Source organism: Durio zibethinus, chromosome 26 (assembly GCF_047325235.1).
Source record: "Durio zibethinus cultivar Kanyao isolate XHJ-2024 chromosome 26, ASM4732523v1, whole genome shotgun sequence".
Lineage (NCBI taxonomy): Eukaryota > Viridiplantae > Streptophyta > Magnoliopsida > Malvales > Malvaceae > Durio > Durio zibethinus.
The window spans coordinates 3451223-3559636 of NC_143187.1; the positions used below are offsets into that span (position 1 = coordinate 3451223).

Consider the following 108414-nt stretch of genomic DNA (forward strand, 5'->3'; position numbering starts at 1 on the left):
AAAAATATTAACTAAAAATCACATTAAATGATTAAAAAATTATAATTAGATTTGATAAATATTAAAAAAACTTATTGAATCCATTTTTTGATTTAAAAAATTTATTAAATACATATTAAGTTTTTACATTTTACAAGTGAGATTAAAATAAAAATACATATCTTTTAAACTAAATTAAAAACTAGAAAAATGAATTAAAAATGATATATGCATCAATTTTTTAATTTTATTTATGAAATTAAAAAAATTAAACCAAAAATGTATCAAATAATTTTTAAAAAAATATATTAAACAACTATTGATTTTTAAATCAGTTAAGTACATACTTTTACTGTTTAAAAAAATATAGTCATTTTCAAATATATATTTAAGTGCTTTATTATATTTAGTAAAATACCAAACTATTAATGCTTAACTTTATTTGAACATCTCGAGTTTGAGTCTTAATAAAAATATAATAAATTTTATGTGAAAAAATTATTTTCATTGCATAATCCAATATTAGTGAAACAAAAAAATAAAAAAAAAAAAAAAAAAAAGTTAAAAACGCATTATATTTATTGGAATATATATATTCTTAAGGGGCAAATGGGTAATTCCAACAAAGATATAGGTCCAATTACAAAAGGGTCCATTTTATCTTTTATACCGAATGGCAATTTCACCAATACAAAATTGCCAAGTAAGAAAAGTGAAATTTTTATCCTCAGCCTACGTAGCCTAGGCTGCCACGTCACTCAACTTTTCTGCTGTAAAATACCATCCTCCTAGCTTCCTTTTCATAATTTTCCGGGTACTAATTTCAACCAAAAATCACCGGTCAGCTCCACAAACCAAAATTACGTTTTAGGACTCTTAATTAATTTTAGTAGTTCAAGTTTAATTTTAGATAATTTTTAATATAAAAAGAATAAATTTTTAATTTTTAAACTATTTACTTGATAAAAAAATATAATACACTTAAATTTGTTTAAATCCGTAATATTTAAATATAAATTTTAATGATATATTGATTGATTCAAAAAATAATTAATTAATAATTAAAATTTAATTATTGAAATCTCGACTAAGTAGCAAAAACTTAGGATACATTTTAAAAATAAAACTTTAAAGTGTAGCAAATCTTTGTCATAATCTTCCAAAAAAAGAAAGAGTAGATATAGAGAAATGTCTAAATTCGTTTACTAAATCTTTTGAAAATTTTAAATTGGAGTACTTTTTTTTTAGTGCAAGGTCTCTATAAATCATATCCTTTTCATCCACATTTATCTAGACATACTTTATTTTTATCAATAATTAATAGATTGAAATGAACCCACATTTGCTTGTTGGTCTATCTATCAGCCCACACTGGCAGCAAAAATTAATGAGTGGGGGATGTGCAAAGCTTCAATAACAAATATGAGCTCATTAGCCCACTGCTTTTTTTTTTTTTTTAAATTTTGAAAAGGATGGTTGATTATCAAGTGGGTGCTTCCTAAACAATTATTAACTTTCATGGTATTAAATCATGTAAAGTTTTGGTTTTAAATTTGATCTCTGGGAATCTCTTCCTTCTTCATCTATTTTGTATAAATAAAAAAAGTAAAATTTGAATTCCCTTTTTGAAAATATAAAAACTTGATTTTGGTTAATACCAAAATCCTTTGTTTCTCTATGTAAGTCACTGGGAAAAATCAATTTCTATGCAGATTTTTCAACACTAAACTTCAAGAAAGATGAATGGAAGAGGTCAGTGTATCTTTCATACAGCAGAATGGACAAAAAGCAAAGCTGATGCTGAGCATTGATACACACATTATTAGTTGTCGCAATGAGAAACATTTCAGTCTGACAATGTTCTTAGGCATTAGCCCCATTGACATTCATAAACTATAAATTATGGCAGACAAATAAGATTAATCTCCATTTTGTTGTCATATATTGCCAAAGAACAGGAAAGACAGCTGCAGACTAAAAAGAATCATCTGAAAGAGAATGCATAGAACGGAGTAAATGTCGCATTCATTCAAGATTCAACAATGAGTTCTTCAAGTTCAAGAGGCTTCTACAACAGGCTCACACACGAGCAGCAATAACAAAAGACACAGAAGAAAACTGATGAGATGGGGCTTCTGGCCACTACTAACTCATCTAATCAAAATTATAATGCAACAGTCTTTATGCTATATCCATCCCCCGGACTATAAATCAAACTCTATGCTGTGCCATCCATGACTCGGGATTTATGCTGCGATCATCCACGGCTGCAAACAGATTCACATAAACAGCTCTTTATGAAAAGATGATCCATGTATTAAATTTTGCAGCAATTTTATCAGTCTTGGCATGGAAGCCTGCAAAAAGGAATCATGGTTATAGCCCATTATATGTTAACGGGCATACCAATAAGGAAGAGATCTTCATCATCGCAATGCTCAGGAGAACCATTGGAGGAATTATTACAGGTTTTCTCCATTTCCTCCTCTGCAAAAATCTCCTCAGAGCGGCAATCAAAACTGCAAAATGCCTTTTCACCTCTGCAAGAATCAGAAGAAAAAACAGCCTCAGTCATTACAAACAGATGCAACTGAAGTAAAAGTCGCAAGGGGATGTGAACTGTATAAACCTGTACATGTAGATGTCTTCATCCTTCTCTATTTTTTTCTTGCAAGAGTAACAGAAGCTCAAAAACTCATCAGAGGGGTAAGGTGCTGAAGTCTCTGTGCTTTTATCCAGTTGAGGCACTTTGGTTCCTGGTTCTGCCTTTTTGTCAAAATTGGTCAACCCATTGTTGTGACATTCCAAAATACAGTCACAAAAAATGTGAGTTTTTTTGGGTTTTGGACCATGAGAAATTACACAAGTATAATCCTCAGAAAGCTCTATCTCGCGTGCGGAGAGAGATCCCATGCTATGGGCAAGGGGTATAGGAAGTGAACTTGGTTTACTTACCAAATAATTATCTACTTGCGAAGCTTTGCCAATTGGCAGAGGTGAACTATTAATGCTGGTGGTTCCACTCTCTGAACAAAAACTTCTGGAACTCATATTGGAGTTTTGGGTAGAGGCAATGAAAGAGGGGGAAAGCCCGGAATCTGTTTTCGGTTCTAATGGCAGTTCCTCATTTCCAAAGACAAGACTAGAATCCCCTGACTTCATATTGGATTTTCTGGCTTGGAAAAGTTGTGAAATTATATAATTCCTAGGCAAAGAATTGGATTTCATAGAATTACTGATGAATTCATGGGAATACCTTGAGGAATAAGGAAATTTAGCCTTCAGCTGTGGTCCAAATATAATATTCTTTCTCTTTGGAGAATCAAGGTCTTCATCATCTGGCTTAATTTCATCAGCAAGCAAATTCACAATGCCCAACCCTATCTTACTGCAATCCCACTTCTTTGGATAAACACTTTGGGGTGATGATCTAGGGGATCTAACACTAAATGGGTTGCTAAAATTTGCAAAAACTCTCAAATCAAGAGGAGATGTAGGGCTCCGTACCGAATCAGAATCCGAAGAACCCTTAGTGCTAAATCCAACAAGGAAACCAGGAATACTGAAAAGTGAGCTGCTGATATGCCTTAAACCCACAGTATCAGACTGGAAGCAGGACTCTGAATCAGGATCAGCCATCAGATTACCATCCATTGAACTTGCCTATGAAGTATGTTTCCTTACACTGCATTATCTATAAACCTCACTCTTCTAGCAAGAAAACCAGCAATGTACTTACTGCATTAGAATCAAGAATTCATCAATACAAAACAAATATGATTGATACCAAAACCAACAAATACAATGACCCAAGCCATAAAGACGTGAGAACCATGTATGGCAATACTTAACGGAAAAATAAAGAAAATTGATTTAGCTATCCCAAATGACAATATTCAACCATGATACAAGTGGAATACAGTTATATCCAGATAAAGGATAAAGAAAAATAAATGCCCAGAAAATCATATCATATTCAAGCACCCAAAAAAAAAAAAAAAGCCCCAAAAGAACGAGCATTTTGGAAGCCAGGATGCAATAATAGGGATGCTACCATACAATTTCATTTAAAAATACAAAAGTTTGGCTGAATCCTTTAGTAAAAAATGCAAATCTACAAGATCATTGAATCATATCAACAATGCAAGATGAAAAAAAAAAAATAAAATTGAAAATCTCTATAGAACTCTAAAAAACTCCTCATCAAAATCCATTTTTGAGCATGGATAAAGAAACTAAGGAAGGAAACAAATTTTCCCTGATCTTCATTTAAGATGATAAGGTATATCAAAATCAACAACAAGGGACGAACCATTTAAATAGCTTATGTGCAATAATGAACTATATAAACATAAAAGGCAAAAAAAAAAAAAAGAAAAAAAAAAAGGCCGATCATAAATCAAAAAATTTTTTTGGTACAAAGGCAGCTCTAACAAGAAGCAAGTAGTAATAGAGCAAGCATAGATTTGATGATCAATATCAACCAAACCCCAGATTATCATTAATAAAAAATCTCAAAGATTCCTAAAAAGCAGAAACATTTGAGGGACTTTCAAATAGAGAAGTGAGAACATCACAAAGAAAAAACATACAATAATAAAAAAAAAACTAACGAAGATGAAGAAGAAACAAAAGCCTGATCAAAACAAGATGCGAAATTTACTTCAAATGCATCAAAAAGGTACTCAAAATAATGGTTAAGCATCAATATTAAACAAAAAAAAAAAAAGACCCTTGCATGCATCAAAACAAACAAGGACAACATTAAAAGTCAAAGTTCAAACATTAAAGAAAAAAAAAATCCAAACTCGTTTCAAACAAAGGTCCAAACTTTTTGACATCCCAGATACTAAAAACTGTAGATTGATCAAAAATAAAAATAAAAGAGCTAAAACAATTACAAAAATGGCAAAAAAAAAAAAAAGACCCACCTGGTTTTCTTCTGTTAAAACTTGAAAGGTGTGAGAGAAAAAAAGAAAAACCCAAAATGCAGAAGAGATAGAAACACTACTTTGGCTTAGCAAAAACATAATAAACTCACTCCTCTATCTCTGCATATAATTTTATTTTCTGCCATTTTTTGGGTTTGATTTTTTATTTAAATATTTTTGCTTCTTCTGCAATGCATCAAAATCAGAGAAACAGTAAGCCACTGAGGCTTCTGATATGCTCCTCACTTCTTCTCTCTCTCTCTCTCTCTCTCTCTCGTGATTAAGAAAGAAATACGTATTTTATACGGTATAATGTTATTTGTAGAAAAGAGTGCATATTCGTGGTTTTGGAGTTGAAGACAAAAAAAAAAACAGTTTCTTTTGTGTGACGTTGTCACACTTGCTGCAGACCGCAATCTTGTCCACTTGATTTGCCCCACGTTTTTGCTTCCTGCTTGATCATCAATTTTTTATTTTCATTTCTCTTCTTTTTATTTTTGGGATTTAATTATCAGTTTTTCTTTTTTGAGATTTTTTATAAATATATCTTAAAATAACCAATAAAGGTTAGGAATTTTTTTTTTAATTCTTAATTTACTTAAGCTTAAAGTGTTAAAATTTAAAATTCAAATCTCTTTTTAATTCTATTTTGATAAAAAATAAAATAAAGTATTGACGTGGCCTTATATTTTTTATGGCCAAACTGCCCTTTTTGAGGTGAATTAAAATTGGCTCTATTATTAATTAAAAATTTGTATTACTACATAAATAAATGCTAACTTTTTTAAGCTACTTAAATTTGATGTCTTATTTAATATTAAAAAATATAAAATGTAAAATATAAAATTAAAAAAACACTGATATTATATAAAATTAAAACAAATCATATAGCTCTTGAAGCAATTTTCTACTACATCCATTGTTAAATGAGTTATATTTGTTTCCTAAAAAAAAGTTATATTACTATTATGTTTAAAAATTTTAATTCGGGTAACAATTTAAGTATTTAATCATATATAATAAATATTTTTCATAAATAAGTGTAATTTTAATACATCTTATTTTTGTGTGTAGTTGAATTATTGTTTTTAAAAAATAAAAATATACTTTTTATAGTAAAACGATGAAATCATACATTTGAGATTATCAACGAAAATTAAAATTTTTTATAATATAATTAAGGACATTCTCACATTTTTTTCGAATTTAATCAAAATTTTGAATATTTTAAAAAATGTATTTTTTTTAGTATTTTTTTTGACTTTTTTATTTTTTTTTAATGAATATTGATTAAAAGAAGTTCTTTTTAAATGTAAAGCTTTTTCTTTGTGAGCAAGTGGGGTAAAGTAGTAAATTTGCCTTGCCACATCATTTCTGGTGGGACCGAAACAATAATTTAGAGGGCGTCAAATCTGGCCATCGAACTCTATGATTTAGTAGGTTGAAAAAAAGTGGACCCCACTTGAAAAGAGCTCGACCCGAGTAATGATTCCTCGCACACAGCCCTATTTATCTTCCTTTGTCGTTTAGCTTGACTCAGCCTTTTCTTTAAAAAAAAGGAAAATAAAATATATTTCACAAAAATAATTAATTACAATAAATAATAATAAAAGACATACAAAGCGCTCCACACGTGTTCACTTCCGCCGTGCAAACCTCGTGCAATCCAACGGCTGAAAAATTAAGATTCACTGAGCCATGTCAAATGATCTAACGGTTCATAAATGACTTAGTTAACTTGCTCTTGGTTGTGAGGTGTACTACACGTGTTGTGCATGTATTGAAGTGCCAGAAGTCTTTTGTTTGTTTGTGGCGCACGAGAACGTAAGCACATCGGGACACGCGGATTTGCATCATTGGTCTTCCCATTTTTAGTACTAGGTATACTATTTTCTTAACTTTTCTTTTCTTTTATTTACTATTATTAAAATACTATTTTTAACCGAAAAGAGGGACATTTTGTTTTCTTTCAACGGGAAAAAAATAATTTTTTATAATCAGCATGACGTTAGAATTTTTTAAATTAAAAATATTATATTAAATATTTTATTATAATTTAAAAATTATTTATGATATTAATTTTTAATAAATTAATATTTTAGATACAGTTCGAATTAGATCAACCCACAATTATATCTGGCAATTGGACCCCTAAACAGATTTAATCGATGCTAAATTAAAAAATTACAAATAAATTTAAATGTATGTAACATATTCAAGTAATTATAAATAATAAAATTATTTAATTAATTGATATGTTCAATTTAATGGAGAGTGCATATAAATCCATTTTTTACATAATAATTATTCCTTTCTCAATTTTTTTTTTTTTTTTTATAAATTATTCCAACTTGAAATTTTATTGAATTTATTACATCGATTCACTTGACAAAATAAATAAATATCATAATCAACCCCAAGCCCACATAACCATAAAGGCCCATTTAACAATCACTTGACCCAATGGGCTCCTAAATATCAAGACCTTCTGTGCAATAATATTACGCAGCGTACAATAGCAGCAATCGTCTTTTTATCCCCCAAATTTATTCTTCCAAGTTTTTACCCTCTCCACAATCACATCCCTTCCCCTGTTTAATTTTCTTCTAAACAAACAAAAAGGAATTTTCCTTAAATTTTGGAGTTAGAGGCTTCTTATAGCTTCAATTAGGTGCTTGATGTTGAAGAGAAATTTGAGAATTTTGAGCACTTTTCTTGTAAGTTTCCATGGGTTTTGTTGTTGTTGTTGTTTTTTTTTCTATTCCATGATAATTAGGTTTTTGCTCATGAAATGTCTTTGCCACTTAATAAACTAATAGATTTTGGTAATAATTTAACCCAATTATTGCAATCTTATAATAATTAACTGATAAAAAATTGCATATTATCAACGAAGAAGAAAAGAAAATTAAAGCATTATGTGATATTTTTTGCTGACTAAAGGACTTTTTGATATTTGTTGATAATGGTGGAGTATTTATGGGAGTTATTGGGATTGTTTTCGGAAAAAGAATAATGATTGTTATATTGTGTAAGTTTGATTGGATAGGGAAGAGCAAATTGGGGATTGAAGCTACCATCTTTTTGTATTTTGTAATTTGAAATTCTGTTTTTAGATAGGCTTGGATTTTTAGGGATACTTTTGGGTGATTTTATAGTTGTTGAACTGAGTTTTTGGTTTTAATGGATGTCATTGAGGATGATGCTAGATGTCCTTCAAGTTCTTTGAATCGCCAAAAGCTTCCTGCTAGAAATGTTCGATATTCTAGACCGATTGGGAATCAATGTGTTGATGATGATGAAGATGAGGAGTGGGAGACGAAGAGGAAAATCATAACCAAAAAAATGGTGTTCGGTATGTAGGAAAAGGTATGGATGACGATGGTGATGGCGATGAAGAGTTGGACGATGATGAAGATGATTACAATGAAGGTGGTGATGAGCAGAAAGGTTATAATCGAAAAAAATGATGATTGACTTGGATAGGCACCCAAAAAGAGGAAATTGAAGAGTTTGATGTCAAGTTATGAATTTGCTCCTTGTGTACCAGCAGCAGGCAACTCCATCAGTGCCAAAGCCTTCGTATGGTGGGAGGAATTCTCTTACAGTTTGGACTGAGAGATTTGTTTTGCTAGATGCCTCGGGTGACAATTTTTTGCAATGTGGGAGGAAGTCTTCAGTTTGAGGAATGGCAAGAAGTAGCAGAGAAGGTTTCAGAGGTTTCAAAGATGGAAAGGAGTGACACCCAGTGTCGTAATCAATTGGATACGTTGAAGAAGAAATACAAGGAGTAGAAGGCTATGGTGGCAGAGACTGCTGGTACCACCAGCAAATGGGTTTTTTTCAAGAAGATGGACATGTTAATGTCAACTCCACGGCAGGGTGGGCTTTCCTGTGGTTTGGACTCAGGTGGGCATGTTTATTTGAACCATGCAAACGGTTTGGATGAAATGAAGGGCAGTCCAGCAAATTCAGAATCTGAGGATGTCTCAGATGGACTGCCACCAAAAAAGAGAAAATTGAGGAGGCAATGTAATGAGGGTTCTTCATTCAGATTGCTCGCAGATTCTATTCAGAAATTTAGTAATATATATATATATATATATATATATATATATATATATATATATATATGAAAAGATTGAGAATGGTTAAAGGCAGCAGATATTGGAATTATAGAAGATGAGAATGGATTTTCAAAGGGAGTTGGAAATGCAGAAGAGGCAGATCATGGAGAGAGGGCAGGCTGATATTGCAAAAATACAGCAGGGTGAATGATGATGAAGGGAATGCCCGTGGGTAATGCATGCAAAAGCCATTTGGTTGATTACATTTTGACTGCTAAATGTTGTTTTTGCCAATTGACATTGTAAGCAACAATAATAACGCTAGACATGTTGTATCAGTGAAGTAGAAAATTTTACTGAATTTAGAGATCATTACTCTCATTATCACTAGTACTGCTTTAATGTCATAGTTCACCTCTCAACAATTGCTGAAAGAAAATATCAAGAACACGGTAGAAAGGTTAAAAAAAGGGAAATGGAACTTTGTAAATACAAGTTGTAAGAAAAGTAAATAACTTTTTCAAAGGGTAACGGTACTATGAAGAAAAAGTCAATCTCGCCCTTTAATCTGGCTCCCAAGTGGACCCTATAAACAACAAAAATTACTTGCACAAATGAAGCTGCCTATTGTCTTAAGCCTCAACATGTTCTTGAACAAGTGCATAAATTATAAATTGTTATTAAAATAATATTTATTATTGTTAAACTAACTTCTATCCCACTAATATACACGTCGGTATTTCCTTTTTCTCCAGTACTTAAAGAATATAATTCACTTCAATGAGCCTACTCATAACCTCAAAGAATATCACTTTTAACCACCATAAGAAAGTGAAAATCAGGTCTGAGGGTAGCTCTGTCCCAGAATTATTACCATACTTTTGCACACTTTCTATAAAATCCAACAAACCATTATTCTCTCTCTTTACTCTCTCTATATATTAGGAACCGGCTGTTACAGGCTGCCAGCTTTAGTCACTATTCATCCCATCTGCTTCAAGGTCGTTTACCTAAAGTAATTTTTTTTTTTTTTGACAAAAATTTGAGTAAATGGACCGTATTGCTGAAAAACTTACTTCAAAAAGCATCCGGATTTGCCAACAAACAAAGTTTATAAATTTTTAATACAATTAGTTGATAACAACCCTTACTTACCTAGCCTTTACTTGTATCATCATTATGTTCATGGCGTTGTAGTTGCAAAGCCAGTGATAGCAATTGTATCAAGCAGACTTCACCGAATTCATATCCCACAAAACTGATTAAACGTGCAAGATTCAAGAATTGGAACGTTATGACACATCAAATAGCATAAAGGAAGAGAATAGTAAGAGTTGGTGTCCTCAAAATTCATAGATCCACTCAGTTTAGAATATAAAGAAATAATCAAACAAAATATGCATGCTCGGACTCCTCAATTTTCTCTAATTAATTGCTAAATGACAATGTGCAGCACCAAATAATTTCTAAATTTCTCCTTTGATCTTCTTTACTCCTATTTTTAAAGTTTTATCATTTGTCTAGTGCATAGCTTTTTAACACATGTAAATATGTTTCTATAGTCAAAACAGTTTTGTCTCAAAAAGGAATGACAGATCATTCAGAAGAACAAGAGCTACCCTCTCAGGCTCATCAAGCTTTGCGACACACGCACCTTTCTTTCAACCTCCCCTTCTTTGAAGGGCTAATTTTCAACTTCTAGAAGCTTAGCAGTAAACTCCTTGCCTGGAGCACTAAAAAAAAAACATAACATTTGTCACTTAGCTGGAGGCTTGAAGCAATAATTAGTTTAAAGAATATAATAGATAAAAGTAATAGTTGGTGTTTCCGCAAATTAGCCGACAGCATTTTTCCAATCTTTAGTTTCTTCCATAGCCTTCTTTTGCAAAGCCATTTCAAACTCCACCGCTTATTGCATATCTGAAGGTAACTCTGCTACTGGATGTTTGTTTTCCTCACTTTCTTGGGACCTCAACGTTTAAAAAAAACAGAAGAAAATATAAAAGCCACACAGGAAAACAAAAGAAAAAGGCTCCAAAAAGTTTCCCATAAGAATTACCACACTAAAACTTGGCCACAGCCAGTACATGAACTTTTGTCGGTAACAAATGGATGACTGGTGTCAACAGTTAGCGCATGTTACCAAGGGGATGGCAAAGTGTCACTGTCAAGTAGTTGATCTTGAGGAACCCATAAAAGTGAAACAGTGTCATTCATTTCCTTCAGTCTGGAAAAGTCAATCCTCGTCAGGCATATCTTCAGTGAATAATCTGTTCTTAGACCAGCCATTAAATGCAAATGTCAGACTAAATGGTTAGCTTGTGATGATGGACATTTGAGATATTTTGGCGAAAGTGTTACAGACTCAAATGTTTTCCTTGATTTGAGAATTAAAGTTACAGTTTGAAAAGTTTGCCCAATTGATTTGATTATCTTTATGGATTAATGATTCTACATCCCTACTTAACCCCCTGTCGGATCTAGTGACATTGCCTAGTAGAACTCTAGCAAATTCCCATAATTGCAGCTTGACAATTGTATAGTTAATCGAGTTAGTTTAGAAGAAAATGATCCAGCTATAGCAGCTACCCAAGGGTGGAATCATCTTCAAATATGTTAGTCACTGTCATGATAAGCCCAGTTAACAGCAAATTGATTGTCTGCACCAGATAAGCAGTCCAGAAAATATGGGTAATAAAAACATTATGCACCAAGGCTTCAGATAAAATCCTATAATTTAGCATTTCTTCAAAAAAGTCCAATGAACAGTTTAAGCTATGTTAGTGACAATAAAAAAATAGTTGAAAAAAGGTTAGAGAGAAACATGAAAGACGTCTTTATCATACCTAAAGATCAAGAAACCATCATAAAGCAGTAGGGTTTCGATCTTCATCAATCTTCCCAACAGCCTCAAGTATTGATGAGTAAGTGATGAGATCATATTCAAAACCTCTTGCTTTCATCTCTTTCATTAACTTTGCAGCCTCTTCAAAACTACCAGCTCGGCTGAGACAGCCAAGAACAGTATTGTAAGATACTGCATCAGCTTTAATCTTTGAATTCTTCATCTTTGTAAGCATCTCCATTGCCCGATATGGGCCACCTGTCCTAGCTAATCCATTTAGAATGATATTATGAGAATTCAAGTCCGGAGCGCAACCATTTTCTTCCATGGTTCTCAGTAAGGAATGAGCTTCATCTATCATGCCTGCCCTTACCATCCCTGACATGAGTGCATTGTAAGTATAGACATCAGGATTGCATCCCAATTTCTTCATCTCATTGAATAGATCTACAGCCTTACTCAGATGGCCGCTCTTTCCAAAAAGTTTTATCATCACAGCATATACCCTAGCACTTGAACGTCCACAATTCTCTTTCAATTCCTGAAATAACTCACTTGCGGCTTCATATCTTTTTGCCTTTCCAAGACTGTTGATCAGGCTACAATATGCAGCCGGACAAGGAGGAAAACCCTTTTCATCCATCTCTTCCAGGAGTAACAAAGCTTTCTCAACTCTGTTTGTCTTGCAGAAGCCATCAATAAGAATTGAATAAGTAAATGAGCTGGGAACAATACCATCTGCCTTCATCTTCTCAAACCACAAAGATGCCTCAGAAATTGGGGCTTTGGAGTCAACTAAAGCTTTAATTATAGTGTTATATGTTACAACATTTGGTACACATTGCCAAGACTTCATTTCATTGAAAAGCTTAAGAGCATCTTCCAATCGACCCACTTTGCCCAAAATGTTAATCATATTGTTAATAAGCACAACATCAGGCTTACTACCTTCTCTTAACATATCCATGAATATTCCATGGGCATCTTCTACCCTCCCAGCTTTCCCAAGACCCTTTATCAACTCTGTGTAAGTAAACACAGTTGGGCTACAGCCCTTTCCTTTCATCTCCTGGACTAGACCTAAAGCTTTCCCCGTCATACCTAACTTAAAATAGATTTCGATTAAGGTTGTATAAATCTTTGATGTAGGCTGCAACCCATTCTCCTTCATCTCCTCAAACAACCTAATGGCAGAATCATGACGACCCAACTTACCATAAGTGGATATAAGTGCACTGTATGTCACAGTGTCAGGTAAACAGTCACCCTCATTACACATCTCATTATAGAGCTCATGAACTCTTTCATGGTGCCCTTCTTGCATCAGCATCAAGATTATGGTGTTGTAAGTGCTTGCTGTTGGCTTGCACTTGCGACTTTTAATCTGATAAAAGATGGAGAGAGCCTTATTCACCATCTTAGCCTTTCCCAATATTCTCACAATTTCAGACAATTCAGCTGGACCAATAACACACGTACTCCGAACCATTTCTTGGATAGTCTTCCACATTTCGCCAACAAGTCCTGCTTCATCCAAACAGTGAATTAAAGTCATGTAGGTGGTAGAGTCATGATCAAAGTTTCTTCTTTTCCCTGCCCACTTGAAGAACTGGATTTTAACATTGATCTCTACATCTATCGTCAAAACCTCACGAACCAACCGTTTGTCCACCTTCATCTTTAGCACTTCCAATGCCTTCTCTGCATCAGGCCCCCACTTGAATATCTTCAAAATTCTTATAAACCTCTCATCCAATGTCCGTACAGACGGATTCTTCCTCGGTACCTTCCTGCTAAAACCCAAGTCTCGCACTTCATTCTCTGGACTAGGCAACTTGAACATTTGCGCTATCTCATTCTCTACAAAGTTAAACCACACAAAAGCAATTAACAAATTTACTTGATTGGAGAAATTTATTTCACCCATTTCATTGTATAAAACCATCTAACTTCATACCTATCAAAGCAAACAGCAAAATGCCAATTCAACACACAAGAATGGATTACTCAGCTGAAAAGCTCACCTGTTTGCTTGATTCTCTGGCAGAGGTGAGGCAAAGTCGATATGGATCTCCTCAAAGCAGATGAGGGCATGATAATTTTTATTAATTGCAGCCAACTTTGCATATCAGATCGCAGCAGGTCAATTTAACTAAAGCAGGAAGGACAAAATGCCTTTAGCATATAAATATTAATGCGTGTAATAAGAAACAAAGTGAAATTCATAATCACAATTCGACAAACTAACAACCTTAACATATTGAATCAACATTTTTTTTCAATTTTACATACCAAAAACACAGAAAATAACAAAAAAAAAAAAGGGGAAAAATAGGAAATCGAGCTACCAACATAAAATGGCCACGGAAAAATAAAAAAATCATGAATGCCAACTTTCCAAATAATTCAACCTCAGTTATATGCTAAAGATTAAGGAAAATGATGTAAGAGAGAGAAATCGCTAAACCCATTTCATTTGTATTCCCCCAAAATTGATGCGATTATAATTTGGATTTTTTTAAGAAAAAAAAAAAAGAAAAGCTTGAAGAAAGACCTTAAGGAGACGAAAAAAGACGGTGGAAGGGAGAAAGCAAGGAGAGAAAAAGCATGCCGGTGAAATTCAAGAGAAACGAAGGAGACGAGAGTCTTCAGTCTTCACTTGAAAAAGGGCTAAAAAGGTGGGACGAAAATCCAAAAATTGGAAAATCTGGACTTGGAGTGGGCTTGGGCTATATGTTGTAGGTGTGGGTCTAGCGTAATCATAACTAGTTTTTGGAATCGGTAAAATCATCCACCTCTCGTATGTATTGGCTGTTGACGAATGGGGTGATGCGGGATTTAAGCAGTGGTAATTTTCCAAATTCACGTCCTAACTTGTGATATTAAAGCATTTTTCACACCAAATTCACAAGTCACAATATTCTTCTACATCTTCACATTTAACTGTATTGGTTCTGTTTATTTTGATTACACGTAGCTCCGCCAAATCCAACTCCCATACACCAGAGAAACCATTGATTTAAACAGCGCAGTAGAAACTACGGATACTTCGAGTATCGCGGGTTGCAACAAGGAAAAGATCTTTTTATCCAACGACATGTTATATTATTAAGGGGTACAAATAAGAAACAAGAAAAGCAACGGAAAGAGCAACAACTTTATACCAAAGAAAACATTTCAGACGTTTTGAGAGTAGAAACTCGTCACACAAAGGTTGAGGCAGACAAAACCAACACTCCAACAGACATCCAGAAATAGTGTGAAACTTTAATTTAAACAAAATCCAAGTTTTGAGGACATCAACCAACGATAACCAGAAACGAAGTGATTAACTAATCCCAACAAATCCTTTTTAAATTTCAGGCTCCCGCTAACAGAAAAATGTTAGCAACGAAACCCCAATAACAAATGTTTTTCTCGTAGAATTTAGAAAACCCTCCTTGAAAAACCCGGATTCACTCTTAACAAATCAAATCTCGGCAGACATTGCAAAGAGACGGCTTTACAAGGTGAAAACACTGACCCAAACAACACAGCCTCTCTTATAAACCCTACCCAAGAGTTGGTCACAGGCTCTTTTGAAAAATAGTACTTATACATAAGAACCAAATTTTGGCCGCATAAATCATCACAATACCAGCAGGCTAATAATAATTTATGCAGTGCTTGAAGTAGTCTCCGATTTGTCAGTTTCCATTGGTTCTGCAGAAGCTGGAGGTGCCTCACCACTGGCTGCCGGTGTATTTTCACAGGGATCAGCATTGCGGTTAGGGCTTGCACTCGGGTTAACATTAGCATCTGCACCCTGTGGCTCAGTCTCATTTCCCTGAGGAGGTGGGGTTGCAGGTGATTCAGTTGTGGCTGGTTTGGCTGGTTTAGGTTTCGTCATTATTGGCCTGCAAAACCTGTTTAAGGCGAAATTTGAATCTCAGCATTAAGTATCAGAAATTCATATATAGATATCAACATCTATATACATATATAAAATAGGTAAGGGAAAAAAAAATAAGAACACTACTTTGTGCAGGGTACAGAAATCTATGAATAAAACAAGAATCTACATACCGTATACAAAACAAAACCTTATGCAGGTGAAATAGTGGTACCTGTCTAGCGCTTCAGCCTTCTTTCTCACATCAGCTGACAGGAGAACTGGAGTGGCATACTTGGGAAGTTGACCCTGCTGCTGTTTTTTCTCTCTCAGCCAGGCCTCAGCTTCCACGCATTCATTTAAGACCTACAATGCACCAAAAAGATTAGATCTCCAATATTAAGAGAGAGAGAGAGAGAGAGAGAGAGAGAGAGAGAGAGAGAGAGAGAGAGAGAGAGAACCATTACCTTTTGCTTTTCAGCAAGTTCAATGTGATCAAATTTGGGATCATTTGACATGGCTGCCTCCCTGTAACTATTAATACAGTAAGCAAGCTGATCAATGACAGTTCCCCTTTCAGTATACTCTTTGTAGCGCTCTTCAATAGGATCCCCTTGCTGCAAAAATTAACACATCTGTCAGATAAGCAATTTATACAGTCAACCTTAGAAAACACAAGAAGAACAAGTGTCACCTTCTTAAGCTCTTCAAGCTTGGCAACATAGACACCCTTTGTTTCATCCTCCCCATCCTCATATAGCCAATCCTCTGTTTCCTGAAGTTTAGCAGAAAAAACTTCCTTCTCCGGATCAGTGACAAAATCCTGGTATTTGTCACTAAGCTGAAGACACAATGTATAATTAGTTTTAAGATCATAACAGCCAAGAAACAGATCTAGCAAATTAGTAAGAAACATTTTACCTTATTCCTCATGTCATAGACATAGGCCTCAACAGCATTCTTTTTATCCTTTGTTTCTTCCATAACCCTATCTTGCAAAGCCATTTCGAACTCCTTCTCTACTGCTTTTTGAACATCAACAGGTAACATTGCACCATAAACCAATTCTGCTACTGGGACGTTTGTTTTCTTCACTTTCTTCTTGGGAGCCTCAACCTATATGACAGGCAGAACCAAAAATGTAAACAACTAAACTAAAAGACTCCAAAAATCTTCCATATAAGAAACAACCATACTTAAAACTAGGAATCCAGGAGTAGGCCTGCCTTAAAGGCTACAACACCAATTCTGACAACGCATGTATAAAGTGCACAGAAGAATCACTTACTTTAGCATCAGTCTCCATTTGCACAGGCTTGTCACCTGACTCAGTAACACCATTTTCAACCCCTGCCAAGTCAGCTGTACCCTTGGCATCTTGCATGTTAACATCTGTCTCATTGGCAATGGGGGCAGCAGTATCACTAGGTGCTTCATCAGTCTCCATCTTAATATCTTCTTTTGCTGGTTCTTTTGAAACTGGAACTTCAACTTCTTCCTCTTCCAAGAGCTAAAAAAAATGATAGTATTAAGGAAAGAGAACAAAAGATTCACCTTTCGGCTATAATTAAAATTTAAAAAGCCAATTCACAAATACTTACTGTTGCCGACTCAAGGGATAATATCCCATGCAAATTCAAACGAACTTTGACCTTCAATTTTGATTGTTCACTTCTTATTGTTGGAAAAGGACCAATCTGCCATTTAACAAACGGCACAAATTATTTCACAAATCAGAAGGTTGAGCAAGAAATTTTTGTACCGATGAGTGTAACTCTTATGCCGAAGTAGAAAATCTTAAAAAAAAAAAAAAAGATAATTTGAGTTTGATTAAGGTTTGTGGATTAATTACCGTGTATGTACTGATCTTTGCAGGGACCTGCAAATCACTTACATCAGAATATTGAACATCAACACTGAAAGTACTTGTCTTGTGGAATGTTACAGCCTTAACACTGGGTATCGGATTTCCCTTTGGAAAAACCAGTTGTTGTTGTTCCACTCCTCCATCTGGAGCAGACCCTTTCCATGATAGCAAAATTGGGGAAGGGAAGCTCTCATTGACCTTCAAGTCATACGAATTAAGTAGTGAGCTGTTTTCAAAATACAGCAAGAAAAAAAGGAATACGAAAAAATAATTACAATAGGACAGGCAGAGAGAGTAAGGTATGGAAGAAGTCCAAGGCATAAATCTTGCATAATCCCCCATCTTCAAGACAATGAAGAGAAGTAAAAGCTAGAAATCATACTGCATAACAAACAACTGCCTGCCTATGTAATTAACGATAAATCCACAGCTGAGACACTCAGCGGAAGCATCAAAATTATGATGATAATTTGGTTGAAGATTACCTGAAACTCTCGAACTTTGAATGTGGGACTGAGAATTGCACATTGTAAAGCACAACCCCTTGCAACACATTCACTAGCATTCATTGTGCGTCTAGGCTCTTTACCAAAGAACTCTGTGAGGATTTTCAAAATAGCAGGAACACGAGAGGCTGAGCCAACAACCTCAACCATGTGAACATCCTCAACTGCAAGCCCAGCATCAGCAAGAGCCTTCTCTAACGGCCTCTTCACACGTTGCAAAATTGGAGCACTGATCTGCTCAAACACCTCTCTCTTAATGAAACCCCTAACATCCTTCTCATCCATTAAGCACTCAATAAACAGAGGTGCCTCAGGATTGGCACTAAGTACCTTCTTTAGCTTCTCACAAGCAGCCCGAAGCCTAACACAAGCCCTTGCATTCTGAAAGACATCAATCTTGTATTCTTCTTTAAATATTGCAGCAAAATGCTGAAATAGAACTTCATCAAAATCTCTCCCACCCAAAGAGCGGTCAAATGAATGAGCCAATATCTTAAGTTGCCCCTTCTTGAAGCCAGCAATACAAACTTGCATGCTAGCATGTCCAATATCAACAAAGGCAACATTTAATTGGTCATTTTCAGGTAAATCAGTCTTATAAATACCATAAGCCAAAGCCGTTGCTGTAGTTTCATGAATCAAGCGAAGAGGGTGCAAGCCTGCAATTGTGGCTGCATCTAAAACTGCCCTTCTTTCGAGATCAGTGAAATATACAGGAATTCCAATGCAGCAATCCGCCACTGCTGCATTCAGATTCTTCTCAGCTATGCTTTTCAAATTCGACAAAACCATTCCCAAGACTTGGGTTGGGGTAAAGGTTCTCATTTCACCTAAATAACGAGCATGAATCAAAGGATATCCATCAGGACCCTCAGTGACATTAAAGGGCAATGACTGGAGGTCCCTTTGCAACTCAGGATCCGAGAACTGACGGCCAATCAACCGCTTTATCTGAGAAATTGAGTTTTTAGGGTTCATAGTAGAAGATGCTGCCCCTGCAGTACCAATGAATCTCTGCTTCTCTCCAAAGCATACAATAGCCGGAGTTTCACGCTTTGACTCATCATTAAGCACAACATCAATCCCTCTCTGCCTCGCAACAGCAACAATGCAGCTCTCATTGCCAAAATCAAACCCGACAACACTCATCTTCAGCAAAAATTGCACCAATTTAATTAATAAAACAAAATTGATCTGCACCTTTCCAAACAAACAGCAATAAGATTACATATAATATTAGAGCACAAAAGGAAAATAAGTCAAAATCACGATTTTAGAAATCAAGACATGGCATTGCCAATCACATGTTTAATATGTAAATCATGGTGATATAAACATATTCTCATTTATGTGCACAACAAATTGCAGCTCAAGATTCTGTGGTAATTTCCATGGGCTTGAGCTCATAGGATCATTACATACACTAAAGTCCATAACAAGATTCAATTAACATTCCTTCCTTTTTTTCTCATTTAAAGATTCTAGTGGAGTGGATCATTTACATTAGAACACAAACCATATGACAACGTGATGGCCTGGGACATGTGCTTACCACGTGCACGCAGAGAAACAAATACATATGAAGTTGATCAAGCATTTAAGGGTTTTTTTAGTAACAAATAAAATCCTATAAAACTTTACATTCAGATTCCAACTCAAAACGGAAACTTCTTAAAATAAAATTAATCAGAAAAGACAATTCCTAGCAATGACAAATCGGTATCATATTCAAATCAACTTAAAATAACTAATTTTAAATAAATCTCCAGCGAAAGTAAAAAGTTGAATCCAGAGAACATACGCAAAAAAAACAATAAAACAAAAATAAACCTCAAAATCAACTAATTTTACATATAAAAGAATCGAAAAATAGAAATCAAATAAGAAAACTATTTCCACTTGAATCACTAGTAGCATCTAAATCTAAAAGCCAACAAAAGTCAATGCTAAAAGTATGGAGCGAAAAGATGGATCGACGCACCGAATCTAAAGCGAAAACTAAACAGATCTATAAATTCCAGACGAACAAAGGCAACAACAAGAAAAAACAATCAACGAAATTGCAAAGAGCGAAGGCTAGCGATCATACCTTTTAGGAAGAGAGGAAGATTGGGGGCGAAGAAGTTCAGGAAATTTCTTTTGAAAAACCTCTCTTTTTGCGTTTTTTTTTTTTTTTGGAGCGCGAGAGAGATAATACGAAAACAACTTTAAGAAGCGAAATAGAGTTTGGTGGCCTTTCAAAGGAGCGTTTGTGTGGAATTTTTTATTTGTTTTTAGATTTTTTTTTTATGTTGTTGTTTATTTCTTTTTTCTTTTTTTTTTTTAATATAAATTATAGTTTTGGGGGATCGGATGGTCCCGGAGATGTCTAGAGATACCGCGGCTTCTAGAAGGATCTATAGAAAGAAGAGTCTTTGGTCGGTTCATGGGTTGGGCTGATTTTGAGCTTTCATTCGGATTTCTAATTTCTTTTCAAAAATGAAATGGGACTTATGAGGGTTGGGCCAATTATGATTTACCATAATTGTTTTTCATTTTTTAATGATATATGACTTAAAAGAAAAAGCAAATTGTGGAGATATTTTAAAAAAATTTTCAGTACATTCTCATGAATAATTTAAAATTTTCACAATCATGATCAAGCAAAAGTAGAAGATTATCACATAGTCCATTTAGATATATATATATATATTTAAAAATTAATAGATTAATATATTTAAAATTTTGTATATTACCATTTTAAAGTAATTTATAAAAATGAAAAAATTTTATTGATAATTTATGAAAGAATAATATTCTTTTAAATTCAACTTTAAAAAATATGATCAATTTTTTCATTAGCTAGTAGTATATATATTATAAAGTCATGATGCTTGTAAATTTTGTTACTTAAAAATTCAATTTATAGTTTTGCTTGTGGAGAAAATATGATTCATAAATGAAATTATTTAAAAAAAAAAAAACTTAAACATATTTGACAATTCATGAATCATGTTACATTTTTTAGAAATATTTTTTAATTTTTTTAATTTCAAAATTTTTAATTTTAATATGCAATTAATGATATGATGTTCACTGTATTTTTTTTTATATATCAATATTTTATTGAGAATTCATGTCACATAAATAAATTGAATAATAATATTAATTCAAAATATTAAAATAAATGATAAAATTAAAATAAAAATACGTAATTATAAATTTTATTTTTTTAATTACTAAATTGGCAAAAAAATATAATACAAGTATCAATTTTATATTTTATCCTAAAAAAATTTCACAACGTTATGTTATAGCTTCAATTTCTTTTGAAACCCATGGTTTAAATTAATATCTTGCTCACCGGGAAACTCATTTAAGTCTAAATTAAATTCATGATTAAAAAATATAAAACTTTAATTACAAGTAACAATGAATCGACAGCGTCTACTCTTACCATATTCCTTTTGATACAAGCAGATTTCTTCATTTTCATTTTTTGGACTGTTAAACGACAGCGTCTCAGGAAATAAGCCCCTATGCTACTCGGAAACGCAATGGCGGGAAAAACCAACTCACATCTGTTTCCTAGGGTTTATATACACCTTTCCTGTTTCTCAATCCAAACAAGAGAACGAAGGTAAAACCCGATCATTTCCAGTCATCCACTTTCTCGGATTCCAAACAGAAAAGAAAAGACAATGCCAACATACAAGTTGCGGGGAATCGATGTTGATTTTCCGTTCGAAGCCTACGATTGCCAACTTGTTTACATGGAGAAAGTTATTGAAGCCCTCCAAAAGGTCTCTTTAAATTTTGTGTTATTATTATTACTTTTTTTCATTTTAGTGATACGGAATTTCATCTGTTAGTCTAAGTAATGGAGTTGAATCTACAGAACACTGCTTACGTGTCTCATTTTCTTCTTTTTTTTTTTTTTTTTTTGAAAAAGACATAAAAATCATATTTTAGTTTATTGAAATTAATTAACTGCTTAGGTTCTTTTTTGGAAATGTGTTAACAGAGAAGAAAAGAAAATTTTGATATTGTTTTAAAATATGGGTATGCAAATGAAGGGCATTTTGGTCGTTATTGCTTTTATTTTGGGGCATAATTGAGTTGGATGTTGATGTCGGGTGATCACAAATAGTTTCTCTGAGTTCTATTTTTCTGATACTCTGGATTGGTGGTATGAATTTTGTTAATTTAAAGTGTATTCATTTTGTTGTTTTATGTGGCAGAGGTGTAATGCACTTTTGGAGAGTCCTACTGGCACTGGGAAAACTTTATGTCTTCTCTGTGCCGCATTGGCCTGGAGGAAAAGTTTGGGTGGTTTTTTAACTGGGAGTAGTCAAAAAAAGAGTCAATCTGATGTGGGATCATCGCAATCTCAGGCTGGCAACCTTCCAACCATTGTATATACCTCACGTACTCACAGCCAACTGCGGCAAGTTGTTCAAGAGTTGAGAAGAAGCAACTACAGGTCAGAGTTGATTGTTTCACTACAGGATAATAAATGATTTAGTTTTCTTTACTGCTGGCTTATCATTCCAGTTGTGTTATGCATGTTTTGCTGTAGTGGGGGGTGATTAATATGTTTTATGAGAAATTTAACATCATCACTAGTTAACTACATTATCTTAGTTTTATTTGATCTTGCTCAGTCTTTGTCATTACCCATGTTGGAGTTGCATTCATATCTGACACCTCAAAGTTGGCATAAATATGGGGGGTGTGATTATCAAAATTTAAGGACAAATTGAAAGTGCATTTGTTGTCACATACTCATGTATGACATCCGCGCATTAGTCAAGCAAGATAAATTTTGTTTTTTTCTTCAATAGTAGATGCATTTGATTGTGAAGAAGAAGAATACTTTTTCTTTAGCGTAGGTTGTGAATATGGTTGACTAAAGTCTGTTGGCCGCCTTATGAAACATGTCTGATTTTGGCAAAAAATTCCATTCTCCTTGAAAACTTTTGTCTAATTCTACAAGCCAGAGCCTAGGAAGAATCCTTATGATCAGATAACTACTGGCCCTTTTTAAAAAAAAAAAAATAGTTTATGAATGCTGGATTTTTATCTTATATCTGTTTTGATAATAAAAGAAGTGTAACCTTGAGATGATATAAGATGCTTTGGAGCTGAGCAATAATGAAACTCTATTAAGCCATATGTTTGCAAGCTTATTCAAGTTGGGGATAATTTTCCTGATACTTAGCTTGTTTAATAAATGAGTTTTCCATTGCAGCTTGAGCTTTGTTTAATTATTAAGGCAAGTTGTAGCTGTTTGTGAATTATTAGATTAATTTGCAGCCTGATTTTTGTTGGTTTTTGCTGTGGAGTATCTAAAATCCTGCTGTATTTCTTGGAAATCTTTTCACTCTATGTTTCAACTTCAATCATTGTTAAATTTATCTGCATTTTACTGTTGCCTAACCAGCAAGTTGTTTTGTTTTATGATCAGTATTTATATGAAAGATTGCTTGTCTAGAAACACTAAGTCTTAAAGAAAAAAATCTTGAAGGTATAACACCATTTGGATTTTCATTTCTTTGAATGCAGCCTAAAATTTGCTTTCCTTTTATTAGAAAAAAAAAGATAATGGTGAAGATACTGCAGATTTCTGACCATTTGCTGTGATATATCATTTGTGAGGGAACTTTTGAGTCTTGTTGTCAATCATCATTGTTACAATATGTTCTTAAGCTTGAGAATTAAAAGATTATCCAATAAAGAATCTTCAGAGGTAGCAGTAGACATTTGTCTTGTTGATATTTTATATTTTGGCTTTTGAACTTAGGATTTTGACTTTCTGAATACTAGAGGATAATACAGGCCCAAGATGGTAGTTTTGGGATCTCGGGAGCAATTGTGCATACATGACGAAGTAAGTTTACTTCGAGGAAAAGCTCAGACAAATGCTTGCCGTTTCCTTTGCAAAAAGCATCAGAAGCATTATTGCACTCATTTTTCTCGTGTTGCTGGTAATTGTACTATACTTTTTAGCATCGATGTCCTTAGACATAGACATGCCAATGCAAGAATGTATCAGCATCTATAGAATAGTCTGTTTGTTTTCAACTTTAACTCTGATTTGATGTCAACTTTTATCTTATGTAGACTGGCAGCAATTATCTCCTACTAATGAGGCTTATAAAGTAATTTATAGAAAAACAAAAACTAAAAAGGGGAGGAGGTGGATTTTGATTTGGGCTTTAGAGTGTGTACTAATTGTTATGCAATGCCTATGTATGATATTTACAGTGCTGTTAAAGTTTTGTATCTCATTGGATTGTTATCCTATCTCCAAGAAGAAAGTAAGAAATGCCTATCAATGTTGATTCATCTTGGTATCGCAGAAATTGTGTAACTTTCTTCTTGATAAGTCTCTTCAAATTATTTACTTGATAATGGTGATTCTGGGTTGATATGAACAATCTGGAAGAGTTGAGATACTGTTGTATTCTCGTCTTCTCAACTGTACATTTTGTATTGTTTCCAGTGAATTGAGCACTTATTTCTCTAGTTTCTTTTTTTTTTTTTTTTAAGTTTTCTTTTAGAAGTATTTCAGTGCATCTGTTGTTCACTATTGTTGTTTTTTTATTGTAGATTATATGAAGAACAATCCTCATATTGGAGATGAACCTCTTGACATAGAGGATTTGGTGAATATTGGAAGAAGATTTGGGCCGTAGGTTTCTGCAGTAGTGTTCTCTTTCCATAGTTAATATGGTTTTTTTTTTTTTTTTAAATGCATGCCTTGTTCTAAAGCCCCACTGCTAACTTTAGTATTGCTGACAATATTTGCTTACTAATTTATACAATTTTTTTTTTTCTTGAAGGTGCCCATATTATGTATCACGAGAGCTCCACAAATTTGTTGATATTGTATTTGCACCTTACAACTATCTTATAGATCGTGACTATAGAAGATCTCTTAACCTTGAGTGGGAGAACAGCATACTGATATTTGATGAAGCTCACAACCTTGTAAGAGGAAAATATGAAATTTGTGACTGAACATATGTGTAAATTTTAAAGATAACATAAGTGCTGCTGCTAATTTGTATTCTTTGCCCATTTCACTTTCTTCCTTTCACTCTTGGAATTTAGTTATGCAAAAAAATGACATAGGCCAATCGATCTGATTGGTTGACTTTCTGCCTTCTGCTACATGAGCTTAGCTACTGACTTATTGGGAATACAATGCAGGAAAGCATATGTGCTGATGCAGCCTCTTTTGACTTGTCTTCTGGACTTCTGACAGCATGCATTTCTGAAGCGAAAAATTGTGTTGACCTAGCTGTTGGAAGGCGAGAAGAATCAAATGATAAATCAAGGAATCCAGATAACTTTGCGATCCTGAGAGGTAATTTAATTTGTATATTGAGAATATGTCTACATTGCTGTTCTTACAAATGCTTTTGCATGCATCTATTTACTATTTACTACTTTTCACTATTTTTAAATGCAGTCTTTTTTCTTGGATGAGTTTGTATTTTTCCTCCTGTGTTAAGTAAGCTTTGGTTCTTTAAGTTGAGGATGTTATGGTTCCAAAAGAACTTTCAGGCACTTTGCTGGCAGCTTCAACTTAATTGTGTTTGATTTTCATCATATGTATGTATTCATGCATTCATGCACGTGTGTGTTAATATATATATATATATATATATATATGGTACATCATCACCAGATATTTCTTTAGTGCTAAACTCTGCATATTTGCAGCTCTTCTTTTGAAACTTCAGAAGCGAATTGCTGAAGTGCCCATTGAATCCAAGGAACTTGGATTTACCAAGCCTGGGCCATACATTTATGAACTACTTTCTGATCTCAATATCACGCATGAAACTGCTTCTAATCTTATTGATATAATTGAGGATGCTGCTGTGCTGCTCGAGGAAGATAAGCAGCAGGATGCAAAGGGAAGTGGCTGTAGGCTGGAAAGCATCAGCAGCATCCTTAAAAGTATATTCAGAGATAAGGGCAATGGTCATGCTCATTGTTATCGTGTAAGCTTGGAACTCAATGCTTTGAATTAATGTAGTTGAGATAGAGTGGATGTCATTCTCATTACCTTGTCTACTGTAGGCTTGTTTCCATGTTATTCATCCCTATATTAGGCATTTTAAATTTTAACTTTTCTGGTTGATTTCAGGTTCATGTGCGAGAGGATGAGGTGAATGCTACAGATATCTTCAAAGGTAATTGAGAGACCGAATTGTTGGCATTTGTCTTTAATTTGTTCTATATATGTATTTTCCCTCTATGTTTGATTTGACGTACTTCTCTGTTAAATCATGTTTACATTCTTAAAATATCATTCTGATTGTCAGGTGTGAATATATGACAAATGGGCATATTAACACTACCTTTTGTAGGAACCTCATGAAGAAAATTCATTTTATTAAGAAATACATAAAGGAATAAGGTTATTTTTTCTTTCTTTTTTCCTAATCTAAATGAAGCACTGACTGGGACAGGTAAGGATTTAGGAAAAAATGAACAATAAAAAACTTGAAAGCTATTAGTGTTTATTGGTGTATGCATGTGACTTTAGTCACAACATGCTGGAGTTAGCAGGAGTTTGTAGTCAGATCTTTTTGTCAGCAACAAGGTTCTTGTTATTTCCATGTATCTTGTTCAAAACTCTGCTTATTATGGTCGTATAGAATAGAGAAAACATTTGGTTGCAAGATGAGAATCTTCAATCTTCTAGCCTCCTATATACCAAAAATGGGCAGATAAAAGTAGCAAGATTTTTGTGCATAAAAAAGTGCACTATAGGTGCAAATTCTTTCTTCTTGTAAAGTTCTATCTCAAAATTTATACGGTTGTTATTGGAAATATAAGTCCATTGTTTTCCTTTTCTACTCTGAATTTGTTCACTTTTTGACAACAATTAATGTGCTTCATATAGCTTCTTTGGTACAATAAAACATATTAGGGCAGCATAGTGTTCTGGTCCTGGAAACCAGTATGCTGCTGCAATGATCTTTTGATATGCCTTGTTGTAAAAGTTAATTATATTTTCATCTATTTGACTTTTGGCAGGTAAGTCATCCAGGACACTCAGCTGGTGGTGCTTCAATCCAGGAATTGCTATGCAAGAGTTCTCCAAAATGGGTGTTGGATCTATTGTATTAACATCTGGTACATTATCTCCGTTGGATTCATTTGCACAAGAATTGAAATTGTAAGTTGCACGGTTTCATTTTTTCTACATCTGTTATGCTATGTCTTTATTGAATATTAATTACTAAAGAGAAAATTCTTTTGCTTGAAATCTCAGAGATTTTCCTGTTCGGTTGGAAAATCCTCATGTGATATCCTCAAATCAGATATGGGCTGGAGTTGTCCCACTTGGTCCATCAGGTCGCCCCTTCAATTCATCTTACCAGAATCGTGATTCTCCAGAATACAAACAAGAACTTGGGAATGCTATTGGTATGTGAACATTATCATTGGTAATAGTTTGATGTGCTAAGGGCAAAACAATCAGTACTAGGCCATGGATCTCTTCACAGCTTTTCAATACAGTGAGCAATTTGAACATTATTGGTTGTAGAAAGGCTATCGATTGTCTGCAACTTGATCATGTTATTGGACTAGAGAGAATGCATTGAATGTACAATTGCTATGAATAAAGGTAGGAGCAGGTCATTGTTATTTAGATAAAATGTGCAATGAGGGTTGCCAATATGTCTATAGCTCAGTGGCAGACCATTTGACTGAAGATAAAGATGTGCTATGAGTTTCTCTAGCCTGGTGGGCTAGGTAGACAAATCCAAAAGATTTAGATTTGGTAAAGAAAGAGCACATTATTTAAATGAGGGAATACTAACTACGGTCTAATGCTCTGATTTAAGAGGGCTTTCTAAACTTCTTCATAAAAATAAGTTGTTCACTACTTTCCAAGAAAGAAGCCCTTTATTTAGCCACATAGGTTTGATGTGTTGTGCTCAAATTGTGCAGTGACGCCTGTCCTATGCTTCAGTTTATGACAATTGATGACATAAAGGTTTGCTTCATTAGTCAGAATGTTTCAGTAACAGTATCCTTTTTCCTTTTTTTTTCTTTTTTGAAATTTTCCAGTCAATTTTGCTCGAATTGTACCTGATGGACTGCTTGTATTCTTTCCATCTTACTACCTTTTGGACCAGTGCATTAGTTGTTGGAAGAACATGGTAAGACCTCGAAACAAGGTTAGAGGAAATAGGGAAGTGAATCCATTAATTTTATCTCCATAGAACTTTATGTTTTTCTCCTTCCAGGGTAACGGAAATTCAAGTACCATATGGGAAAGAATATGCAAATTTAAGAAGCCTGTTATTGAACCTAGACAATCTTCCCTGTTTCCTCTGGCAATTGAGGTAGCAGATACATGAAAATTTCAATTAATTATTATTTTTTAATATTTAAACATAATCAAGGACTTCATAGCTGATAATAGTCTGTTTTCTTATCAGGACTATATGACTAAACTGAAGGACACCTCCACTTCTGGAGCAGTATTTTTTGCTGTTTGTCGTGGCAAGGTATGCTCTCATCCAAAGTTAATGCAAAACTTTGTTCTTGCACCCGCCAGACATTCGTGGTGACAGAAAAGAACTGTTGAATCTCTTTTGGCTATTTTCAGCTATAAATTGTTACTATGGGAAGGTTGTTTGAAGGCTTTAACGATGAACTTTACAAGCTTCTTTACACTCTTCCCATGTAGTAGGTTTTGCTTTCTTTTATCAAATAGCAAATACCAGTTGTGTTAAGGCCTCTGGAGTCAGTGGATATTTGACCAATGACTCTTCTTCTGGCTCCAATATGGTAAATAGCTGTGTTATAAAAGTTCCAAAATATGTTTCTAGCACTCTTGTCTGTTTTTTTTCTTTTTTTGGATAATTCACTGTCTGATTTCTCATTCCTTAGTAGCTCATTTTTGTATGGTTAGGAGATGCAGAATTTTAGTGAAATTAACCTATTATTCCTCACTCCAAATACGGGAATGAGTTTTGCACCTTGTATGTGGTACAAAACCTTGGAATAACTGATGGAGTAATTTTCTTTGCAATCATGAACTTCATCTTTATTATTACTCATGCATGCTTGCAGATTCTCTAGATCTGTATAACAGTGCAATTAGTTATAATTTATAATAAAGGCATTGACTCAGGCAGCATATCTTTGTTATTTTAGTGAGGGCTCTAATGGTTGCCAAGTCTTCATTAGTGGTATCTTTGTGTTTTGTTTCTTTTTTTTTCCTCAAAGGCTTCTCGTTTGAACTAAACAAATTGTTTTGATTCTTCATAGTTCCTAATTTTCTTTCTGAAGTCCATCTACTATGGTTGATTTTTTTTCTATTTCTTCAGGTCAGTGAAGGATTAGATTTTGCTGACCATGCTGGAAGGGCAGTTGTCATCACTGGGATGCCATTTGCCACAAGGACCGACCCTAAGGTTTGGTCATGCTTAGCCAGTTCCCCCAGTTTCATTATTGACAGTCTTCATTCTTTTTGAGCTTTGCTTTTCCTAAATTTGTAACAGTGGAATGAGCATCATGTAACTATTTTGGCTATTAAAGGCGTGTGTGTATGCTTGATAAGTGCACTTACTGACATCACATTACCATTTTAACCTCCTTATTCCCTTTTTATTTTTTCTGATTGATAATATGACAGGTTCGTCTCAAACGTGAGTACTTGAACCTACAGGCACAATCACCCAGTGAAGGATGTAAGGTGATGAATGATGCAGATATTGCTTGAGGAAAGATGTCTTTGAAGCTTTAAAATTTAAATGTTTTTCGTTGTTAAAGTAAACAAAATTCGTACTAATGTCCTCAGATGCTTAAGTTGTTAACTGGAGAAGAGTGGTACAATCAACAAGCATTAAGAGCTGTAAATCAGGCCATCGGACGTGTTATTCGTCACCGTCATGATTATGGAGCGATCATCTTTTGTGATGAGAGGTTTTCGTCTTCTATGTCCTTTTGATCTTTCATCTAAGCATTTGTCCATGTTGTAGTACTTATTAACGCTGTACTTCCTAAGTTTACCTTGACCAGCCTAAGACCTGACCGAGTAAGAAGGAAAAACATTCCAAAGGTTGGAAAACTAAAATCTGAGCTGTAAACTTGGGAAGTTAAAGGTCCACAAGTGCTTTGTTTTTGTGAATTGATCCATTTGTTCTGATTGTGAATTATTCACGAAGTTGTTCTATATAATTTTGAGCTGCTCAGCTGTTGATTATGTTCAAATTGTTAGGTCTTGCTTTGTTGTAACATAATATATATAACACTTGTCAGTTAATACCTGCAGATTATATATGAAACTTTTTATTTTTCCGTGTTGTTTTAACTGGTTTGCTGGTTTATATATTATTGATTACTATTTGCATAGAATGTTCTTATAATCTATTTACAGAAGGAACTGCATGGTTGAGGTTTTCAGGAATTTTCAACTGTAAAATGCATTTCCTCTAAAGCCTTGTTCTCCTTAACTATGTCAACTTATTATTCATTTGCTTTTTATGGTTACTTTATCTCTAAGATTTGTACAGGTTTGCTCAACCAAGTCGTCAGTCTCAAATATCACTTTGGATACAGCCTCATATTAAGGTATACTTCTGGAAAATGGAACAACCCTTTTATCCTATGGCTTCTGCTAATTCCTCTGCTTTTGCAGTGTTACACCAAATTCGGGGATGTTGTTTTTACGCTGACTCATTTTTTCCGAGATGGAGTAAGCTATAGTCCTGCAAAGCCAAAACTAGCAGGCCAGGAAAGCATGGGTTAAGTATCCTTGATTTTTATGTCTATCTCAATCTTGTAGTGTCAAAAATTATTGAGGGAGCTGTTTTTTAAGCCGAGCTTCATAATTTTTAGTCATAAAAATCTGTAGTCTGAAGTTTGTGCTCTGTAATAAGACTGCATATTTCCCCTTCCATATTTATTAATATGGAAAGCTGAGCTTGTCATTGTACGTGGTGCCATTTCTGTTAGGACTTAGGACTGCTTGACTCTTCTTTCTCCTCTTCTGATTTTGACACCATTAAAAATGTCTTTTCCAACCATCTATATGGATCATATAACGTCATGGTGCTTTTCTTAGGACCACACACTGCGTTAGATCAGTAAATAAGATCTTTTTCATTTTTTCTGCACATCTTCTTTGGTCTTCCCCTCCCCCTTGACATGACCATCTTTCATGAAGTCACATCTTCATACGAAAGCATTAGCAGGCTTCATGTCACTTGTCTAAACCACCTCTCCAGATTTTAAGATTCAGCTAAATTCCTCTGGTACCACTGTTGGCAATCATGAATCAACAATTATCATGGACTAGGAGCATGATGTAAAATTTTACTGTCAAGTAATTTTTAAGTTATGCATTTGTCAATTTGTGAACATAACTATTCTTTTTTTTTTTTTGGATGGATTCTTCAATCAATACAACCATTGTAATGAAAATCATAAGAAATGTTTGTTTTCACTAGAATGCGTAAATTTCTTGTGGTTGATTTGAATTCACAGTTACTTTTGCTCACCTTCAATGGTGTTTGGCTTAAAATTAAAACTAACTTCTCTAATTCTTTACTGACCTTGGAGGGTTCCATATTTTTCTGATTATAGCATTTTCCGTCGTGCTGTTGTGCTGTCACCAATAATGCCTTAATTACATAACCTCTTCCTATTTTCATGCAGACCTTAGTCCAAGTTCTGCTACAAAATCAGTTTCGGATGAGGGCATCAAGGAATCTTCAGCAGGTAGCATAACCTTCTATTCAGGATCTTTAACTTTGGTACATGGTGGTGTTTTCTAGTTTTCTGTCCTCCTTGATTTTCTTCTCTTTGATTTTACATTTTCCCTCCTTGTCCTAGACCTGACAGTAATTATAAGTTCAATTCAGTTACTCTAATGACTTCTTTAGTTATTTTACATTTCAGTTTTAAATTATCAAAATGGAAATTATTTAGGAAATTGTACAATCTTATGCTGCTGAAGTTTTAAATTCTTGTCTTGCTACATGGGAAATTTTGAAATGTCATGTTTTCTTACTAAGATGAGGTAAACAGGTGGCTAACTCAAAATTCCACTCTCCATTCATAAAGCAACTTTAATCTGGTAGTTTAAGGCCATATTTGTTGCATATGATTATGGATAGGATAGGATCATCCTATACCATGTTTGGTTTGTGTCTAAAGAAAGGGATAGAATTGAAAGGAGGATTAATTGTTTTCTTGACATAGGATGATTCAATCCTCCCAAAGTGGAGAGGATGAATCCATGAGATTAAATTTACATGTCTTATTATACCCTTAAAAATTACGTCAATAATTTAAATTGTATAAACTTTGTAAGAAGTATAATTTTGACCAATAAATAAAATTATTCTATCTTAATCTTGGTACACTTCAAACCCAAGATAAGATGACATTATTTAATCTAATCCTATTCATAATATCATCTTATCTTATTGTATCTTTTGCAGCAAACACACCCTAAATGTACATATATGATTTGTTGTTGTGTCACAAATCGCACCTCATGCTCATCATATACTAACCTAAACTGGTGTTATGATAATTGATGGGATATTATGCAATTGATGAGTCAGTTGTCTTTATTTTATCTTATTTTGGGTGCATGGATAACAAAAATACTCGTCTTATTCTATATAACCTATCCATGTATGATATCCAATCCACCCATCCAGAGGATCATAGAATCTATCTGTGTAGATTAATTAATCTGACTAACTTTTCAATCCTTCTGTTAAAAGAATAAAAATATTGAAAAATGTAGCATTAAACAAGAAATACCCTATCCAATCCTGTACTTTGTACCAAATGAGAACTATATATTCATCATTAAGTGAACTATTTGACATGTGTAAATGAGAAATTATACTGCTTATGCTGCTATTTCTTTATACAGGAAACAGAAGGGAGATCAAAACTGCTCAGCCTCTGGACGAATCTTACCTGGAAAGGTTCCCTGCTTTGGTATCTGTCATTTTCTATGCACAACCTCATCTTTTTGATTAATTTGTATTTCATCTTTTTCCTTCATATAAATTGTGTCTTAATAACAAGTTTTTGCAGTCTACATCAATGGATCAACCTCGCTCCAAAGACAAATTATCTTCTCTTTTAGAAGTTAAAAGCAGCAACAACTCACACCAGCTCAGAGATATTCTTCCTGCCAATCTCTCATGTTTCACTCCTATGGACATGAAAAAGTTGAAGAGATCAAGTAATCTAATGGTCAATGAGAAAAAGTTGTCAATTACTGGGAGGGGAAAAATGCAATATCAGAATCATGATGTAACTGATTTGACTGGTGATCTTTTATTGGAAAGACAACAACGTAAAGAGCAACAGTTACCATCTTGTTCTGTGAAGAAACGCAAAGTACTACTTATAGAGCATGACTCTTTGCAGCATGATAAAAGTTCCAATGATTATGCATCAGATGCCCAAAGATCAGAGACAAGTGACCTTCCTTTCATAGTCAGTTCAATGAAACAGGACAATTTACAGATTTCTGATACGAGAAGTGTGCTGGATGGTAAAGTTCATTTGCTGCATAAGGACGATGGAGCTGCAGAGGTGGATGCTAAGTTTCTCAATCAGAAAAGCAAAGGTGTTCACTTAAATGCTGAATCACATGGTGCCAAGGAAACAAAAGGTTCTGCTTTTCTGATTCAGGTAAAATGTTTCTTCTTTTTCTTCCAAAATTTCTTTTAAATGTTTTTTAGCAGTTGAAATATTTAGTTGTGTTGATATTTGCTTTGATTCTATTTATCAACTATGTAAAGGGAACTCATACCAGACCCTTTTTTGGCACAAATACAAGCCATCATGCTAACTTTAAAACATATTGAGTTGTCATGCTTTCTAGGTGACATGAAATTGCAACATTCTTGTTCATGATTTCATATCCAATAATTTTTACCAATTCAAATTTTAATGTTAGGTTTATCTTATAAACTACTATCTCATTTCTTCTGTTCATCAACCAAATGCTACCTGAAAAGTGTTGATTGACATGGTGAATATGATTATTGGTTTTTGTAAGAGTTAATACTTATTCTTTTTTTACTTGGCTCCTTCTCTTAATCTTTTTTTTTTTTTTAAATTACAAGGCATGAACTGCAAAAACCCTAAGTTTAAATGTTCAAAGTGTCAGATCTGCAAACTGATGCAATAGGATCTTACCTCCTTAGGAAAAGCTGTGTGATGTTGGACTTGAGTATTGAATTGGGAAGGCCTAATGTGAAAATGATGGGGCAAATTCAGGAGTTTGAGAAAATATGAGACAAAAACAGAGGAGCCTGATTGAAAAAACAAAAGATCCAGCTGTAATCAAAACATTTGGAAAGAATTTGATAAGTATGCATGGGAACTCGAAGAAATTACTTAGGATACTGAATTAAGAACTATGAAATTATTGTGAATGTTTCTGTCATTGAAGTGAAGGTTAGAAAACAAAGTCTTTTTTGTTGCCGAGACCAGGTCCAATGGTTAACTTTGTTCCTGCCCTCCACTCTGAATCTTTAAATTTTCTGATCTTCTATTTGCTTTAGGTATATGCTGATACCTGATGAGGTTTAGTGATTTTCTGTATTGGAGTGACTGCAACAGTATCTTTTGGTCATTGCATACCACTTCACTGAATTTTTCACTTCGGAGAAAGCAGGCACTTTAAGGGGCTTAAGTGACTGACTTTTTCTTTAATTTTATTGGATGTGGGAGTGGGGTGGGAATGAAATATCTTTTATAAACATCTCAGGAGTGTTCTTTTGTAAATTTTGGAATGGTGAGTTCATAAACACATCTTTGGAGCCTCTGGAGAAATTAATTGAAAAGGAACTGGCTTATCGCATATCACATGTTCCTTCCTGTTTTTATGGTTGGAACTGGCTTCTCTGGAATGATTTTTGTTAATTTGTATTTTGCTGTTTTCCTCTTGATATTCACAATACCAAACAAACTTTTGCTCATTTGTTTCATTTTCCTGATAGCATTTATCTAATGGTTTTGGATTAAGGATGTTTTCTGAAAATTCCATTGCCTTACAGGTGAAAGAGAAACTTAGTCCTGCAGAATATAAAGAATTTGTGGGGTTTATGAAGGCAATGAAGTCCAAAGTGATGAACATTGGAAACATCATTCAATGCATTGTGGGATTATTTTCAGGACCAGAGAGGCTTCCACTTCTTGAAAGGTATCCATCTACTCTATATGGTTGTCACCGTAATAATAGCATTAAATATGAAGTTCGGATTTTGTTTGTGATGCATTTTGCTTTTCATGTTTCTGCTATAATGGTTCTTCCAATATGTGAGCAATCCAAATTCCATTGTCAGCTGGGTATCTTGAAAAATAATTTTTAATATATCTTCCTTAGACATTTCAGGAACTCATTGTCCAGTTAATGTCATGATGCTTCAAACCAGATTGTGCACTTTTAGGTGAAAAAATTAAATTCCTATTCTTGGTATGAGTTAATGTTTGTTTTTAAAGGGTGTTCACAGCCCAAGCACATGGAAGTATACTTGACAAGCATCAAAGGAATATGGGGACAAAGGGAAGAAGAATGTAGTCGGTTAAAAGGAAAAAAAGGTGAAACCATGAGTAGAGAAAACAATAAAGTCATATTAATGAACTCAGAAGAAATAACCAAAATCATGTCTAGCATAAACCGTGAGGAAAGTTACCTAAGCCTTAATCATAGTCAAAATGCTCCACTGCATTGGGTAGCCACTACTCTTTCTTGTCGCGGTTCCCTCACATGCTGAAGAGGAACTACCATTCGCCATTCTTGCTGGCAACGTCCTTTATCCTCACTCCTCTCTGAAACCCCTTGAAATGTCTTAAGCATACTTCAACATTTTGGGAAACAATCTAATATGTTAAAGCCTTAGAGGCTGCAGCCATCCTCAGAGGTCTTATAATTTAAGAGGGATACCTGTTTGCAACACTCGACCAAGAAACAAGTTGCATGAACACTTTGCTTTTTACATACCTAGACTGCTGGCATTGGTTTCCCTAGGGTACCTGATATTCTTTAGCATATCATTCGTTTTCCTAAAGTTTTTTTTTCCTTGTTAGCGTGTAACTATTATCTGTTATTTTTACTGGATCTTACACTATGTTGTCATCTGTAACAGATTCAAGGATTTTTTGCCTGCGAAGTATCATTCTTTATATGAGCAGTACCTTGAAACAAGTAAAGAAAATGTCTGACAATCAAATGAACGAAACTTATCTTGTCCTAACAGTTATTAGGGGATACCATTTGGCAATTTAATGATTGTTCTGGGTGGAAATGGAAGTTTGAGACTTGGATACATGATAATTTCTGGAGCAATGATCTCTTGGAATGTCAGAAAAGAGAAGAATTAGGACAATCATTGTGGAGGGTTTATGTGAAGTATACTGCAGCTTTTCACAACTATCAGAAAATTTTCCTGCAAAATCATTATTCATTCATGTCTGGAGGACAGTAACTTTTAGGGATGTTGCACTTTGCAAGCCCTCTTCCAGTATTATTGTTTGGGGCTACTACTATGAATATGAAGGATTGCACTTGGTAATAGCTGACTTTTTGTGGAAAGCAAAATCAAGCCAACGGAAACAGATTGAAGCTAGGAAATTTTTTGGGGAGATGAGATTGAAAGGCAACCTAACGTTGTTGCTTCCTGATTTGTGTAGCGTGTATCAGCAGAGGCAACAACCTGCAAGATGGTCACTTCTGTCAATATGACGGTACTCACTACTTGAGTATCATGACTGTTATATTATCTTTTTTGGTTTTATGTTTCATGGTATTTGTCTATTTGTACAATACAGATAAAAATAGGCAGTCAACGGCTCTTAATAGCTGTGATCTTATCTGAGTCAATAACATTTATATATTTCCTAAGTTCAAATCACATAAACCAATATATGCATATATGTGCATTTTTAACATGCATGCATGTAAATCTTTGAATGGTGCCTTAACCTTTTTTTTTTTTCTCTAGTAGGGTAAATTGGCAATCTAGTTGCATTTTCTAGCCATTGATTTTACTTTTCCTTTTGGTAGAATACAAAACGATTTTGTTGTACATGGATGTGTGTCGTACATGCCTATTAGCTAAAAGATAAATAATCACATTCATTTATTGACAGTTAGCAAAAAGATGATACATATATACTTAATACGTTTTAGTAAATCTTATTGTCAAAATTAATAAGATGATACATATTTCTTGTGATATAATAAAAAATGAAAAAGAAATGATATATGTAACAGTTTTTTAATATCCTTAAAGTTTTAAAAAATTTCATTATCAATGTATCAAAACAAATTCTCTCATAGTATATATTCAACACTATAGCACATTCCAGCCACAATTAATCACCAGGGAACAAGCAATGACAATGTCAACACAATTCTCCACCTAATTTTACCAAAAACCACAACAATCCAATGCCCTAAATTATAAACAAAGTGCTCCTATTCCTTGATAACCACACCTCTTCATAAAATATTTGCATCAACACCAACGTCAACTTCGAAATTAACGTAAAGTCATAAACATTGATTAACAGTTTTTCATCTACATTTTTATTTTATTTTAAGTTCCTAATTTATTTTTAATCTTGCCTATCCTTATTACGTATTTTACTAAAAAGAATATTATATGTTTAGATTTTTTTGAATATGTAACTTTTACGTCTCAACTCCAATAATATGTAAATTAATCAAAAAAATAGTTACTTGTATCTACATTTCTTGATCAACCTAAATAACAGCTCATCATCCCCTTCTTATTTTTTTTCCCTATTTAAAACCCCACAATTGCCAAATCCTTACGTTACATTGTGCCTCGTTCTCCTTGATCTTTCATCTCTTGCATTGACCTTGGAATTTCCAGACCTCGCTGGAATCTTCCTGTCGTTTTGACGCAAATCCACGATCAGATCGACGAACGCACTTAAGACGTACTTGTAAGACTTCTTGTCGTTCAAGTTCAAGTAACAAAACAACAGCTCTTCCATGAAATCCCAATCGATTGTCAAATGGTGTTTAAGCCTTGCTTCCACCATGTCTTGCATGGAACGTTTAAAATCATCGTACGGGCTTGGAGAACACTTTATCACCGCAATGCACTCGTTATGAATGCTTGGAGACTTGACATGATCGCCATGGCCGCCATAGCTGTTGGAATCATTAGCAGTAGTGTTGTTGGTCGAAGTGGAGGTCGAGGTCGAGCCCATGTCCTCTGACATTGACATGGTCGTGTTAGTCACGACACTGCTACGTGCCTCCTCGATTAGGGAACTCGACAACCCTGTAGCAACGAAAAACCTGTTGGACCCGCAAAGGTCTGGCGGAGGATCAACAAACCTTGGGGATTCAAACAAAATCCCACCAGGGCTTTTCGCTTGATGATTACAATCATCTTCATGATCTTCTGAACTAACGTTACCTCTCCTTTCATTAATCTCTTCGCCGTCTTTGATATACAACGACTTGAAATTCTCAAAGAGAAAACGATCAACATCAGAAAGCGTCGCCGCATAATCATTATTGTCGTTACTGGTTTCGTGATGACCATGATCATTTCTGTCACGATTGAAAACAAAAGAAAGGGTTTTCGGATGTTTGCAGCTTTTCAGGATCCATTTTTTGGAAGAAGAGATTGGGTTCGAAGGGAACTGAGTATTTGGGGAGGGTTTTTTGATCTTGGAGAGGTAATCCTGGAGAGATTTTTGAAGCTTTTTGGACATTTTTTTCTCTTTTTTCAAGCTCTTTGGATTACTTCGGGGTAGGTTTATCAAACTCTAGAAAAACCATTTGGTTTATAAATAAATAAACCAGGCAATTAGAAACAACAAAGGTTTTGGAAACTTGCCTTGTTTGATGCATTCAAGTTTTGGGAATTTGGTAAGAGTTAGCATAATAAGGCAGGCAATTAAAAAATGAGGATTTGCTGACATAGGGCAGATATGAGAAACATGAATATTGTAATAAATTTAGGCAGATTTTATGGAAAGTAGAAACCAATAAAATGGGAATTTGAGGATGTAATCAAGAATTTATAGTTTGCTTTAATTTGGAAATAACAAATTTGCATTGGTTGAGGGAGTTTTCTTCTATCACATTAATGTTTTAGGTTATTTGTATTGACCGTTGAATATAGACATTAAATTTACAGTTTCATCTTCTTCTCCATGGATTATTTTATTTTATGTTATGAAAAGAAATTAAAATACAATTTTATGCTTTATTGAACTAGATCTAACAATTCCTCTTTTTATTTTTTAAATTGTATATCTAACAATTCTCATAGATTAAAAAAAAAAACAACAACTTATTACTACATGCCTATCGTGTAAATTGCAACTTGCAAGCCCAATAAATCATGAGATGAAAAAAGAAAATTGTTATACATATTAAATTAAAAGGAAATGATTAATTTATATCGATGTAAAATATTTTAATTTTATATATTTTAATCATTGATCTCAACATTTAAAAAAATAAATCAATTTTTTTTTTGGATTTTTCTCTTTCATCTTTTGAATTTATTAAAATTAATAGTTAAAAAAATGTAAAAAGATGTAAAAAATTTTTTATGTAACTTGATCACTTTCTTAAATTAAATACTATTATATGGATTACACTTTTCATTAATTTGATGCATGAAAATTATTATTAAATTAAAAAATCAAATACAATGATATTATATATAAATTCTTAATGAACTAATTTAAAAACTGCTATGCTGGTCAAACAAATCATTATAGTTTTGATAACATATAATACTATTTATAAATTAGTAAATTAATTTATAATTTAAACAATCAAATTAAAAAAATGAAATATCTTAATTTTACTTTTACTGTGACTATACATATAAACATTTCCCATCAATCAGTTTTTCTTATTCATTCTCTTTTATTCTTTTGGTTTAAAAATATTTATATTCTTTTTTTTTGTTTAATTATATTGTTATCATATCTCTCCTATTTTTTATTCTTATTAATTTGAAATTTAAAACCATTCAAATGAGTTACTAAAGTTTTTTTTTTTTTGTTATTCCTCTTTTTGCTCTTAGGACATACTCATTAGGCAAGTCTCCTTTATTTAAAATTTTGAGAGAGAAACATCACCTAATTATTTTGATGGCATGATGTGAGAACATTATAAGAGAACCATAATTAATGTTATTCCAATGCAGAATCAAGTTTCTCTATGTTGATATTACATAGTTAAAAATACAAAATATGTTCTTAAAAGCCAACCCTTGAAAGCTCATAATCTTTTTGAGAGGTTTCAATCCTTATATAAGTTTGCTTTGTCAATAACATTTGATTTGATTAATATTAATACAATTTGAAAATATAATTTCTACTTTTCAAAAACAACTTTATTTGTAAAAGCTTTATGCATATTAAGACAAATTTTTTTATTATTTGCTTCATTTCTCCAAATTGCCACAGCCAATTTGATTGGTAAATAACAATTTGCTTTGAATTAAAAAAAAAATGACTAAACAAATTAATTAATGTAATTTTCATTATATATAAAATATTTAAGAAATCAATATATTTATAATTTAGACAGAATTAAAATTTGATTCTATCGAAGAAATATGTGTTTCTGTTCAAACTATTAAATTCAAATCTCTCTAATAAAAAAAAAAAAAAGATTTGTTACATATAATTCTCTGTTTATTTAAGTTTTAATACGATTGTGAAAAGTGTCAAGGTGTGGTTTTCTAAACCTAGGTGGAAGCAGCGTTAAGTTTCCTCCGGGCGAAAGCACAACTCCTGAGACTATGTGTCTATTGCTTAGATCCTAATCCATACTGCAAATACTATGTTAGAGAGCAATACCCTGTCGTTTTTCTTGCATTTTTCCAGGGAAAAAAAATAGAAATATGGTATAGCTGTTAAACTAGACATGCCACGAAGAAGAAATGGAAATGTTTTATTTCCAGATTCTGTTAATTTCTCTATGCTCTGCCAATTTTCTAACAAAACCTAGGCTAAAAATCTTTGGAAAATAACGACGACCACCACGAAGCAGCCATATAGTCCCACATCGAAAAGACAGATAAGTTATGGATGGTATTTATAGGAGGAAGAAAGAAAAGATGGGCACGACCTTACTTGAACAGGATCTGTTCTATAGGCTCGTACCTCTGTATCCTTTAGCACAAAGGAGACAGGATCTTAAGTCTGGTTGATGAATCATGACCTTGTGATCAGAGCGTGATTAACAGCTACCTGATCTCTCTCGACCAGGTGGAGCAGTAGAGGATCGTTCTCAGCATGGTGTTTAACCTAGCTGGGATGGTCATAAGGTTGTCTGACAGACTCTTCCAATCTCTTTTCTCTTTTTGAATTTAGTTGTTGTTTTGAGTAAAAACCTTTTTAAATATAGCCAGTACTGCACAACCAAACTGATGAAAGAAGTTAAAACTGACATGTTTTATGCATAGAAGATATGAGAGAATTGATTTTAGAATTGTCCAATTAGAAGTTAAAACTTTTTGCCTATTTGGTCATGCTCTTGAACCACTTTTATTTGCTTTTCAAGTTTGTCTTTTATGTGTTTTAATTAATTTTTAAAATGATGGCTATGTTGAGAGGTTAACTAAGAATCATGGTGAATAGGTTCGATATAATATGTTGAGAGGTTTAATATCCAATTTCAATGTTTCACTAAAAGATGGATTTAAATCTTTTCTAAGGGATTGATCAATATATTTAATTTAATATATTTATTTTTAAATCACATCCAACTATAAAGTATTCGTGTAGTTGTTAGAAAAAATAAATAAGATAAAAGAAATAATAAAAAAGAATTTTGGATTTGAGGCATGAAAAATATTTTCTTAAAAATAATTATGTCGTTAGGATACAATAAAACCTTAAATTCTCTAATTAAAAATAATGAAAATGGTTATACTAAAGGATTTATTTATAATGAATGAACAAACATAAACTTCTATTTAAATGGTTATAACCTTCTATATAATAATGACCTTTATGAATAATAATCTATTTAAATTCAAATAGTTATGATTATTTATCTTATAATAATTATTTTTGTTCAAACATAATTATTTAAAATATGAATAAAATTAATACAAAAATTAACTTTACTCATTAATAATTAAATCTTTCTATCTAATGTGGGATACGTCACATTCTAAACTACCAACAATCCCCCATTAGTTTGGAATGTTAGTGCTTTATTTTTAATCTTTTACACAAATAAATATTATGAATACAAAAAGATATCTCTCGATTGAAACCTTCAATTAACGTATATATCTTAGAATTCTAATGAAATTGATAGTATCTGTAAATTAAACCTCAACTCCTAGTATTAAAATTAAAGATATAACACACATAATACTTATTTATTCTTCTATTAGAGGTTTATAACCATTTTTAGCATTATTATGGTCATGTGCTTATCCTATTCATAAACATTTACAAAAGAGATCCCAATTCTTCTTGTTGAAGTGGCATCATTTCTATGTTTATATAAGTAGAGTTTCCATTACATTTTCATTGCTTTAGACATTTAAAACTCTATTAAGAGTATAAAAACTCATCTTCCCCATGCAATGGATCATACTAGTATCTAAAATTTGAATGAATTTTACAAGGGCTTAATAGACACATAATAATAACTTGTTTTTACCCATTAAACTTTATAATTAGAGGTTACTAATTAAAAGTTGGGTTACCATTATTGGTGTCTAATAGTAAGGGTTTAAATCCATTTTACTTGTAGTACTACTAACCAAATATCTTGAAATTCAATTTTCTTTATGATAATTACCCCAACTTGAGATTGAATCCCTAATATAATCATTTTAGGCTAATATGTCCAAACTTTTTTATTTTACGTATCATTTATATGCTCTAGACATTGTTGCCTCATTCTTTTTATTTTAAGAAATAGTTGGTTTTGGTTGTGACACAACTCTATATATATAAATTTCAACCATTCTATTTTCATACTTTTATACATCTTTAATATAATTATACTTCTAGTACAATTGGTTAAACTCAATGAATAAACCATACATTTTAGTCCTTTTAAGATTTTTAAGGACCTTTTTGTGACTTTACTTTAATAAATGTTTAAACTTATTAGCTTGTATAATTTGCTCATAAAATTGTACTAAAATCTTACAATACTACGGTGGTAATTTTTATTTCTTTTGATTCTTATCACCCCTACCATATGCAAGTATGTATTCTTTTATTAAAGAATGTCTTATTCAATTATCAAGATATCATATATACTTAATCTAGTTACTATTTCATTTATCTTTTCACTATTTGATAAATTTTTTTTTTTAAGTAAGAGGCCTCCAAATCTACCTTTAATGAAAGATAACTAGTAAATATTTTATATCTTAATTTTTTTTTTGTAAAAGTTTCAAAAATTTTATATTTTAACTCAATATAAGAGTTTATATCAGTAAGCAAATTTCAAACATAATTATGCTTCTATAGTCTCCTTTTAAGATTTTTTTATGTCAATTCATAAATATTTATATGAATCTATTTCACCATGGACACTATTAATATATATATTTTTACCATGTACAAAATTATTCCATCTCTTAAATGGATCAAATAGCATTCATTTTACTATTATAAAAGTTTTCATATTCATTAGATTTTTGAATCACCCATGGCTTCCAAAGTAAATATATTTTAAAATTTTCACTATATTTCAAAACTTTTAATAAAATCATAAATGATAAATCATTTGTACAATCCATGAATTAGATCTTATATATAATAAAAAATACCACAATGTGATCAAGATTGAGGCTTCAATTTTGGTTTATGGCTATTTTAAGCCAACTATAATAATCCACATCACACCTATAAATTATGTAGATTTAGTTATTGAAGTTATCTCATTTATAGTGATGGCTTTTAGTAAAAACCAACTATCTCAAATGTTATCATAAGTTTTCAATGCATGTATTAATTGTCCAATGACTAATTCCAAGTTAATGACTATTAAAATATCTAAAATTGATTTCAAAATTTTATGAGAACTTTGCAACCTAGATATCTCTGTTATTTACTACTTTTAATTGGTCATAACATTTTTGGATCTATAATAAATTCAAACTTTACTCATAGGGCTAATATGCCTATGTACAATGAGAGTCCATAGTATATTTAACTCTAATTTCAAATACTTTCATAATTATTTTGTGATCAATATGTTTATATCTAGATCACCATATCAATGCAAGTCATGAAACATGAATCCAAATAACCATTTTCATAAAATAGCATAAACAATAATTATAATATGAGTTCTATTCATATTTTATGCAAAAACTCATGATGAATTTGCATTGGTTAAATCATTGATTGGCTAATTCCATGGTTTATGGCTTTCACAAACCAATATTATTATCTAAGGCCACATGTTAATATGGTGTATAACCAACCACATCCTTACCATTGTTATTAAACTATTGAAAACCTCAAAAACTAATGCAGTTTTCATTTTAGCAACTTGCAAAAGACCATTTTTTTCCCGGTATAAGATGCAAAACTATCTTCATATGCGAAAAGCAATAATGCTTTTGTGTAATCATGATTAACTATTTGAGGAATATTTATGATTGTCATTTTATGATTATTCACAATAAAATTTTATTTTGTAAAATCACTTCTGGTGTAATACACTCAATAGGCAAAATATATATCACATTGCCCATGTTTCTGATAATAACAATTATTTGGTTTATTATCCACTAATTAATCCATGAAACACTATATCTTAATAATAATTATTCACATACATCAATTTAATTTTAATTGGTTTTCATGAAAATTGAACATTAATCAAAATTTGAACCAATAATAAATTTTTTTTAAAAAAATTAACCTTTGATTTATAAACGACCAACAAAGATAGAACCATACAAATAGCTTGATTCAACTTATTATTTCAATTTTGATGCCATGATTTAACAAATAAAACTAACTTTGCAGTCAAATCTTATTTTTTCCATATATTCTCTACTTACATCTAATTTTTCATAGTAAACACCTTTACCCATTTTTTATTGTTTTCATAGAAATCATGGGACAGTTTGCATGTTCAATATATAATCATGACATGACAATTAAACAATCGTCCATTTATTAGAATCCAATTTAATTCGTTGCTTTATAACAAGTGATAATTATTTTAGTCATAGATCAATTCATGTCTTTCCCTTTTATGTTTTTATGTTATTTCTCATCCTAGTCTTTATAAGTATTGGTTTTTCAAATAGATATAATATAATTCATTAAAACCAATTGTGGAAAAATCAAAAACTTATGCAATGCAATCAATATTTTGCATATTATGTTTTGACTTTACAAACTAATGAAATTAATTTTTAACGTATTTATCTTATTCGATCAATTTTTTTACCAATAATTATGCAAAAAATAAAATTGTATGTTATATGGACTCAGATATGAGTATCTGTTTTTTGTATGTATATAAGTATCAAACTAGCCATTTATTCAAGTTTTAGAATCGTAAAGTTGACTAAAAATGTGCAAAAAAAAAATAAAATAATGTACAAATATGTCTTACAAAAATTTTTAATGGTGTGATCGACATCAATTTACCTATTTGAGAAAAAAAAATGGCACAATCTCTCTTGAACCATGAAAATTGGCATTGAGCCCCCTCTCTTTTCTCTCTTATTGATTGATTCTCTTTTATTTTATTTTATTTTTTCTTTGATTTTTTTTAATTTCATATTTAAAAATTTTTGAAAATTTTAGATTTTGAAAATTTAAAAGAATTTTCTAGATTTTTAAAAAGTTTTAGTTTTTGCTTTTTTAATTATGACATGTGATAGTTGGATCATGATTACATAATTGCCACATCTCTATATGTGTAATATTTGCACATGTGTCAAATTTTTATTAGTTGATTGCATCTTTAATTTTTGTTAATGGTGTTAAGTCATTTGATAGATTGATACATGAATTAAAAGTTGAGATATTACATTAATTATTTTTCAATAATTTAGGGGTTGTGAAAGATATTATCCCAATATTTTTATTTACTTCATTAAACAATTATTAAAAATATAAATGTTTTAATCATATTCATCTAATATAATTTTTAGAATGTTATAAACATTTGTTTTAAGTGTATATTTCCAAAATTTTATAACCCTAAAATCATTGGATTTGCTAGCAAGAATGCCACAATTGTTAAAATTCCTAACTAAGATGGAAGGGGAAATTAAAGATCCATTCCTAGACGCACCATGAGATTCTAAAAGACAAGTAATTTTTGTCAAAGTGAAGAAACCCTTTGTCTGTCATTACTAGGAAAAATGTTGCTTAAATCCTTGAACATTAACAATAAATTAATTTGGAAATAACCAATTTGCATTGGTTTGGGGGAGCTTTCTTTTGTCATATTAATGTTTTGAGGTTATATGTATTGGCCATTGAATATAGGCATTAAATTTACAGTTTTATCTTTGACTTCTTCCCCATGGATTATTTTATTATATATATATTTTAAAAAATTCAAATACAATTTTCATGCTTTATTGCACTATATATAACAATTCTTTTTTTTTATTTTGGGAAAAATTTCTAACAGCTTAAAAAGAAAAAAACTTATTACTACATGCTAATCATGTAAATAGCAACTTGTAAGTCCAATAAATCATGGGATGAAGTTGTTATATATATTAGAAGGGAGGGATTTTTTTCCCCTACTTATCTCTTTCATCTCTTAAATTTATTAGAATCAATAGTTAAAAAAAGGTATAAAAAGATGTAAATTTTTTTTATATAACTTGATCACTACCCTAAATTAAATATTAATTGTCATAGTGTATAAATCTGCAAAGCCATCGCTAAACATAACTAAAAAAGTCACCACAAATCATTTTTTATTTAGGTGTGATTGGCTATCTAAGTGAATTTATCCTCTTAAAGATGTCATAAGCTTGACTTATGATATCTAAAAGAATAGGTTTTAGTCTATATTTCAAAACTAAGTTCGAAAGTTTGGTTACATGTGATAAAGGTTATAGTACTTTTCCAATGCCTGTCTAAGGATGGTATCGGTTTAATTTTGTGTTATCCAAGCCTTAAAATATTTTTGTAATTTATCAAATAATTTAATTATTAGAAATTAGTCTTAAAATTACTCTAATCGTTTGGTAGTAATTTAAGATAATTTTCTCATATCAGAAGTATCCATAGAGATTTATGTCCTATTTTGAAGAGACTCCGTCATTGGATTCATTAACATATTTTTCAAAACATTATTTTTGAAAACAATCAATAAAATCCTCTAATGATTGGAGGATTTTATTTTGAAGCATATTCCCCAATCTTTTGGTGGAATTTTTATTTGAAAACCTATTTACGAAATTCTTTTAAAAAAATTGTCATTAAACCTTCTAATGGTTTGATAAAATTTAATTTAAAAATTTAAATCCTCCAACCATTTGGTAGGATTGAAAAATTATTTTCAAAAATTTATTATGAAATTCTCTAATCGTTTGGTAGAATTCATAATTCAAGATTTAAATCGTCCAATCATTTGGTAGGAATTATGAATTTATTATAAAAATTTATTTTAAATATGCATAAAAGAAAAAAAAGAAACAACTAAGTAACACAAATAGATATATAAATAAAGAAGAAAAAAATAGAAATTACCTTGTCTTTTTTCTTGTTTCTATACATAATAGCCAATGGCTTCACTAGTGCCCCTTACCTATGGTGATTAATTTTCTTTCTAGTTTAAACAAAAATCAAACAAAAACCTAAAATATATATACTTAAAACCCTTGAAAACTTTGTTGTAAAAACTTTTTGTTGAATGCCTCCTTTTTGTATTTCTTCTCAATTCTTTTCTCCAACACATAACTCTTAAAAGAAAATCCTAATTATCTAAACCCAATACACCAAAAATGACTATAAAAAAAACTCTTTTTTTTTTTTGCTTTTTTTTTAACTCTCTCCCTCTTGATTTTTCTGATTGATTCTTGATTGTTTTTAATTGATCTTAATGGGGTCTTTTTATAGGCCTCTAGTCCCAATTACAATAGGAAAATGAGTTTTATTGGTTTGAATCTCTTAATCAACTTTAACCTTGGATTTTTAATCCAAATCCATCTCTTAAACCATTTTCCTTTTACAGTCCTTTTTCAATTAGAACACTTTCAATTCAATAACTCAATTAGAATTAAACTATTTTTAAATTTCAACAAACAATTCTTTCTCTTTTTTTTTTTAAATAATAATAACTCTAAACTAAATATAATACCAAAAATAAATAAATAAATTCAAAATCTACTCTTAAAATATGAATTGATCCTGGACTAAATGGAGTGTTTACACTATTATAGGGATCACACTTTTCATTAATTTGATGCATGAAAAATATTATTAAATTAAAAAATCGAATACAATGATATCATAAATAAATTCTTAATGAACTAATTTTAAACCCTATTATGCCGGTCAAACAAATCAATTATAGTTTGATAACATATAATACTATTTATAAATTAGTAAATTAATTTATAATTTATACAATCAAATTAAAAATCAATTGGAATATCTTAATTTTTCTTTTACCATGACCATGCATACACGTATTTCCAATCATTCAATTTTTCTTATTCATTATATTTTATTCTTTTGGTTTAAAAATATTTTATATTCTTTTTTTTTGTTTAATTATATCATTATCATTTCTCTCCTATTTTTTATTTTTATTAATTTGTAATTTAAAACCATTCAAATGAGTTACAATAGTTTTTTTTTTATTCCTCTTTTTGCTCTTACGACATAACTCAGATACAAAACATGTTCTTAAAAGCCAACCCTTGAAATATCACCTAATTATTTTGATGGCATGATGTGAGAACATCATAAGAAAATCATAATTAATGTTATTTCAATGCAGAATCAAGTTTCTCTGTATTGATTACATAGTTTAAGATACAAAACATGTTCTTAAAAGCCAACCCTTGAAAGCTCATAATCTTTTTGAGAAGTTTCAATCCTTATATAAGTTTGTTTTGTCAATAATGAATAATAGTAACACAATTTGAAAACATAATTTCTATTTTTCAAAAACAAATTTATTTTTAAAAGCTTTATGCTTATTAACATAATTTTATTTTGAATTTTTAAAAAATGACTAAATAATCAATTAGTGCAATTCTCATTATATATAATAATATTTGAAAATTCAATACATTTATAATTTAAACAACGAATTGAAATTTGATTCAATTGAATGTATATATGTTTTTGTTCAAACTGTTAAATTTAAATCTCTCTAATATAAAATACAGTAATAATAAAATAATAATAAGATTTATAACATATAATTCTGTTTATTTAAGTTTTAATACTGTCGTGAAAAGTGTCAAGGTGTGGTTTTCTAAACTTAGGTGGATGCAGCTGTAAGTTTCCTCCAGTCAAAAGCACAACTCTTGAGACTGTGTCTGTTGCTTAGATGCTAATCCGTACTGCAAATACTATGTTAGAGGGCAATACTCTGTCGTTCTTCTTTCATTTTCCAGGGAAAAAAATATAGAAATGTGGTATAGCTGTTAAACTAGACATGCTAGGAAGAAAAAAAATGGAAATGTTTTACTTCCAGATCCTATTAATTTCTCTCGGCTCTGCCAATTTTCTAACAATACCTAGGCCTTTTCATCTTTTCAAAATAACGCTGACCACCACGAAGCAGTCATATAGTCTCACATGGCAAAGACAGATGAGTTATGGATGGTATTTATAGGAAGAAGAAAGAAGAAAAGGGTACGATCTTACTTGAATAGGATCTGTTCTATAGGTTCGTACTTCTATATCCCTTAGCACAAAGGAGACAAGATCTCAAGTCTGGTTGATGAAACCAGGCCTTATGATCAGAGCGTGATTAGCCTTGTGATCAGAGCGTGATTAACCGCTTCCTAGTCCTTGTTGACCAGTAGGAGCAGTAGAAGATCGTTCTCAGCATGATGTTTAACTAACAGGGATGGTCACAAGGTTGTCTGACAGACTCTCCCAATCCTTTTTGCAATTTAGTTGTTTTGAGTAAAAAGCTTTTCAAATATGGCCAGTACTGCACAAGTGAACTGATGAAATAAGTTAAAATTGGTATGTTTTTTATAGAAACATTTGCGGAATTGATTTTAAATTTTATATAAACTATTTACTTCAATAATACTTTTATTTACTTCATTAAATAATTATTGAAAACATAAATGTTTTAATCATATTCATCTAATATAATTTTGAAAATGTTATAAAAATTTGCTTTAAGTGTATATTTCCACAATTTTATAACTTTAAAATCATTGGATTTGCTAGCAAGAATGCCACAATTGTTAAAATTCCAAACTAAAATGGAAAGGGAAATTAAAGATCCATCACCAAAAGCACCATGAGATTCTAAAATATAAGTAATTTTTGTCAATGTAAAGAAACCCTTTGTCTGTCAATACCACGAAAAATGTTGCTTGAATCCTTGAACATTAACAAAAAATTAATTTGGAAGTAACAAGTTTGCATTAGTTTGGGAGGAGTTTTCTTCTTTCATATTAATGTTTTGAGGTTATATGGATTGACCATTGAATATAGACATTAAATTTACAGTTTCATCATGACTTCTTCTCCATGGATTATTTTATTTTATTTTTTGAAAAAAAAATTGAAATACAATTTCATGTTTTATTGCACTACATCTAACAATTATTGTTTTTTTTTTTGGAAAAATTCTATAGATTAAAAAAATAATTTATTACTACATGCCTCTCATGTAAATAGCCATTTGCAAGTCCAATAAATCATGAGATGAAGAATGAAAATTGTTATATATATTAAATTAGAAGGGAGGGATTATTATTATTATTATTTGGACTTGTCTCTCTTATCTCTTAAATTATTAAAATCAATAGTTAAGAAAAGGTATAAAAAGATGTAATTTTTTTATATAACTTAATCACTCCCCTAAATTAAATACTAATTGTCATAACATATAAATTTGTAGAGCCATTGCTAAACATAACTAAAGGAGTCACCACCAATATTTTTATTTAAGTATGATTGGCCACCTAAATGAATTTATGCTCCTAAGGATGTCTTAAGCTTGACCAAGGATCTTTAAAAGAATAAGTTCTAGTTTACATTTTAGAACTAAATTCGAGAGTTCAATTATATGTGAAGAAGATTATAGTACCCTCACAAAACCCATCTAAAGATGGTACTAGTTTAATTTTGTGTTAACTAAGCCTTAAAATATTTTTATAATTTACCAAATAATTTAATTATTGAAAATTGATCTTAAAATTACTCTAACCGTTTGGTAGTAATTTAAAATAATTTTTTCACCTCAAGAATATCCATGGAGACTCATGTCTCACTCAAAAGAGAATCCATCGTCAGATTCATTAACATATTTTTCAAGATATTATTTTTGAAAGTGATCAATAAAATCCTTCAATCATTTGGTAGAATTTTATTTTGATGTATATCCCCCAATCATTTGGTGGGATTTTTTGAAAACTTATTTACGATTTTTTTTTTAAAATTGTCATTAAACCTTTCAATAGTTTAATAAAATTTAACTAAAAAATTTAAATCTTCCAATCATTTAGTAGTATTGAAAAATTATTTTTCAAAAATTCATTATGAAATTCTTCAATCGTTTGGTAGAATTCACAATTCAATATTTAAATTCTCCAATTATTTTGTAAGAATCATGAATTTATTATAAAAATTTATTTTAAATATGCATAAAAGAAAAATGAGAAACGACTAGGTAACATAAATAAATATGCAAATAAAGAAGAAAAAAATAGAAATTTCCTTATTTTCTTTCTTGTTTATCTACAAAACAGCCTATGGCTTCACTAGCGCCCTTCGTATGTGGCTATTAGCTTTCTTTTTGGTTTAAATAAAAATCAAACAGAAACCTAAAACACATATACTTGAAACCTTTGAAAACTTTGCTATAAAAACTTTTTGTAGAATGCCTCCCTTTTATGTTTCTTCTCAATTTCTTTCTCCAGCATAGAACTCCAAAGAAAAAAATCTTAATTATTTAAACCCAAAACACTAGAAAAAACTATAAAAAAAACTCTTAATTTTTTTTTATTTTCTTTTACTCTCTCTCTCTCTTGATTTTTCTAATTGATTCTTGATTATTTTTAATTGATCTTCATGGGGTCTTTTTATAGGCTTCTAACCCCAATTACAATAGGAAAATGAGTTTTCTTGGTTGAAATCTCCTAATCAACTTTAACATTGTATTTTTAATCCAAATCCACCTCTCAAACCAATTCCCTTTTATAGTCATTTTTCAATTAGAACACTTTCAATTCATCAACCCAATTAGAATTAAACCCTTTTCAAATTTCAACAAAACAATTCTTTCCCCTTTTTTTCTAAATAATAATAATAACTCTAAACTAAATATAATACCAAAAATAAATAAATAAATAAATTCGAAAACTAATCTTAAAATATAAATTAACCCCATATTAAATGGGGTGTCTACACTATTATATGTATCACACTTTTCATTAATTTGATGCATGAAAATTATTATTAAATTAAAAAATCAAATACAATAATATCATATATAAATTCCTAATGAACTAATTTTAAACCCTGCTATGCCAATCAAACAAATCAATTATAGTTTTGATAACATATAATTAGTAAATTAATTTATAATTTATACAATAAAATTAAAAATAAATTAGAATATCTTAACTTTTTTTATCGTGACCATACGTATACGCATTTCCAATCATTCAATTTTTTTTTATTCATTCAATTTTTTTCTTTTGGTTTAAAAATATTTTATATTCTTTTTTTGTTTAATTATATTGTTATCTTTTCTCTCCTTTTTTTATTCTTATTAATTTGTAATTTAAAACCATTCAAGTAAGTTACAATAGTTTTTTCTTTTTTAATGTTTTATTCCTCTTTTTGCTCTTGAAATATAACTCATTAGGCAAGTTTCCTTTATTTAAAATTTTGAGAGAGAAAAATCACCTAATTATTTTGATGGCATGATGTGAGAACATCATAATAAAACCATACTTAATGTTATTCCAATGCAAAATCGAGTTTCTCTATATTGATTACATTGTTTAAAATACAAAACAGATTCTTAAAAGCCAACCCTTGAAAGTTCATAATCTTTTTTGAGAGGTTTCAATCCTTATATAAGTTTGCTTTGTCAATAATGAATAATAGTAACACAATTTAAAACATAATTTCTACTTTTCAAAAACAAATTCATTTTTAAAAGCTTTATGCCTATTAACATAATTTTACTTTAAATTTTTTAAAAAATGACCAAAAAAATCAATTAGCGCAATTCTCATTATATATAATAATATTTAAAAAAGCAATACATTTATAATTTAGACAACGAATTAAAATTTGATACAATCGAATGTGTTTTTGTTCAAATTGTTAAATTTAAATCCCTTTAATATAAAATACAGTAATAATAAAATAATAATAAGATTTAAAACATATAATTCTGTTTATTTAAGTTTTAATACTGTTGTGAAAAGTGTCAAGGTGTGGTTTTCTAAACCTAGGTGGATGCAGCGGTAAGTTTCCTCCAGGCAAAAGCACAACTCTTGAGACTATGTGTCTGTTGCTTGGATGCTAATCCACACTGCAAATGCTATGTTAGTGAGAAATAATCTGTCGTTTTTCTTGCATTTTCCTGGGAAAAAAAATATAGAAATGTGGTATAGCTCTTAAACTAGACATGCCAGGAAGAGCAAATAAATGTAAAACTTTTGACAAGTTAGCTTTACTTTTTTGTCTACATAATTTATAAATCTAAAAGTTATTTAACAAAATGCCTATGTCAATCACTTGAACGAAAAGTGATCAGAGCACAAAGGAGAGAGGATCTAAAGTTTGGTTAATGAACCATAACCTTGTGATCAGAGCGAGATTGACTGACATTTGGTCCCTGCCCTACCAACCGAAGCAGTAGAGGATCGTTCTCAGCTGGTTCTTACCCTGCATGGGACAGATTCCCACAATTGTTTTTTGGAAAAAACTTTGAACGATTCTGCTAACTTTGAAACTATATCTATACATTTGCAGTACAATCACCGTAAACCAATTTAGTTGTTTAAATAAAACTCTTCAAATGTGGCCAGTTTTTTATGAAACAAGTTAAAACTGGACACTATTTGAAGAAGCATTTGGGAGAACTGATTTTAGATTTCCCAGTTGCCCAATTGGTAATAATGAATCTAATTTGCAATGAAAGCTTAGCAGCATCCAGAAAAAACATGCTTACCCGAGTGATGAATTCGGTTGTTTACACCATTGATCTAAGGAAATTTGATGTTAATGCTTGATTCTCTGCTACAGTTTGGGTGATTTTTTAAATATTAATTTGTTATTTAGTTGTTAGCTCAAGCTCTTAGACAACCAGTTTTACCCAAGCTAACTTAGTCTGACGCGGAGATGGTGAAATTTTTTCCTTTAGCTAAAATGACTTCACCTTGCACCAAAGGAAATACAAAGAGCACCACAATAGACATCAAAATAATTTTCCTGTGCAAATACGTCGGGGTAAGAGTTCTTTTCATTAAGTTCAGATCCCATATCCGGAGCCCAAGCCAAGGTCAAGCCAAGGTTCGATATAAAAGAAGATTTGAGCAACTCATACCTTTTTTGGCCTTTTACTAAGATCAAGTATAGTGTCTGCTCTTATCAGATACGTGGGTCATTGATTTACGTGATATTAAATAAGTTTTTTGAGGGGAGAGTCCATTATAGTAGCTTGCTACTGGGAGGACTGGTGCACCCCACCAATTTTAGTTCAATCATTTAAAAAGGTGGAGAGTAGCTTATTAGGCAAGATCCAATTACATCTGCTCGTCAATTAGGTTTTACTAGCATACAGATAGGAGGAAGAAAGCGTAGAAAATAGTAAGTGAGAAGGAGAGCACGAAATTGGAAGAAAGATTGGAACGAGTGAGCGAAAAGCAAAATTATGTATTAAGCTTTAATTGACACCTGGATTAGAATCTTTTCGAAAGTTGCCAATTGACAGAAAAATTTACATATTGATGCTTTGGAGCACATAATAATCGGTCTATTAAAGGCTTTTTGCAAGTTCAATGAGAAATTGTTGCCTAAAAGCAATCTAAAACATAATTTTTTAAGCACAGTCCAACTTATAGTTTTAATTTTTTTAATAAGATGAATGAAATTCTATGTTATATGGACTTAGATATAGATATTTGTTATTTGTATGTATCTAAGTATTAAACTCGCCATTTATTCAAATTTTAGACTTGTAAAGTTGACTAAAAATGCGCAAAAACAAAATATGATGTGCAAATACATCTTATAAAAAATTTTATTGGTGTGATGACATCAATTTACCTATATGAGAAGGATAAGGGCTAAACTCTCTTAAACTATGAAGATTGGCATCGGTGTCCCTTATTAGAGATTTTCAAAATAAAATATGAGAAATAATCTCACATTGAAAAAGAAAAAATAAAGATAAATAGTTAAGTCTGTTCAAAATAGAGAGATAAGTTTGTATAAAATGAACAATTTTAACTATTAAAAAACAAACAGTTTTTGTCTACTCAAAATAGACAGTCATGTTTGTAGTTGTTTACAAAAAGCTTCTCTGGTTTTTTAAAAATATACAAAAGCAATTATTGGAACTCTCCTTCTTTCTTCAAATGCTAGATTTTTTTTTTTTATATAAAAGTTTTCCTACAAAATCCCTTTATAGAAGTTTGGTGATCTTGTGATACACCGGTGAATGCTTGGTGGACTGATTTTGTCAATGCAAAACATAGTCAGTTACTAGGCTGCATTGTAACCTCAAAATTTATTGCTTTAACCCTTTTGCACACCTAGTAATTAAATAATATAGTGGGAGCAAATAAAATCTTAAGGAAAATGACACTATTACAAGCCTTGGAGCCTTTCCTCAAAATTTTAGATTTAGCAGAAGCAGTAATTTCAAATTTTTAGTATTTGCTCAAACAATCTTAAGATTTTATTTAGTTCAACAATGGCTACTGAAGCAACGCTCAGGGAATTGACTTCTAGTTTTGTCAAATTTGATCATTTTAATGGTGGTAATTTTTGAATATGATAGAAGAAGATGCATTTCTTACTTTCAACTTTGAATGTTGTATATGTTTTAACTACTCCCAGGCCAGAAGAAAATGAACAGAAGAATCTGTTATTGCAATAAGAGAGATAAAAATGGGATAATATAGACTATATATATAAAGGCCATATTCTAAACGGTCTGTCTGACAGCCTATTTGATACATACCAAAATAAGACTATTGCAAAAGAGTTATGGGACAAATTGGAGATAAGGTATATGACCGAGGATGCAATAAGTAAAAAATTTCTTGTTAGTCATTTCAATAATTATCATATGATTGATGAAAATTCTATAATTGAACAATTGCGTGAATTTAAAAGAATGCTTAATCGGTTTAAAGAATATAATATGAATATTGATGAAACAATTATTGTGTCCTCTGTAATGTCATAACATATAGATCCCTAAACCTATTACTAGATCTAACTTTAAAGAGTTGCCACCAATTTTTTTTTGTTAAGGTATGATTGGCCACCTAAGTAAATTTGTCCATTTTTAAAAAGAAATCCCAAATTTAACTTAGGTATTTTTAAAAAGTAGATTTTATTTATACGAAACTATGACTAGATCTGAGAGTATAGTTACATGTGAGGAATGTTATAACACTTTCACAATGCTCATCAAATGATGGTATCGGTTTGATTTCATGTTATTCAAGCCTTAAAATATTTTTGAATTTTTACCAAGTAAATTTAATTATTGAAAATTGATCTTAAAATTACTCTAATCATTAGGTAGTGATTTAAAACAATTTTCTTACCACAGGAGTATTCATGGAGACTCTTATCCCACTCTGAAAAGGCCCATCATCCAATTCATTAACATATTTTCTAAGAAATTATTTTTTGAAAGCAAATAATAAAATCCTCCAATAGTTTGGTAAGATTTTATATCAATGCATGTCCCCAATCATTTTATAGGATTTTGATTTGAAAACTTTAAAAAAAAATTTTGGAAAAAAAACATTAAATTTTCCAATAATTTGGTAAGATTTAACAAAATTTTGAATATTCCCATTGTTTGGTATGTTTGAAAAATTATTTTTTAAAATTTCAATATTAAATTCTCTAATCGTTTCGTAGAGTTCATAATTCAATATTTAAATCCTCCAATCATTTCGTAAGAATCATGAATTTATTATAAAAATTTATTTTAAATATGCATAAAAAAAGAAAGAGAAACAACTAAGTAACATAAATAAATATACAACTAAAGAAAAAAAAATAGAAATTACCTTGTCTTCTTTCTTGTTTCTCTATAAAATAACCTATGGTTTTACTAGTGCCCCTTGCCTATGGTGATTGCCTTTCTTTTTGGTTTAAACAAAAATCAAATAAAAACCTAAAACATATATACTCGAAACTCTTAAAACTTTTGCTACAAAAACTTTTTGTTGAATACCTCCCTTTTGTGTTTCTTCTCAACTCCTTTTCCTAACGTAGAACTCCAAAGAGAAAATTCTAATGATCTAAATCCAAAACACTAGAGAAGATTATAAAAAAACTCTTTTTTTTTTGCTTTTTCTCTCTTGATTTTTCATGATTGATTCTTCATTGTATCTAATTGATCCTAATAGGGTTTATTTATAGGCTTTTAATCCAAATCGCAATAGTAGAATCTTTTCCTGGTATCAGTATCCTAATCAAAGTCAATTTTAGATTGTTAATCCAAATCTACCTCTCAAATCAATATATTCTCTTTTTCAATTAGAACATTAGACTTCAAACCAAATCAAACTTTTCCCTTTTTTCTTTTTTTTTTAAACCATAAATTAATTAATTAACAAAATAAATAATCCTAAACTAAACAAAATACTAAAATCCTGAAATACCTCGGATTAATGGGGTGTTACATGTAATAGACAAACTTTCTTCATCATGGAAGGACTTTAAAAGAATTATGAAGCATGAAAAAAAAGAAATCACTCTTGAGGTTTTAGCTAATCATCTTCAAATTGAAGAGGAATATAGAAAGCAAGAACAAAATTTCAATTCTGGTGATGCCAAAGCTCATGTTTTGGAGGAAAGATAGACTACAAAACTTGATAAAAAAAAGTTCAAGTTCAAGCAGATTTCTAAATTTTAGATTTTTGAAAATTTAGAAATTTTTTCTATATTTTTAAAAAGTTTTAGTTTTAGTTTTTTTTTTAAATTATGACTTGAGATAATTGCATTACTATCACATAGTGGTTGTGTGTCTCTATATGTGTGATATTTACATATGTGTCAAATTTTCATTGGTTGATTGCAACATTAATTTCTGTTAGTAGTGTTAAGTCATTAGGTAAACTGATACATGGATTGAAAGTTGAGGTATTACATTGGACATATTTCAATAATTTAAGGGTAGTGAAGGATATTATCCCAATGCTTTTATTTACTTCATTAAACAATTATTAAAAACATAAATGTTTTAATCATATTCATCTAATATAATTTTGAAAATGTTATAAATATTTTCTTTGAGTTTATATTTTCAAAATTTTATAACCCTAAAACCATTGGATTTGCTAATAAGAATGCCACAATTGTTAAAATTCCAAACTAAATTGGCCTAAAACCATTGGATTTGCTAATAAGAATGCCACAATTGTTAAAATTCCAAACTAAATTGGAAAGGGAAATTAAAGATTCGTTACTAAAAGCACCATGAGATTCTAAAAGACAAGTAATTTTTGTCAAAGTGAAGAAACCCTTTATTTGTCATTACTAGGAAAAATGTTACTTGAATCCTTGACCATTAGCAACAAATTAATTTGGAAATAACAAATTTGCGTTGGTTTGAGGGAGTTTTCTTCTGTCATATTAATTTTTTGAGGTTAATGTATTGACTATTGAATATAGGCATTAAATTTACACTTTCATCTTGACTTCTTCTCAATAGATTATTTTATTTTATTTTTTGAAAAAAAAATCAACTACAATTTTATGCTTTATTGCACTATATCTAACAAATCCTTTTCTTTTTTTTTTTTGGAAATTGTATATCTAACAATTCTCATAGATTAAAAAAAAACACAACTTATTACTACATACCTCTCATGTAAATTGCAACTTGCAAGTCCAATAAATCATGAGATGAAGAATGAAAATTGCTATATATATTAAATTAGAAGGTAGGGATTAATTTATATCAATGTAAAATATTTTAATTTTATATTTTCTTTAATTATTAATCTCAATATTTAAAGAATGAGATTAAATTTTTTTTCGACTTGTTTCTTTCATCTTTTAAATTCATTAAAATCAATAGTTAAAAAAAGTATAAAAAGATGTAAAATTTTTTTATATAACTTGATCACTCTCCTAAATTAAATACTAATATATGGATCACACTTTTCATTAATTTGATACATGAAAATTATTATTAAATTAAAAATCGAATACAATGATATCATATATAAATTCTTAAGGAACTAAATTTAAACCCTACTATGCCAGTCAAGCAAATCAATTATAGTTTTGATAACATATACTACTATTTATAAATTAGTAAATTAATTTATAATTTACACAATCAAATTAAAAAAATTGGAATATCTTAAATTTTCTTTTATTGTGACCATACGTATATGCATTTCCCATCATTTAATTGTTCTTATTCATTCTATTTTATTCTTTTGGTTAAAAATATTTTGTATTTTTTTGTTTAATTATGTTGTTATCATTTGTCTCCTATTTTTTATTCTTATTAATTTGTAATTTAAAACCATTCAAATGAGTTATTATAGTTTTTTTTTTTTTTGTTATTCTTCTTTTTGCTCTTAAGACATAACTCATTTGGCAAGTTTCCTTTATTTAAAATTTTTAGAGAGAAAAATCACCTAATTATTTTGATGGCATAATGTGAGAACATCATAAGAAAACCATAATTAATATTATTCCAATGCAGAATCAAGTTTCTCTATATTGATGCAAATATGTTCTTAAAAGCCAACACTTGAAAGCTCATAATATTTTTTTAGAGGTTTCAATCTTTATATAAGTTTGCTTTCTTTATAACATTCGATTTGATAAATATTAACACAATTTAAAAACATAATTTTTACATTTCCAAAACAATTTATTTTTAAAAGCTTTATGCCTATTAATACAATTTTAATTTGAATTTAAAAAATTGATCAAACAAATCAATTAACATAATTCTCATTATATATAATAATATTTAAAAAATCAATTCATTTATTATTTAGATAACAAATTAAAATTTGATTCAATCGAAGGTATATGTATTTTTGTTTAAACTATTAAATTCAAATCCCTTTAATAAAAAATACGATAATAATAAAATAATAAGATTAATTACATATAATTCTCTTTATTTAAGTTTAATACCGTTGTGAAAAGTGTCAAGGTGTGGTTTTCTAAATCTAGACGAATGTAGCGGTAGTTTCCTCCAGGTAAAAGCACAGCTCCTGAGACTATGTGTCTGTTGCTTAGATCCTAATCCATACTGCAAATACTTTGTTAGAGAGAAATACTCTGTCGTTTTTCTTGCATTTTTCCAAGGAAAAAAAATAGAAATGTGGTATAGCTGTTAAACTAGACATGCCAGGAAGAAAAAATGGAAATGTTTTACTTTCAGATTCTGTTAATTTCTTTCTGCTCTACCAATTTTCTAACAAAACCTAGCCTTTTCATCTTTGGAAAAAAACGATGAGCACTATGAAGCAGTCATATAGTCCCGCATGGAAAAGACAGATGAGTTATGGATAATATTTATTCGAGGAAGAAAGGGAAAATATGCACGTGTTATGGACCTTAGGAAGAGTCATGAATCTCACATCATAGAAGGGTCACTGGGGTATAAAAGGGTTCACACAATCTCTATCTTGTGAGGCGTCTTTTGTAAGATAAAATCGTGAGACCAGAGGGGCCAGAGACTCCGAGCATGCACTCATCCTACGTCTTAGATCAGCCTAACCGCCACGGTTCACACCCTTGTGAGGTATTGTCCGCTCTGGCCTCCTGGCCTCATGGTTTTGTCCTACAAAAGACACCTCACAAGTCAGAGGTGGTGTGAACCCTTTTATACCCTAGTGACCCTCCTATCATGTTCGATGTGGGATTCAAGACTCTTTCTTAGGTTCGTGACTCACGACCTTACATAAATAGGATTTGTTTTATAAGCTCGTACCTTTGTATCCTTAAGCAAAAATGAGAAGATCTCAAGACTAGTTGATGAAACATGGCCTTGTGATTAGAGCGTGATTAATCGCTTCCTGGTCACCGTTGACCAGTTGGTGCAGTAGAGGATCGTTCTCAGCATGGTGTTTAACCAGCTGGGATGGTCACAAGGTTGTTTAACAGACTCTCCCAATCTTTATTGGAATTTAGTGTTTTGAGTCAAAAACTTTTGAAATATGGCTAGTATTGCACAAGTAAACTGATGAAAGAAGTTAAAACTGGTATGTTTTATATAGAAGCGTTTAGGGAATTGATTTTAGAATTGTCCAATTGGAAGTTAAAACTTTTTGCCTATTTGGTCATGCTTCTGAACCACTTCTATTAGCTTTTCAAGTTTGTCTCTTATGTGTTTTAATCAATTTTTAAAATGATGGCTATGCTGAGAGGTTTAACTGAGAATCATGGTGAATATGTTCGATATAATATGCTGAGAGGTTTAATATCCAATTTTAATGTTTCACTGAAAGATGGATTTAAATCCTTTCTAAGGGATTGAATAATATATTTAATTTTATTTATTTATTTTTAGATCATATCCAATTATAAAGTATTGCTGTAGTATTGATGAATTTTTTTTTATAAAAAATTCACAGTTTAAAAATAAAAGAAAATGAATAATATCATTTAATTGATCAGTTCAATATCAGCTGCAACAAGAGGATTAACAACTCATATAATATTCAAAAATTAGATTATTTACATCTTCAATCCAAGGAAATTGTGATTTTAATGCTCCATTCTGTTACAATTTGGGTGACTTTTTGGAGGTTGATTTGTTAGCTAGTTATTTGCTTGGGTTCTTAGAGAACATGTTTTATACGAGCTAGCTTAGTGTGTGGCCTTGAGACCGTGAAATTATTGGTTTTAGCTGGGATGACTTTAGTTTATATTGAAAAAGTAACAAAGATTACCGCAATATTCCAAAGCTATGCTCCAAAGTCTGTGGTTTCATAGAAATCAAAAAAATTTTTTTGTGCAAATACATCAATGTGCCACATGCAAAAATTCATAAAATAAAATTTTTAAATGTACAAAAAATAAGACTCTTCATTGAGGTACCATGTAGCTGTTTCTTGTATCATAAAAATTTTGTACATAAAAAATAAAATTTTTTTTTTGAATAAGTTTGCATCCCATTTTAAAAGTATAAGCCAGAGGTGATGTGGAGTTGCATTATAAAAGAAAAATTAAAAACAAAACTCATATTTTTCTTGACCTTTTGGCTAAGAACAAGTGTAGTATTTATACTTATTAGTTTAATATTTGGTCTGTGGGTTGTTGACTCTTATAATCTTAAATTAATTTTTTTAGGGGGAAAGTCCATTACAGTAGCTTGCTATTGGGATTCTTGAGCGTCGCCTTTGCATTACACTATAGCATTAGTGTTGCACTACAGAATTGGTGTCACAAGCTATGTGTTTCTTAGACCAAAATCATGTGTTCGTGCGACCCAAGACTACTTATAGTCGATGTCAACTTTTCACGAGTTCATTTTCTTATGGATAGCTCAATATCTTTCAAGCTACATACTCATGAACTTTTCCTAGTTGCACATTCTCAAACTTGGTAGGAAGGAACCCAACTCCCATCATCTCATCAGCCCATAATTCTTAGGGTGGCCTTGAGCACCAATCTCTACTTGCAGGCATCAAAGTCTCGAGTATCGACCCACCTTTGCTCATAAGAGCACACAGCCCAAGTTCTCGTGATATTATCTCATTCTGTCATGATGAGAACCTAACATCACGCCTGCCCACATCATACGCAAGTTTTCTTGCTTAGAACCCGAAAACACAACACCAACGCTGGTCAGCATCCAGCCCAAAGCTACATTAGGCTCATATTGTCCCACGAAATTCAAATCTCAAGGTCTCAGCCTTTAGCCTCATTCTAGGCTACCTGCACACATGATGGACACTTAACATATGTTTATCCTACGTCAAGGACTCGAATGTGCTACCCTAGCCATAGCATACATCTATCGATTGGTTACAAAGGTCTAGCAGCATGTCTGCCTACTAGCTCACTCATCTTTCAAGCTTAATGGTATCCCTTCTATGCAAATACCATATCATGATCCTTTCAACTTCAGGAAATCGAGGGGCATAGTGAACACTACCGCCTAACCCTATGGTTCATAGCTACGGTATGATATGAGGCCCATCGACCCTAACTGTCTCTGGGTTTACTATGACGCAAGAAGACATCGTGTCATATTTGTGACCCAATAATGATTGCCCACCTAGATACCACATGTGCCTATAAGTAGCTTATTTCAAACTAACCAAGCTTCTACTTGCCTACTAACTAAAGGAGTGGTGGAGAGTTAACACCAGTCATCCCCCTTTAAAGAGAATAAAAGCTTTTCCAATCATTCTACCAAGAACTATAAGAATGTCTGAAATGGGGACACTTTTCTCTCCAACCACCTGAGGGCCTCATGACCTTCTTTTTGGTTACCATGATTCTTAGATTCCATTTGTTACTCCATCAACCGACTCGAGGGTGCCTACGCATGGCTTTGATTGACAGTACTTGACTAGTTATTTGGCTACAAGGCATTCGTCCACTAGCTTATTCTTACCCATGCATCTTGGGGACTAGGGCTCACATCATTCGTACACACTGTCAGCAATATGTTTTTAGACTTACACTGCCCATGCATAGTTTTATGACCATTATCTCGACCACAAGGCCTTCATTGCTACTCAACTCAAGGTCAATTATGATAGGATTAAGGCACACTAAGGCTTAACCATAACATTTTCCTCTACTTACTATGTTGATGCCCTTATCAATGCCAAGACCAAACCTAACTCTGTTGTTGCACACAGTTGACATTTTCTCATGTGTTTTTTACTTGTGCCCTTAAAGATTAAGTCATAATCACGTCAAATGAGACATTGGCCACAATTCTCATTCATTACCGATGTAAAGGAACCATCCCAGCTCTAATGCACCTCTATGCTATCTCCATATATGACTACTAGACTCAAACTGTTGCTTAATAAATTCCACTGCATTGCTTCACCCATGATCACATCATGTTGTAACCTTAAGGCACCCTTATTAATCATGACCCTCAGTCGAATGAATGACCCACCTACTTTGTCATATATTAGTATGCCTTGCTAGATGTGACCCATAACACTAATCGCACGCCTACGACATTGACTCTTCGATGTGCCCCTTTGGACATGGTGCTTAGGTCAACCACACTCATATGGCACCACCTATAATAGACCTTATCATGGTGGTATTCAAACAATTTAGCCATCTCACAATTTGGGTCCTTTCAACCCCTTCAAGGTCACCTCTCTAGGTGTGGGCCTCTGGCTAACTACCCTCATGATAACACCTTAACACTCATTATCTCGGACTCAACTCATGCACAGATATCTCATAAGCTTCATCGCCTTAGCTCAATACCACTAGAAATCACAAGTCTCCCTCATTTTTCCTTGAACTCAAGTCAGTTCTGTATGCAACCATATCTCCATGATGGTTCCACAAATCATTTACCTTGAATCTGACATAACTCTTAAGGCATCTCAAAACCCACTCAATGCTCGAAGATCCATTAATTAAACTCTAAACATAAGGTTTCCTAACCAGTTCAATCTCAAAGATCACCAACCCACTTGGTACTTAAGGTCCACTAACCTACTTGAACTTATGGCCATCCCATGGGTCACATCTACTCAAAGACTTCATATTTGGCTCAACTCAATTGGATTTTCTCTACACTACTTAAACTCATCTAATCTACTAATCGAATGTAAACTCGAATGCTAATACCATCGATTTTGCTCAACTTAATTGGTCTTTTGACCTACACAACTCAATGTTTTATCAATTAGCCAACTTTCGTTTGCTCGTTCCATTGAACTACAGACTGTTGTGGCCTACTGACCATCATATCTCATAAAGTTTTCTCTCTTGACCAACACAAAGCATGGTCTACCTAACACACTCTCATAATCCTCTGACCACGAGAACTCATGGTCTGTTGACCATCACAAACTCAAGGTGTTAACCTTTACAAAATGGGTCCAAGTGACCTAAATACTCAGCGTGTATCCCTGTTAAGGCACTTACACCATACAACAAGTGCACATGTTAGTAACTAATCTCAATAAGCTCAACTCAAGTTTTTTGAGATAAGACCTTTTTAGCCTACATGGCCTTACACAAACTATTTCATGGTGTATGCCCTTTTTGCATCATTGTCTCAACATGGTCTTTCCTACCGTAAGGGCATCACATGTCTGGCATCCAAGAGCTAACTTGAAGGCTTTTTACTTAGGCTAATTTTTTTTCATATAACCTCGATGGCTTATTCTTGAGCCCACATAGCCACAGAATAGTATTTCTATCTCGATAGCTCTCTTTGAGCTTAACACCATCTCAATTTCTAGTTATCATGTCCACATTTAGGCCTTTTTAATCCCACCACTAAGTCGAACTAGGCTCTGATACCATGTGTCACAAGTCATGCATTCCTTAGACTGAAAATCACATGTCTGTATGGAACCAAAACTACTCATAATCGAGGATAGCCTTTCACAAGTCCATTTTCCCATGGATAGCTCAATATCCTTCAAGTTGCATACTCGTAAGCCTTTTTTGGCTTTAACCCCTAGGGTCACACATTCCCAAACTCGGTAGAGAGGAACCCAACTCCTATCATCTCATCAGCCCATGATTCTCGAGGTGACCCTAAGCACCCATCTTTGTTTGTAGGCATCAAGGTCTCGAGCACCAATCTATCTTTACTCATAAAGTCGTATAGCTTCGATTTTCATGATATTATCTCATTGTAGCATGGTGAGAACCTAACACCATGCCCTCTCGCATCATACGTAAGCTCTTGTGCCTAAAACTCGAAGGTATAACACTAGTGCTAGTCGATAGCTAACATAGAGCCACACTAGGCTCATCTCATCCCATGAAGCTCTTATCTCAGGGCTTCAGCCTTTGCCCTCATTCTAGGCTACCACACATATGATGGACACTCAACATCATGCCCGTCCTGTCACGACGACTTAGGTGTCCTACCCCAACTGCAGCTCACATTTATCGATTGGCCACAAAGGTTTAACAACGTGTTTGGTTGCTAGCCCATTCATCCCTTAGCTTAATGATGCCTTTTTACGTGAATACCATATCATGATTCTTCTAGCTCAAAGAAGGGAAACCAAGGGCCATAACGAATGCTACTATCTAACCTCATGGTTCAATGCCGCGACTCTATACGAGACTCACCGACCCTAACCGTCCCTGAGTTTACCATGACCCGAAGAGACACTGTGCCACACTCGTGACCTAATAATGGCTGCCCATCTAGACACCACATATGCCTAGAGGTAACTCACTTCAGACTAGCCAAGCCTTTACTTGCTCACTAGCCAAGGGGGTTGTGGAGATCTGACACCAGTCGTCCCCTTATAAAAAGCATAAGAGCTTTTTCAACCATCTTACCATGACCATAAGAATGTCTGAAATGAGGACACTTTTCTCTCCAGCCACCTTAAGACCGTTCTTCAACCAATTCAAGGCCACGTGGCTTTCCTCTTAGTCACTATAATTCTTAGATTCTACTTGTTGCTTTACCAACTCACTCGATGGTGCCCGCGTATGGCTTCAATTGACAGCACCTGATTAACTATTTGCTACAGGGTGCCCCCTATTGGCTTGCACTTGCCCGCACATCTTGGTGATTAGGGTTCACACCACCTGCACACACTATCAGCAACATGTTCTCGAGCTTACACTATCTGCGCACAACTCTAAGACCATTATGCCAAGCATAAGGCCTCGTCTGCTACTTAGCTTAAGATTAATCATGGTAGAATCGAGGCACACTAAAGTTTGACCATGCAACTGGCTTAGCGCACCCACCAATTCTAGTTTAAATCTTTCTTTAAACACAAAAGCCTGGTGCACCATATTAATACAAGTTACGTCTTTCTTTAAATCTTAAATAATGTTTTCTGCCTCAGAGGTAACAACAGAGCATCCTATTGCTTTTTTGGCCAAATGGTTTTCTTTCTGCATGTTGGAAAACAAAAGCAAAATGTCATGACTCGTAAATTATTAGACTTTTTCTGCCACAGCAATACATTAATAGGATGTATCGAGTCTACTTTTCTAAAAGCAAGAAATTTTTTAAAATTTTTTTAAGATTATAAGTATAAATTATAATCAAAATTGAATATTACATTATTAAATAATCAATTAAATAACCAATTATCAAATTAAAATATAATTATACAAATTCAACATACAAACTTAAATATAATGAGGTTTGAAAATCAAATAAATAATCAATCAATAAATTAAAATATAATTAAATAAATTCAATGTAAAATTAAAATAAACTCATACGTGAGACTTGAATTTAAAATAAAACTAATATGAGGTTTGTGAATTTTTTAAAAATGATTTAATAAAAATTTTAATAAAAAATTTAAATAAATATATTGATAGAATTCAATGTGAAGATTAACAATATATAAAAAATTTATTAAAAATATTATTTATAATTTAAATTTGATCTATGCTTATTTAATAAATATTATGTCAATACTTTCACTAAAAATATTCATCTAAAAATATATCAAAATTTATTAAATTTTTTTTAATATTTACACATTTAATCTATGTAACGAAATCTTTTAATTTATGTATTTTGATTTTCAATTTTAGACTTTATTAATTGTTTTTAATAAAATTTTTTATAAACTTTGCCTAAACACTTCATTTAAGTCTTTTGAACCTTACAGAGTAGAGGTAGAGGATTTCTTTTTGATCGGAGGAAGATAATTTCCAAAATAATTATTATGCAAGGTACATATAGATATCTCAACTAAAAGATTAGATTTTAAATTTTATAATTTAAAAATGTTTAAAATTATATAACCGAAGTCAAACTAAAATAGAAAACCAAATCTTTCTAAATTACTATAAACTTAAATCTGTTTGTTGGTCATTAAATTTGATTTTTTTTAAATCTTTCTAATTAATTCAAGACTATACATACTTCTTTCATTTTTATTAATTTAATTATAATATCTCTCCCAGAATCAAGCTTTAGATGAGAAAAAAAATTCTCCACTATTTAAAAAGGAGTAAAAATTTTTAATATTTTATTTAAAATTGAGTAATGTACTCTCAATTAAAACAATTGCTAAAATTTTAATGAAAATAAATGAAAATAATTCGAATAAATATTAGTATTAAATTGAATTAAAAATACATTACATAGATTTAGGTAAAACAACAAAAATTTTTACTAATTTTTAAGTAAAGCCACCAAAAAAGTTTCACAGAAGAATCCAAGAAAAGCCACAGTAAAAGTACAACAATTATGCAAGACATTAGATCAACAAAAATACAATAATGCAGAAAGAAGCAAGAAATCTTATCAGAAGTGAATCCAACCACAAAATCTTATGAAAAATAATCCATCTACGGGTTCAACATAATGCACCTCAGCATAATTCAGCTTTAGGTGAAAATGAACAGGACAACAATGTCAAGTCTTTTTTGGTGTTGTAGTACTCAATGATTTTGGCATTATATTTCAGTTCAGCCCTTTTGTGATATATCAATATCTGAATTGAATTTGTAAAGACACACATTTCAAGTTTCAAACCATGGATTCTATTTTCTAAGGTAAACAAGCATACAAAGTGTTGAGATGTCCCCTTAGAGACGATGAAACTACCATTTTAAATTGTAGTTTGACAACTCTTAAAAATTAGTTGGAAATTTTTTTGGACAGAAATCGCACATTCCTATCATATCATAAACGGAATATAAGCGTGGTGTATAAAGAAGAAACATATCTCAACGTTTAAACATACTTACCTGGACGGGGTCAATGACTTCCATTGCACTTTGGATGGGTGCTTCTCTAAGGTCTCCTCAAGTGGAAGAGCCTACGTCATAATTTGTGGCAGCTGGGCCTGCGTATGCACTCAATTCTAGTTTCAAGTTCTTATTTAGAAAGCCCAGTATGGGTATTTGAGTAGTTTCAAGTTTTTATTTATAAAGCCAGTATGGGTATTAGAGTTAGTGCAGTTCTTATTTAGAAAGCTCAGTATGGGTGTTTGAGTAGTTTCAAGTTTTTATTTATAAAGCCAGTATGGGTATTAAAGTTAGTGCAGAAAAATGATCAGTAGATTTTTGTTTATCTTACGTATCTTCAAAAAAAAAAAAAAAAGCTTCATACAAGGCTTTAGTCCCTGATTTTGCCCACTTTCAAACCAACTTGTGGTAAATGTAAAAAATAGATGACATATATAATTGATAAAGTGTGGCCATATATTAGTCGACCGATGGGAAGAACCATCAGAAGCTTTGCTCATCAAATAGGCAGATAAATATTCTATTTCTAAATGTAGCTGTAATCTATTGGTGGGATTAGTGCAAAAATTACGCTTTCTACTAACACAGGTTAGAAAATTACGAAATCTGTAATGGAGTTTGAGATTTTCTGAAGTCTCGAATGAAAATAATTGGAGTTTTCCCATCAGTTTTGGAAATAGCTGTGAATGTCTTTGATGATAATTGTTTTCTTTTTCACCCTTTTTCCAATTTCTGAAGCCGACATAACTGGAGCTTGAATCCTGTCATATGGTTATCAGCAGAACTTACCACCTACTCTGGTCAGATATATGTTGTATGGTACTACTTATCATGAATATTGATTATGAGTTCAGTTGGCATTGAGATTGAGCTGCGTTTGATTGTAATTATTAATTTTGATAGAAAATGTAATGCGAGATACAATATTACAAGTGAATTTCTTCTGAATCGCAAAAGCATGTAAGAATTTATGTTATTGTGATTACCTTCAATCACAATCTTTTATCACAAATTCACAATCACAATACCAAGTTGGAATCCAAGTAATTATGTTATGTCCCATATTGGCTAGTGAATAGCATGACAACCCTCGCATTGGTTACAAAATATTAGCAAACGCAAAATCTTAAGCATCTTTGCGCTTGGGGCAATGACGCAGCTAGTGAGGTTCTAACCGAGGCGCGTCTATTGCTGGTTGAAAACTATTTCCAACCCCCCTCTTAGGCCTTGGTTCAGCCTTGGCCTTTGAGAATTTCTGGAAGGGCTCCCTTTGGGGTAAAGCCCTACAGTTCTTAGTTTTGAAAGCTTTCATATAAATACGCTATATATATTCAAGGAATCAGGTGATTTAAAATGTATTCTGTTTCCTTTCAACTCATTTTATTTTTGTTATCCTTTCTCAACTTATTTTATATCTAAAATATCTTCTTTTTGGTTCCAGTCGAGCCATTCATCTGAGGGATTCGAACCTAAACAGTTATTTTTATCAAATTATACCGGTTTTCAAGACTGGTGCTATCAACTACTTAGCTGTCTCTCTAAAAGTTAATTTCTATTTTGTTTTTATTCTACCAAATTAATTTCTATTTTGTTTTTATTCTACCAAATTGAACAAGGGCATATGAGTTGATATAGAAAGATATCGTGTGAACCTATAGGTCAATCTACTTATCTGTATATATAGATATATAAATGCATCATCTAACATGTCTATTTGTGAACTTGAAATAAAAGAATCACCCTCAACCCCATGCCTGAATAAAAGCAGTAAAGGGTTCCAAATAAGTCATATAGAATCAATCAATTCATGGTAAAATCCTTCTACTCTATCCCACATTTTATTAAAATTTTTTGTCAATATGATAGAGGGATCAAATGGTATAGCTCTTTTGTTGGTAGCTTGGAGGATTAGAAACATGACTGTTGCCTTCTAATTGGTTGTTTTTGCATTAATTGCTACTTCATCAATCTTACTGATTAGTGTACCCGGTGTATTGCTTCTCCAGATGGTTGGTTTGAGTAACAAAAATATTGTATTTTCATATAAATCCATTTCTAAGTTCCCTCATATCTTTAGGCTTTGGGTAAATAACGAGATAATGAATCTTCTTTTTGCCACTGGATTTTCCAATCAAATTCGTCCAAGTTCCTCATACATTTAGGCTTTGGGTAAATAGCAAGCTAATGAGTCTTCTTTTTGCCATAGAATTTTCCAATCAAATTCGTCGTAACACTCGTAATGATCAACTTCCTTGGGTCCTTCAATTCCTTTTCTTATAATGTTAAGTAACGAAAATGTCTTTCCAGAAAAAAAAAAAAAATTGACTGAAGGTTCTAAAACATTTAATTAATTCAATTGTAAATGTATACATCAATTCAATCTTACAATGTTAATGCAAATGCCTTTTCTAGAAAAAATTTTGACTCAGTTGTAGTTGTTGGTGTTAAATAGTAAAATACATCACTTTGAAAACAATTGATTCAATTATACATATAGACATCAATCTAAACCTATAACTCAGGTGTATAATGTTGATCCAAACATTTGACCACTGGATTGTAATTTTATGTACTTCTCGAAATGTTAAAAATAAGAAAATAATATAGTAAAACAAAATAAATAAGATTTCAATATACTTCTATTTATTTAAATCTTAATACTGTAGTGAAAAGTGCCAAACTTTTGATGAACCATAACCTTGTGATTAGAGCTAGATTAACTGATACCTCGTCCCCGCCCAACCAACTGAAACAGTAGAGGATCGTTCTCAGCTGGTTCTTACCCAGCGTGGGATGGTCACAAGGTTGTTTGACAGAAACCAATAATTTTGTTTTGGGAAAAATCTTTGAACGATTCTGCTAACTTTGAAGCTATATATATGCATTTGCAATGCAATCACAGCTAACCAATTTGGTTCATTAAGTAAAACTTTTCAAAAATGGCCAGTATTTGATGAAACAAGTTAAAACTGGAACTAAATGAAGAAGATCTTTGAACGATTCTGCTAACTTTGAAGCTATATATATGCATTTGCAATGCAATCACAGCTAACCAATTTGGTTCATTAAGTAAAACTTTTCAAAAATGGCCAGTATTTGATGAAACAAGTTAAAACTGGAACTAAATGAAGAAGCATTTAGGAGAATTGATTTTAGATTTCCCAGTTACCAAATTGGTAATAATGAATCTAATTTTCAATGACAGCTTAGCGGCATCCAGAAAATACATGCTTAGCCGAGTGAATTCGATTGTATACATCATTGATCTAAGGAAATCTGTGATGTTAATGCTTGATTCTCTGCTACAATTTGGGTGATTGTTTAAATACTTGTTATTTAGTTATTAGCTCAAGTTCTTAGAGAACAATTAATTAGTTTTTCCCAAGCTAACTTAGTCTGACGCAGAGATGGTGAAATTTTTTGTTTTAACTAAAATGACTTCACCTTGCACCAAAGGAATAACAAATTAAAGACACCGCAATAGACATGAGAATAATTTTCATGTGCAAATACATCAGGGTAGGAGTTCTTTTCACTAAGTTCAGATCCCACATCCAGAGTCCAAGCCAAGGGTCACGCCAAGGTTCGATATAAAAGACAATCCAAGCTACAGTGTAACTCGTACCTTTCTCGTCCTTTTAGCTAAGATTAAGTGTAATATCTGTTTTATCAGTTTAATATTTGATACGTAGGTCAATGACTCAGATGATATTAAATAAAATCTTTTAGAGGGAGAATCCATCACAATAGCTTGCTACTGGGAATCTCGAGTGTCGCTTTTGCGCTGCATTACAGCACAGGCTTGGCACACTCCACTCCACCAGTTCTAGTTCAGTATTTGAAATCGGATAAAAGTAGCTAATTGGGCAAAAATCAATTTAATAGTTCAGAAGCTACAAAGTAAGGAGCGTAAGAAAATGGAAGAAAACTGGGAACGAGCGAGCAAAATTAATTTTTAGAGACACTTGGATTCAGAATTTCTTCGAAATAAGCCAATTGACAGAAAGAGCGATATATTGAAGCTTTGGAGTGCATGATAATCTGTCTATTAAAGGCTTTTTGCAAGTTCAATAAGAAATTGTTGCCTAAAGCTTGTGATACTGAAATTGAAAAAAAATAAAATAGAAGAGCTTGTAAGGATATCATGACTAAGAGATCTCGACGATGGAAATGTGAAACATAATTTTTTTAAGCATAGTCCAACTTATAGTTTTAATTTTTTAATAAGATGGATGAAATTTTATGTTATATGAACTTAGATATGGATATCTGTTATTTGTATCTAAGTATCAAACTCATCTTTTGTTCCAATTTTAGACTTACAAAATTGACTAAAAATGTGCAAAAAAAAGATATGATGTGCAAATACCTCTTATAAAAGTTTTTATTGGTGTGATGACATTAGTTTATTTGACTGAGAAGGATAAGGGCCAATCTCTCTTGAACCATAAAGATTGGCACTGGTCCCCCTCCCCCTCCTCTCTCCTTAATTGATTCTCTTTTTTTTTTTTTTTTTTTTACTTTGAAAATTTTTAAAAATGTTCATATTTTAATTTTTAAAAATATTTTAGATTTTGAAAATTTAAAAATATTTTCTTGATTTTTAAAAGGTTTTAGTTTTTTTTTTAATTATGACTTGTGATAATTGCATCATTGTTACATAATAACCATGTGTCTCTGCATATATAATATTTACATGTGTCAAATTTTCATTCGTTGATTACATCATTAATTTTTGTTAACAGTGTTAAGTCATTGGATAGATTGATATATGAATTAAAAGTTGAGGTATTACATTAAACATTTTTCAATAATTTGGTAGTTGTGAAGGATATTATCCCAATGCTTTTATTTATTTCTCTAAACAATATATTAAAAACATAAATGTTTTAATCATATTCATCTAATATAATTACAAATATAATTTTTTTAAGCACAGTCCAACTTACAATTTTGTATGTATCCAAGTATTAGACTCGTAATTTATTCAAATTTTAAAATCGTAAAATTGACTAAAAATATTCAAAAATAAGATATGATGTGCAAATATGTCTTATAAAATTTTTTATTAGTGATTGACATTGTTTGATCAGTCTAAGGAGGATAAAGACCAATCTCTCTTGAACCATGAAGATCCAGTGCTAGTCCTTCTCCCTCCTCTCTCCTCAATCAATTCTCTTTTATTTTTCATTTTATTCTTTTTATTTTTTAAAAGAAAATTCATATTTTAAAATTTAATAAAATTTAGATTTTGAAATTAAAAAATAAAATTTCTAGATTTTAAAAAAGTTTTAGTTTTAGTTTTTTTTTTTAATTATGTGATGTGATAGTCAAATTATTATCACATAATATCCATGTGTCATTTATGTGTGCAATGTATAAACATATTGAATTTTCATTGGTTAATTGCATCATTAATTTCAGTGTTAAGTTATTCAATAAAATGATACAAGAATTAAAAATTAAGGTATTACATTAGACGTTTTTTAATAATTTAGGGGTCATGAATATTGTTGGAATGCTTTTACATACTTTATTAAACAATATTTTAAAAAAAGATAAATGTTTTAATCATATTCATCTAATATAATTTTGAGGATGTTATAAATATTTGCTTTGAGTGTATATTTTCAAAACTTTATAACCCTAAAATCATTGGATTTACTAGCAAGAATGCCACAATTGTTAAAATTCCAAACTAAAATGGAAAGGGAAATTAAAGATCCATTACTAGAAGCATGAGATTCTAAAAGACAAGTACTTTTTGTCAAAGAAGTGAAGAAACCCTTTGTCTGTCATTACTAGGAAAAATGTTGCTTGAATTCTTGAATGTTAACAACAAATTAAAAGTTAAAATACTAAAAATTCATAGGCTACAAAAGCTGTTCTCTATCAATAGATCTGATATTTTGCAAGCAATTATTGTTTATGGTTAAATTTTGCAAGAAATCTGATAGAATTCAACATATTATAAGGCTAGGAGTGATCAAATCTAAGGTTTTAGTTGCTTTTGTTAGAATTAGTTGAGGGGAACTTCTTGATGTTCATATTCCCACCAGTAAATTGCTGAAATAAAGCAAAGAAATCGATTATTATCAACTTCAAATTGGTCCATAATAATCGGTTGCTAACTTGCTATATATTTTTGCCTCAACAATCCATGAGACCCAGGTAGTTAAGGCTTTAATCAATCCCATCTCGAAATTGAACAACAAAAGAAAGTGTGGTTGGCTCTATAAAAGGGATTGGAGTGGCTACTTCAAATCTTTTTTACCTGGACGGGTTCAATGGCTGATCAAGAAGACTCATTGGCCAGGACAATGACCTTCATTGCACTTGGGAGGGGTGCCGCCCTAAGGTCTCCCCAAGTGGGAGAGCCTACGTTATAATTTGTGGCAGTTGCGCGGCTCCTATCCAATTTCAAGTATAAAGGTTATCCAATTTCAAGTATAATGGTTCGTCTATGACTTCTTTAACAACATTTGCTAATTTTCATGGCATGGCCTAGGACAATGACCTTCATTGCACTTGGGAGGGGTGCCGATCCAATTGTCTTGTTGTCCTGTAGAGGATCGTTCTCATTTGGTGTTCATCTAGCTGAGATGGTCATAATGCTGTCTGACTTAAAACCTTTTTTGTGCCTTACTTTAATTTCTTTGTCAATCTCCACATAATTCCGCTCAATTTTACAAGTTAGAACTTTACATTACAATGAACTTTTGGTTTAAATTGATACCATGGGCACATACCTGAAGCCATGTATACAATCAATAAACACGTTTTTATTTCAATGGCAACTACTAAGGCGCTGGCATCCAGTGGAAGAGATGAAACTTATCAATTATGATATCTTAGATTAGATTGTATATTGGCCAATATATATGATTATTTTAAAGGGTTTTTTTAGTTGGAGATAACACTAACTTGTTATTTCTGAATTGCATAATGATTGAGCTTGTAGTACTGTTATTTTTTCGCACTTAGGGCCATGACGCATCTAGTGTTAATATATATGTATATATACACGTGAACATTTGCTGTTCTTAGCAAAATATTAGTTCAACATAGGGTGCTTAAGCATAATTCAGCTTTCAGAATTGCAATTGAAAGTAGTGCGAAATAAAAACTTTTAGCCTTGTTGGACTAAACCTATAGTCTACTTTGTGGATCTGCAGAGCCAAGAAGAAAAGCCTTTAGAGCAATCCGTATGCCATGTTGATCTTGATTCGAGTTAAGGTAACCCTGCAGAAATTAAAACAAATAATTAGTAGTTAGTAGGAGTAACTTTTTCATTTTTTGTTTTTTTATCGGACAGTTGGGAGGGAGCTAATAGAACTAAAGTTGAAAATGAAAAGGACAACAATGTCAAAGTTTTTCAAAAAAACTTTGAACGATTCCGTTAACTTTGAAGCTATATATATACATTTGCAATGCAATCACTGCAAACCAATTTAGTTGTTTAAGTAAAACTCTTCAAATATGGTCAGTATTTCATGAAACAAGTTAAACTGGACGCTATTTGAATAAGCATTTGGGAGAATTGATTTTGGATTTCCCAGTTGCCCAATTGGTAATAATGAATCAAATTTGCAATGACAGCTTAGCAGCATCCAAAAACAAACATGCTTACCCGAGCGAATTCGATTGTTTACACCATTGGTCTAAGGAAATTTGTGATGTTAATGCTTGATTTTCTGCTACAACTTGGTTGATTATTTAAATATTTGTTATTTAGTTATTAGCTCAAGTTCTTAGGGAGCAATTACGTTTACCCAGGCTAACTTAGTCCGACGCAGAGAAGGTGAAATTTTTTGCTTTAACTAAAAATGACTTCACCTTGCACCAAAGTAATAACAAATTAAAGAGCTCCACAATAGACATGAGAATAATTTTCTGTACAAATACATCAGGGTAGGAGTTCTTTTCACTAAGTTCAGATCCCATATCCAGAGCCCAAGCCAAGGGTCACGTCAAGGTTCGATATTAAAGAAAATTCGAGACTCAAAGCACCAAATGTAATATTTGTTCTTATCAGTTTAATATATGATACGTCGGTCAATGCCCCACATGATTTTAAATTAATTTTTTTTATGGGAGAGTCCATCACAGTAGCTTGCTACTGGGAGACTCTCGAGCGTTGCACTACAGCACAGGCGTGGCACACCCCACCAATTCTAGTTCGCTAATTGATAGAAGTGGAGGGTAGCTAATTGGGCAAAAACCAAATTCAGCAGCTTATCAATTAGGTTTTACTAGCATATAGATAGGAAGAAGAAAGTGTAGAAGCCTGAAAGTGAGAAGAATGAAAGAAAATGGAAGAAAGATGGGAACGAATTATGTATTAAGTTCTAAGTGACACTTGGACTCAAAATCTTTTCGAAATAAGCCAATTGACTTACAGAGTGACATGTTGAAGCTTTGGAGTGCATAGTGTTCAGTTTATTAAAGGCTTTTTGCAAGTTCAATTAGAAATTGTTGCCTATAGCCTATAGGCTTGTGGTACTGAAATTGAAAAAAAAAAAAAAAAAAGAGCTTGCAAGGATATCATGACTAGGACATCTTGACGAAAGAAATCTTTTTAAGCATAATCTAACTTATAGTTTTAATTTTTTAATTAGATGAATAAAATTCTATGTTGCATGGAATCGGATATGGGTATATGTTTTTCGCATATATATAAGTATCAGACTTGCCATTTATTCATGTTTTAGAATTGTAAAATTGATTAAAAATGTGCAAAAATAACATATGATGTGTAAATACGTTTTATAAAAATTTTTATTAGTGTGATCGACATCAGTTTACCTATATGAGAAGAAAAGCGCACATCTATCTTGAACCATGAAGATTCACGTTGGTCCCCCTCTCTCTTCTCTCTCTTTGATTGATTCTCTTATTTTATTCTTTTTTTAATTTTCATTTTAAAAAATTTTTAAAAATTTTAGATTTTGAAATTTTGAAAAAAATTTTCTAGATTTTTAAAAAGTTTAATTTTTATTTTTTTTAATTATAACATATGATAGTCGCATCGCAATTACATAATCGCCACATCTCTATATGTGTAATATTTGCACATGTGTCAAATTTTTATTAGTTGATTGCATCATTAGTTTTTGTTAACAGTGTTAAGTCTTTAGGGAGATTGATACATGAATTAAAAGTTGAGATATTACATTAAATATTTTTCAATAATTTAGGGGTTGTGAAAGATATTATCATAATATTTTTATTTACTACATTAAACAATTATTAAAAACATAAATGTTTTTATCATATTCATCTAATATAATTTTGAGAATGTTATAAACATTTGCTTTCAGTGTATATTTCCAAACTTTTATAACCCTAAAATCATTGGATTTGCTAGCAAGAATGCCACAATTGTTAAAATTCCAAACTAAAATAGAAAAGGAAATTAAAGATCCATTACTAGAAGCACCATGAGATTCTAAAAGACAAGTAATTTTTGTCAAAGTGAAGAAACACTTTGTCTGTCATTACTAGGAAAAATGTTGCTGAAATTCTTGAACATTAACAACATATTAATTTGGAAACAACAAATTTGCATTGGTTTGGGGGAGTTTTCTTCTATCATATAAATGTTTTGAGGTTATATGTATTGACCATTGAAAATAAGCATTAAATTTGCTGTTTCATCTTTGACTTCTTCTCCATGGATTATTTTATTATAATTTTTGAAAAATAAAATTCAAGTACAATTTCATGCTTTGTTGCACTATATCTAACAATTTTTTTTTTTTGGGAAAAATTGTCATAGATTAAAAAAATAACTTATTACTACATTCCTATCATGTAAATCACAACTTGCAAGTCCTATAAATCATGGGATGAAGAATAAAAATTGTTATATATATTAAATTAGAAGGGAGGGATTTTTTTTTACTTATCTCTCCCATCTCTTAAATTTATTAAAATCAATAGTTAAAAAAAGGTATAAAAAGATGTAATTTTTTTTATATAACTTGATCACTCCCCTAAATTAAATACTAATTGTCATAACATAAAAATCCATAGAGTTATCACTAAATATAACTAAAGGAGTCGTTACTAATCTTTTTTATTTAAGTGTGATTGGCCACTTAAGTGAATCCATACTCCTAAGGATGTCTTAAGCTTGACTAAAGATCCTTAAAAGAATAGGTTTTGGTCTTCATTTTAAAACTAAGCTCAAGAGTTCGATTACGTATAAAGAAAGTTATAATATCCTCACAACGCACATCTAAGAATGGTACCAATTTAATTTTATGTTATACAAGCCTTAAAATATTTTTGTAATTTATCAAATAATTTAATTATTGGAAATTTGTCTTAAAATTACTCTAATCATTTGGTAGTAATTTAAGATAATTTCTTTACCTCAGAAGTATTAATGGAGACTCATGTCCTACTCCAAAGAGACTTCGTCATTGGATTCATTAACATATTCTTCAAGACATTATTTTTTAAAATAATCAATAAAATCCTCCAATTATTTGGTAAGATTTTATTTTGATGCATATCCCCCAATCGTTTGGTGAAATTTTTATTTGAAAATCTATTTACAAATTTTTTTTAAAAAAATTGTCCTTAAATCTTCCAATGGTTTAATAAAATTTAACTTAAAAATTTAAATCCTGCAATAATTTAATAGGATTGAAATATTATTTTTCAAAATTTCATTATGAATTCTCAAATCGTTTGGTAAAATTCATCATTCAAGATTTAAATCCTCTAATTATCTGGTAAGAATCATGAATTTATTATAAAAATTTATTTTAAATATACATAAAAGAAGAAAGAGAAACAACTAAGTAGCACAAATAAATATAGAAATAAAGAAGAAAAAAATAGAAATTACCTTGTCTTCAGTTTCTCTACAAAATAGCTTATAGCTTCGCTTGCACCCCTTGCCTGTGATGATTACCTTTCTTTTTGGTTTAAATAAAAATCAAACAGAAACCTAAAACATATATACTCGAAACCTTCGAAAACTTTGCTGCAAAAACTTTGTTGAATGCCTCCTTTTTGTGTTTTTTCTCAACTCTTTTCTGCAACACAGAACTCCCAAGAGAAAATCTTAATTCTCGAAACCCAAACATCAAAAAAGACTATAAAAAACTCTTAATTTTTTTTGCTCTCTCTCTCTCTTAATTTTTTTGATTGATTCTTGATTGTTTTTAATTAATCTTAATGAAGTCTTTTTAGTTTCCTCTAATCCCAATTACAATAGGAAAATGAGTTTTCTTGGTTTGAATCTCCTAATCAACTTTAACCTTGGATTTTTAATCCAAATCCATCGTTCAAACCAATTTCCTTGTACAGTTCTTTTTCAATTAGAACACTTTTAATTTAACAACCTAATTAGAATTAAACCCTTTTCAAATTTCAACAAAACAATCCTTTCCCCTTTTTTTAAAAATAATAATAATAACTCTAAACTAAATATAATACCAAAAATAAATAAATAAATAAATAAATTCAAAACTTTATCTTAAAATATAAATTGATCCTAGACTACATAGGGTGTCTACACTATTATATGGATCACAGTTTTCATTAATTTGATGTATATAAATTATTAGGAAATTAAAAAATCAAATACAATGATATCATATATAACTTCTTAATGAACTAATTTTAAACCCTGCTATGTCGATCACACAAATTAATTATAGTTTTGATAACATATAACACTATTTATAAATTAGTAAATTAATTTATAATTTGTACAATCAAATTAGAAATAAATTAGAATATCTTAATTTTTCTTTTATCGTGACCATACATATACGCATTTCCAATCATTCAAATTTTCTTATCCGTTCTATTTTATTCTTTTGGTTTAAAAATATTTTATATTCTTTTTTTAATTATATTGTTATCATTTCTCTCCTATTTTTTATTCTTATTAATTTGTAATTTAAAGCCATTCAAATGAGTTACAATAGTTTTTTTTTTGTATTCCTCTTTTTGCTCTTAAGACATAAGTCACCCCTTTTTCCTTTATTTAAAATTTTGAGAGAGAAAAATCACCTAATTATTTTGATGGCATGATGTGAGAACATCATAAGAAAACCATAATTAATGTTATTTCAATGCAGAATAAAGTTTCTCTATGTTGATTACATAGTTAAAAATGCAAAACATGTTCTTAAAAGCCAACCCTTGAAAGCTCATAATCTTTTTGAGAGGTTTCAATCCTTATATAATTTTGTTTTGTCAATAATGAATAATAGTAACACAATTCTAAAATATAATTTCTACTTTTCAAAAACAAATTTATTTTTAAAAGCTTTATGCCTATTAACATAATTTTGCATTGACTTTTTAAAAAATGACCAAACAAATCAATTAGTACAATTCTCATTATATATAATCATATTTAAAAAAAATCAATACATTTATAATTTAAACAATGAATTAAAATTAGATTCAATCAAATGTATATGTGTTTTTGTTCAAACTGTTAAATTTAAATTTCTCTAATATAAATTACAGTAATAATAAAATAATAATAAGATTTATAACATATAATTCTGTTTATTTAAGTTTTAATACCGTTGTGAAAAGTGTCAAGGTGTGGTTTTGTAAACCTAGGTGGATGCAGCGGTAAGTTTCCTCCAGGCAAAAGCACAACTCTTGAGACTATGTGTCTGTTACTTAGATGCTAATCCACACTGCAAATACTATGTTAGAGAGCAATACTCGGTCGTTTTTCTTGCATTTTCCAGGGAAAAAAAATAGAAATGTGGTATAGCTGTTAAACTAGTCATGCCAGGAAGAAAAAATGGAAATGTTTTACTTCCAGATTCTTTTAATTTCTCTCTGCTCTGCCAATTTTCTAACAAAACCTAGGCCTTTTCATCTTTAGAAAAAACCATGACCACCACCAAGCAGTCATATAGTCCCCCATGGAAAAGACAGAGGAGTTATGGATAATATTTATTCGAGGAAGAAAGAGAAAATATGTGAGACCTTACATCAACGGGATCTGTTTTATAGGCTCATACCTCTGTATCCTTAAGCATAAAGGAGAGGATCTCAAGACTGGTTGATGAAACATGGCCTTTGTGATCAGAGCATGATTAACCGCTTTCTGGTCGCTGTTGACCAGTTGGAGCAGTAGAGGATCGTTCTCAGCATGGTGTTTAACCCAGCTAGGATGGTCACAAGGTTGTCTGACCGACTCTCCCAAACCCTTTTGGAATTTAGTTGTTTTGAGTAAAAAACTTTTTAAATATGGCCAGTATTGCACAGGTAAACTGATGAAAGAAGTTAAAACTGGTATGCTTTATAAAGAAGCATTTGGGGAATTGATTTTAGAATTGTCCAATTGGAAGTTAAAACTTTTTGCCTATTTGGTTATGCTACTGAACCACTTCTATTTGCTTTTCCAGTTAGTCTCTTATGTGTTTTAATCAATTTTTGAAATGATGGCTACGCTGAGAGGTTTAACAAAGAATCATGGTGAATAGGTTCGATATAATATGTTGAGAGGTTTAATATCCGATTTCAATGTTTCACTGAAAGATGGATTTAAATCCTTTCTAAGGGATTGAATAATATACTTAATTTAATTTATTTATTTTTAGATCACATCCAATTATAAAGTATTGGTGTAGTAGGGATGAATTATTTTTAATAAAAAAATCACGGTTTAAGAATAAAGAAAAAAAGAATAATATCATTTAATTAATTAGTTTCAATATCAGTTGCAACAAGATGATTAACTACTCGTATGATATCCAAAAATTAGATAATTTACGTCCTCAATCCAAGGAAACTGTGATTTTAATGCTTCATTCTCTACAATTTGGGTGACTTTTTGGAGGTTAATTTATTAACTAGTTATTTGCTTGGGTTCTTACAGAACAAGTTTTATACGAGCTAGCTTAGTGTGTGGCCTTGAGACCGTGAAACTGTTGGTTTTAGCTGAGATGACTTCAGTTTACATTGAAAAATTAACAAAGATTACCACAATATTCCAAAGCTATGCTCCAAAGTCCGTGGTTTCACAGACAACAAAAAAATTTTACAAATGTATGAAAAATAAGACTCTTCATTGAGATACTATGTGGCTGTTTCTTGTATCATAAAAATTTTGTACATAAAAGATAAAAGTTCTTTCGAATAAGTTCGCATTCCATATTGAAAGCATAAGCCAAAGGTGACGTGGAGTTGCATTATAAAAGAAAATCAAGACACGAAACGACTCTTACCTTTCTCTGCCTTTTGGTTTAAGATAAAATGTAGTATTTGTTTTTATCAGTTTAATATATGATACATGAGTCATTGACTCACATTATATTAAATTAAATTTTTTTGGTGGAGAGTCCATTACAATAGCTTGTTATAGGGATTCTTGAGCGTCACCTTTGCGTTGCACTATGGCACTGGTTTGGCACACCCCACCAATTCTAGTTTAAGTCTTTCTTTAAACTTAAGGTCCTAGCTTACGCCATTAATACAAGTTACATCTTTCTTTAAATCGAAATTAATGTTTTCTTCCTTGGAGGTAATTTCTTTCTTGCGTGCTGGAAAACAAAAGCAAAATGTCATGACTTGTAACGGGATGTATCTAGTCTACTTTTCTAAAAGCAAGATTTTTTTTTAATTTTTTTTGAGATTACAAGTGTAAATTATAATCAGAATTGAGTATTACATTATTAAATAGTCAATTAATCAACCAATCAACAAATTAAAATATAACTACACAAATTTAATATACAAACTCAAATATAGTTAGACTTGAACATCAAATAAACAATAGCTGTGAATGTCTCTGATGAACTGATAGATGGATTCTTTTTCACTTCTGATAAGATGACTATAAACAGATTTAAGTTTACAGTAATTTAGAAAGATTTGGTTTTCTATTTTGGTTTGAATTCGGTTATATAATTTTAAATGTTTTTAAATTATAAAATATAAAATCTAATCTTTTATTTGAGATATCTATATGTACCTTACATAATAATTATTTTGAAAATTATCTTCCTCCAATCAAAAAGAAATCATTTTCCTCCGTAAGATTCGAAAGACTTAAATGAAGTTTTTGAGTAAAGTTTATAAAGATTTTTATTAGAAGCGATTAATAAAATCCAAAATTGAAACTCAAAATACATAAATTAAAAGGTTTTGTTACATAAATTAAATGTGTAAATATTAAAAAAATTTTAATAAATTTCGATATATTTTTTAGATGAATATTTTTAGTAAAAATATTGATATAATTTTTATTAAATAAGTATAGATTAAATTTGAATTATAAATAATTTTTTTAATATTTTTTTTTTACATATTATTAAGTCTCACATTGAATTCTATCGATTTAAATTTTTTATTAAAGTTTTTATTAAATCAATTTTAAGAAAAAATTTCGTAACTTTCATATTAGTTTTATCCTAAATTCAAGTCTCATGTATGAGTTTATTTTAATTTTATTTAAGTCTTTTGAACCTTACAGAGTAGAGGTAGAGGATTTCTTTTTGATCGGAGGAAGATAATTTCCAAAATAATTATTATGCAAGGTACATATAGATATCTCAAATAAAAGATTAGATTTTATATTTTATAATTTAAAAACATTTAAAATTATATAACCGAATTCAAACCAAAATAGAAAACCAAATCTTTCTAAATTACTGTAAACTTAAATCTGTTTATAGTCATGTTATCAGAAGTGAAAAAGAATCCATCTATCAGTTCAACATAATGCACTTAAGCATAATTCAGCTGTAGTTGAAAATGAACAGGACAACATTGTGAAGTCCTTTTTGGTGTTGGATTACTCGATGACTTTGGCATTATATTTCAGTTCAGCCCTTTTGTTGGTATATCCATTTCTGAATTGGACGCGTGAAGACACACTTTTCAGGTTTCAACCTATGGATTCTTTTTTCTAAGGTAAACAAGGATACAAAGTGTTGAGATGTCCCTTTAGAGACGATGAAACTACCATTTTACATTGTAGTTTGACAGCTCTTAAAAATTCTTTGGAATTTTTTTTTGATAGAAATCCCACATTCCTATCATTTCATAAATGAATTATTAGCGCGGAGTATAAAGAAGAAGCATATCTCAACATTCAAACATACTTACCTGGACGGGGTCAATAGGCGATCAAGAAGACCCATGGCCTAGGGTAGTGACTTCCATTGCACTTGGGAGGGGTGTTGCTCTAAGGTCTCCTCAAGTGGGAGAGCCTCCGTCATAATTTGTGTTAGCGGGGGCCAGCGTTCGCGCGGCCCCTAGTCAATAGTTTCAAAATTTTTTAACTTTCAATGTAGTTTAGTAATGGTGAGTAGGTAGTCTGGGCTTCAAATATTGAAAAAGCAAAATGGGTATTGTAGGCCGTTCGGAGAAATGATCATTAGAATTTTTTATCACCTTTCATTTCTTTAGACACGAAAATTACTCCATACAAGGTGGATAAATGTAAAAGAACATATGTAATCCATGAAAGTATAGCCAGATATATTAGTCGAGATGGGAAGAACCATCAGAAGCTTTACTCGTCAAATAGGCAGATAAATATTCTATATCTAAATGTAGTTGTAATCTGTTGGTGGGAGTAGTGCAAAAATCACGCTTTCTACTAACACAGGTTAAAAAATAGGAAATCTATAGTGGAGGTTTGAGGTTTTCTGAAGTCTCGAATGAAAATAATTGGAGCTTTCCCGTCAGTTTTGGAAATAGCTGTGAATGTCTCTGATGATAGTTGTTTTCTTTTTCACCTTTTTTCCAAATTTTGGGACATGAATCCTTGTCATTAGAGATTTAAAGAGCGGTTGTGGTTACGTTTTTATCACATCGCGTTTATTACGTTTTCGAATATAACAGAGATCATTACAATTATCGAGGTTATCACGGTCGTAAATTTTTTTTTTATTTTGCACAATTTATTATAAAATGTAATAATTATAATTATAATAATAACTCTTATTTAATGATTTTTAAAATAGTTTATAATGTTATATTTTTTATTTTCTAAAAGAAATTGTTCACAATTTCAATTAGATTATAATAAAACATTTATATTTGATTTAGCAACAAAATTTCACCCACTCATGATTCCTTCTCCAACAATTCCCTAAATTTTCCCCTGGTTACCAAAATCCCTCCTCTTCAAACTTCTTCATGGTGTCGCCTTAGGCCTCTCTCAAATCAACTCAATCAACTTTATTCAAGTCTTCTTCTTCTCCCCTTTTTTTTGCATCTTTCACTCTCTCTTGCATACACTTGTCTTTCTCACTTAGATTCTCATGAATACAAAGATCAACATTATTCTACAAAAATTTTACAAAAAAAAAAGTTAATTTAATTTTTTTCTTACCTTCTTGGATTTTGATTGTTGATTGAGGATTTGAGGTTGATTTGAAATTGGGTAGCTCTTGATTGAATGGTTGATACTGTTTTCTAATTTTTTTTAGATTGATTTTGAAATTGAGAATATCAGATTGAGTTATCTTTTGGCTTTTGTTTTTACTTTTGCTTTTGCAATCTTGGTTGTTTTATTTTAATTTTTGGGAATATTGGCAAATTATGTTGAAAGTTTTTTTTTTTTTAATTTGTACTGACAATGAAAAAATATGATAACAACAATAATGGATCGTTATTGCCGTTATTCCCCATTATGCTATTTTTTTGGTCACTATATACCATTTTGAATGTGATTAAATTTTTCAATCATATTTTCTTCAATAACGATGATAAGTGGTGGCACTACCACAATTTTGCGATCTCTATTATGCTAGAGAACCACTATTTGAATCACTGCTGGTCATATGGTTATCAGCATAACTTACCACCTAATTGGGTCAGATATAAGTTGTATGGTGCCACTTATCATGAGTATTAATTATGAGTTCAGTTGGCATTGAGATTGAGTTGCATTTGATTGTAATCATTAATTTTGATAGAAAATGTAGTGCCAGATTCAGTATTACGAGTGAAACAGTATTACAAGTGAATTTCTTCTGAATCGCAAAAGCATGTAAGAATATATGTTATTGTGATTACCTTCTATCACAATCACAGTACCAAGTTGGAACCCAAGTAATTATGTTATGTCCCACATTGGCTAGTGAATAGCATGAAATCCTTGCATTGGTTACAAAATATAAGCAAACGTAAAGAGTTAAACAACTTTGTGCTTGGGGCAATGATGCAGCTAGTGAGGTTCTAATCGAGGCGCGTCTATTTAGTTGACAACTATTTCCAAATCCCCTCTTAGGCCTTGAAAATTAATGTCTAAATGTCCTTCAAAAGTAAGTAAATAGATCCGAAACATATAAAATACTGTTAATCCGGGAAGCTATTATTGCAAAAATCGGTGAATACAACTAACTGTCATTAAGAATTTCATCTTTGGACCAAAAACAAGCAAGGGGTGGAATACCACAAAGAGAAAGTGTACCCACTAAAAAAGTAATTTGTGTAATTGGCACAGGCCTTTGAGAATTTTTGGAAGGGCTCCCTTTGGTTGATAGTTTGTAGAAGTAACTTTTTCATTTTTGATTGATTCTTTTATTGTATTTTATTTTATTTTTACTTTGATTTTTTTAAAATTTTAAAAAAAATTTTAGATTTTTAAAATGTTTAATTTTTATTTTTTTAATTATGACATATGATAGTCGTATCGTGATTACATCATCGCCACATCTCTATATGTGTAATATTTGCACATGTGTCAAATTTTTATTAGTTGATTGTATCATTAATTTTTGTTAATGGTGTTAAGTCATTAGGTAGATTGATACATGAATTAAAAGTTGAGATATTACATTAAATATTTTTCAATAATTTAGGGGTTGTGAAAGATATTATCCCAATATTTTTATTTTCTTCATTAAACAATAAATAAAAACATAAATGTTTTAATCATGTTCATCTAATATGATTTTGAGAATGTTATAAACATTGCTTTAAGTGTGTGTTCCAAAATTTTATAACCCTAAAATCATTGGATTTGCTAGCAAGATTGCCACAATTGTTAAAATTCCAAACTAAAATGGAAAGGGAAATTAAAGATCCATTACTAGAAGCACCATGAGATTCTAAAAGACAAGTAATTTTTGTCAAAGTGAAGAAACCCTTTGTCTGTCATTGTTAAGAAAAATGTCGCTTAAATCCTTGAACACTAACAACAAGTTAATTTGGAAATAACAAATTTCCATTGGTTTGGGGGGAGTTTTCTTCTGTCATATTAATGTTTTGAGGTTATATGTATGGGCCATTGAATATAGGCATTAAATTTACAGTTTCATCTTTGACTTCTTCTTCATGGATTATTTTATTATATTTTTTGAAAAAAAATTCAAATATAATTTCATGCTTTATTGCACTATATCTAACAATTTTTTTTTGGAAAAATTCTCATAGATTGAAAAAAGTAACTTATTACTACATGCCTATCATGTAACTAGCAACTTGCAAGTTCAATAAATCATGGGATGAATAATGAAAACTGTTATATATATTAAATTAGAAGGGAAGGATTTTTTTTTCGACTTATCTCTCTTATCTTTTAAATTTATTAAAATCAATAGTTAAAAAATGTATAAAAAGGTGTAATTTTTTTTATATAACTTGATCCCTTCCCTAAATTAAATACTAATTGCCATAACGCATAAATCCGTAATGCCATCGCTAAATATAACTAAAGAAGTTGCTACCAATTATTTTTATTTAAGTGTGATTAGCCACTTAAGTGAATCCAGACTCTTAAGGATGTCTTAAGCTTGACCAAGAATCCCTAAAAGAATAGGTTATAGTTTACATTTTAGAATTAAGGTCAAGAGTTTAGTTATATGTGATGAAAGTTATAGTACCCTTATAATGCCCTTCTAAGGATGGTACCAGTTTAATTTTGTGTTATACAAGCCTTAAAATGTTTTTGTAATTTACCAAATAATTTAATTATTGAAAATTGCTCTTAAAATTACTCTAATCATTTGGTAATAATTTAAGATAATTTCTTCACCTCAAGAGTATTAATGAAGACTCATGTCCCACTTTGAAAAGACTTCATCATTGAATTTATTAATTCAAGCATTATTTTTTAAAACCATCAATAAAATCTTCCAATCATTTGGTAAGATTTTATTTTGAGGCATACCCCTTAATTGTATGGTGAGATTTTTTTTAAAAAAACCTATTTATGAATTTTTTTAAAAAAATTATCATTATTCTTCCAATGGTTTGATAAAATTTAACTCAAAAATTTAAATTCTCTAATAATTTGATAGGTTATTTTTCAAAAATTGATTATGAAATTCTCCAATCGTTTGGTAGAATTCATGATTCAAGATTTAAATTCTCCAATCATTTGGTAAGAATAATGAATTTATTATAAAAATTTATTTTAAATATGCATAAAAGAAGAAAGAGAAACAGCTAAGTAGCACAAATAGATATACAAATAAAGAAGAAAAAAATATAAATTACCTTGTCTTCTTCCTTGTTTCTTTAAAAAACAACCTATGGCTTCGCTAGCACCCTTTGCCTGTGGTGATTAGCTTTCTTTTTGGTTTAAACAAAAATCAAATAGAAACCTAAAATATATATGCATGAAACTCTCGAAAATTTTGCTATAAAAACTTTTTGTTAAATGCCTATTTTGTATTTTTCTACTCAATTCCTTTCTCCAACGTAGAACTCTCAAGAGAAAATCTTAATTATCTAAACCCAAAATATCATAAAAGACTATAAAAAAACTCTTGATTTTTTTTTTGCTCTCTCTCTCTCTTGATTTTTTTGATTGATTCTTGATTGTTTTTAATTGATCTTAATGAAGTCTTTTTATAGGCCTCTAATCCCAATTACAATAGGAAAATTAGTTTTCTTTGTTTGAATCTCATAATCAACTTTAACCTTAGATTTTTAATCCAAATCCATCTCTCAAATCAATTCCCTTTTACAGTCCTTTTTCAATTAGAATACTTTTAATTCAACAATCCAATTAGAATTAAAACCTTTTCAAATTTCAACAAAACAATTCGATCCCCTTTTTTCAAAAAAAAAAAAAATAATAACTTTAAGCTAAATATAATACCAAAAATAAATAAATAAATTTAAAACCTAATCTTAAAATATAAATTAATCCTAGACTAAATGGGGTGTCTACACTATTATATGGATCACACTTTTCATTAGTTTGATGCATGAAAATTATTATTAAATTAAAAAATTGAATACAATGATATCATATGTAAATTCTTAATGAACTAATTTTAAGCCCTACTATGCCTATCAAACAAATCAATTATAGTTTTGTAACATATACTACTATTTATAAATTAGTAAATTAATTTATAATTTATACAATCAAATTAAAAATAAATTAGAATAACTTAAATTTTCTTTTACCGTGACCATACGTATACGCATTTCCAATCATTCAATTTTTTTTATTCATTCTATTTTATTCTTTTGGTTTACAAATATTTTATATTCTTTTTTTAATTATATTGTTATCATTTCTCTCTTTTTTTTATTCTTATTAATTTGTAATTTAAAACCGTTCAAATGAGTTACAATAGTGTTTTTTAATTCCTCTTTTTGCTTTTAAGACATAACTCACCCCTTTTCCCTTTATTTGAAATTTTTAGAGAGGAAAATCACCTAATTGTTTTGATGGCATGATGTGAGAACATCATAGGAAAACCATAATTGATGTTATTTCAATGCAGAATCAAATTTCTTTATATTGATTACATAGTTTAAAATATAAAACATGTTCTTAAAAGCCAACCCTTGAAAGCTCTTAATCTTTTTGAGAGGTTTCAATCCTTATATAAGTTTGTTTTGTCAATAATGAATAATAGTAACACAATTTGAAAATATAATTTCTACTTTTCAAAAACAAATTTATTTTTTAAAGCTTTATGCCTATTAACATAATTTTACTTTGAATTTTTAAAAAATGAACAAAACAAATCAATTAACGCAATTCTCATTATATATAATAATATTTAAAAAATCAATACATTTATAGTTGTGACAGCAAATTAAAATTTGATTCAATTGAATGTATATGAGTTTTCGTTCAAACTGTTAAATTTAAATCTCTCTAATATAAAATACAGTAATAACAAAATAATAATAAGATTTATAACATATAATTCTGTTTATTTAAGTTTTAATACTGTTGTGAAAAGTGTCAAGGTGTGGTTTTCTAAACCTAGGTGAATGCAGTGGTAAGTTTCCTCCAGGTAAAAGCGCAACTCTTGAGACTACGTGTCTGTTGCTTAGATGCTAATCCATACTGCAAATACTATGTTAGAGAGCAATACTCTGTCGTTTTTCTTGCATTTTCGAAGGAAAAAAAATAGAACTGTGGTATAGCTGTTAAACTATTCATGCCACGAAGAAAAAATGGAAAAGTTTTACTTCCAAATTCTGTTAATTTCTCTCTGCTCTGCCAATTTTCTAACAAAACCTAAGCCTTTTCATCTTTGGAAAATAACGCTGACCACCACGAAGCAGTCATATAGTCCTACATGGAAAAGACAGATGAGATATTGATGGTATTTATAGGAGGAAGAAAGAGGAAAATAGCACGACCTTACTTGAACAGGATCTGTTCTATAGGCTCGTACCTCTGTATCCTTTAGCACAAATGAGACAGGATCTGAAGTCTGGTTGTTGAAACATGGCCTTGTGATCGAGCGTGATTAACTGCTTCCTAGTCCCTGTTTACCAGCTGGTGCAGTAGAGGATCGTTCTCAGCATGGTGTTTAACCCAGCTAGGATGGTCACAAGGTTGTCTGACAGACTCTCCCAAACCTTTTTGGAATTTAGTTGTTTTCAGTAAAAAACTTTTTAAATATGGCCAGTAGTGCACAGGTAAACTGATGAAAGAAGTTAAAACTGATATGTTTTATAAAGAAGCATTTGGGGAATTGATTTTAGAATTGTCCAATTGGAAGTTAAAACTTTTTGCCTATTTGGTTATGCTACTGAACCACTTCTATTTGCTTTTCCAGTTTGTCTCTTATGTGTTTTAATCAATTTTTGAAATGATGGCTACTTTGAGAGGTTTAACAAAGAATCATGGTGAATAAGTTTGATATAATATGCTGAGAGGTTTAATATCCGATTTCAATGTTTCACTAAAAGATGGATTTAAATCCTTTCTAAGGGATTGAATAATATACTTAATTTAATTTATTTATTTTTAGATCACATCCAATTATAAAGTATTGGTGTAGTACGGATAAATTATTTTTAATAAAAAAATTACGGTTTAAGAAAAAAGAAAAGAGAATAATATCATTTAATTAATCAGTTAAAATATCAGTTGCAAGAAGATGATTAACTACTAATATGATATCTAAAAATTAGATCATTTACATCCTCAATCCAAGGAAATTGTGATTTTAATGCTTCATTCTCTTAAAATTTGGGTGACTTTTTAGAGGTTAATTTATTAACTAGTTATTTGCTTGGGTTCTTATAGTACAAGTTTTATACGAGTTAGCTTAGAATGTGTGTCATAGGGATCAAGACTCAACATCCAGGCTTGCATGGTTTTAGGACTTGAGCATGCACTCATCTGGCATCTTAGATTAGACTACTTGCCACGGTTCAAGCAAGCACTTATCTTGCATCTTAGATTAGACTACTTGCCACGGTTCACACCCTTGTGAAGTGTTATCCACTCTAGCCCTTCTGGCATCATAGTTTTGTCCCATAAACTCAACCTCCAGGCTTGCACTGTTTTAGGACTCGAGCATGCACTCATCTGGCATCTTAGATTAGATTACTTGTCACGGTTCACACCCTTGTAAAGTATTATCCACTTTGGCCCTTCTGGGCTTATAGTTTTGTCCCATAAATGGTGCCTCACAAGGAAGACGAAGACTCACTGTCCTCAGTGGCACATCGCTTGTACCCTCAGAGCTGGTTCCGATGCACCTCACAAGGGAATGTGTGAATGCTTATATCTCAAAAACAACTCTAGTACACAGTCGATGTGGGATTCATGACTTTTCTTTAGAATCGTGACATTCTTTCCCACTCCAACGGAGACCCATCGTCTTTAGTTGCCCATCGCTTGTACCCTTAGAGTTGGTTTTGATATCACTTATCATGGCCTGAAACACGAACTCTAGACTTGCGTAGCTCTAAGACCCAGATATGGGTTCATCCGACATTTTAGATCAATCTACCTACTAGGGTTAACACTTTTGTGAGGTATTATCCACTTTAATCTCTCTGGCTCTACGATTTTGTCCCACAAAAGGTACCTTACAAGAAAGAGACTACTTGCCACGGTTCAAGCATGCACTTATCTTGCATCTTAGATTAGACTACTTACCACGGTTCACACCCTTGTGAAGTATTATCCACTCTAGCCCTTCTGGCATCATAATTTTGTCTCATAAACTCAACCTCCAGGCTTGCACTGTTTTAGGACTCGAACATGCACTCATCTGGCATATCTTAGATTAGACTACTTGTCACGGTTCACACCCTTGTGAAGTATTATCCACTTTGGCCCTTCTGGGCTTATAGTTTTGTCCCATAAATGGTGCATCACAAGGAAGATGAAGACTCACTGTCCTCAGTGGCACATCGCTTGTACCCTCAGAGGTGGTTTCGATGCACCTCACAATGGAATGTGTGAATGCTTATATCTCAAAAACAACTCTAGTACATAGTCGATGTGGGATTCATGACTTTTCTTTAGGACCGTGACATTCTTTCCCACTCCAACGGAGACCCATCATCTTTAGTTACCCATCGCTTGTACCCTTAGAGTTGGTTTTGATATCACTTATCATGGCTTGAAACACGAACTCTAGACTTGCGTAGCTCTAAGACCCAGATATGGGTTCATCCGACATTTTAGATCAATCTACCTACTAGGGTTAACATTTTTGTGAGGTATTATCCACTTTAACCTTTTTGGCTCTACGATTTTGTCCCACAAAAGGTACCTTACAAGAAAGAGACTACTTGCCACGGTTCAAGCATGCACTTATCTTGCATCTTAGATTAGACTACTTACCACGGTTCACACCCTTGTGAAGTATTATCCACTCTAGCCCTTCTGGCATATCATAATTTTGTCTCATAAACTCAACCTCCAGGCTTGCACTGTTTTAGGACTCGAGCATGCACTCATCTGGCATATCTTAGATTAGACTACTTGTCACGGTTCACACCCTTGTGAAGTATTATTCACACTAGCCCTTCTGGGCTTATAGTTTTGTCCCATAAATAGTGCCTCACAAGGAAGATGAAGACTCATTGTCTTCAGTGACACATCGCTTGTACCCTTAGAGCTGGTTTCGATGCACCTCACAAGGGAATGTGTGAATGCTTATATCTCAAAAACAATTCTAGTACACAGTCGATGTGGGATTCATGACTTTTCTTTAGGATCGTGACATTCTTTCCCACTTCAACGGAGATCCATCGTCTTTAGTTGCCCATCGCTTGTACCCTTAGAGTTGGTTTTGATATCACTTATCATGGCCTGAAACACGAACTCTAGACTTGCGTAGCTCTAAGACCCAGATATGGGTTCATCCGACATTTTAGATCAATCTACCTACTAGGGTTAACACTTTTGTGAGGTATTATCCACTTTAACCTCTCTGGCTCTACGATTTTGTCCCACAAAAGGTACCTTACAAGAAAGAAACTACTTGCCACGGTTCAAGCATGCACTTATCTTGCATCTTAGATTAGACTACTTACCACGGTTCACACCCTTGTGAAGTATTATCCACTCTAACCCTTCTGGCATCATAGTTTTGTCCCATAAACTCAACCTCCAGGCTTGCACTGTTTTAGGACTCGAGCATGCACTCATCTGACATATCTTAGATTAGACTACTTGTCACGGTTCACACCCTTGTGAAGTATTATCCACTTTGGCCCTTCTGGGCTTATAGTTTTGTCCCATAAATGGTGCCTCACAAGGAAGACGAAGACTCACTATCTTCAATGGCACATCGCTTGTACCCTCAGAGCTGGTTCCGATGCACCTTACAAGGGAATGTGTGAATGGTTATATCTCAAAAACAACTCTAGTACATAGTCGATGTGGGATTCATGACTTTTCTTTAGGACCGTGACATTCTTTTCGCTCCAACGGAGATCCATCGTCTTTAGTTGCCCATCGCTTGTACCCTTAGAGTTGGTTTTGATATCACTTATCATGGCCTGAAACACGAACTCTAGACTTGCGTAGCTCTAAGACCCAGATATGGGTTCATCCGACATTTTAGATCAATCTACCTACTAGGTTAACACTTTTGTGAGGTATTATCCACTTTAACCTCTCTGGCTCTACGATTTTGTCCCACAAAAGGTACCTTACAAGAAAGAGACTACTTGCCACGGTTCAAGCATGCACTTATCTTGCATCTTAGATTAGACTACTTACCACGGTTCACACCCTTGTGAAGTATTATCCACTCTAGCCTTTCTGGCATCATAGTTTTGTCCCATAAACTCAACCTCCAGGCTTGCACTGTTTTAGGACTCGAGCATGCACTCATCTGGCATATCTTAGATTAGACTACTTGTCACGGTTCACACCCTTGTGAAGTATTATCCACTTTGGCCCTTCTGGGCTTATAGTTTTGTCCCATAAATGGTGCCTCACAAGGAAGACGAAGACTCACTGTCCTCAGTGGCACATCGCTTGTACCCTCAGAGCTGGTTTCGATGCACCTCACAAGGGAATGTGTGAATGCTTATATCTCAAAAACAACTCTAGTACACAGTCGATGTGGGATTCATGACTTTTCTTTAGGCTCGTGACATTCTTTCCCACTCCAACGGAGATCCATCGTCTTTAGTTGCCCATCGCTTGTACCCTTAGAGTTGGTTTTGATATCACTTATCATGGCTTGAAACACGAACTCTAGACTTGCGTAGCTCTAAGACCCAGATATGGGTTCATCCGATATTTTAGATCAATCTACCTACTAGGGTTAACACTTTTGTGAGATATTATCCACTTTAACCTCTCTGGCTCTACGATTTTGTCCCACAAAAGATACCTTACAAGAAAAAGAATGTGTTAACCTTTATATCCCCAGATCAATTATAGTACACAGCCGATGTGGGATACATGGCTTTTCTCTAGGACTGTGACTTGTGACCTTGAGACCGTGAAACTATTGGTTTTAGTTGAGATGACTTCAGTTTACATTGAAAAATTAACAAAGATTACCACAATATTCCAAAACTACGCTCCAAAGTCTATGGTTTCATAGACATCAAAAAAAATTTCTTGTAAAAATACATCAATGTGCCACATGCAAAAAATATATAAAATAAATTTTACAAATGTACAAAAAATATGACTCTTCATTGAGGTACTATAAGGCTATTTCTTGTATCATAAAAATTTTGTAGATAAAAGATAAAAGTTCTTTCAAATGAGTTTGCATTTCATATTGAAAGCATAAGCCAGAGGTGATGTGGAGTTACGTTATAAAAAAAAATCAAGACACGAAATAATTCATACCTTTCTTGGCTTTTTGGCTAAGATCAAGTTTAGTATTTGTTTTTATTAGTTTAATATATGATATATGAGTCATTGACTCACATGATATTAAATTACTTTTTTTTGGTGAAAAGTCCATTACAGTAGCTTGCTACAGGAATTCTCGAGCGTTGCCTTTGCGTTGCACGACAGCACTAGCTTGGCGCACCTCACCATTTCTAGCTTAAGTCTTTCTTTAAACTTAAGGTCCTGGCTTACCCCATTAATACAAGTTACGTCTTTCTTTAAATTGCAAGTACTGTTTTCTGCCTTGGATGTAATTTCTTCCTTGCGTGCTGGAAAACAAAAGCAAAATGTCATGAGTTGTAAATTATTAGACTTTTTCTGCCACATCGATACATGAATGGGATTTATTTAGTCCACTTTTCTAAAAGCAAGATTTAAAAAAAAAAAATTTTTATTATAAGTATAAATTATAATCATAATTAAATATTACATTATTAAATAGTCAATTAATTGACCAATCAACAAATTAAAATATAACTACTCAAATTTAACATACAAACGCAAATATAGTGAGATTTGAAAATCAAATAAACAATCAATCAATAAATTAAAATATAATTAAATAAATTCATTATAAAATTAAAATCAACTCATACATGAGACTTGAATTTAGGATAAAACTAATATGAAGTTTATGAAATTTTTTCTTAAAATTGATTTAATAAAAACTTTAATAAAAAAATTTAAATCGATAGAATTCAATGTGATGGTTAATAATATGTAAAAAATATTTATTAAATAATTATTTATAATTTAAATTTGATCTATACTTATTTAATAAAAATTATATCAATATTTTCACTAAAAATATATCAAAATTTATTAAAAAATTTTCAATATTTACACATTGAATTTATGTAACAAAACCTTTTAATTTATTTATTTTGATTTTCAATTTTAAATTTTATTAATCGTTTCTAATAAAAATCTTTATAAACTTTACCTAAAAACTTCATTTTAAGTCTTTTGAATCTTAAGGGGGAAAAGGATTTCTTTTTGATTGGAGGAAGATAATTTCCAAAATAATTATTATACAAGGTGCATATAGAGATCTCAAATAAAAGATTAGATTTTATATTTTATAATTTAAAAATGTTAAAATTATATAACCGAATTCAAACTAAAATGGAAACCAAATCTTTCTAAATTACTATAAACTTAAATCTGTTTATAGTAATCTTGTCAGAAATGAATCCAACCATAAAATCTTATGATAAAGAATCCATCTATCAGTTCAACATAATGCACTTAAGCATAATTCAGCTTTGGGTGAAAATGAACAGGACAACATTGTCAAGTCCCTTTTGGTGTTGGATTGCTCAATGACTTTGGCATTATATTTCAGTTCAGCCCTTTTGTTGATATATCAATGTCTGAATTGGACGTGTGAAGACACACTTTTCAAGTTTCAACCCATGGATTCTATTTTCTAAGGTAAACTATGATACAAAGTGTTGAGATGTCCCCTTAGAGACGATGAAACTGACATTTTACATTGTAGTTTGACAACTCTTAAAAATTCTCTGGAATTTTTTTTGACAGAAATCCCACATTCCTATCATATCATAAACGAATTATAAGCGCGGAGTATAAAGAAGAAGCATATCTCGACATTCAAACATACTTACCTGGACGGGGTCAATGGGCAATCAAGAAGACCCATGGCCTAGGGCTGTGACTTCCATTGCACTTGGGAGGGGTGCTGCTCTAAGGTCTCCTCAAGTGGGAGAGCCTACGTCATAATTTGTGGTAGCGGGGGCCTGCGTTCGCGCGGCCCCTTCTCAATAATAGTTAAGATTTTTGGACTTTCAATGTAGTTTAATAGTGGTGAGTTGATAGTCTAGGCTTCAAATATATTTTTTAACTTTTAACTTAGTTTCGTAGAGACGAGTTGGTAGTTTGGGCTTCAAATATATTTTTCAACTTTCATTGTAGTTTAGTAGGTGTTGAGTTGGTAGTCTGGGCTTCCAATATTGAAAAAGCAATGAGTATTTTAGGCCGTTCAGAGAAATGATCATTAGAATTCTTTATCACCTATCATTTCTTTAGACAAAAAATTTACTCCATACAAGGCGGATAAATGTAAAAAATAGAGAACATATGTAATCCATGAAAGTATAGCCAGATATATTAGTCGAGATGGGAAGAACCATCAGAAGCTTTGCTCATCAAATAGGCAGATAAAAATTCTATTTCTAAATGCAGCTGTAATCTATTGGTAGTAGTGCAAAAATCACGCTTTCTACTAACACAGGTTAAAAAAATAGGAAAATTTAGTGGAGTTTGAGGTTTTCTTAAGTCTCGAATGAAAATAATTGGAGTTTTCCTATCAGTTTTGGAAATAGCTGTGAATGTCTTTGGTGATAGTTGTTTTCTTTTTCACCCTTTTTCCAAATTATTGAGCATGAATCCTGGTCATTAGGGATTTAGATAATGGTCATGGTCACATTTTCGATCACATCGCGTTTATTATATTTTCGGATATAACGAAGATCATTTCAGTAATGAATTTTTTTTTTTAATTTTGCACAATTTGTTATAAAATATTATAATTATAATTATAATCATAAAAACTCTTATTTAATGATTTTTAAAATAGTTTACGATACTATATTTTTTATTTTCTAAAAAAAATTATTCACAATTTTAGCTAGATTATAATAATAAAATATTCATATTTGGTTTAGCAACAAAATTTTTGCTTGAGCTAAGTTCATATTCAATATTAATTCTAGACAAATCAAAATATTAACCAAACATAATATATTAAATACCAAGCATCTATATTTAATAAAATTACAAACTTAAAAATATAATAATTTCAAATTCTATCAACTATAACTATTAATATATATTTCAAAATTTACCGTAAAATGACGAAGAGGATCAAATTCCCTATTTTCACTTTAAGAGTCAAGTTGACTCCATCCCCATCCCTATGGCCTTTGTTTTTGATACATTTGTTTTTGATGCGAGTTCAATGAGAAATTGTTGCCTAAAAGCTTGTGATACTGAAATTGAAAAAAAAATAAAATAAAAGAGCTTGCAAGGATATCATGACTAAGAGATCTTGACGATAGAAATCTAAAACATAATTTTTTTAAGCATAGTCCAATTTATAGTTTTAATTTTTTAATCGTATGAATGAAATTTTATGTTATATGAATTCATATAAGGATATCTGTTATTTGTATCTAAGTATCAGACTCGTCTTTTGTCCAAATTTTAGACTTACAAAGTTGATTAAAAATGTGCAAAAAAAAGATATGATAAGCAAATACGTCTTATAAAAATTTTTATTGGTGTGATGACATTAGTTTACCTGAATGAGAAGGATAAGGGCCAATCTCTCTTGAACCATAAAGATTGGCACTGGTCCCCCTCTCCCTACTTTATCTGTTCTTTTTTTATTTTATTCTTTTTTTTACTTTGAATTTTTTAAAAAATTTCATATTTTAATTTTTTTAAAAAAATTTATATTTTGAAAATTTAAAATTTTTTCTAGACTTCGAAAAAGTTTTATTTTTTTTTATTATGACTTGTGATAGTCGCATCACTGTCACATAATAGTCATGTGTCTCTACATATGTAATGTTTACAAGTGTCAAATTTTTATTGATTGATTGCATCATCAATTTTTGTTAACCATATTAAGTCATTGGGTAGATTGATACATGAATTAAAAATTGAGATATTACATTAAATATTTTTCAATAATTTAGGGGTTGTGAAAGATATTATCCCAATACTTTAATTCATTTCATTAAACAATTATTAAAAACATAAATGTTTTAATCATATTCATCTAATATAATTTTGAGAATGTTATAAACATTTGTTTTAAGTGTATATTTCCAAAATTTTATAACCATAAAATCATTGGATTTACCGGCAAGAATGCCACAATTGTTAAAATTCCAAACTAAAATGGAAAAGGAAATTAAAAATCCATTACTAGAAGCATGATATTCTAAACAGACAAGTAATTATTGTCAAAGAAGTGAAGAAACCCTTTACCTGTTATGCTAGGAAAAATGCTGCTTCAATCCTAGAACATTAGCAACAAATTAAAAGTTAAAACACTAAAAGCTCACAGACGAGAAAAGCTATTCTCTATCCATAAAACTGATATTTTGCAAGCAATTATTGTTTATACTAAACTTTTGCAAGAAATCTGATAGAATTCGTCATATTATAAGGCTAGAGTGATCAAATGTAAAGTTTTAGTTGCTTTTGCTAGAACTAGTTGAGGGCAACTTCTTGATGTTCATATGTGCCACCAGTAAATTACTGAAATAAATCAAAGAAATCGATTGATATCAACTTCAAATTGGTCCATGAGAATAATTTTCATGTGCAATTACATCAGGGTAGGAGTTCTTTTCACTAAGTTCAGATCCATATCTAGAGCCTAAGCCAAGGGTCATGTCAAGGTTCGATATTAAAGAAAATTCGAGCCTTAAAGCATCTCATACCTTTCTCAGCTTTTTGGCTAAGATCAAGTGTAGTATCTGTTTGTATGAATTTAATATCTGATACATGGGTCAATGCCCCACATGATATTAAATTAAATTTTTTAGAGGGAGAGTCCATCACAGTAGCTTGCTATTGGGACTCTCGAGCGCTGCCTTTGTGTTGCACTACATCGCAGGCCTGGCGCACCCCACCAATTTTTGTTCACTAATTGATAGTGGTGGAGGGTAGCTAATTGGGAAAACCAAGTTCAGCAGCTTATCAATTAGGTTTTACTAGCATATAGATAGGAGGAAGAAAGTGTAGAAGCAAGAAAGTGAGAAGAATGAAATAAAATGGAATAAAGATGGGAACGAGTGAAAAGCAAAATTATGTATTAAGTTCTAAGTGACACTTGGACTCAAAATCTTTTTTGAAGTAAGCTAATTGCAGAAAGAGTGACATGTTGAAGTTTGGAGCACATAATAATTGGTTTATTAAAGGCTTTTTGCAAGTTCAATGAGAAATTGTTGCCTATTTAGCTTGTAGTACTTAAATTGAAAAAAAAAAAAAGGAAAGAGCTTGCAAGGATATCATGACTAAGACATCTTGACAAAAGAAATCCTTTTTAGCATAATCCAACTTATGTTTTAATTTTTTAATCAGATGAATAAAATTCTATGTTATATAGACTTAGATATGGGTATCTAGTTTTTGTATGTATACAAGTATCAGACTCACCATTTATTCAAATTTTAAAATTGTAAAGTTGACTAAAAATGTGCAAAAATAAGATATGATGTGCAAATATGTCTTATAAAAATTTTTATTGGTGTAATTGATATTAGTTTACCTATTTGAGAAGAAAAAGGGCACAATCTCTCTTGAACCATGAAGATTGGCATTGGTCCCCCTCTCTCTTCTCTCTCCTTGATTGTTTCTCTTTTTTATTTTATTTTTTTAGTTTGAATTTTTTAAAAAAATTTCATATTTAAAAATTTTAGATTTTGAAAATTTAAAAAAATTTTCTAGATTTTTAAAAAGTTTTAATTTTTTTTAATTATGACACATGATAGTTGCATCGCAATTACATAATTGCCACATCTCTATATGTGTAATATTTGCACATGTATCAAATTTTTATTAGTTGATTGCATCATTAATTTTTGTTAATGGTGTTAAGTCATTGGGTAGATTGATGCAAGAATTAAAAGTTTAGATATTACATTAAATACTTTTCAATAATTTAGGGGTTGTGAAAGATATTATCCCAATACTTTTATTTACTTCATTAAATAGTTATTGAAAACATAAATGTTTTAATCATATTCATCTAATATAATTTTGAGAATGTTATAAAAATTTGCTTTGAATGTATATTTCCACAATTTTATAGCCCTAAAATCATTGGATTTGCTAGCAAGAATACCACAATTGTTAAAATTCCAAACTAGAATGGAAAGGGAAATTAAAGATCCATCACTAGAAACACCATGAGATTCTAAAATATAAGCAATTTTTGTCAATGTAAAGAAACCTTTTGTCCGTCAATACTAGGAAAAATGTTGCTTGAATCCTTGAACATTAACAAAAAATTAATTTGGAAATAACAAATTTGCATTGGTTTTGGAGGAGTTTTCTTCTTTCATATTAATGTCTTGAGGTTATATGTATTGACCATTGAATATAGGCATTAAATTTACAGTTTCATCTTTGACTTCTTCTCCATGGATAATTTTATTTTATTTTATTTTTTAAAAATTCAAATACAATTTCATGCTTTATTGCACTATATCTAACAATTCTTTTTTTTTTTTTGGAAAAATTCTCATAGATTAACTAAAAATAACTTACTACTACATGCCTATCATGTAAATAGCAACTTGCAAGTCCAATAAATCATGGGATGAAGAATGAAAATTGTTATATATATTAAATTAGAAGAGAGGGATTATTTTTTTTTTTTGACTTGTCACTCTTATCTTTTAAATTTATTAAAATCAATAGTTAAAAAAAGGTATAAAAAGATGTAATTTTTTTATATAACTTGATTACTCCCCTAAATTAAATACTAATTGTCATAATATATAAATTTGTAGAGCCACTGCTAAACATAACTAAAGGAGTTACTGCCAATATTTTTTATTTATGTGTGATTGGCTACTTAAGTGAATTTATGTGCCTAAGGATGTCTTAAGCTTGACTAAGAATCCCTAAAAGAATAAGTTCTAGTCTACATTTCAGAACTAAATCCAAGAGTTCGATGACATGTGAGGAAGATTATAGTACCCTTACAAAACCCATCTAAAGATGGTACCCGTTTAATTTTGTGTTATCTAAGCCTTAAAATATTTTTATAATTTTCTAAATAATTTAATTATTAAAAATTGGTCTTAGAATTACTCTAATCGTTTAGTAGTAATTTAAAATAATTTCTTCACCTCATGAGTATTTAAGGAGACTCATGTCTCACTCTAAAGAGACTTTGTTATCAGATTCATTAACATATTTTTCAAGATATTATTTTTGAAAGCAATCAATAAAATCCTTCAATCATTTGGTAGGATTTTATTTTGATGCATATCCCTTAATCGTTTGGTGGGATTTTTTGAAAACCTATTTATGAAATTTTTTTAAAAAAATTGTCATTAAATCTTTTAATAGTTTGATAAATTTAACTCAAAAATTTAAATCCTCCAATCATTTGGTAGGATTGAAAAATTATTTTTCAAAAATTCATTATGAAATTCTCCAATCATTTGGTAAAATTCATAATTCAATATTTAAATTCTCCAATTATTTGGTAAGAATCATGAATTTATTATAAAAATTTATTTTAAATATGCATAAAAGAAACAAGAGAAACAACTAGGTAACATAAATAGATATACAAATAAAGAAGAAAAAAAATAGAAATTACCTTATTTGTTTTCTTGTTTGTCTACAAAATAGCCTATGGCTTCGCTAGCACCCCTCGCCTGTGGCTATTACCTTTTTTTTTGGTTTATTTAAAAATCAAACAGAAACCTAAAACATATATACTCAAAACCCTCGAAAACTTTACTATAAAAACTTTTTGTAAAATGCCTCCCTTTTATGTTTCTTAACTTTTATCTCTAACACAGAACTCACAAGAAAAAATCCTAATTATCTAAACCCAAAACACTAGAAAAGACTATTAAAAAAAACTCTTAATTTTTTTTGCTTTTCTTTTACTCTCTCTCACTTGATTTTTCTAATTGATTCTCGAATGTTTTTAATTGATCTTAATGGGGTCCTTTTATAGGCCTCTAATCCCAATTACAATAGGAAAATGAGTTTTCTTGGTTTAAATCTCCTAATCAACTTTAACCTTGTATTTTTAATCCAAATCCACCTCTAAAACCAATTCTCTTTTATAATCCTTTTTCAATTAAAACACTTTCAATTCAATAACCCAATTAGAATTAAACCCTTTTCAAATTTCAACAAAACAATTCTTTCCCCCTTTTTTTAAAATAATAATAATAACACTAAACTAAATATAATACCAAAAATAAATCAATAAATAAATTCAAAACTTAATCTTAAAATATAAATTGACCTCAGACTAAATAGATGTTTACATTATTATGATGCATGAAAATTATTATTAAATTAAAAAATCAAATACAATAATAACATATATAAATTCTTAATGGACTAATTTGAAACCCTGCTATGTCGATCAAACAAATCAATTATAGTTTTGATAACATATAATACTATGTATAAATTAGTAAATTAATTTATAATTTATACAATCAAATTAAAAATAAATTAGAATATCTTAATTTTTCTTTTTTTCGTGACCATACGTATAGCATTTCCAATCATTCAATTTTTCTTATTCATTCTATTTTATTCTTTTGGTTTAAAAATATTTTATATTCTTTTTTTTTGGTTTAATTTATTGTTATCATTTCTCTTTTTTTTTATTCTTATTAATTTGTAATTTAAAACCATTCAAATGAGTTACAATATTTTTTTTTTTTTGTTTTATTCCTCTTTTTACTCTTGAGACATAACTCATTAAGCAAGTTTCCTATATTTAAAATTTTGAGAGAGAAAAATCACCTAATTATTTTGATGGCATGATGTGAGAACATCATAATAAAACCATAATTAATGTTGTTCCAATGCAGAATCAAGTTTCTCTATGTTGATTACATAGTTTAAAATACAAAACATGTTCTTAAAAGCCAACCCTTGAAAGCTGATAATCTTTTTGAGAGGTTTCAATCCTTATATAAGTTTGCTTTGTCAATAATGAATAATAGTAACACAATTCGAAAACATAATTTCTACTTTTCAAAAACAAATTCATTTTTAAAAGCTTTATGCCTATTAACATAATTTTACTTTAAATTTTAAAAAAATGACCAAACAAATCAATTAGCACAATTCTCATTATATATAATAATATTTAAAAAATCAATACATTTATAATTTTGACAACGAATTAAAATTTGATACAATCGAATGTGTTTTTGTTTAAACTGTTAAATTTAAATCCCTGTAATATAAAATACAGTAATAATAAAAATAATAAGATTTATAACATATAACTCGGTTTATTTAAGTTTTAATACTGTTGTGAAAAGTGTCAAGGTGTGGTTTTCTAAACCTAGGTGGATGCAGCGGTAAGTTTCCCCCAGGCAAAAGCACAACTCTTGACTATGTGTCTGTTGCTTAGATGCTAATCCACACTGCAAATACTATGTTAGAGAGAAATACTCTGTCGTTTTTCTTGCATTTTCCAGGGAAAAAAAAAAGAACTGTGGTACAGCTTTTAAACTAGACATGCCAGGAAGACTGCATATAAATGTAAAACTTTTGACAAGTTAGCTTTACTTTTTTGTCTACATAATTGATAAATCTAAAAATTATTTAACGAAATGCCTATGTCAATCACTTGAAAGAAAAGTGATCAGAGCACAAAGGAGAGACGATCTAATGTTTGGTTGATGAACTATAACCTTGTGATCAGAGCGAGATTAACTGATATTCGGTCCCTGCCCTACCAACCGAAGCAGTAAAGGATCGTTCTCAGCTGGTTCTTACCCTGCATAGGACAGATTCCCATAATTTTTTTTTTTTTGGAAAAAACTTTGAACGATTCTACTAACTTTGAAGCTATATATATACATGTGCAATACAATCACCGTAAACCAATTTAGCTGTTTAAATAAAACTCTTCAAATATGGCCAGTTTTTTATGAAACAAATTAAAACTGGACATTATTTGAAGAAGTATTTGGGAGAACTGATTTTAGATTTCCCAGTTGCCCAATTGGTAATAATGAATCTAATTTGCAATTACAGCTTAGCGGCATCCAGAAAAAACATGCTTACTGTAGACACCCAATTGGGTCCGGGCCCAGATCAATTGGGCCTGACCCAAATGGGTAAGGCCCATTTCAATCCTGTATATTTTTTTTTTCTTTTGTATTTTATGTATTCTATTATTATTATTATTATGTATATCTTTATTTATTTATTTATTTTTATTCAGATTAGATTTATATGTATTTTATTTATACAGTTATATATTATTATTTTTTTTTTGTGTAATATATTTTTGGGTTTATCTTATTTTATTTGTTATTATTTTTTTTTAATCATCTGTTAATTCTATCTTCTTTTTCCCGAATTATCTGATATTATTTTTAATTTTTAATTTTTGATTTTCTTTTCTAATTATCTAGTTTTTTTTTTATTTTGATTTTGGAGGGCTGAGATTGAAGGCTGAAGAATCCCATTGGAAGTGGGAATTCAATCAGAAGAGTCCAGTGGGATTCAAAGATTGAATTCCCGTCCAAGGAGGAATTGGGATTGATCAGAAACTCCTGATCAATCCCTATATAAAGCACCTCCTGGAACAGTTCAGAAACACAGAAAACAGTAAGCAAAGCTACTGATTTAAGAGAAAAGGAGGCGTATAGGAAGCTAGGAAAAGTTTAGGAGTGTTCTGGGAGTGAGAAAAAAATTTTTAGAAATTTTTGGCGAAAATTTTTTCTGGAAATTTCTGGGAAATTTCCAGATTCCGACGAAAATTCCGGCGAAGTTTGAATTTTCCGGTGAAAATTCCGGCCAACATTGAAGTTTCCGGCGACCTGCCCAGTTTCCGACGAAGAATCCCAGAAACCGGCGACTTTTCGGCCAACTTCCGGTGAAATTTCCAGATTCCGACGAAAATTTCCAGAATCCGGCACCGGTGTTCTTCGGTTTCTAGAGAGAAGGGAGAGAAAAAGGAAGAAGAGAGAGAGAGGGGGAGGAGCGTTCTGCCGAAAAACGGAGGAAAGTGCCTTTTATACCCTCCCAAAACGACGTCGTTTTGGCCTTAAGTAACCCAGAGGATCCGCGCGTTTTGCCGCAACCCGACCCGACCCGGGCGTCGACCCGCTTTCTGACCCGCGCGTGCCAGCCCCCTCCGAGTCGAGCCGAGCCGAGCCAAGCCGCCAAGCCGCTCCCCCCGAGCCGTTTTCCTGCCTTGAGCCGAGCCGAGCCGAGCCGCGATCCGAGCCGCTCCAGGTTTTTTTTTTTTTTTTTTTTTTTCTTTGAATTTTTTTATTTTATTTATTTCTTTGTTTATTTTAATTTTTATTTATTAGATTAGGTTTATGTAATATTCTTTTTATTTATTTTTTATTATTTTATTTTCTTTAAATAAAAATAAAAAATTTCAAAAAAAAAAATATTTTTAGGGAAAAGTTGAAAGTATCAATTTTCCTTAGAAATAAATTTTCAAAAAATATTTTTGGGAAAAAGTTGAAAGTATCAATTTTCCTCAGAAATAAATTTCAAAAAAAAATATTTTTGGGGAAAAGTTGAAAGTATCAATTTTCCTCAGAAATAAATTTCGAAAAAAAATATTTTTAGGGAAAAGTTGAAAGTATCAATTTTCCTTAAAAGAAAAATAAATTTCCAAAAAAAATATATTTTTGGGGAAAAGTTGAAAGTATCAATTTTCCTTAAAAATCAAAATTTCAAAAAAAAATATTTTTTGGGAAAAGTTGAAAGTATCAATTTTCCTTAGAAATAAATTTTCAAAAAAA

At 31.2% G+C, this 108414-nt stretch overlaps 5 protein-coding genes, 13 non-coding genes and 6 pseudogenes across 28 annotated transcripts; 20 read left to right on the forward strand and 4 right to left on the reverse strand.

The window, feature by feature from the left end:
• Nucleotides 1-1979: 1979 nt before the first annotated feature.
• Nucleotides 1980-5222, reverse strand: LOC111318569 (FCS-Like Zinc finger 10-like). Of its 3 annotated transcripts, none has more exons than XM_022921429.2 (4): nt 4911-5222; nt 2609-3717; nt 2386-2519; nt 1980-2246 (listed from the first exon to the last, which is right to left on the reverse strand). In XM_022921429.2, the coding sequence occupies exons 2-4, from the start codon at nt 3631-3633 to the stop codon at nt 2191-2193; spliced, it is 1215 nt and encodes a 404-aa protein (XP_022777164.2). In that variant the 5' UTR covers nt 3634-3717; nt 4911-5222; the 3' UTR covers nt 1980-2190. The 3 variants fall into 3 exon arrangements, with proteins under 3 accessions (XP_022777164.2, XP_022777166.2, XP_089611875.1); XM_022921431.2 differs by having other exon boundaries at nt 2615-3717; nt 4911-5168; XM_089755749.1 differs by having other exon boundaries at nt 1980-2519; nt 4911-5161.
• A 2721-nt stretch (nt 5223-7943) lies between these two features.
• On the forward strand, nt 7944-9189 carry LOC149511150 (uncharacterized; annotated as a pseudogene).
• A 1128-nt stretch (nt 9190-10317) lies between these two features.
• Nucleotides 10318-14469, reverse strand: LOC111274513 (Pentatricopeptide repeat (PPR-like) superfamily protein). 3 transcript variants are annotated; one of them, XR_016334125.1, is made up of 5 exons: nt 14377-14469; nt 13847-13974; nt 11824-13682; nt 11037-11247; nt 10318-10947 (listed from the first exon to the last, which is right to left on the reverse strand). XR_016334125.1 is itself a non-coding variant. In XM_022859204.2 (4 exons), the coding sequence occupies exons 2-3, from the start codon at nt 13947-13949 to the stop codon at nt 11842-11844; spliced, it is 1944 nt and encodes a 647-aa protein (XP_022714939.2). In that variant the 5' UTR covers nt 13950-13974; nt 14377-14469; the 3' UTR covers nt 10318-11247; nt 11824-11841. The 3 variants fall into 3 exon arrangements, 1 of the variants encoding a protein (XP_022714939.2); XR_016334126.1 differs by having other exon boundaries at nt 10428-10947; nt 11037-11204; XM_022859204.2 differs by having other exon boundaries at nt 10318-11247.
• Nucleotides 14470-15069: 600 nt separating this feature from the next.
• On the reverse strand, nt 15070-20249 carry LOC111274512 (heat shock 70 kDa protein 15-like). 4 transcript variants are annotated; one of them, XM_022859202.2, is made up of 10 exons: nt 20156-20249; nt 18046-19215; nt 17546-17758; nt 17295-17390; nt 16982-17203; nt 16615-16809; nt 16388-16534; nt 16161-16310; nt 15929-16059; nt 15070-15727 (listed from the first exon to the last, which is right to left on the reverse strand). In XM_022859202.2, the coding sequence occupies exons 2-10, from the start codon at nt 19213-19215 to the stop codon at nt 15478-15480; spliced, it is 2574 nt and encodes an 857-aa protein (XP_022714937.2). In that variant the 5' UTR covers nt 20156-20249; the 3' UTR covers nt 15070-15477. The 4 variants fall into 4 exon arrangements, with proteins under 4 accessions (XP_022714937.2, XP_022714935.2, XP_089611447.1 ...); XM_022859200.2 differs by having other exon boundaries at nt 18046-19260; XM_089755321.1 differs by having other exon boundaries at nt 15888-16059; nt 18046-19260.
• Nucleotides 20250-21673: 1424 nt separating this feature from the next.
• On the forward strand, nt 21674-37031 carry LOC111274514 (RAD3-like DNA-binding helicase protein). 4 transcript variants are annotated; one of them, XM_022859210.2, is made up of 23 exons: nt 21674-21848; nt 22287-22528; nt 23849-24032; nt 24658-24739; nt 24891-25038; nt 25261-25417; nt 25777-26060; nt 26207-26252; nt 27103-27244; nt 27341-27495; nt 28144-28235; nt 28323-28421; nt 28518-28586; nt 29412-29498; nt 29720-29779; nt 29885-30009; nt 30600-30657; nt 30725-30830; nt 31744-31806; nt 32978-33045; nt 33145-33750; nt 35124-35269; nt 36216-37031. In XM_022859210.2, exons 3-23 carry the CDS (start codon nt 23891-23893, stop codon nt 36289-36291), a joined length of 2811 nt encoding a protein of 936 aa, XP_022714945.2. In that variant the 5' UTR covers nt 21674-21848; nt 22287-22528; nt 23849-23890; the 3' UTR covers nt 36292-37031. The 4 variants fall into 4 exon arrangements, with proteins under 4 accessions (XP_022714945.2, XP_022714946.2, XP_022714944.2 ...); XM_022859211.2 differs by having other exon boundaries at nt 23872-24032; XM_022859209.2 differs by having other exon boundaries at nt 23884-24032.
• Nucleotides 37032-37782: 751 nt separating this feature from the next.
• Nucleotides 37783-39174, reverse strand: LOC111318571 (transcription repressor OFP14-like). The gene has a single exon (XM_022921432.2). It carries the CDS (start codon nt 38821-38823, stop codon nt 37903-37905), a length of 921 nt encoding a protein of 306 aa, XP_022777167.2. The 5' UTR covers nt 38824-39174; the 3' UTR covers nt 37783-37902.
• A 2027-nt stretch (nt 39175-41201) lies between these two features.
• LOC149511151 (small nucleolar RNA U3) lies at nt 41202-41420 on the forward strand. Its single transcript, XR_016334425.1, has one exon. It is a non-coding gene; the product is annotated as a small nucleolar RNA U3 (small nucleolar RNA).
• An 8499-nt stretch (nt 41421-49919) lies between these two features.
• Nucleotides 49920-50160, forward strand: LOC149511152 (small nucleolar RNA U3; annotated as a pseudogene).
• A 4650-nt stretch (nt 50161-54810) lies between these two features.
• LOC149511153 (U2 spliceosomal RNA) lies at nt 54811-54995 on the forward strand (annotated as a pseudogene).
• A 6391-nt stretch (nt 54996-61386) lies between these two features.
• Nucleotides 61387-61602, forward strand: LOC149511154 (small nucleolar RNA U3). The gene has a single exon (XR_016334436.1). It is a non-coding gene; the product is annotated as a small nucleolar RNA U3 (small nucleolar RNA).
• A 1076-nt stretch (nt 61603-62678) lies between these two features.
• LOC149511155 (U2 spliceosomal RNA) lies at nt 62679-62872 on the forward strand. The gene has a single exon (XR_016334497.1). It is a non-coding gene; the product is annotated as a U2 spliceosomal RNA (small nuclear RNA).
• Nucleotides 62873-69340: 6468 nt separating this feature from the next.
• Nucleotides 69341-69469, forward strand: LOC149511156 (U1 spliceosomal RNA; annotated as a pseudogene).
• A 1011-nt stretch (nt 69470-70480) lies between these two features.
• Nucleotides 70481-70631, forward strand: LOC149511157 (U4 spliceosomal RNA). Its single transcript, XR_016334439.1, has one exon. It is a non-coding gene; the product is annotated as a U4 spliceosomal RNA (small nuclear RNA).
• A 2338-nt stretch (nt 70632-72969) lies between these two features.
• LOC149511158 (U2 spliceosomal RNA) lies at nt 72970-73164 on the forward strand. Its single transcript, XR_016334494.1, has one exon. It is a non-coding gene; the product is annotated as a U2 spliceosomal RNA (small nuclear RNA).
• A 2450-nt stretch (nt 73165-75614) lies between these two features.
• Nucleotides 75615-75766, forward strand: LOC149511159 (U1 spliceosomal RNA; annotated as a pseudogene).
• A 1562-nt stretch (nt 75767-77328) lies between these two features.
• On the forward strand, nt 77329-77517 carry LOC149511160 (U2 spliceosomal RNA). The gene has a single exon (XR_016334501.1). It is a non-coding gene; the product is annotated as a U2 spliceosomal RNA (small nuclear RNA).
• A 4802-nt stretch (nt 77518-82319) lies between these two features.
• On the forward strand, nt 82320-82536 carry LOC149511161 (small nucleolar RNA U3). Its single transcript, XR_016334437.1, has one exon. It is a non-coding gene; the product is annotated as a small nucleolar RNA U3 (small nucleolar RNA).
• A 1027-nt stretch (nt 82537-83563) lies between these two features.
• On the forward strand, nt 83564-83760 carry LOC149511162 (U2 spliceosomal RNA). Its single transcript, XR_016334488.1, has one exon. It is a non-coding gene; the product is annotated as a U2 spliceosomal RNA (small nuclear RNA).
• Nucleotides 83761-85441: 1681 nt separating this feature from the next.
• On the forward strand, nt 85442-85601 carry LOC149511163 (U1 spliceosomal RNA). The gene has a single exon (XR_016334450.1). It is a non-coding gene; the product is annotated as a U1 spliceosomal RNA (small nuclear RNA).
• A 1892-nt stretch (nt 85602-87493) lies between these two features.
• On the forward strand, nt 87494-87619 carry LOC149511164 (U4 spliceosomal RNA; annotated as a pseudogene).
• Nucleotides 87620-91909: 4290 nt separating this feature from the next.
• On the forward strand, nt 91910-92127 carry LOC149511165 (small nucleolar RNA U3). The gene has a single exon (XR_016334428.1). It is a non-coding gene; the product is annotated as a small nucleolar RNA U3 (small nucleolar RNA).
• Nucleotides 92128-96837: 4710 nt separating this feature from the next.
• Nucleotides 96838-97033, forward strand: LOC149511166 (U2 spliceosomal RNA). Its single transcript, XR_016334487.1, has one exon. It is a non-coding gene; the product is annotated as a U2 spliceosomal RNA (small nuclear RNA).
• A 1473-nt stretch (nt 97034-98506) lies between these two features.
• On the forward strand, nt 98507-98667 carry LOC149511167 (U1 spliceosomal RNA). Its single transcript, XR_016334423.1, has one exon. It is a non-coding gene; the product is annotated as a U1 spliceosomal RNA (small nuclear RNA).
• Nucleotides 98668-101357: 2690 nt separating this feature from the next.
• Nucleotides 101358-101553, forward strand: LOC149511168 (U2 spliceosomal RNA). Its single transcript, XR_016334485.1, has one exon. It is a non-coding gene; the product is annotated as a U2 spliceosomal RNA (small nuclear RNA).
• The last annotated feature ends 6861 nt before the right edge of the window (nt 101554-108414 follow it).

What these genes read in the sequence shown, in the direction of transcription:
- LOC111318569 (XM_022921429.2), bottom strand. Translation starts at nt 3,633, where the DNA reads ATGGATGGTAATCTGATGGCTGATCCTGATTCAGAGTCCTGCTTCCAG. An exon ending in GAAGACATCTACATGTACAG is followed by an intron (nt 2,520 to 2,608) that starts GTTTATACAGTT and finishes TGATTCTTGCAG; the next exon opens with AGGTGAAAAGGCATTTTGCA. An exon ending in TGAAGATCTCTTCCTTATTG is followed by an intron (nt 2,247 to 2,385) that starts GTATGCCCGTTA and finishes ATCTGTTTGCAG; the next exon opens with CCGTGGATGATCGCAGCATA.
- LOC111274513 (XM_022859204.2), bottom strand. Translation starts at nt 13,949, where the DNA reads ATGCAAAGTTGGCTGCAATTAATAAAAATTATCATGCCCTCATCTGCT. An exon ending in CCAGAGAATCAAGCAAACAG is followed by an intron (nt 13,683 to 13,846) that starts GTGAGCTTTTCA and finishes TTAACTTTGTAG; the next exon opens with AGAATGAGATAGCGCAAATG.
- LOC111274512 (XM_022859202.2), bottom strand. Translation starts at nt 19,215, where the DNA reads ATGAGTGTTGTCGGGTTTGATTTTGGCAATGAGAGCTGCATTGTTGCT. An exon ending in CAAAGATCAGTACATACACG is followed by an intron (nt 17,391 to 17,545) that starts GTAATTAATCCA and finishes GTTAAATGGCAG; the next exon opens with ATTGGTCCTTTTCCAACAAT. An exon ending in AAGGCTGAAGCGCTAGACAG is followed by an intron (nt 15,728 to 15,928) that starts GTACCACTATTT and finishes CGCCTTAAACAG; the next exon opens with GTTTTGCAGGCCAATAATGA.
- LOC111274514 (XM_022859209.2), top strand. Translation starts at nt 21,747, where the DNA reads ATGCCAACATACAAGTTGCGGGGAATCGATGTTGATTTTCCGTTCGAA. An exon ending in TCATTTTTCTCGTGTTGCTG is followed by an intron (nt 24,033 to 24,657) that starts GTAATTGTACTA and finishes TTTTTATTGTAG; the next exon opens with ATTATATGAAGAACAATCCT. An exon ending in TGGAAAGGTTCCCTGCTTTG is followed by an intron (nt 33,046 to 33,144) that starts GTATCTGTCATT and finishes AAGTTTTTGCAG; the next exon opens with TCTACATCAATGGATCAACC.
- LOC111318571 (XM_022921432.2), bottom strand. Translation starts at nt 38,823, where the DNA reads ATGTCCAAAAAGCTTCAAAAATCTCTCCAGGATTACCTCTCCAAGATC.